Below are 144,179 nucleotides of genomic sequence, written 5' to 3'. Positions count from 1 at the left end.
CTATGCAGAGTATTTCATGTGAAATGCTGGGCTGGATGAAGCACATGCTGGAATCAAGATTGCCAGGAGAAATATCAATAACCTCAATTACATAGATGACACCAACCTAATGGCAGAAATTGAAGAAGAATTAAAGAGCCTCTTGATGAAAGTGAAAGAGGAGAGTGAAACAGTTGGCTTAAAACTCAACATTCAAAAAACAAAGATCATGGCATCTGGTCCCATCACTTCATGGCAATAGATGGGGAAGCAATGGAAACAGTGACAGATTTTCTCTTCTTGAGTTCCAAAATCACTGCAGATGGTGACTACAGCCATGAAATTAAAAGATGCTTGCTCCTTGGAAGAAAAACTATGATCAAATTAGACAGCATGTTAAAAAGCAGAGACATTACTTTGCCAACAAAGGTTCATCTAGTCAAAGCTATGGTTTTTCCAGTAGTCATGTATGGATGTGAGAGTTGGACCATAGAGAAAGCTGAGCATTGAAGAACTGATGCTTTTGAACTGTGGTGTTGGAGAAGACTTTTGAGAGTCCCTTGGACTGCAAGGAGATCCAACCAGTCCATTCTAAAGGAGATCAGTCCTGAATATTCATCAGAAGGACTGATGCTGAACCTGATGTGAAGAAGTGACTCTTTGGAGAAGACATTGATGCTGGGAAAGATTGAAGGCAGGAGGAGAAGGGGAGAACAGAGGCTGAAATGATTGGATGGCATCACCGACTCGATGGACATTAGTTTGAGCAAGCTCTGGGAGTTGGTGATTGACCACCTGGTGATAGATAAGCTTGGCACGCTGCAGTCTGTGAGGTTGCTAAGTTGGACATGACCGAGCGACTGAACCAATTACTGTTAAGGGCTTCGCTAGTGGCTCAGACAGTCAAGAATCTGTCTGCAATGCAGGAGACACAGATTACTAATAATATCATAGCTGTGATGTATATATTTTCCCCCTTTTGTTTCACAATGACTTTGGAAAGAAAACAGCTTGAGAATATTTTGGTTATAATAGCATAGTCCCCATATGTGGTTTTAAAAGCGGTATTTTTATTTTAAATTTTAGCACAAATTTTACAGTAAATGAAGACCATAAGAAGAATATTTTCTTACTTTTTAAAAGAAATATGTTTCACTTGGTAGTTTTATATAAAAGTATACTTCTCTAATATTCTTTTATATTTATTTTTTAATTTTTAATAATCTAAAACTGATGCTGGGAAAGATTGAATGCAGAAGGAGAAGGGACGACAGAGGATGAGACAGTTGGATGGCATCACGGACTCAGTGGACATGAGTTTGAGCAGGCTTTGGGAGTTGGTGATGGACAGGGAAGCCCTGGATGCTGCAGTCCATGGGGTCGCAGAGTTGAACACGACTGAGTGACTGAACTGAACTAACTGAAAACTGGTGTTTAAAAATGAAGATAAATTTTAAGTTAATACGAAATGAATATTTGGGTTTCCCAGATCACGCTAGCCATAAAGAGACCCATCTACCAATGCAGGCAACATAAGAAACATTGGGTTGATCCCTGGTTCGGAAAGATTCCCTAGAGGAGGGAATGGCAACCCATTTTTTACAGAAGAGAAAAGTTACCTCCTTTGTTATTTCTACAGTGCAATGCTACCACACTTTTGTGAATCAGAATCCGTGAGCTATATATCTTTATTTATCCTTCCTCCTTGTCTGTTAGTCCATAATGGTTTCAAAAGTAGAAAGAGCTGTAACTCCAAAGCCTGCAACTGAAACGTTGAGTACACTCTGTATCATAATATGACTAACAAGAAAAACAATAACAATATTAGGAAACATTTACCAATGTATACTAGGAATGCATCTAAGAATCAATATATCATCCCTCTAGATAATCATATAAGCTACTATTGCTATGCATTCCATTTAACACTGAAAATCTGAGAAAGGGAAAATAAAAGAGCAGTCAGCAAGATAAGTATCAGATTCAGGATTCAAACCAACGCAATTCACTTCCACACTTTAATCACTTGTTTGTCATCACAAAATAATTGTTTTGTTGCAGAAATTTTGTTCAAGAAAAAAAGAAAGAAAGAAAGAAGGGGAAAAGAGAGTGTGTATCTGGGTCCTGAATCTGGAATAGAAGGAGTTATGTTAAGGTCTCCACCCTCCTGTAATGCAAAGTATTGGAGTTTCAGCTTCAACATCAGTCCTTCCGATGAACACTCAGGACTGATCTCCTTTAGGATGGACTGGTTGGATCTCCTTGCAGTTCAAGGGACTCTCAAGAGTCTTTTCCAACACCACAGTTCAAAATCATCAATTCTTCGATGCTCAGCTTTCTTTGTAATCCAACTCTCACATCCATACACAACCACTGGAAAAACTATAGCCTTGACTAGACGGACATTTGTTGACAAAGTAATGTCTCTGCTTTTTAATATGCTGTCTAGGTCGGTCATAACTTTTCTTCCAAGGAGTAAGCGTCTTTTAATTTCATGGCTGCAATCACCATCTGCAGTGATTTTGGAGCCCAGAAAAATAATGTCAGCCACTGTTTCCACTGTTTCCTCATCTATCTGCCATAAAGTGATGAGACTGGATGCCATGATCTTAGTTTTCTGAATGTTGAGCCTCAAGCCAAGTTTTTCACTCTCCTCTTTCCCTCTCACCAGGAGGCTCTTTAGTTCTTCTTCACTTTTTGCCAGAAGGGTGATGTCATCTGCATAGCTGAGGTTATTGATATTTCTCCTGGCAATCTTGGTTCCAGCTTGTGCTTCCTCCAGCCCAGAGTTTCTCATGATGCACTCTGCATATAATTTAAATAAGCAGGGTGACAATATACAGCCTTGATGTAATGGACATGAGTTGGTTCAAAATTGAGAAAGGAGTATTCCAAGGCTATATATTGCCACCCTGCTTACTTTAACTTATATGCAGAGGATATTATGTTGGATGAATATGATGAACAGGCTGGATGAACACAAGCTGAAATCAAGTTTGTTTGAGAAATATGAGTAACCTCAGATATGCAGATGATATCACCTTTATGGCAGAAAGTGAAGAGGAACTAAGGAGTCTCTTGAAAAAAGTGAAAAAGGAGAGTGAAAAGGCTGACTTGGAAATCAGCATCCAAAAAACTAAGATCATGGCATCCAGTCCCATCACTTCATGGCAAATAGATGGGGAAATAATAGAAATGGTGGCAGATTTTCTTTTCTTGGGCTCCAAAATCACTGTAGATGGTGACTGCAGACATGAAATTTAAAAATGCTTGCTCAAAAGCTAGGACAAACCTAGACAGTGTGTTAAAAAGCAGAGACATTACTTTGCCAATAAAGGTCCATGTAGTCAAAGCTATGGTTTTTCCAGCAGTCATGTATGGATGTGAAAGTTGGACCACTAAGAAAGCTGAGCATCAAAGAGTTGATGCTTTTAAAATTGTGCTGTTGGAGAAAACTCTTGAGAGTCCTTTGGACTGCAAGGAGATCAAACCACTAAATCCTAAAGAAAACCAGTCCTAAATATTCATCAAAAGGATTGATGCTAAAGCTGAAACTCCAATACTTTGGCCACCTGATGCCAAAAGCAATTCATTGGAAAAGACCTTGATGTTGGGAAAGATTGAGAATAGGGGCTGAAGGGGAGGACAGAGGATGAGATGGTTGGATGCCTGGCATGGTTCAGTCCATGAGGTCTCAAATAGTCAGACATGACTGAGTGCCTGAACAACAACAAATATATAGCCTTGCTTCTTTCTCTGGCAGCTGCCTGAGTGCTATAGAGACCAGATAGAGACACATGTGAACAATGCAAATTATTTATGTGGCATGTTCGTGTTTAATGTGGAAGATCTTTACAATCTTTGGAAAACTATTTCTTCTTCACATGAACCATTAGGCATTTCTTCATTCTCCGTGAGCAACAAAGTAGATTCTGAACTGACACATTTTGTGTATGAAGCCCTATCACCTGAGTCTTTCCTGGAGGGTGAAGATCATCAATTAGTAAAGAAATCACATATTAAAAGGCCATAACTTGGAGTAAAAATGTCACAAATATCATAAAAGATACAAACCTAATAATATGAAGATGGAAAAAGAGAAAATGACCATTTAGAATGTAATATTCATTGTATAATTAATCAATTATACAGAAATATTGGCCTAGAAATATATCAGTTACTTGAGTTTGTAATACATGAAAAATGTATTCATCTAACGAATAGTTGATGGTTGAGTGACTGCAGAGGTAAGGTTATCTGAGATAGGTATCTTAGTAGATAGGTAACCCTTTCACATACCTGGCTTTTTATCTTTGGTTTTTTCGTATGTTTACTTAAATTTTAAAACTACTTGAATGTTTTGAACATGTTGAACTCCAGAAGCCTGAAGCTTCATTCCCATATCCTCTGGGAAAAACTTTATACAGTGAACAATATTCATACAGTTACAAATTTTCTTTTTCTATTTTATTTTTCTGGAATATACACTACACAATGTGAATTGATGGGGAAAGCTAGAATGTACATGATAAGAAGCTATCAAAATTTTGAATTTCCTCACTTATTCTTACCAACCTAAGATAATTTCATGACCCTGGTAGATTCATTGTAAGAACTAAAAGTAAATCCGCTTAACACTTGAACTGTATTGACTCCCACTTATCTTTTTGCACTATAGTGGTGCTTGGTGTCTACAGAGATTAATGCCAGTTCAAAATGATTTTAATTCCCAGGTGGTAGTGGTAGAGAATCTTCCTGGAAATGCATCAGATACAAGAGACCTGGGTTTGATCCCTGGGTTGGGAAAATCCCTTGGAGAAGGAAATATCAACCCACTCCAGTATTCTTGGCTGGAAAAATCCCATGGACAGAGGAGTCTGGCATGCTATAGTCCATGGGGTTGCAATGAGTTGGACACGACTGAGCACTTATCAGCAGAAGATATCTAAATAATCCATTCTGGATTATTTACACAATGGTAATTATATCCTGTGTAACTTACTCCAATAATGAAATATTTGGAATTGCAATTGGAACAAATTTTTGATTTGTGGGAAAAGATTGCTTCAACACAAAGTGACTAATTAGAGAGGGATGTCCTAAGAAATGCTCATAGGAAGAACATGGAACAGCAGGTCAGATTGCATCATATTTTCCAGTAAGAAGAAAAAAATGAGTATCACTTCATATAAAATTATTGTATGGACACAGAAATGATGTGTGTGTCCATGATCAAGTTTACGTTTATAATTCTGAAATGAGCATAATCGGATCATGGAGCCATTTCTTTGTAATAAACATTGGCAGATACTATTCTCCCATATATGAATTTCTGAGTGTCTAGTGAAGTGAAGTCGCTCAGTCATGTCTGACTCTGCGACCCCGTGGACTGTAGCATACCAGTCTGTCCACGGGATTTTCCAGGCAAGGGTACTGGAATGGGTTGCCATTTCTTTCTCCAGAGGATCTTCCTTACCCAGGTATCGAACCCGAGTCTCCCATATTGCAGTCAAACACTTTACCGTCTGAGCCAGCAGGAAAGCCTCTGAGTGTCTAAGTAGAAAGTAATTGTGGAAAAGCATTGTCTTTGTAAGTATGTAAAAATAGCTTGTGAATTCATTCTTATTTCTATTTTAGGATTCTCCAGAGAAATCGCATTTTGTTTTGTGAAGACTGGAATGGAAGCAAGACACAACTGACAAATGAATGGACAGGAAATAATAGTAATGGAAGTGATTTTTTCTATCTCCCACACAGGTAATATGGTACCATTATGACACCAAGACAGCGAACCCTCCCGCAGTTCGTAATAATTATTAATAAGATAACAGCTTTATATTAATAAAGGAAAGAAGATATAGTGTGTGTTCCAAACTCTCCATGAGTTTGAAGATCATCCCTAACACTACCTACATGATGAAATTTTATGTCTAGGAGTCCTAGAAAGTAGACAAGATCTAAAATGTAGTATTGTTGCAGGAAGGGGGACCCCTTCCAGGGCCCGAAACTGGGCTCTTGTCTAACACTCGGAAATGAGTTGTCCGAGGAGACACATGTTGACAAAGCAAGAGATTTTATTGGGAAAGGGCACCCGGGTGGAGAGCAGTAGGTAAGGGAACCCAGGAGAACTGCTCTGCCGTGTGGCTTGCAGTCTTGGGTTTTATGGTGATGGGATTCGTTTCCAGGTAGTCTTTGGCCAATCATTCTAATTCAGAGTCTTTCCTGGTGGCGCACGCATCACTCAGCCAAGATGGATGCTAGCAAGAGGGATTCTGGGAAGTGGACAGACACACGGTGTTTCCTTCTGACCTTTCCCAAACTCTTCTGGTTGGTGGTGGCTTATTAGTTCCATGTTCCTTATCAGGATTTCCTGTCATAAAACAACTCATGCAAATGGTTACTATGGTGCCTGGCCAGGGTGGGCGGTTTCAATCAGTGTGCTTCCCCTAACAGTATGATCACAATAAACTGTGGAAAATTCTGAAAGAGATGGGAATACCAGACCACCTGACCTGCCTCTTGAGAAACCTGTATGCAGGTCAGGAAGCAACAGTTAGAACTGGACATGGACCAACAGACTGGTTCCAAATAGGAAAAGGAGTATGTCAAGGCTGTATATTGTCACCCTACTTATTTAACATATATGCAGAGTACATCATGAGAAACGCTGGGCTGGAAGAAGCACAAGCTGGAATCAAGATTGCTGGGAGAAATATCAATAATGTCAGATATGCAGATGACACCACCCTTATGGCAGAAAGTGAAGAGGAACGGAAAAGCCACTTGATGAAAGTAAAAGAGGAGAGTGAAAAAGTTGGCTTAAAGCTTAGCATTCAGAAAACTAAGATCATGGCATCTGGTCCCATCACCTCACGGGAAATAGATGGGAAGACAGTGGAAACAGTATCAGACTTTATTTTTGGGGGCTCCAAAATCACTGTGGATGGTGACTGCAGCCATGAAATTCAAAGACGCTTACTCCTTGGAAGGAAAGTTATGACCAACCCGGATAGCATGTCAAAAAGTAGAGACATTACTTTGCCAACAAAGGTCTGTCTGGTCAAGGTTGTGGTTTTTCCAGTGGTCATGTATGGATGTGAGGGTTGGACTGTGAAGAAAGCTGAGCACTGAAAAATTGATGCTTTTGAACTGTGGTGTTGGAGAAGACTCTTGAGAGTCCTTTGGGCTGCAAGGAGATCCAACCAGTCCATCCTAAAGGAGATCACTTCTGGGTGTTCATTGGACGGACTGATGCTAAAGCTGAAACTCCAATACTTTGGCCACCTGATGCGAAGAGTTGACTCATTTGAAAAGACCCTGATGCTGGGAGGGATTGGGGGCAGGAGGATAAGGGGATGACAGAGGATGAGATGGCTGGATGGCATCACCGACTTGATGGGCATGAGTTTGAGTAAACTCTGGGAGTTGGTGATGGACAAGGAGGCCTGGCATGCTGCGATTCATGGGGTCGCAGAGTCAGACACGACTGAGCGACTGAACTGAACTGAATCAAGGCAAAAGGTCTAAGAAGTGAGTAAGATTCCCTCCATGGAAGTGTCATAATTTACCATCTGACAATTGCTTTAAGGGTGAAAGGTATACGCCTGCATCGTATGGTGTCATACTGACTGCTGACATCATATATGAGGGGATTACATCTGAGGATATAAAAAGATCATCTCTGGGAATAATTATGGAGGACTTGAGAGTGAAGCATTAAGATCTCCACATCTCTGGCTACATTTACATCCAGCATCTAGAACCATGGCAAAATTGGGATGAGACTCAGAATCAAAGAACTGTGGAGGGAACAAAACTGAGAAGCAAAAAGTCAGTAGATATTCAATGTGCATTGCAGAACTGCTGATTTTCTACTCCATAGGCAGCAGACTCTTCTAAGTCCCAACTGTATTGCTATTCAAAATACCACAGTTAATATTCCCATAAATTTAAGGAATATGATAGATCTGAATCTGAAGGTGAAATCATTATTTTTGGTAAAGTAGGTAGAACATTACAAAAACAAATATTTCCTTCACATAAAAGGGAAGCAAGTTCAAAAATAAAATCATGAAGCCATATGAATCACTTTTTATTCATAACATATAGAACTTGAATTTGTGTTCACACATATGTGCACATACACATGTATGAAAATACTTGTATCTATTATTATTTTCAAATAAGTCATGATACAGGAAAAAAAAAAAACTGAGCAGAATTTCCTAACATAGCCACATATAAATTATAAGTATTCATAGTTTTGCCCACGTGCCTACAGACACCTTATCTTTGACAAAGGAGGCAAGAATAACAACCTCTTTAACAAGTGGTGCTGGGAAAACTGGTCAACCACTTGTAAAAGAATGAAACTAGAACATTTTCTAACACCATACACAAAAATAAACTCAAAATGGATTAAAGATCTAAATGTAAGACCAGAAACTATAAAACTCCTAGAGGAGAACATAGGCAAAACACTCTCCGACATAAATCACAGCAGGATCCTCTATGACCCACCTCCCAGAATATTGAAAATAAAAGCAAAAATAAACAATTGGGACCTAATTAAACTTAAAAGCTTTTGCACAACAAAGGAAACTACAAGCAAGGTGAAAAGACAGCCTTCAGAATGGGAGAAAATAATAGCAAATGAAGCAACAGACAAAGGATTAATCTCAAAACTATACAAGCAACTCCTGCAGCTCAATTCCAGAAAAATAAATGACTCAGTCAAAAAATGGGCCAAAGACCTAAACAGACATTTCTCCAAAGAAGACATACAGATGCCTAACAAACACTTGAAAAGATGCTCAACATCACTCATTATCAGAGAAATGCAAATTAAAACCTCAATGAGGTACCATTACACGCCAGTCAGGATGGCTGCTATCCAAAAGCAATAAATGCTTGTATTATCTACAAGCAATAAATGCTGGAGAGGGTGTGGAGAAAAGGGAACACTGTTGGTGGGAATGCAAACTAGTACAGCCACTATGGAGAACAGTCTGGAGATTTCTTTAAAAACTGGAAATAGAACTGCCATATGACCCAGCAATCCCACTCCTGGGCATACACACTGAGGAAACCAGAACTGAAAGAGACACGTGTACAACAATGTTCATCGCAGCACTGTTTATAAAAATAAGATATTTTTAGAAATACTGTTTTAAACTGATTAGGAAAGGCAGAGGTCATCAAACTCCAGAAAAATGTTCTTCTTATTAAAACTTCAAGTGGAAAAATATAACATGTTACAAAGGTTTAGCTTTGCATACCTAAAATTATTATCAGAGTATGTATAGACAAAGCTTTGGTTTTTCCAGTAGTCATGTATAGATGGATGTGAGAATTGGACTATAAACAGAGCTGAGCACCAAAGAATTGTTTTTGAACTGTGCTGTTGGAGAAGACACTTGAGAGTCCCTTGGACAGCAAGGAGATCCAACCAATCCATCCTAAAGGAGATCAGTTCTGAATATTCATTGGAAGGACTGATGCTGAAGCTGAAACTCCAATACTCTGGCCATCTGATGCAAAGAACTAACTCATTTGAAAAGACCCTGACTCTAGGAAAGATTGAAGGCAAAAGCCAAAGAGGGAAGAAAGGATGAGGTATTTAGATAGCATCACTGACTCAGTGGACATGAATTTGAGCAAACTCTTGGAGACAGGGAAGGATAGGGAAGCCTGGCATGCTGCAGTCCATGGGGTCACAGAGTCAGACATGACTTACTAACTGAATAGCAAAGATTATTACACCAAAAGACATTATTTTATTGCTAGAATAAAGCATTTAACAGTATGGTAAGTTGTTGCTTTTATTACATGAATTTAGATTTTAAGACAAAAGGCATTAGTGCTTTCATTTTTTTTAATTTTATATCTAAAAGTATAATAATTATTTAAGTATTTCACATTTCACAAAATTAATTTTTTCTGCTAGATTTCTTTATAGTTAATGTCCCATCTAATGAAAAATGTATATTTATCTTGTACTTACTTGTGCGACTACTCCTGCTTTAAAAAAAAAAGACAAATGCCCAAAAGACTTACATTTGTCCTAAGATAGTTTTATATTTTTTCTAAAATAATTATATTTTTGATAGACTTATATTTGCTCTATGAAAGTAATTTGAGGTCTATCTTGTCTGAGTTATAAACATCAAAGTTCATAGTAAATTATTACTGACTTTGGTTAATATTGGAGAAGGGAATGGCAATCCACTCTCAGTATTCTTGCCTGGAGACCTCATGGACAGAGGGGCTTGGCAGGCCACAGTCCATGGGGTTGTAAAGGGTTAGACATGACTGAGAGACTAACACTTTGTTAATATATATTATATTGAATAATTTTTGACCTCATTAGCAAATTATTGGCTAGCATACTGAAGATAGTCTTTTTGGAAATGAAAGATGTTTTTCTTTTTAATGGAGAATTTGGTGGAATTTCCAAACAAAATCATTGTCAGAACTCCCTAAAATTGACCTTGTATGGTAAGAGAAGGAGGATTTAGATTTTTTTTTTTTAAGATATATCTTTTTATTAAAATTTAACATGTCTCTTCATGTTTACTGCAGATGTCAGGATGACACTAGTTAATAACAAGCTGAGTACTTGTGCCTGGTATAAGGATCACAGTGGAGTTTATGAGACCAGGGAAAGTGATGGGATTAAAGAAAAGGAAGAAATGTAAAATTGTTGCAGGAAGGGGGACCCCTTCCAGGGCCCGAAACTGGGCTCTTGTCTAACACTCGGAAATGAATTGTCTGAGGAGACACATGTTGACAAAGCAAGAGATTTTATTGGGAAAGGGCACCCGGGTGGAGAGCAGTAGGTAAGGGAACCCAGGAGAACTGCTCTGCCGTGTGGCTTGCAGTCTTGGGTTTTATGGTGATGGGATTCATTTCCGGGTGGTCTTTGGCCAATCATTCTAATTCAGAGTCTTTCCTGGTGGTGCACGCATCACTCAGCCAAGATGGATGCTAGCAAGAGGGATCCTGGGAAGCGGACAGGCACGCGGTGTTTCCTTCTGACCTTTCCCAAACTCTTCTGGTTGGTGGTGGCTTATTAGTTCCATGTTCCTTATCAGGATTTCCTGTCATAAAACAACTCATGCAAATGGTTACTATGGTGCCTGGCCAGGGTGGGCGGTTTCAATCAGTGTGCTTCCCCTAACAAAATCATTTCTGATTAGATGGAGTTTCTGATTAGCTGGAGAAATTATTCCCATGGCAAATAGTATTTCAGAGAAATGCATTTTCCTCCAAAGAATCTGCAGTGTGGCTCTAAGGAATTTGCTTATTTCTGAGTGTGTTTATTGTAAGCAAAATTAATGTAGAGCAGCTTTTTTTAATTAAGCTATTTTAAAGCAGTAGTTATTAAATTCCATTTACTTTTGCTTCATCATGGCATCAACCATGCTAACATAAGAGAATCAACTAGTTCTCAGAAAACATGTTTTGTAATACAAATTAAGTACTATCATTATTGTATCTAAATGAAAGGCAATCTTTAAATCAAAGACAAAAATTAATGTTTTGTATTACAAGAGGGACAGAATCTGATGTGTCATGAAAAGAAATTAATAGTGTAAAATATGCTTTATGGCATCTGGTGACTCAGATGGTAAAGTATCTGCCTGCAATGCAGGAGACCCAGGTTTGATCCCTGGGTAGAGATGATCCCCTTGAGTAGGGAATGGCAAGCCACTCCAGTAATCTTGCCTGAAGAATTCCATGAACTTGGCAGGCTACAGTCCATGGGGTCGCAAAAAGTTAGACACGACTGAGCCAATAAGCAAACCCAGAAACCCTAACAGTTTCCTGATCTTCTTGATTCGAAGGGAAGCTCTGACTAGAGTGCTCTGCACAACTCCTTGTGTAGTTCCTTTAAAGAATAAGAAATAATGATTACCTACTGGAACCAAAATCATGTTAGATATTTGGGAAATATGCAATATGATTAGTACTGAAAATAGAGTTAATCACTATGTTCCCAAAGCCTCAAATGGCCTCTCAAATCATTGAGCTGAAAACAATGAATAAATTAAAACAGCGTCTTTAATGATTACAACTTCCTTGCACTTGTTTATCCTCTCTTTGTAAATACATTATTTTAAATCTTAATTGTAAATCATGTGTTACATATTTGAGGTAAGCCTTTGATCTTTGACTTGATAAGTTAAGGAATGAATAAGAACCCAGGAGAGTAAGAAAAGGATCTATTCAAAGCAATGTTGTGAAGTGATTGGCCTCCAACTAATAATATTTAAAAAAAAAAATAAAATAAAAAATAAATAAAGAAAAAAAAAAAAAAAAAAAAAAAACAATGGTTGATGGACCCTATCAAGGTTTACCGCTCAATTGCTTAAAAAAAAAAAAAAAAAAAGACTACTCTCTTTCTGCTTTGCAGTTTTACCAAACTTCCAGCAACAAAACAGGCAACATTTAGTGACCAGAAATATAATAGTTGCCACACATGCTAACAGGAAGCCAATCACATCCAAACAATGGTACTGGTACCAGGTGAGGTCATGGACCGCTGGCCGAAGATGTTTGGCTCCTTTGTGATGCCTGATAAACTTAATCCACAAGATTACTCATTCCAAGGGCTTCATAGGCTGATCGTGGTGAATTCTTGATAACTTCATAGCATTTTCTTTATAGCTAAGGATTGAATATATAGTCATTTGAAAAATTTCTTAAGAACCCAATATATGTAAATAAATTATATATCTAGGTATATCTAAATGAATGTTTAGGTAGATGTTAGAAAACGCCGCGGGAAGAAAGAGCCACCTCTAAGGACCAGTGGTGAAGGCCTTTATTGGGCGGTCGCTCTCGGACAGAACTCCCGGGGAAGGGCGGGTGAGTGAGGAGACAAAGGGAGTCTGCGAGGAAGGAGAGGTGGGGAGAGGTTTTATATCAAGGCCAGGCGTCCAGGTCAGGTCCTTCTATATAAGGAAGAAAGCGCGGGCTACAGCGGCGGTGGGTGTCCAAGGGCTCTGTGTCCGTTCCTGGTAGTACCAGGCTGCAGGGGGGGGGTCGGTCCCCGGAAGTTTAGCCAGCCTCCGGAACCTGTCTGCGGCACTTTTTCAGGGCAGGACTCAACACACCCGACCTTTCAGTAGACATATCTAAAATTGTTATATATTATTAAAAGTGCATTACATAATTCTTAATCCATTATGCCATAAAAAATCATCAAGGATTGTGTTCTCAGGCATGTCTGACTCTTTGCAACCTCATGGACTGTAACCCACAAGATTCTTCTGTCCATGGAATTTTCCAAGCAAGAATACTGGAATGGGTTGCCATTTCCTTCTCCAGTGAATCTTCTGGACCCAGAATTCAAAGCCCTGCCTCCTGCATCTTCTGCATTGGCTGTCAGATTCTTTTACCACTGTGCCACTGAGAGGGTAACAGGCAGGAAGGCCAGGGGTCTCCAAACGGAGGAAAGAGGCTGCAAGTGCCAGACATTTTTATCTCTCTTAAGCGGCAGGAGGAAAAAACCAGCGATATTTTTTCTTCTCTATACAAATTTAAAAGGAGGTTTCTCTTAAAATGCTGTATTGCTGTGACACCTGCTTTCACCTGAAGCGAACTACTCTCAAACCTTGAGTTAACCAATACATTTCTTTTTCTTATGGAAATGTTGTCTTAAGCTATGTTAATGTACCCCAGACTCTATCTTCAAGTTGGTTCCACCAAATGGCCCAACCTACTTACTCAGGTATTGTTCCCCTAATCTATGTAAATGAAACTATTGGTTGGTATTCTGCCCTTCTACAAGATACAAGTCAATCGTTTTATGGCCCCAGGGATGAATTATCTGGTGTCATTCTAAATTTTGTGACATTCCTTTCTTTTCATTAACAGACTGTGAGTGACTATATAACATACAGCTAAAGACTAGGAGGGGGATACTCTTCTGCCCCCTTCTGATGCCTATGTCAGAAGCTTTCTCTATCTCCTTTATACTTTAATAAAACTTTAACATACAAAAGTTCTGAGCGATCCAGCCTCATCTCTGGCCCCGGATTGAATTCATCTCCTCCGGAGGCCAACAATCCCGGCGTCTTGTCGTTCAGCAGGAACCTTTCACCACCTGGAAAGCCCAGAATGCAGAATGCATTTGAGAGTTTCTTTCCTCATGAGGTATTTTAGATGTGGTGGTCTATCAACTAGAATTTGTTGGATGTTTCATAGTCTTAGTAATGATTGGAAGTAAGGGAGAAAATAATAATTTTTAAACAGAAATAGTATTTTGACAGTTCAGAAATAGGAATGTAGAATATATAGTTTGAAAATACAGAACTTTGATCTTGTTTGCTGATGGTGGTATTAGGAGCATGATAGTAGCAGGAAGCCACATCAAGTGCAGGTCTATGAGAAAGAAATCTTTCCCCCTGCCACTCGATCCTTCTCTAGGTTTGGTCTGGAGTGTTAGTGTTAAGAAGATGTAAGTCTTTAACAGTATCAGGAAATGGTTTCAGTCTGTGATCTTCATGGTCCTGAATGCCAGATATTTAAAAATGCCTTATGGACAAAAAGGAGGGCCTGAGTGAGGTAGATGCTGGAATCTTGGCTTCAAGCAACCAAGGGCTACAAGTGCAATGATGGGATGGAACGATGGTGAGAACACTAATCAGTTTACCTTTTGTTGAGAAACAGAAGACCAGAAGTTTGGGCTTAGGCTTTTTAATGGCTGACTTAGATGAACTATTTCCTTGGATCTGTGAAGGAGATTAAGAAGGGAGGCTATTCTCCCACATTGAAGTGCAGTCATTATTGATGGAGAATACAGAACATTAAAGTATAAAAAATAGTGGAACAGCATATACAAAGTTCTGAGAATGAGACTTTTGAACCAAAAGAAAAATTATACTGAGTCCTGTTGCCCTTTGAACTGTGGTGTTGAAGAATATTCTTGAGAGTCCCTTGAACTGCAAGGAGATCAAACCAGTCCATCCTAAAGGAAATCAGTCCTGAACATTCATTGGAAGGAGTGATGCTGAAGTTGAAACTCTAATACTTTGGCGAAGTATCTAATACCTGATGCGAAGAACGGACTCACTGGAAAAGGCCCTACTGCTGGGAAAGATTGAAGGCGGGAGGAGAAGGGGATGACAGAGGACGAGACAGTTGGATGGCATCACTGACTCAATGGACATGAGTTTGAGTAAGCTCCAGAAGTTGGCAATGGACAGATAGGCCTGTTGGGCTGCAGTCCATGGCATCGCAAAGAGTCAGACACTACTGAGTGAACTGAACTCATCTGAACTGAAGGGATTCCAGTTATTTATCTGTAGTGTATATACACGAACTCAAAAACAGCACACAAATGTGGTTGATTGTGAAAATGTTCAAATTTTACTAAATTCTCTCATCATGTTCCTTTCTGTTAGAGCCTCAGACCTCATGATGAGTTTTCAGCCTCTTTATGCATTACTTTGCACATTCACATTGGCTCTATATGTATATAACATGTAAACTTAGTGTCTTTTGAGTGTTTATGCTCAGTCGTGATTGACTCTTTGAAACCCCTTGGACTGTAGCCTGCCAGGTTGCTCTATCCATGGAATTTTTCTAGGCAAGAATACTGGAGCTAGTTGTTATTTCCTACTCCAGGGGATCTTCCTGGTCCAGGGATCAAACCCACAGTTCTTGAATCTCCTCCGTTGGCAGACAAAGTCTTTACCCCTAGCGCCACCTAGTGTCTTCTTTCTATACTTCAGTTCAGTTCAGTTTAGTCGCTCAGGGCGTCCTACTTTTTGCGACCGAATGAATCTCAGGACACCAGGCCTCCCTGTTCATAACCAACTCCCGGAACTTACTCAAACTCATGTCCATCAAGTCGGTGATGCCATCCAGCCATCTCATCTTCTGTCGTCCCCTTCTCCTCCTGCCACCAATCCCTCCCAGCATCAGGGTCTTTTCAAATGAGTCAGCTCTTCGCATGAGGTGGCCAAAGTATTGCAGTTTCAGCTTCAGCATCAGTCCTTCCAATGAACCCCCAGGAGTGATCTCCTTTAGGATGGACTGGTTGCATCTCCTTGCAGTCTAATGGACTCTCAAGAGTCTTCTCCAACACCATAGTTCAAAAACATCAATTTTTCCGTGCTCAGCTTTCTTCACAGTCCAACTCTCACATCCATACATGACCACTGGAAAAACTATAGCCTTGACTAGAAGGACCTTTGTTGGCAAAGTAATGTCTCTGCTTTTTAATATAATAACCCAGGTCGGTAGGTACCCAATATGCTACTGGAAATCAGTAGAGAAATAACTCCAGAAAGAATGAAGGAATGGAGCCAAAGCAAAAATAATACCCAGTTGTGGATGTGACTGGTGATAGAAGCAAGTTCCGATGCTCTAAAAGAGCAATGTTGCATAGGAACCTGGAATGTTAGGTCCATGAATCAAGGCAAATTGAAAGTGGTCAAACAGGAGATGGCAAGAATGAATGTCGACATTCTAGGAATCAGCAAACTAAAATGGACTGGAATGGGTGAATTTAACTCAGATGACCATTATATCTACTACTGTGGGCAAGAATCCCTTAGACGAAATGAAGTAGCCATCATGGTCAACAAAAGAGTCTGAAATGCAGTACTCAGATGCAGTCTCAAGAACGACAGAATGATCTCTGTTCGTTTCCAAGGCAAACCATTCAATATCACGGTAATCCAAGCCTATGACCCAACCAGTAACGCAGAAGAAGCTGAAGTTGAACAGTTCTATGAAGACCTACAAGACCTTTTAGAACTAACACCCCGAAAAAGATGTCCTTTTCATTATAGGGGACTGGAATGCAAAAGTAGGAAGTCAAGAAACACCTGGAGTAACAGGCAAATTTGGCCTCGGAGTACAGAATGAAGCAGGACAAAGGCTATTAGAGTTTTGCCAAGAGAACACACTGGTCATAGCAAACACCCTCTTGCAACAACACAAGAGAAGACTCTACACATGGACATCACCAGATAGGCAACACCGAAATCAGATTGATTATAAACTTAGGGATATTATTGAAAATCTTTTTTTAATCTGTCAAAATTAATTATATGGATACTTCAAACAATTAAATGCTATAAAAATGCTTGCAATATTAAAGACTCTTTACAGCCATCATAGACTTAATCACTTTTTTTTTCCGAGTGTAAAAACTTGTGTATTATTTGACTGCAGAGATGTGATACTGCTTTCATAGATATCCAGGGCTCTAGTATTCTTTGGTGAGCAGAGATGGGGAAGTAAAATTCAGTTGGAAATACTTGAAAGCTCTTACTCTTTCTGGACATCCTTAAAGTTAATACAAAAAATAGATCCTTGGTGTCACATTGTTGGTAAATATTAAACACATAAATATAATCAAGCACACATTATATATACATGTATGTGTGTTACTGGGTCAATAATATGGCAATAAAAGAACTCTAAATATGCTCTATTTAATAAGTAAATAAGTCTCATGCTACCCCAACGTTTGATTTCTAGGATTTTAGATTTGAATATATACATGACATAGGTCTTTTATCAAAAGATATGGAATAACATAACAAAGGCTCAGAATATTTAAATGATTACTTTCTGAGCAGAAACAATGGCTTAGAGCTCTGTAGAATGGATATTCAATACTATTAACTTGCCAAAATATTATGTACCCATATAAAAGGATAAAATTAAAGTTCTTATTAAATGATTTAAAAGTTTCCAAATATTCTCAAAATCTTAACTGAGTATTTCATATACTTTCTGAAAGTGAAAGTGTTAGCCGGTCAGTCATGTCCGACTCTTTGCAACCCCATGGACTGTAAGCCCACCAGGCTCCTCTGTCTATGGAATTCTCCAGGCAAGAATACTGAAGTGGGTAACCGTTCCCTTCTCCAGAGAATCTTCCAGGCCCAGGGATCAAACCTGGGTCTCCTGATTGCAAGCAGTTCCTTCACTATCCAAATCACCTATACTTCCTGGCCTTACCTTAAACTCGGGTCTCATCCTATAATCCTTTAAGTATGCTCAATCATCCTATTCTACCTATATCAATGAGACTCTAGACAGGGGTTTGATCTGTGTCTTCCTTTCTTCTGACTGCATTTCCAACCATTTACTTTTCTCTGCTCTTAAAAAAAAAAATCCTTTCTTTATGTGTTTATTCTGTACTGTAAACTACTGTTCTAATGCCAACAGTCAGGGTTTCAAGAAAAACCTCAGTTCACAGAAGCCTTAAGTATCTGGCTTATAGTTTTTTCCATGCCAAGTTCTGTTTTTCACTCTGAGTGATGTAATACTTACAATAAGCAGCCAATGCAAAGTCATGATTCTTATTCCTTGACATTCCTGATTTAAAAATATACTGCTTATGGGAAAGGCGAATCTATGGAGGGAGTTAAAAAATGGTGATTTCCAGAGATTAAGGGGTAGGGCATGATGAAGTAGTGGAGCGCAGGGAGTTTTTAGGACAGTGGAGATTCTGTATGAGAGTGTAAGGGTAGACGCACGTCATGATGCATTTATTAAGGTATAGACTGTAGAACACAAAGAGTAAGCTTTATTGTCTGCAGTGGACATTTGTTCATATTCTAACTAACATGGATGTTAGTTCATAACATGTAACAAATGTGCCACACACAGGAGTGTGGGACACTGATGGTGGGGAAGCTGTGTATGGGACAGAGCAAAAGATAGTGGGAACTTCCTGTGTTTGTGATCAATTTTGCAGTCACTATGTCTCTAAAAATAGTCTATTAATTTAAAAAACAAACAAACAAACAAAAATACTGCCTAAACCTGCCCCGAGATTAAAGTGTGAAAGTGAAAGGGTTAGTCACTCAGTCGTGTCCAACTCTTTGTGATCCCATGAACTGTAGTACGCCAGCCTCGTCTGTGGAATTCTTCAGGCAAGAATGCTAGAGTGGTAGCCATTCCCTTCTTCAGGGGATCTTCCAGATCCAGGGAACAAACTTAGGTCTCCATTGCAGGCAGATCCCTTACCATCTGAGTGACCAGGGAAAGCCACCCTGAAATTAAAGCAGTGTATTTAATGGCTACTTGCTAAGCACTGCTTGTACCTCATTCAGCATACACATATATGAACCAATCATTTTCCCTCAAAACTGTTCTCCTTTTTTTCTTCACCATGGTAAATGACACTATTCTCTACTAAATTGTCCATACAAAAATAAATAAACAAATAAATAAATGTAAAGAAATGGCATGTATAAAGAAACAGAAAGGTAACAATTAATTCTGAAACTCTCTCCCTTAATCTCCACCTTCAGTTTATCAGAAAATCCCATTGACTTTCTTTGCAAATATCTCCTAAATTGCTTGATTTATACTCAAAATTGCTATCATAGTTTGGATCGCTATAAAGTCTTGAAGGAATTATTGCACATCTATCTCAGCTTAAAAAAGAGACATTACTTTGCCAACAAAGATCCATATAGCCAAAGCTTTGGTTTTGCCAGTAGTCATCTATGGACGTGAGAGTTGGGCCATAAAGAAAACTGAGCGCCAAAGAATTGATGCTTTTGAACTGTGGTGTTGGAGAAGACTCTTGAGGGTCCCTTGGATTGCAAAAGATCCAACCAGTCCATCCTAAAAGAAATCAGTCCTAAATATTCATTGGAAAGACTGATGCTGAACCTGAAACTACAATATTTTGGCCACCTGATGTGAAGAACTGACTCATTGGAAAAGACACTGATGCTGGGAAAGATTGAAGGCAGGAGGAGAAGGAGACGACAGAGGATGAAATGGTTGGATGGCATCACCAACTCTATGGACATGACGTTGAGTAAACTCTGGGAGTTGATGATGGACAGGGAAGCCTGGCAAGCTGCAGTCCATGGGATCGCAGAGTCAGACACTACTGAGTGAACTCAACTGAATTGAATCTCAGTTCATCTCCCTGATTTATTCCCTGAATAAATTCATCTCCCTTAATCTCAGCTCATCTTGCTCCATTCTGAATAATTCAGCAGGCCATATTTATGCAAGGGTAAGTTGTATCATGCTGTTGCTTAAAAATTATACATTGATCCTTCACTGAGCTTAGATTTTAAGTAAAGAATACTTAGTATTGCTCATTTGATTTTTTAATAACCTATCCTCTAATCACCTCTCCAGGCTAATTTCTCTCTGTCCAAACCCAACAAGTCATCATTACTGAATTTCTACCAGGATTTTGAGTGAATCATTCCATCTCTATTTTCTCCTTTCTATAATTATTATACTATCACTATTATGTCCATTTTTAGACTAAGGTATGCAAAATAACTTTCAACTTCAAAATCTCGGTAGCCTAAAACAACACGTTGCTTCTTTCTCGTGTCATATGTCCATCTATTTAGCTGTGCCTGTTGCTATATTCTTTAATCAGGACTCAGGTTGACAGAGTAGCCACTCTGGAACACACCCCTTTGACATCATAGAGGAAAAGAGAACTCTGGGGTAAGTGCTCCTGACAATTGAGTGCTGGACCTGGAAGTGATTCATGCAACTTCAGTTCACTGGCATTGCCCGGAGAGTATTGGACAATTCCACTAAACTCAGAGGCTAGGACCATTATTGTTGTCAAATATCTGGTATATTTGATAAACATCACTAAGGATTACCATGATAACATGGCAAGTAGTTAATGGTAACATAATATTAATAGTCTAAGGTGGATAATTCCCATTAATTCTTGTGTCTAGTTTTTCAGTTTGAGAGTCAAACACTAAAAATGATAGACTTGAAATCATTCCAGGAGGTAAATACTCAAGAGAAGTATAAAGGGGCACATTTAATTTACCTTAGGCAGGAATTTGCAGGCTTGCAATGCAGTCCTCTGACAAATTCAACATTAGGTAAATAAGGGTATGGAAATTCACAACCCCAGTAAGTTCAAATCAACCACATTTCAGCTTTTCCCATAATCTTACATAATGTGGTAGGTTTTCTTGGACGAAATGAAAGAGAGGGAAAACAATCTCATGTTAAGTGGGGCATGCTTTGCCAAAGAATTTTCTAGGAAAAATATTTAAAGAGCCAATATTAGTTCTGTGCAACCCATGAGAAATCAATAAGCCTTCCCCCCTCAAGAGTACACAATACTGAGATTATGATAACTAAACATGGACTTAGGTGTGGAATAAAGCCAAAAGCCTGTTTCTTTCTCTCTGCCAACAGAATGTTTCTGTTTGAGCCAAGCCTAGCCCAGCTGCATGCTCAGAATGGGTGTGTGCTCCTAGCAATGAACGAAAACTCAGCCAGAGGTCCTCAACCTACTATGGTAATCGCCTCCTTTTCTGTAATTCCAATTTACCTCATCCTCATTGCTTCAAAAGTGGCTGATATCTTTTAAAAACAGCATTTGTAATTTATCCATCTTTTCTTCTGCTGTTTGGTACTGTTCTTCCATAACTAAATACATCCTATCAGGAATGAAAACCCTTTAATAAAAATATGAAAGTAATGACCTTCTTTTCTATACATACTTATAGCTCCTGTCTCACAAGACTTTGTTCTTTTTGGTGAAGATAGAATACTGCATAATAATTTGATGGTGTAATATTTGCCATTTTGACATATTTGGCTGATAAACAGTACCAAAGGGCGACCTTTGAACTGAAGTGGAGACCAAGTGAACATGAAAAATAAGGACTCAAATTAGTGACTCTGCATTAAGTTATCTTCCTTAGTTTGGAAACAGAGCTTCATTTCTGAATTATATTTAATTACTGTGGCATAAGAACCTTACCCAGAGTTTGAAGGAAAAAAAAAAGAACCTTACCCAGAGTTTGGTGTCCTTTTGAAACATGTGCTTCATACCACTGATAGGAGGAACCCATATCTATCAGTTTTCTCACCACATGGCTTTTTGAATATTGTCTTAATGTTCTAAATGTGATGAAGTTTTGATCAGAAAATATAAGGGTTTTTGATCTGACCAGGGCAATCTTTTTATGTAAAAGATCACAAACAAATCTCATTAATTTAGGGGCTGATTCTGTTAATGACAAAGGTATTAAAAATCCAGTTTCAGGTCCAAGACAGACCCAATACTGGAATCTTACTGGTGTTAACCAGGGGTCAATCTTATTCACTTTGTGTGATGTTTCTCTCCCATGCTTTATTTTAATGACAGTTTTACTGAGATGTATTTTATATGCCACACAATTCTTCTTTTTAAATAAACAATTGAGTAGTTTTGAGTACATTTATAACATTATGAAAACATCACCACTGGCTCAGTGATAAACAAATCTGGCTGCCAATGCAAGAGACTCAAGAGATACGGGTTCCACCCCTGGGTCAGGAAGATCCCCTGGAGTAGGAAGTGGCAACCTTCTCCAGTATTTTTGACTGGAAAATTCCACAGACACAGGAGCCTGGCGGGCTACAGTCCATGGGGTCATAAAGAGTGGGATATGACTGAGGACACATGTGCATGCATGTACACCACTATTAAATTCAAAAGCAAATTTATTACAAAAGAAATCGCGTATCTATTGGCCACCATTCCCCATTTCTCCCTGACAACCAGTAACCTATTTTTTTCTCTACTTGCCTGTTCCGAAATAATCTTATTTCCCTTAATATAAATGAATTCATACATTATTATGTCTCTTTCATTGCCTTCTTTCACTTAGCATAATGTTTTTCAAGGTTCACCTGCATGGTAATATGTATCAGTACTTCATTACTTTTTGTTGCTGAAAGATTTTTGTTGAGATATACTTCATTTTGTTTATTCATTCATTGGTTGGTGAACTTTTGGGCTGTTTTCATGTTTGTCTACTAAGAATAATGCTGATATGAGCATTCATGTATATGTTTTCTGTATACATATGTCATCATTTTTCTTGATTTTAAACTTAGGAGTAGAATTGCAGGGTCATATGATTGTTTCACTAACCTTCTAACATATTATCAAATGACATCTTTTTCCTGTTAATTCTCCACTCCTGATTTAGTAATCTAGAGTGGTAAAGAACCCGCCTGCCAATACAGGTTAGATGTTTAGAGATGCAGGTTCAATCCCTGGGTCAGGAAGATCCCCTGGAGGAAAGCACTAGAAACCCATTCCTGTATTCTTGCCTGGTGAATGCCATGGACAGAGCAGCCTGCCAGGCTGCATTCCTTACGGTCCCACAGAGTCAGACACGACTGAACCAACTTAGCATGCACACACACACACACACACACACACGCATGTGCTTAATGCATCTTATTGAAATGAAACTGATATTGTAGGAGAAATAAAAAAGCTGTCTATCTGAATAAGAAGATTGTGAGACAATATCTCAATAAGCATTTCCAAATTTCCAAAAGCAATGCTACATTTGATATAATGATGGGGCATTCGCTGAATACTGAATGATTAAAGAATTATTTACATCCTTTAAGACAAGTTAGGAAAGTATGCCTATGCTTTGTTTTGTTATTTATTATTGATTTATTGTGGACTTTTGTGTTCTGATACTGTGAAGTTAAAAACTTGAGCTATACATTTCTGTCTGGTAAAAAATCATCCATTAAATTATGATTCTGTTACCCTTTTAGACATTGACCATTTTTGTGTCTAACCTAGCAGTTCTTTTTCTCCCAAAATGTTTATAAATATTTCCTCAATATATGTTTTGAAACAGATACCACCTTATTCATTTCCTTGTCAATTATTAGAACATATCTATGACATGATTCAGTTTATAATTGTATAACTTATGTTATCCTTTTAAAATCTGAAAAATATACTTGACATATACTTTATAATGAAAATCCTCAATGGATTCTGAATAGCAATCTATATGTAATAACATTTTAAAATTTATGAGTCAACGAAATGTTTTTCTTCTATTTACCAAGCCTCTATTATTCTTTCTCAGATTATCGATATATTCCCCAAAAGAATGTTAGTGTGCAAAGAGTTAGGAATAAATCAGAGACATAGTTATATCCTGTCACTATACCTTACTATAAAAGAGTTTTCAAAACTGAATACAAAGTTGCTGGAACCAGAAGTAAACAAATAGCTTCAGTCTAGCTGTAGACCCATCACTGCTTGATCCGTTACTCAGAAAATGTCACCAGAAGATTTTCAGTTTTCTTTTCTCACTTTTGCCTTTTGCAGCTTGGACTCTCACTTTGCAACAGTTTTGTTCACACTCTTTAGGGTCGATTCTAGAGCTATAAGCACCTGTTTCTGTCACAGAGTGCCCAGAAAAAGCCTCCATGCAACATGTCGACCTTAATTAGGTCATATACCTTTTTTGAATCTGTGGCATATTTCTGTATAGCATACCTCAGTAGAAATGCTCATATTGTTTGTGAGTTGTAGAAGAAAAATTTCTCAAAGATATCTTGAAAAAAAGGAAGTGGCTACAAACAACAAGAGATCACAAGTATAAAGAAAACTGTTACTTAGGAATAAGCTTAATTTTTAGTAATGATAGGGTTTTAGAGATATTGATACTTATGTTAAAAAATAGCAACAAAAAAACACTTTAAAATTCATGTGTCTACAAGCAATAAATGCTGGAGAGGGTGTGGAGAAAAAGGAACCCTCTTACACTGTTGGTGGGAATGCAAACTAGTACAGCCGCTATGGAGAACAATGTGGAGATTTCTTAAAAAACTGGAAATAGAACTGACATATGAATCAGCAATCCCACTTCTGGGCATACACACTGAGGAAACCAGATCTGAAAGAGACACGTGCACCCCAATGTTCATCGCAGCACTGTTTATAATAGCCAGGATATGGAAGCAACCTAGATGCCCATCGGCAGACGAATGGATAAGAAAGCTGTGGTACATATACCCCATGGAATATTACTCAGCCGTTAAAAAGAATTCATTTGAATCAGTTCTAATGAGATGGATGAAACTGGAGCCCATTATTCAGAATGAAGTAAGCCAGAAAGATAAAGACCAATACAGTATACTAACGCATATATATGGAATTTAGAAAGATGGTAATGATAACCCTATATGCAAAACAGAAAAAGAGACACAGATGTACAGAACAGACTTTTGGACTCTGTGGGAGAAGATGAGGGCAGGTTGTTTCAAGAGAACAGCATTGAAACATGTATATTATCTAGGGTGAAACAGATCACCAACCCAGGCTGGATGCATGAGACAAGTGCTCGGGCCTGGTGCACTGGGAAGACCCAGAGGGATCGGGTGGAGAGGGAGGTGGGAGGGAGGATCAGGATGGGGAATACATGTAAATCCATGGCTGATTCATGTCAATGTATGACAAAACCCACTACAATATTGTAAAGTAATTAGCCTCCAACTAATAAAAATAAATGGAAAAATAAAATAAAATTCATGTGGAACTGCAAGACTCTAAATAGTCAAAGCAATCATGACAAAGAAGAACAAAGCTGGAAGCATCACAGTTTCTGATTCTAAGCAATGCTTTAGAGCTGTACCAATCAAAATGATATGATACTGGCATAAAATCAGACCCACTGATCAATGGAACAGACTCAAGAGCCCATAAATAAGCCCATGCACATATGGCCAGCTAGCATTTCGCAAAGCAGACAAAAATATTCAGAGAAGGAAGACAGTCTTAAATAATTCTTGCTGAAAAAACTGGATATTTACATGCAAGAGAATGAAACTAGACCCCAATTTTACTTAACTATAAAAATTAACTTGCAATGGATTAAGAAGAATGTAAATGGAAGCCCTGAAACCATAAATTCTTAGGAGGAAATATAGGGAAAACCTTCCGACATGGATCTTGGCAATGATTTTTTAAATATGACAACAAAATCATAAGTGATAAAATTTAAAATAAAAAAGTACAGATTAATTCACATTATAAAGCTTTTGAACAGCAAAAGAAATGATTAACAAGATGAAAAAGCAACCTATGAAATGAGAGAAAATATGTGCAAGCCATTTATCTCATTTGTTGCTACTATATGAAATGTCTAAGGAAGACAAAGAACTCAACAACAGAAAAACCAAATAATTCAATTTAAAAATGAACAAAGGACCTGAATAGACATTTTTCCAAAGAGGACACTCAAATAGTCAACAAGTACATAAAAAAGTTCTCAACATCACTAATTACCAGAGAAATGTAACTCAAAACCACAATGAGATATCACCTTTCCCCTATTAGGATAGCTATCATTGAAAAGAAAACAGATAACAAATACTGGTGGGGATATGGAGAAAAGAGAACCCTTGTGCTCTGTTATTGAGAATGTAAATTGGTAAAGCTACAGTGGAAAACAGTATGGTTATTCCTCAAAAACTTCAAAATAAAACTACTACAGCACTCCCATGTCAGTTAGATCATTATTGACAATATCCATAATATGGAAACTATCTTTTTCAGTGAGTGAGTGGACAAAGAAAATATGGTTACATCAAAAATAAAAAATATTATTAAGTCATGAGAAAAAGGAACGATCTGCCACTTGCTTAAACAAGAATGGAACTTGAGGGAAATATGGTAAGTGAAGTAACTCAGAGAAAAGCAAATACTGTTTGATATTATTTAAATATGAGACCTAAAAAGAAAGCGAAACAAAAAAGAAAAATGAAGTCACAGAGAACAGACTGGTGGTTGCCATATCCTAGGGATAAAGGATAGACACAAAAGGTAGGTGAAGGTGGACAAACGATACAAACTTCCAGTTTTCAAATAAGCAAGTCCTGGGGATCTAATGTACAGCTTGGTGACTATAGTTAATAACTGTGGTTGTTTTTAGTCACTTCAGTTCAATTCAGTTAAGTAGCTCAGTCGTGTCTGACTATTTGTGACCCCATGAACCGCAGCACGCCAGGCCTCCCTGTCCATCACCAACTCCCAGAGTTTACTCAACCCATGGCCATTATGTTGGTGATGCCATCCAACCATCTCATCTTCTGTCGTCCCCTTCTCCTCCTGCCCTCAATCCCTCCCAGCATCAGGGTCATTTCAAATGAGCCAGTTCTTCAGATCAGGTGGTCAAAGTATTGGAGTTTCAGCTTCAACATCAGTCCTTCCAATGAACACCCAGGACTTTAGGATGGACTGGTTGAATCTCCTTGCAGTCCAAGGGACTCTCAAGAGTCTTCTCCAACACCACAGTTCGAAAGCATCAATTCTTCAGCACTCAGCTTTCTTCACAGTCCAACTCTCACATCCATACATGACCACTGGAAAAACCATAGCCTTGACTAGGCGGAGCTTTGTTGGCAAAGTAATGTCTCTGCTTTTTAATATGCTGTCTAGGTTGGTCATAACTTTCCTCCCAAGGAGGAAGTGTCTTTTAATTTCATGGCTGCAATCACTATCTGCAGTGATTTTGGAGCCCCAAAAAATAAAGTCTGCCACTCTTTCTACTATTTCTCCATTTATTTGCCATGAAGTGATGGGACCGGATGCCATGATCTTAGTTTTCTGAATGTTGAGCTTTTAGTCACTAAGTACTGTCTGACTCATTTGTACCCCTGGATGGTAGCCTGTTATTCTCCTCCCTCCATGGGATTTTTTAGGCAAGAATACTGAAATGGGTTGCCATTTCCTTTTCCAGGGGATCTTCCTGACCCAGGGATCAAACGTCCTGGCAGGTAGATTCTTTACTACTGAGCCAACAGGGAAGTCCATCGTTGTTAACACTGTATTGTATATTTGAAATGTGCTAAGAGAATAAGTCTAAAGCTCTCACCTCAAAGGAGAAGAGAATTTTAACTATGTGTGGTGATGAATGTTAACTAAAGTTACTGTAGTGATCGTTTCACAATATGTACAAATATAAAATCATTATGTTGTATACTTGTGATGAAACAATATGGTTTTTTTTTTTAGTGAGTTTTGCTTTTTTTCCTCATTTATTTTTATTAGTTGGAGGCTAATACTAATGCATATATATGGAATTTAGAAAGATGGTAATGATAACCCTATATGCAAGACAGAAAAAGAGACACAGATGTATAAAATAATATGGTTTTAAAGCAGGACAAGAAAAATTTAACCTAAAAAGTTCTCTGCCATTTGAACCAACACCCTGCTTCCCTTTACTATACATTTTACATCTTCATTGTACATTATCAAGATTTGCTTAGAAGATACAGGAATATCTACTCACAATAAAACAAAAACAAACAAAAATTACGATTTCCTCCTGGCAATAGCAAAGTAACTCCTTAGGAGATAGCATTCCTTCCTTAATCTCTCAAAGGGTCACAGTGACCCACCACTTGCTATATTGGCCTCTATAAACTGTCAGTATATTACTCTGATCTAAACCCCTTTGTTTCAAAAACATATAACCGTTCTTTGACTTCTAATGGGTGAAATATTCTCCAGAGCTTTCTGAAAGACTCTCTCCTGGGTCATAATCCTCACATTGGCTCAAATAAAATTTTCCACTTGTTTCTTAGGCTAACTATTGGCTAATTTCTTCATCTGCACCTGAAACTAATACAATTTAATATGCTAAATATATTTAAAAAATCTAAATAATGCAAGTAGGGTACTGCCTCCTCTAAGATAATTAGTATATTGTGCAAAAGCATCCTTAGCGCAATTAAATAAATTTTAAAAATGCTGCTTTTAAAAAATCAATTATGAAAAATGAAAAACAAAGGGGCACACAGACTTACTGAAATAGAGAAAATCTTTTTGTTGGCTTATAATGCAGTTATAACTACTAGTTGACTTATAATGTAGTTATGAACAGAATAATAACAACAGGATGACAATGAGATAAGTTTAAACATCTAGAAACATGGTCCTTTAGAGAAAAATCTTCCATGTTTCTCTTCTGGGAGACAAGAGTAGAGAAAGTAAGATTTATATATTTCTTTTCCAGTTTCATGCTCACCACATTCCAAGCCCAGGAATCAGTCAACCAAGTGTTGATAGGATACAAATACAAAACTTGAAAAGAGAAGATTAATCAGGAATAAAACAGAGTATATAAAAAAAGAGAGGTAAAAAAGAGAGAAATAGTCAGGGTTATGGAACTTAAACTGTCAGATTTGAGTTTTCCAGATACTTTGAAAAAATTAGTAACATCAAATAGGATATATGGAGAAATAAAGAGAATATTTCTTCTGTGATACATATTTTCAATACACAATGATATAAAACAAAATAAAAAAACCAAAAGCTTAAAAAAAGGAAAAATTAAAGAAAAAATTATTATTTTCATTCAAAACAGTTAAGCAACAGAATCTTGTATCTCACTTAAAACTTTTCAAAGGTTTCATACAGTCAGATAGATACTCACATTATACATATGAAGTAAGAATCATTATTGCATGTAAATTTCTCTTACCTAAAAACTTGCTGTAATACTCATCCCATTCTGGAAATGAATAATGTGCAGATATCACATCACCCATGGTATACAATAACCAGTTCTCCAGCCTCTGTATAAAAGTCATACTGTCTATCAGTCTTGATGTGACACCAGGAATATATAAAGAAAGCATAAGAATCCCAGAACACAATCTCTCAATGACTTTTTCATAGGAAAACTGCAAAGAATATATAAATGGAATATTGATGAGTTCAGCCACTAATTCTCTGCAAAGGCGTAAAGGGTCAGCAATACAGATGTCAAACTTAGCTGTCTGTAACCTGCTGAGTTACTCCTTCTTTGTGACAGCACTTATCACATACTCTTTTGGCTGTTGCTAAAAATATTAGATCATTTTTATCAGTTTTACTTGCCTGTCACATCATGAAAACTTTGGCAGTTCAAAAGAAAGTGTGTAGAAATCAGCACTTAATTATTCCATGAAATTTTCTTTACTTGTTGGAAGTTGAAGAATCTCCACATTAAAGGGAGTCTTGGATGATCAAGCAAAGAACTCGTTGAAGGTACCAAGATATTCATACCCATGAAAGTAGACTTCATCCAAAATAACTTTAAAATTAATCCAGTGACTAAAATCCATGGGTCATACAAGTACCTTCTCAGTAGTCCTTCCTTTCAGGGTCAAAGAACCATAAATGTAGCATGAAAAGGACACAGAAGCCTTTCACAGTTTTCATGACATTAACTGCGCTCAAACTAAATGTGGGTTTAAACCAATTGCATGAAACTCACAATCCAAATGTCTCTATGAGCTTCACAGTCAGTTTATAGAAGGTTGGACTAAACTTTGAGTTGTGTATTTTGCATTAAAGATTAAAAGGAAATGCAATTGCTTTGGTGGAAACAAAAATATCAATAAAGTCAATAAAATGAGTTACAAAGAAACCCCTCAGAATGAGAGCTTCCAAACTTATTTTAGCTGATATCAAAAACAGCATGTGAAATTAAACATAAATTCATAACAATTTCTAAATAATGTCAAGAAAATCCATCATCATCTCATGTGTATACAATGAAGACTAGAATTTTTTGGAAATAAATAAATAAATGGCAAGTAGATGGGGAAATAATGGAAACAGGAAGAGACTTTATTTGGGGGGGCTCCAAAATCACTGAAGATGGTGACTGCTGCCATGAAATTAAAAGACACTTGCTCCTTGGAAGAAAATCTATGACCAACCTAGACAGCATATTAAAAAGTAGAGACATTACTTTGCCAACAAAGGTCTGTCTAATCAAAGCTATGGTTTTTCCAGTAGTCATGTATGGATGTGAGAGTTGAACTATAAAGAAGGCTGAGTGTCTAATAATTGATGCCTTTGAACTGTGGTGCTGGAGAAGAGCTCTTAAGAGTCCCTTGGACTGAAAGGAGATCCAACTAGTCCATCCTAAAGGAAATCAGTCCTGAATGTTCATTGGAAGGACTGATGCTGAAGCTGAAACTCCAATACTTTGGCTCCCTGATGCAAAGAACTGACTCATTTGAAAAGACCCTGATGCTGGGAAAGACTGAAGACGAGGGGAGAAGGGGATAGCAAAGGATGAGATGATTGGATGGCATCACCGACTCATTAGACATGAGTTTGAGCAAGCTCCGGGAATTGGTGATGGACAGGGAAGCCTGGTGTGCTGCAGTCCATGGGGTCACTAAAAGATGGACACAACTGAGCAACTAAAGTGAACGGAACTGAGATTTTTTTTTTTTTTTTGATATTTTGGATTTTTTTCTCTGATTTTATTTGAATGTTTGTTTGAACAGGATAGTTAGTCTCTGTGGTATTTTTCTTATTGATAAATCTGCTAAATATTCAGATAAGAATGAGGCCATCACTTACTGCCAGATGGAGTAACTACGCATACTTTGAGATGTTAAGACAGAGAGATTTAGAGCCAAATGTTTTGATGCTAAATTCAGTACTCTCCCTGCTAAATCACATCTATCTTTAAGAGAAACAGAGAAATATATCCTTTCACTATTAGTGCAGATAAGAGTTCAAGCTCTGGTTCTCATCAGATTAATGTTATATTGAGAAGAGATACTTTATTAATAGAGTGAAGTAAGGAAGTCATGAAGAACATAAGTTGATAATATTATCCTTCTATCCAGCAAGTCTAATTGTATTATCTTTGCCTTCTTGTTCTAAAATAATTTTTATAATGCAAAATTCCATTTTTTTTTTTTTTGCTTAAATTTTTGCAACTTGAATTCACTACACACTGTAGAAATGAATCCAATGATATTTAGGGACATTGGCTTAAAAAGTTTATTTTCCTCAAGCAATTAAACAATAGGAATATATAAAGATAACATTGTCATAAGAATAATTGTTTCTTAACAAAAATATAATTGCGTAATTATCCAATTGTTTACTATTTCTACACATTCTACTCCAAAATTATAAATCAATCTATTTACATTTGTAGATGTCACCATTACAGTCATTTATATATCTAATCTGGAATTACTACAGAACCCTTATGGTCTCACTGCTTCAAATTCTGCACACGTGCAACTCACATTCCATAGAGAAATTTCACTGCAGTTTAAGTTGTGTCTGACTCTCTGGGACCACATGGACTGTAGCCCACAAGATTCCTCTATCCATGGGATTATTCCAACAACAATACTAGAATCTCCTGCTTAGCAGGCAAATTCTTTACCACTGAGTCACCTGGGAAGCTATAGAAACTTCACTGATCTTTTTGTTTTTTTTAATTCTCTTTCACAAATTATCTTACTTGAGTCAAATGTTTTAATAACTATGTCTTGTATAGATATTAAAATCTATACTCTCTGAAATGACCTAAAAGATGCTGACTTGACTTCTAATCTTATGTTGTTCCACATTCCTTCCCCATTGATATCTGCTTTCTTTGAGGTTTTCATGGTAAGAATTTCTTCTCTGGAATGACATTAGCCAGACTGCAGAATAGGAGATCTCTACTGTCATCCCCACAGAACAATGATTTTGGTAGTTACCTCAGGATGAGCATAACTTTCTGGGAATCTGAAAGCCCAATGAAGAAGTTTCGGCCCACCATGGGAGCAAATAATCCCAAGAATGTATGTGTTGAAAAGGGTAAGAGGAACAGTTTTGCTTTTAGTGTCACTTCTTCCCCAATTATCATTGTTCAGTGCCACAAAAGACCTATGTAAAATATAATTTCTCCCACAGGAGAAAGTGAAATTGTGTGAGTCAGTGCATGATGTCCCAGCAATAGGAATGTCTTTTTTTTTTTTTTTTTTTAACCTTGCCAAGATTACTGAGTGATCTGCAAAGCTAAGGGGTTACAAGAGGCTGGGATCATTGCTGGGTCTTAGAACTCCTCAAAGCAATGCCGCTAACCATTTTGTGGTTCTTCCTACTAAACAATTTGCAGACTCCATCAGGTGGACTTCCCACCATCTCCTTGGACACCTCATCTGCAGACCAGTTTGAGTGGCTACAGGCTTCCCCAGTGCTTCATCTGTCTCACCCACTCCACTCTGCTCCTCCTCCCTGACCCACAGAACCATCTCCTCTGTGCACTGCCATGGACAGCAAAAGTTAGCAAATGCAGAAATCTGACCCATATCTGTGGTATTGGGAGAATACTCACAACCTTGAACATTTCAGGACTCTATACTTGAGAAGACAAATGGGAAACTCTCAACATGGGGCTGGTATTGTGGGATCAAAAGGAGCTACATAACCTAAATAAATCCCCCACAAGAGGAAGAAATCAATGTGGAAGAGACATTGGGAGATCGTCTGTGGGGTCACAAAGAGTTGGACATGACTAAGCAACTAACACTACACTGCTACTTCTATTTAATGCAGTTAATATAAAATTTTCAAGGCATCTTCACAAAAATAGGAAAAACACTCCTAATATTTGTATGGAGCCACAAAACACCCTGAATCACCAAAATAATCTCCAAAAGAAAGACAAAGCTGAAGATATTACACTTCCTGATTTCAAGTTATGTTACTAAGAAATAGCAGTCATGAACTGAAATGAAGCTGGCATAAAATATGGGCAAAGACCACTGAAACAGAGTTGAGAGTTAAAAAAAAAACTGTAAGAGAAATATGGGCAACTAATATTCAACATGAGGTCCAATAACAATAGGTGGAAAATGGATAATCCTTTTCAAAATACAATGTAGGAAAACCAGATTACCATGTCCAGAAGAATGAAACTGGACCTCTATCAAATGCCACTCACAAACTTAGCATGAAATGGATAAAGAATTAGACATAAAAACAAAAACCTAAAACATTCCTGGAAGAACAAATAAGGAACATGTTCCTTGACATTGGTCTTGGCAATAGTTTTTTGGATTGACCCCAAAAGCACAGCAATAAGAACAAAAGTAAACAAGTGGGACCACAACAAAATAATAAGTTCTGCACAGCAAAAAAGAAGAAAGAAAGAAAAGGCAACTGGCAGATGATATTAGCAAGCCACATATTTGATAAGGCATTAATATCCCCAAAATAAAAAGAACTCATATGTCAAACTCAATCTCTCAATTTACTCTGTTGTACAACAGAAATGATGGCTCAGTGGTAAAGAACCCGCTTGCCAAGCAGGAGACAAAATTTCAGTTCACGGGTTGGGATAATCCCAGGGAGAAGGACATGGCAACCCACTCCAGTATTCTTGCTTGGAGAATTCCAAGGACAGAGGAGCCTGGCAAGCTACAGTTCATTGGGTCGCAAAGAGTCAGACATGACTGAGCAACTAAACAACAACAACAGCAGAAATTAACACAACGTTGTAAATCAACTATACTCCAATAAAATTTAACTTTAAAAAACTCATACAATTAATAGTAAAATAATCTGATTTAAAACTGATCAGACACGTTGAATAATTTTTCCAAAGAAAACATATATATGCACAACAAAAAAATTGAAATGTATTTCTAACCCTCACAGAAATGCAAATCATAGCCAGTTTGATATATCAGCTAATGCTGTTAGAACCAGTTCAGTTCAACCACTCAGTCGTGTCCAACTCTTTGTGACCCCATGGAATGAAGGATGACAGGCTTCCCTGTCCATCACCAACTCCCAGAGCTTACTCCAATTCATGTCCAGAGAGTCAGTGATGCCATCCAACCATCTCATCCTCTGTCATCCCCTTCTCCTCCCACCTTCAATCTTGCCCAGCATCAGGGTCTCTTCAAATGAGTCAACTCTTCACATCACAAAGCATTGTAGTTTCAGCTTTAGCATCAGTCCTTCAAATTAATGTACAAGACTGATTTCCTTCAGGATGGACTGGTTGGATCTCCTTGCAGTCCAAGGGACTCTCATAGGTCTTCTCCAACACCACAGTTCAAAAGCATCAATTCTTCAGCACTCAGCCTTCTTTATAGTCCAATTCTCACATCCATACATGACTACTGGAAAAACCATAGCTTTGACTAGATGGATCTTTGTTGGTAAAGTAATGTCTCTGCTTTTTAATATGCTGTCTATGTTGGTCATAATTCTTCTTCCAGGGAGCAAGTGTCCTTTAATTTCATGGCTGCAATCACCATCTTCAGTGGTTTTGGACTCCAAAAAAATAAAATCTGTCACTGTTTCCATTGTTTCCCCATCTATTTGCCATGAAGTGATGGGATCAGATGCCATGATCTTAGTTTTCTGAATGTTGAGTTTTAAAAGTATGAAAAGGGTGAAAGATAGGTACTTGTATTACATCATGTCATGTGGTTTGCTGATATTATATACAAGGGAATTGCATCTAAGGGTATAAAAAGGACATCTCTGAGGGAAATAAATGCCAGGAACTGAAAATGTGATTTTAGGATATCAGTCTACTTAATCAAGTTTAGAGCCAGAATCTAGAACATTAGTAGAAATGGAGTGGAATTCAGAAGCAAAGAACCTAGGGAGGAAACAAAATTGAGAAACAAAAGGTTGGTGCAATCCAGTGTGAATTGCAGAACTGATGTTTCTCTGCTCCATAGACTGCATATTATTCTAAGCCCCAACTGTACTGCTTTTTAAAACACTACAGTTGATATCCTCATAAATTTATGGATAATGTTAGATCTGAGATTACAAGTGAATCATTATTTTTGGTAAAATATGTTGATTATAGCTGAAACAAATGCCTCCCTCACCATAAAAGACAGCCACATTTAGAAATCAAAGCATAGAATTTCATGGATCATTTTTTATTTATTACACATAGAACTTGACATTGTGTTCATATATATATATGCACATATGTACAAAATATTTGTGTATACCTGTGATAGTTTAAAATTATCATTTTAAATTAAGTCTTGATATGGAAGAAATTTGAGCAGGATTTCCTAACATAGTGATGCATGAAATGCAACTAGTTTAAATATAAAGTATTTTAAAACATGTTATACTAACTGACTAGGAAAACCAGAGGTCATCAAAATGCAAGGGAAGAAAATGCCTATTAAAACTAAACTGGGAAAATAAAGCATGTTACAAAGGTTTAGCCTCTGTATATCTAAAATTATTAGCAAATTGTTTCTTTAATGCAATGGTGTATAGATTATTTAAGTAGGTAAATATTAGTGCTTAAGAGAACTTCGTTTCTATAAAATAGAATAGATTCACTTATTTATCAGAGTAGTTCTTTTGTATAAACAGAAAATTCAAAAACAAGGTATCTAAATCTTGAATCACTTAAGCTCCTTTATGTTAACATAATTTTATATTATGCAAGAGACTTTGATTTTGGCATAAAATGGTGAAAGAGTCAATTATGGTTTTTAAAGAATATTATAGAAAAGGACATTATCTTACTGTCAGAAAAAATGCTTTAGCACTATGATAAATTACTGCTTTGATTATATGAATTAGGCCTTAAAACAAGCAGCATTGGTGTTCATGTTTTTTAAACTCTATATCTTAAAGCATAATAATTATTTCAAACTCATAAAATTAAGAAAAAATAATTTTCTGATATTTTTATAGTTAATTCCCCATTGAGGAATAACTTTATGTTTACTTGTTCTTATTTGTGCCACTATTCCTGTAATAAAACTGAAAAATGCCCAAATCATTCATATTTGTCCTACTTCCCTGGTGGTTCAGACAGTAAGGAGTCTGCCTGCAATGCATGAGACCTGGGTTTGATTCCTATGTTGGGAAGATCCCCTGGAGGAGGAAATGGCAATCCACCCCAGTATTCTTGCCTGGAAAATCCCATGAACGTAGGAGCCTGGCAGGCTACAGTCCACAGGGTCCAAAGTGTCAGACACAACTTTCTTTAAGATAATTCTATATTTGTTCTAATATATTTTTATGTTCTTAGACTAATCTGATAAACTAATATTTACTCTGAGATTGTAATTTGAGGTCTATTTTGCCTGGGATATAAATATCAAAGTCTATGGTAAATCATTACTAAATCTGGTTGATATCAGTTCAGTTTTGTTAGTCGTGTCAGACTCTTTGCAACCTCATGGACTGCAGCACACCAGGCCTCCCTGTCCATCACCAGCTCCTGGAGTTTACTCAAACTCATGTCCATTGAGTCAGTGATGCCATCCAACCATGTATTATGTTAAATAACTTTTTGGAGATAGACTTTTAGAAAAGAATGTTACGGACATCTTTTTTAAAGGGGAGAATTGGGTAGAATTCAAAATCATTGTCAAGACCCCCCAAAACTGATTCTGTATAATTAGAGAAGAAAGAAAGGGAATGTTCTTTCTTTTTTTTTTTTTTAAGAGATACCTCTTTTTATTAAAATTCAAGCTGTGTTTTCAAGCTTATTGCAGATTTCCAGCAGATGCTAGTTAGTAAGAAGCCTAAATACTTGTGCCTGTAATAGTGATCAAAGGACTATTTATGTGAAGACCAGGGGAAGTGATGGAAGTGAAGGAAGAAATGAGAAAATCCACTGAGTTTCTCTTTAGATGGAGAAATCATTCCCCATAGCAAATAGCATTTCTGAGAAATGCATTTTCCCCAATGAATCTGCGGTGTAGCTCTAAGAAGTTTGCTTCTTCTCTCCAAATGTATATGTTCTAAGTAAAATTAATATAGGGATTTTTTAAAATTAAGTTAGTTTAGGACTTGCCTGTTGGTCCAGTAGTTAAGAATCCACTTGCCACTGAAGGAGACATGAGTTCAATCCCTGGTCCAGGAAGATCTCACCTGCCACAGGGCAACTAAGCCTGTTCAATAAGACTACTGAACTCCCTCCCACTCTAGAGCTCCCAAGCTACAACTACTGACACTCACATACCCTAGAGCCTGTGCTCTGCCATATAAGAAACCACCTCAATGAAAAGCCCATGGACTGCAACTAGAGTAGTCCGTGCACCTAGAGAAGGCCCATGTGCAGCCATGAAGACATAACACAGTGAAAGATAAATAAATAAATGAATTAAAATAAATGTTTAAAAAATTGTTACTTTGAAAGGATGGGTATTAAATTCCGGTCATTTACTTTTGCTCCATCATACCAACAACCATGCTAATCACTGGCTGTCTGAAGCTATGAAGTGTTACAATACAAATTAAGTACTATTATTATGATCCAATGAGTACTATCATTACTAATGTCCAAACGAAGGGCAATCTTCAGATCAAAGACAAAGCAAAGGTTTGTGTTCCAAGAGGGACAACATCTAATGTATGATATGAAAGAAAATTGAAGGTGCAAAATGTACTTTACAGATGAGTAGAAACCCTGTGAGTCTCCTGATCATCTTGACTGGAAAGGAAGCTTTGACTAGAGTGTGCAGTACATTACTCCTTGTCTAGTTCCTTTAGAATATGTGCAATAATTAGTACATACGGAACCCAAAATCATGTCATATATTAAGGAAATAGTCAATATTGTTAGTACTGAAAATAGAATTACTCGTTATGTTCTTAAGGCCTCAAACAGCATCTCAACTGATTGAACTGAAAGCAATGAATGAAGTAAACCACTGCATCGTTAATGGTAGCAACTTTTACGTGTTTATTTGTTTATCCTCTCTTTTTAAAGAAAAGAGTCTTTTAAACCATAATTATAAACCATGCGGCATATTTTTGGAGTGAGAGTTTGACTTGATAAGCTGAGGAATGGACGAGAACTCAAGAGAGTAGAAATCTGTTCAAATCAGTGGCTGGGATAATTCAGATGGATTGCATCAAGGTTTCTAGTCGAACTGTTAAACAAAAAACAAAAATTACTCTCTCTTTTTCTTCTTTGAAATTTTACCAAACTTCCCACAACAAAACAGGCAACATTTAGTGACCAGGAATAGAATAGTTGCCACACAGGCTAACAGGAAGCCAATCACATCCAAAGAGTGGTGCTGGTACCAGGTGAGGTCATGGAAGGCTGGGCGAAGGTGCTTGGCTCCTTTATGGCGCATGACAAACTCAACCCAGAACACTGCTCGGTCCAGGGGTTTCACAGGCTGATCATGGTGAATTCTTGATAACTTCATAGCATTTTCTTTATAGCTAAGGATTGAATATATAAATAGCCACTTTAAAATTTTGTTAAGGACATGATATACCTAAAATTGCTATATACTATTAAAAGAATATTACATAATTATGAATATATTATGTCATAAATGATATCACCAAGAGTGCAGAATATACATGAAAGTTTTTTCCTCTTGAGATACTTCTAGATATGGTAGTTTATTAACTGAAACTTGTTGGATATTTCATAGTCTCTATAATAATTGGAGGTAGGAGAGAATTTCTAACTGGAAGTAGCATTTTAAAGATTCAGAAAGAGGAATGTAGAATATGTAATTTGAGAATACAGAATTTTAATCTTTTTTGCTGAATGTGGTGCTGGGAACATAATAGTGACAGAAGCAGCATTTGAGGGGCAGAGCTATGAGAAAATATCTCTTCCTGTACTCCTCTTCCCTCTCCCCGATTCGGTTTGGATTATTAGTGCTAAAAGAAACTAGTTTTCAACAGCAGCAGGAAAGTTTTCAGTCTGAGATTTTCATGGCCCTGACATTCTGGATGAAAACAAGAAGCTAGATGTGATCCTCTGAGCAAGAAGTAGGGGCTGAGAGTGAGTCGATGGTATATCAGTGCTAGTCTCAATTTGCCCCACCCGCATCTTCCCCTGCTGTGTCCACCACACCATCCTTTCTTACATCTGTGTCTCTATTTCTCCACTGTAAACAGGTTCATCAGTACCACTTTTCTAGATTCTGTATATATGAGTTGATACATTTGTTTTTCTCTTTCTGAGTTCCTTCTCTCTGTAAAATAGGCTCTAGGTTTAGGGTTTTTAATGGCTCACTTAGAGGAAGTAATCCTTTGGGTTTGTGAAGGAGATGGAGGAGAAAGGTTATTCTCCCACACTGAAGTGCAGTTATCATTGATAGAGAGTACAGAACATTAAATTGTAGAAAAATAATGAAATACATGTAATAAGTTCTGAGAAACAGAATTGTGAGCCAAGAGAAAAAAGTATGCAAAACCCTGTCACCATTTGGTTAAAAAAAAAAAAAGACAGCTCTTTCTTAATATACAAGAATTTAATGAATAAGTACCTCTAGATATAGTCAGGAAAACAAGGAAAAAACAATAGCTCTGAGACATAGAAAAAAATTTTTGTCAGGTTAAAAATTTAATAAAAACAAATCATTCAGGAATATATATACCAAGCATGTTATGCAAAGTTGCTTCAGCTGTGTCTAACTCTTGTGACCCCATGGACTGTAGGTCTTCAGGCTCCTCTGTCCGTGGAATTCTTTAGGTAAGAATACTGGAGTAGGTGGCCATTTCTTTCTTCAGGAGATCCTCCTGACCTAGGGATCGAACCTCTCCTGCATTGCAGGCAGATTCTTTAACATCTGAGCCACCAGGGAAGTCCCAAAATGTAGCCTGGTCCCATTTTTATACATTTTTTTCTTTTCTATTTATAAATTAGCACAAAGAAATATCTCAAGTAATATTTCTATACTGGTAATAGGTTATAGATACCTGAAGAGAGCTAACTGATTTTTTTCAACTTTATTTCTCTATATTTTTGCCACATTGCCTAAAATCTTTATAGTAGTAATATCTGTAATTTTAAAGGCATAATAAATGGCTTCCTAGGTAGCTCAGTGGTAAAGAATCTGCCTGCCAATGCAGGAGATGTGGGTTGCATCCCTGGGTCAGGAAGATCCCCTGGATTATATAGGTTTTTATATATAAAAATCTCCATTTCCCCTGGAGAAGGAAATGGCAGCTCACTCCAGTATTCTTGCCTGTAGAATCCCACAGACAGAGGAGACTGGTAGACGAAAGTCAATGAGGTTGCAAAAGAGTTGACACAACTTAGCACTGAGCATGCACATGAACAAAAAATAATATTAGCAAAAGTATGTGTGGCTCTTTAAAAATAGTTTAGCTGATTTAAATAAATTTAGCATTTCTTTGAGGATGAAATCTATTCTCCAGTAACAACAATAGGTAAATATTTTCATAGAATTTGAGAAGTATATGACAATAATTTATTTGATGTTAGATACGTCCTGGTATTTATTTATTTATTTATTTATTATTTATCATTTAATATTGTATTAAAGTATTGAATTAAACTGAATGAAACAATTACTCCTTTTAAAATGCCAGTGTTTCTCAGAAAACTGGGTACTTTATACTCACGTAGGGTTGTTAATAACTTCCTTCAAAGCGTTAAGCAGATCTGAACTCGTCATTCTCTGCAAGTCTAATTCAACAGCTGCTCCTCTGGCTTTAACACGAGCAACATTACCATACTGATCACCAAACAGGGGGATTCCCACCATAGGGACCCCATGGTAGATAGCTTCATAGATCCCATTTGTTCCACAGTGAGTGATAAAAGCTCTGGTTTGGGGATGACCTAAAAAGAAAAGAAAAAAAAGAAATCAGTATTCTAAGTTGAAATAGAAATAGAAAGCCATAACATCTCTATAAATAATTAAGTCAGTTAGGTAGCATCTTCTATATGATTGTGTGCAGTGAAGCCACATATAGATTCCTATAAGTGCTAAAGAAAGTAGCAATTGATTATTCCAGGCTAAGCAGCAATTAGTGATTCCAGCAAGTGAGTCATTCCATAAACCTTTGAAAAATTTGTGCAGAATTAAACGATGGAGAGTACCTGCCATTGGACAAGTAATTGGGATGAGGATGCTCTAATAAACAGGATCGAGGGATTTAAGAAAAAATGCTTCTGTGAATGGGACATGGGAGGTGAGATATGCAGGGTTTCAATGTGAGAATGTTGGCAGCACAGAATAGAAAGATAGACCAAGGCAAGTTCATTAAGTATCTGTCTAAGAAAACAGAATTGTGTGTGTAATTTTATAGTAAAATACACACACATTACAAATGTGAGCCATTTGTAATACACTAGATGGTGAAATGGTTTACCAGATTATTTTTTTTTTCCCCAAATAGTCAAGGCAGGGAAATTTGCAGAGAAGTGGATGCATGCAGAGGAGAAAATGGATACAGAGAGTCAGGAAGGTGTTGTCATATTCTATGCCATATAAGTAATGACAGCCTGATCTAAAGGTACTTTCCTTTACCCTGATTCTGAAGAGGCAGAGATTATATCATAAGTGGAAGAATTATAAACTCCATATTTATGTTAGAGCTTGAAAAAGATTCTACCCTTGACCAAAGTCTAGTCAGGCTCCTCTGAACTCTTCTCAACTAGGTCCTGGTTTGGGGGGTTCTTTTTTCTCTCTGTGTTACCTCATTTTAGCAAGCATCCTATCAAGTCAGTTTCCCTAGACTCTTGAAACCTTGATGTTTGATCACCTCTCTGATTGTTGATTCACCCCTCACCATCCCCCTATTTGATACCTGATCACTCTGGTCTGCCTTCAGAAAGAATCTGATTTGGTTGTTTTTGCCAGAATCCCTCCCCCCTTGTCTGTGATGCTTACTCATTAATTTTTCATCTAATGACCATCCACTCTGTACTTTGCCTATAAATTTTCCTCTTTTCCTTTTTGACTCAGAGTTGAGTACAATCTCTGATTTTCTGTGAAAGTCTATTGCAGTAGTATTCATCCTGATGGTCTTGGATAAAGTGTTCTTTACAGTCTTTGGGGGCTTTTTTGGGGGGCGGGGGTTGATAGTTCGAGATTCTTGGTAAAGAATCTACCTGCAATGCAGGACACCCTAGTTCAATCCCTGGGTTGGGAAGATCCCCTGGAGAAGGTAAAGGCTACCCACTCCAGTATTCTGGCCTGGAGAATTCCGAGGACTGTATAGTCCATGAGGTAGCAAAGAGTCAGACACAACTGAGCAACTTTCACTGCACTTTACTTCATTTACAGTCTTTAACAAGTGTCATGGATAATTTTTTCTTTAACAAACTCCAGAAGAAATGTGAAGAAGCCATTAAGGTTTTTGTTTCTTATTTTGAATACAATTTTTTTGGATTTATTTGTTATTGAGTAATCATTCAGATTATTCCTTATTTATTTCTGTTTGATTTTCTTCTCTTTGGTCTTACCCAGAAGATCATTCTGTGGAATCCATTCATATATCCGGGTATTGGCTCCTAAATTTTCTGGTTTCTTTCCTCCATATTTCCACAGAACCTGTTAAGGCAAGTGTCTTTACTTCATTTGAAGATTTCTAGAACCATATCCTGTCAGAGGAGGCAGTTAACTTAGAATTGATCAGGTTTGATGCCTCTAGGTATTATACAAGCGATGAGGCCCTAGTGATTAAGTAATGAATGCTTTTAAACCATTGACACTTAACAATCATATTTTCAAATGCTTACAATAATCCTCATCTATATACTAACAGGTTAATTCTCACTTAGAAGATGAAGAAAAAAAGGACAATCTTTACCTGAAACAATTATGTATTGGCGTTACTAGGTTATTCTGGTAAAGGGCATTTAACAACAAAATTTTCAGACGTAAAGAGGACAGATGTTATTTACCTAAGAGCTTGTTAGCACTCTGACTTTTGATATACAGTTGGTAGTGATATAGAATCGAGTATTGGTTTCAATATCCGGTTAGGGAATTGACATCCTGCTTCAAGCCACCACCTGCTAAATTTCCCTGAGATCAGACTGACTACTATGAGCCACTGGCTCCTCTGAAAGTAATACCTACTGGCCTTCAAAGTCAGTGCTCTGAGAGATTGACTTCTGAGCACAGAATACCTGGGCTAAGGAGTCCAGGATTGGGTTCAAACCTTTCAGTCTTTGGGAACAACCTCTGCTAATTAGCCTACTTGGGGATATGAGTCTTGACTGTATTACTTCTCTATCCTTCCTATCTATCTAATTGTGTTCCTTCTTTATACCTTTAGGTGTAGAAGATCTTTACAGCCCGTCTTCTGTTTGTTCTCATCAATAACTGGTCTGTAATTAGGATCTATTTTAGTGTGCCTAAGGAAAAAGCTGAGCTAGGGGGTCTTTCTACTCTTCCATCTGAACCACACTGCCATTATATTCTCTTATAATCTTTTATCTCTATAAATCCATTAGTAATCTCCCTAGGATCATTTCTAATTTTAATTTTTGGCATTAACTCTCTTTTTTCTTTTTTCCAGTTTAGCTAAATGTTTGATCATTTTGCTGACTTTTTTAAAGTACTGGTTTTTTTATTTTATTGATTTATCCTGTTTTACTTTTAACCTATTTTTGTTTGTTTATCTCTGATCTAATAATCATTACTTCTTTGCTTTGGCTACGTGTTGGTTCAGTTAGCCTTCTTTCTACAGTTCTTTAAAGTATAATCTTAGGTTGCTTGTTTTAGATCTTTCCTCTCTTTCAATGTAGTCACATAAAGCTATAAGGGCTTCCCTAACAGCTCACTGGTAAAGAATCTGCCTGTCAATGCAGTAGACATGGGTTCAAACCTTGGGTTGGGAAGATCCCCTGGAGTAGGAAACAGCAACCCACTCCAATATTCTTGCCTGAAAAATACGATTAACAGAAGAGCTTAGTGGGCTTTAGTCCATGGGGTTGCAAAAGAATCAGACACTACTTAACTACTAAACAAATTCAAATTCAATAATTAAATTTCTTTCTATGGCCCTGCTTGCTTACCATATATTTTCTTGTCTCTTGTGTTTTCATTCATTTAAAAAGATATTTTCTAAGTACTCTCATGCCTTATTGCCTGACCTATTGATCCAATAGCAGAAAATAACTCAGCTTCTTTATAGAAAGAGGAAGAGATTCATCCTCTTTCATTTACTGTTGTCATAATTTATATATTTATGCATTGTGTTCCTAATTACATAATTGCTTTTAAGAATTTATATATTAAATTTTTGAGATTTTTAAAAGTTAGATATGCCAGCCAAAACTACAAAAATACTAACTTTTATAATTGAAGACTGCAATTTCACATCACTGCATATCTTTATTTCTTCATATAGTTTTGTGTTACTGTTTAGCAGACTTTTATTACAATCAGAAAGCTTTCCTTTTGCATTTTTTAAAATCTAGTGTTAATGATGTTCCTCAGATTTTGCTTTTCTAGGAATGTCTTAATTTGTACTTCAATGTTGAGGACATTTTCCTCATATATAATTCTGTTAAAAATTTTGTCTTTCAACACTTTTGAATTTATCAACTAACTGTCTTTTCAAGGTTTCTGATGAGCAATTGGCTGATCACTGTATTAAAGATACCATATATGCAATGAATTCTTTCTTCCTAGCAATTTTCAATATTTACTCATTATCTTTGGCTTTCAAGAAGTTGATTATAATATGTCTTAATGTAAGTTGCTTTGAGTTTATCCTATTGGAAATTCATTAAGCTTCTTGGAGGTATGGATTCATTCATGCTAAGCTGTTGCAGTAATGTCAAAATCTTTACAACCCGATAGACTATAGCCTGCCAAGCTCTTCTGTCCATGGGATTCTCCAGGCAAGAATACTGGAGTGGGTTTTGTGCCCTCCTCCAGGGGATCTTCCTGATCCAGGGATCGAGCTCACAACTCTTAAGTCTCCTGCATTGGCAGGCAGGTTCTTTACCACTAGCGCAATCTGGGAAGCTTGTGCAGATTCATACGTTTAATAAATTGGGACTATTTTAAGCCATTATTTACTTTAATATGCTATCTGCCAATTTCTCTCTTTCTGGGACTCCCACAGTATATATGCTAATTCACAGGATGGATCCCCACAACTTTTAGACTTTGTTCATTTTTCTTCTCTTTTTTCTTTTTCTGTTCCTCAAACTTGATAATTTCAATTATCCTTTATTAACATTTGCCACCTCTTCTTAATATCTTCTACTTCTGTTAGGTCCATACTATTTCTGCCCTTTATTGAGGCCATCTTTGCATGAAATGTTCACTTGGTATCTCTAATTTTCTTGACTAGATCTCTAGTCTTTCCCATTCTATTGTTTTCCTCTATTTCTTTGCATTGATCACTGAGGAAGACTTTCTTATCTCTCTTTGCTATTCTTTGGAACTCTGAATTCAAATGGGTATATCTCTTCTTTTCTCCTTTACTTTTGGCTTGTCTTCTTTTCACAGCTATTTCTAATGCCTCCTTAGACAGCCATTTTGCTTTTCTGCATTTTTTCTTGGGGATGGCCTTGCTCCCTGTCTCCTGTACAATGTCATCAATCTCCGTCCATTTTTCATCAGGCAGTCTGTCTATCAGACCTAGTCCCTTAAATCTATTTCTCACTTTCACTGAATAATCGTTAGGGATTTGATTTAGGTCATACCTGAATGGTCTAGTGGTTTTCCCTGCTTTCTTTAATTTCAGTCTGAATTTGGCAATAAGGAGTTCATGATCTGAGCCACAGTCAGCTCCTGGTGTTGTTTTTGCTGACTGTATAGAGCTTCTCCATCTTTAGCTGCAAAGAATATACTCAATCTGATTTCGGTCTTGACCATCTGGTGATGTCCATGTGTAGAGTCTTCTCTTGTGTTGATAGAAGAGGGTGTTTGCTATGACCAGTGCGTTCTCTTGGCAAAACTCTATTAGCATTTATCCTGCTTTGCCTGCTTCATTCTGTATTCCAAGGCCAAATTTTCCTGTCCATGCGGTCCATGAGGTCTCATAGAGTCAGGTACAACTGAGCAACTGAACTGAACTGAGCTGAACATTTGCTGATGTTTTGCCTCATGTCTGAGTTAGAACCCCTGCAGTGAATTTTTCACTTTAGTTATTGTAATTGTTAACTCTACAACTTCTTTTTGATTCTTTTGAAAAATAATTTATTTCTCATTGCCAGTACTTCCTTTTGTCCCTGTATCATTTTCTTCTCTTTATCATTGTCTTCCTTTGTTTCTTTGTCCATCTTTAGGACAGAGTTTTTAAAGGATTTGTTTCTAGTAATTCCAAAATCTAGGATCTCTCAGAAATTGTTTTTCTCAATTTATTTTATTCCTTTTTTTTCCCCTTCATTCCTTTGATTGGGCTATATTTTCATCTAACTCTCTATGTCCTCTGATATTGGTTGAGATGTGTGCACTGGATTTTTTTTTTTTTTTTTTCTTTAAGATCTCAAATCTATTATTTCAGCTTTAATTTTTTTGTGAGTGCACTGGATTTTTAAACAAGATTCTAACTCTGGAAATCTGATTTGCCCCTTTGACAGGGTTTGCTTTGTATATTTCTTTGTTTGACTCTTGAAGCATTTTTATTTGCCGGGAAACAGGCTGAGGTTAAAGCTTTAGGCCTTCTAGATATTTTATGAACCATTGTCTTTTCATGGACCTGCACATAGCTTTCTAAATTCCACCGGGTGAGGTTGTTTTTCGATGGCCTAATTCAGTGACTTGCTCCCAAGTGGACAAAAACAGGAAATAAAAAAAAAAAAAAAAAAATAGGCTTATCCTTTAAAGTTCCTGGAAATTGCATCTTCTAGTGAAGGTTGAAATGACTGTGGCCAACTTTTGTGCCTCACCTCAATCATCCCAGGCAGTAGTCCGCAATTAGACTTCAGACACACAGTATTTGGAGGTTAAAGTCTCTATTGCCTCTTATGCCACCACAAATCACACCAGGAATACAGGCATGCAGGCTACTGTGAGGCTGGGTGATGGAGACTTTCAAGTTGCTGCTATTCTAAAGGCCTTAAATTGACTGAAATTAACCACAATTTCCACCTAGCCTTTCCACTGTGAGTTGCAAGTACTCAAGAGTCCAGAGTTTAAATATCATTACTTCAGATAGCTTTTGCTGGAAGAATTTTGTTTATGCAGCGAGGTTTCGGTGCTTCAAATTCTGTCCTGGTTTAACCCCTAAGCATTGTACATTTTAATACAATTCAATATTCTTATGAAGATGCTTTTTTACATTAAATATTGAAAAGGCACTGCTTCCACAAAACAATTTGTGAAAGTAATTTGGCTATGAATACAATAATTATTGTGAGCATTTATAACAACATTACAGGTAATTCTCTGTTTTAACTAAAGCTAGGGGAAAAAATGTCTTTGGGAGTTTATGAAGAACATTATTCAGTTATAACCTAGAATAGTATCAATAAAAATTTTAATTTAGGGTAACATCATAGAGGGAACTACATAAATCTTTATTGTATTAATATTATTAAAGTTTTTAATTATTTAAATAGAAGAATCATTGTTTAGGAGTATCCCAAGAATCTAGGCTGTTACTTCAAGGCTCAACCAGGTCCTGATTGATCCAAATTCATTAACTATAAGGAAATATAGTCCCAAGGCCTCCTGTGAATCAAAACTATAATTTAAAATATTATAGTCTTTAAAATATTTAAAATAAATATTCTTTTATTTTCAATCATGGCAGTTGCAACTCATTAAATTAAAGTTGTACCTTATATTAAAACAAAATAATACAAACAACAAAATAATGTTAGATTACATGGAAGGTTTAAAATCTAGGCACAAGTCTTACTGATTAACAGTAGTGAATGATTCAGTATTAGCTCATTGTTTAAAGAAAATTCTGCAGTATGTTTTCCTGTTAGCAATGCCAGGATATCAATTACATGTGTTGTTTTCACAGTTAATATTTTTTTATATCTCAGTTAAATTGACAATAACAATACCAATAACTTCTACATTTTGAAGCATACTTTTTAATTAAAGAATTTTTCCTAGATTCTAAAATAGCTGCCCCTCTCTTAAAAAATATAAATATTTGACCTTTTGTGGAATCTGGGCAAGAGCTGATGCAATCATTTTAGACTTTTCTTCTGTGAGGTTTTTGACCATTGATCCCAGAGTAAACACCACGACTCCATCTTTTCCAGAACTTTGAACAAACTCTTCAAACTCCTGTGAAGAAAACAGTCTTTGTTATGTGAGAGTTTAGAGTTATGAGTCACACCCTTTTCTCAATGTGCCTGAACTAAGAATGATTCTATTTTTTCATGTTAACCATTTCAGAGTACAGAATATGACCTGAAATCACTGGTTAATAGGCAAATTAAAAATTATTTAAATTGGAGGTTCCCTTCTAGCACATTAGAGGTGTATGTGTGTATGTCTTTACAAATTATTGACTACATATATCTTTTGCCATTGCTGAGCTCTTTACTTGTATCATTTGACTCTGATCCATGGTAACTAAAGTAATATATATAGATTTGCAGATGAGAAAGCTATCTCAGAAATGTTAAGTAATTTGTCCAAGGCTACAGAGCTTCCCTGGTAGCTCAGCTGGGAAAGGATCCACCTCCATTGCAGGAGACCCCCCCTTCCACTCCTGGGTGGGAAGATCTGCTGGAGAAGGGATAGGCTACCCACTCCTGTATTCTTGGGCTTCCCTGGTAGCTCAGACTGTAAAGAATCCGCCTGCAATGTGGGAGGGCTGGGTTTGGTCCCTGGGTTGGTAAGATCCCCTAGAGAAGTTAACAGTTACTCACTCCAGTATTCTGGCCTGGAGAATTCCATGGACAGAGGAGCCTGGCAGCCTACAGTCCGTGGGGTCCGAAAGAGCTGGACTCACTGAGTGACTTTCATTTTCACACAGCTATGGTTGTTACAGCCAAATTTCTAAGTTACTTAAGCATGATTAAATATGCCATTTTACTTTGAATGTGATGCTATATGTGTCTATTATATGACTGCCATTCTCAGAGTATGCATTATAAGAACTTCTGCATTACTTGTCCAGTCAGGAAGTTATATAGCTACCTCATTTCTAAATGTGCTGTGGAACCTTCTACCAAGAGAAAATCCTCCACTCCAGGTGGATTCTATCCGAAGACTACTTAGTATTGCTCATTTGCTTTTTTCATAACTTACCCTATGATCATTTTTCCAGACTAATTTCTTTCCTCTATTTAAACCAAACAAGTCATTACTGCAAGTTCTACCAGGATTTTGGGTGAGCCATCACACCTCTATTTAATCTTTTCTTACAGTGTCGTAATTTCTCTACCATGTCCATTTCTTAGACTAGGTTATGCTGAATAACTTGCAACAAAAATCTCAGTGTCTTGGGGTTTCCCTGCTGTTTCAGTGATGAAGACTCTGCTTTCCAAGGCAGGGGACGACTGTGCAATCTTGGTCAGGGAACTAAGATCCCACATGCTGCAGCAGCACAGCCAAAAATAAACAAGTAAATAAAAGGCTCCAGAATCTTGGTGTCTTAAAGCAACAGCTTCTTTTACCATATATTCATCTACTATTGCATGTATTTTTAATCAAGATTCAGATTGACACATGCCGTTCACGTCACAAAGGGAAAGAGAACTCTAGATGGAATAAGTGCATCTGACAATTAAGAGTTGGATATGGAAGTTATACATGCCTCTTCAGCTCATACTCATTGCCCTGAGAATATTGGACAATTTCACTAAACTCAGGGGCTGGGAATTTTATTTTAGCTAAACATCTGGCATATTTGGTTAGCATCAGTAATCATTACCACAATGGTGTAGAAAATTTGGTAGCATAAAAGTCTAATGTGGATAAGTCCCATTAATTCTTGGGTCTAGGTTTTCAGTTTGAATATCAAATACTAGAAAAAATAAACTACAAATCATTCCAGGAGGTAAATACTGAGAGAGGCAAAAAGACACATTTAATTACCTTAGGCAAGGGTTTTGCAGGCTTGCAGTGCAGTCCTCCAACAAATTCAAAGTTAGGTAAGTAAGGGTGAGGAAATTCAAAATCCCAGTTAGTTCTCATCAACCACATTTCAGCTTTTCCCATAGTCTCACATAATTTGGCAGGTTTTCCTGAATAAAAATGAAAGATGATAGAGGGAAAATCATCTGACATGCTAGGTGGGACATATTTTATCTTCGAATTTCCCATGAAAAATCTTTAAAGAACCAATATTAGTTCTATGCAACCCAAGAGAAATCAAAAATCTTTTTCCCCTCCAAGAGTACAAAATACTGAGACTATGAAGAACCAAACACAGAATTAAGTATGGAATAACCAAAGACCTTCTGCCTTATCTCTACCAACAGAATCTTTCAGCTTGAGCTACACCTGAGCCCTACTCCATGCTCAGAATCAGCAGGTGCTCTTAAGCAATGAACAAGAAACTCAGCCAATGAATCTCAGCCTACTGTCATACAGTCTCCTCCTCTTCTGGAATTCCAATTTATCTCATCCTCATCGCTCCAAAAGTCTCTGATAGCTTTAAAAATAAGCAACTTTTTAAATTGAACCATTGTTTTCTTTTCTGGTATTGGAAATGTTCTGTTACTACTAAGCACATCCTATCCAGAATGGAAATCTTATATAATAAAAATCTTAAAGTGATTATCTTCTTTGCCATACAAAATTAGTTTCATGAAACTCTGTCCTCTTTCGTGAAGATAGAGCACTGCATCATAATCTGGTGGCAAAATATTTTCTATTTTGACCGACTTGCTGACAAAAGTGTCCCCTTTCAAAAGAAGTGGAAAGCATGTGAATATTAACATAATAGCAGCTCAAATTAGTGACTCTGATTAAATCACTTTCCTTAGTTTGGAGCAAGAGTTTCATTTCTGAATTTATATAATTACTGCGGTATAAGGAACCTTATTCAGAATGTCAGTGTTCTTTTGAAAATGTACTCCATATCACCAATAAAAAGAAACTATAGCTATTTGGATTCTCACCACATGATTTTTTAAAAAATGTTTTCCTTGATATTCTAAGAGTGCTGAAGTTTTGATTAGAAAATATGAGGGAGTTTTGAATTGTCAGGGAAACCTATCTGGTTAAGAGATCACAAGCAAATCTCAATAATTTAGGGGTCTGATTCTGGTAATGTCTAAGATATTCAAATTCCAGTTTCAGACCTAGTATAGACCTCATATTAGAGCCTTAAGTGTCAGCTATGGGTATAATCTTATTTTCTTTCTGAAATGCTTTACTCCTCGGCTCTTTTAATGACAATTTTATTGACATACAATTTACACCATACAATTCTTCCTTTTAAATACACTAAGTGGTCTTTTATGCTGCCTTCTTTTATTTAGCAAGTTTTCAAGATTGATTCCTAAGGTCATATGTATCAGTACTTCAAGATTTTTTGTTCTGAATAATACTTTTGTACAGATATACTTCATTTTTTTATCCATTCAGTAATTGTCAAATATTTGTGTTGTTTTCATATTTGGCTCTATGAATAATGTGGTTATGAGCATTAAGGTATATGGTTTGTGTGGATAAATGCATTCACTTTTCTTTGTTAGAAGCCTATGACTAGAATTATGGGGTCATATCATTGATTTGCCTTCTTTTGTTACCCAAATGATATCTTTTTTAGTTAAAATCTGAACTCTTGTTATTAATCTAATGTGCTTCAAGCATCTTATTGAAAGGAAGGCAATATTGTACAAAAACTATAATTAATCTGAATAAAGATTGTGAGCCAATATCTCAAATTTGGAAAACCATTTCCCAAAGTTCCAAAGCAATACCACTTTTTGTATTATGATGCTGCATTTGTTGGATACAGGACAATTCAAAGATTATTTATATCTTTAGAAAAATGTATCTATGTTCTATATTGTTATTTGTTAGTGATTTACTACATATTTTTGTTTTTAGATACTATGAAGTTAAATGTTAACTTGCATATTTCTATTTAGTAGAAAAAGTCATCTCTTAAATTAAGATTTTATTGCCTTATTAGACACTGATTATTTTTGTGTCTAACCTAATAATATTATCCTAACATTCTTTTTCCTCCAAAGCTGTTTATAAATAGTTCCTCAAAATATTTTGAAGCAGATGCAATCTTACCTGTTTCATCATCAATTATTAGAACATATTCATACATAATAAAGTTAATAATTACATAAATTATAAGTCATATTTTTAATTTGAAAAAATATACTTGGAATTCATTTTTTTTTTTTTTTGGAATTCATTTTATAATGGAGATTATAAATTGATTCTGAATGATAGTCTATATCTAATAGTATTTTTAAATTTATAAGTAAAAGAAATATTTTCCTTCTATTTTATGCCTTTATTCTTTTTTTTTTTTTAGATTATTGATATATTCCCCAAAGAATATTTCAGGTGCCAAGAGCTAGGAAAGAATCAGAGACAAGAGTTATGTCCTATCACTAACTTCACACTAAATTATGTTCCTAAGCTGAGTATCAAACTGCTGGAACTAGGAGTAAACAAAACTCTTAGATCCAGCTGTAGATCAGTCACTTCTTGATCCACAGTTGAGAAAATGTTATCAGGATGAGATATCAATGACCTTTTCTCAGTTTTGCATTTTGTACCTTGTACTTTAGACATAGGTGAGTGATGGGTGCAACAGTTTCTGCCTATTTTTAGGGTCAGTTCAGTTCAGCCACTCAGTCATGTCCGACTCTTTGCACGCCAGGCCTCCTTGTCCATCACCAACTCCCGGAGTTTACTCAAATTCATGCCCATTGAGTCGGTGATGCCATCCAGCCATCTCACCCTATGTCGCCCCCTTCTCCTCCTGCCCCCAATCCCTCCCAGCATCAGGGTCTTTTCCAATGAGTCAACTCTTCGCATGGGGTGGCCAAAGATTTTTAGGGTCAAGTCTAGAGAAATAAACACATGTTTCTGTCACAAAATGCCTAGAAACTATCTCAACGTTACATGTCCACTTGGGTTAGGTCTTATGCCTTGTTGAACACACAGCATATTCCTGGGCAACATACTTCATTAGAAACATTCATATTGTTTCTGAATTGTTGAAGAAGTGATTTCTCATAAGAAATTTAGAATGTGCTGAAAATAAGGAAAATGAAAAGATCTATATAAAACAAAAGATTACAACTACAAGGGAAATTTTTTAAATTTAATAATAAACTAATCTTTTAGTAATGGCACATTATTAGAGATATTTCGGTCCAAAATAGTAAAAAAAAAAAAAAAAAAAAAAGAAAAGAAAAGAAAAAAAGTAACTTTAAAATGTATGTAAAACTAAAACTGACTCCTAAAAGCCAAAGCAACCTGCAGGCATAACATTTCTGATTTCAGGCAATATTGTAAGCTATAGTGATCACAGCCATAAGGTATAGGCCTAAAAACAGGTACATGAACAAGTGGAACAGAATCAAAAGCCACAAAATAAACCCATACATACATGATCAACTAATATTTCAAAAGGGAGCCAAAAATATTCAATGAGAAAAGATCATCTTTTAAATAATCCTTACTTGAATAAAAAAGAAAAAGGATATTCAAATGGAAAGAATGAAACTAGACTCCAATCTTACTGCACTACAAAATTAACTGGAAATGGATTAAAGATTTCAGTGTAAGATCTGAAACCATAGAGTTCCTAGAAGAAAACATGGCAGAAACTTTTCTTGAAATGAGTCTTCAGTGATTTTTTAAGCATGATACCAAAAGCATAAGCAACAACAAAATTAAAAATAAGCAAATGAGACTACTTCAAACTAGAAAGACTATGAACAGCAAAATAAAGTATCAACAAAATGGAAAGGCAACCTATAAAATTAGGGACAATATTTTCAAATCATATATATGATACAGGATTGCCATTCAAAATGTCTAAAGAACTCACACAACTCAGTACAAAAATAAAAAACAAATAATTTAATGTAAAAATGATCATGTGTGCATACATGCTAAGTCACTTCAGTCATGTGATCCCATGAACTGCAGCCTGCCTCTGTCCATGGAATTCTCCAGGCAAGAATACTGGAGTGAGTTGCCATGCCCTTCTCCAGTAAAAATGAGCAAAGGACTTGAATAGACAATTTTCCAAAGAAGATATTCAAATGGCTAACAAGTACATAAATGGGTGCTCCCCATTGCTAATGAGGAAAATGAAAATTAAAGCCACAATGAGATATCACCTCATGCCTGTTAATATGATTACCATGAAGACAGGATATAACAAACGCTGGTGGGGATATGGAGAGAAGGGAGCCCTGGTGCACTGCTAGTAGGAATGTAAACTGGTGCAAAACTCTGGAAAACAGTACGCAGGTCCATCAAAAAATAAAATGATAAAACTACTACCACCTCCCATGTTCACTATAAACAGTGCTATAGCATTGTTTACAGTAGCCAAAATATGGAAAAATTCTAAATATTTTTCAACAAGTAAATGGATAAAGAAAATATGATTACATATACCATGAAATAGTATTAAGTCATGAGAAAAAAAAAGACAACCTGACATTTGCCTCAATATGGATGGAACTTGAGGAAATCATGGTAAGAGAAGCCAGAGAGGTAAAGACAAAAACTATGTGAAATCACTTAAATGTGGAATATTAAAAAAACACAAAACAAAAAAGAAAATGAACTCATAGAAGCTGAGAACAGATTGTTGGTTGCCAAATGCCAGGATTGGAAAGTGGGTACAATAGGTAGGTGAAGGTGGTGAAAGAGTATAAACTTTCACTTATAAAATAAGTAAGCCCAGGGGATATGAACTACAGTATGTTGACTATATTTAGCAATACTGTATTGTATATATGAAATGAGTTAAGGGAGTAGATCTTAAAAGTTCTCATCTCAAAATTAAAAAGTTGTAACTACATGAGATGGTGACCATTAATTAGAGATCTTGTGGTGATCACTTCACAATATGTATAAACAAAATTATTACATTGTATGCCTGTGATAAAAGAAAATGAATTTAAAGCAGGGCAAAAAAAAAGTAACATAAATTTTTCTTTGCCATTTGGGCCACTCACCACCCTCCTCTTTAGCGTACATTGCTTATCTATATTCCACATTAACTACGTCTCCTTAGAAGACACAGAAATACCAACTCATCAAACAAACAAATGAACAAAACAATTTCCTTTTAGTGCTAGCAAGGTAACTCTTTAGGAGAAAGCATTCCTTCCTTAATCCTATAAGGTGTCACAATGACCCACCACTCGCTTTGGCCTGTGTAAGCTGCCAGCATTACTCTGATACATAAACTTTTGATGTATAACCCTCTATCTCAAAAACTCATATAACTGTGCTTTGACTTCTAATGGGGGGACTTTTTTCAGAACTTTCTAAAAAACTGTCTCCCAAGTTATAATCTTAAGGTTGGCTCAATTAAAATTTTCAATTTTTTCTACAGATTAACAATATTCTGTTGAAACCTAAAATTTGTACAAAGTAACATGTCAATTATATCTTTAAAAAACTAACTGAATGATGCAAGCAGAACATGGCTGATAGGACCCACATGGGGTCTCATCGATAAGATGGCTCATTATTCATGGTGTAGCTATTAAACCATCAACCCCCATAACAGAGAACTGAGAGACTTTGGTTTTTCTGGAGTAGGAAGGCATAGCAGAGTAAATGACCCCTGTGTCAATGAGAAAGGAGATCGGCTTACCTGCCACTCTAAGAGTTACCCTGGGCTCCATAAAGGTGATGAGAGTTGGGGCCTGGGGCCCTGGGCACCTTCAGACTTCAGAGGCAAGTCTGAGGAGGCTGTGCAGAGCTGGGTCAGAGGATACCTGCTCAGGACCAAGAGGGGAATGTCTGGATCCCTGGAGGGGGATTTGGGCAGTCGACCTTCCAGTGTCCCTTTATGCCACAGCTGGGGCATGGACCTGGAGGGGCCGTGGCTTTAGTCATGAGCGGGCCCAGTGGCCTTCTTTGCCACGTTTGAAGCAGGGACCCGTTGGCTTCCTTTCTTTGTTGGTTGATGGAGGCTTGGAGGATGTAGGGCAGTGGCCAAAAGGTGGTATTTGGCCTGATCTGGTTGGGCCTTCTCTAGCTTTGCCTGTTCTCGATTATTGGAAATCTCAAAGGCTCAAATTAAAAGGTCTTGTTGAGGGGTTTGAGGGCCTTCTGTCTTTTTTAGTTTCTTTCAGATATCTGGGGATGACTGGGAGATAAAATGGGTGTTAAGGACAACGGTGTCCTCTGCTGAGGTGGGGTCTAATTTTGTATATTTTTGTAGTGCTTCCGTTAACCTGGATAGAAATTGGGCCAGGTTTTCATCTAGTCTTTGAGTTATTGCCGGGAGCCAACACACGAGACCCTACCCCTAAAAAGGCCATAGGGGAGAAAACCTGACGGGCAAGGCGAATCAGGTTTTCAGGGGTTTTGGAAAGCTGCCCCCGGCTCTCACCTTAAAGATGATATCTGTCTTTCTGATGCCTGCCTCAATGGACTACTCCCTAATTTCTCTGACACAGGCAGGAAGGCCTTCCCCGATCTCTTCCCAAATAAGAATCAATTTAGAATTTTAATCAATAAGTTTCCCAGGTGGTGGTATTTTATGAAATTATTTAGGGTGAAAGGAGTGTTTTAATTCAAACTCCTTTGCTGGTAGTTTTGTTAGCCAAATGCATTTATGCGCTTGGTACTAATATGCATGATTGCTTATAATATCCTAATCATAAAACAGCATAAAGAACCTGATCACCTAAAGTCTTTAGTAGGCACAGAGCCCTTCGGGGGTGAGGAAGCCCTATGAGAGAACATAAAAATATTATTCTAAAAGTGGTTATAGTTAAAGATTTAGAAAAATAAGAGTTTAAATTTGTTAATTTTAACCAGGAATGCTAAACAGGGGCTGCCTCACTGGAGCTGCAGAGTCTTTGTGTGGTAAACCTTTTAGATAAATTTAACTGATAACTTCTCCAAAAGGACTGACCTTTGTGTTCATTAAAGAATAGATTACGGAAAACAGCTTTGCATTCACCTAGGTCATAAAATGTCAATAGGCCCCAAGGCCAGAAGATAATGTACGAGACCCTCATAAACAAAGAAGTATGCAGAAAACACCCTGGTTTCCTGAAGGACAAGCTGACGTAATGTTAAACTATCTTCCCCTTAGAAATGTACTAACTTAGGGTATAAAAGCTATGGTAAAAAATAAAGCATTGCCAGACTCTTCCAGACCCTCTGCACCCCCGTCTGGTCATTCTCTCTCTCTCTGTCTCTCTTTCTCTCTCTCCCTCGCAGACTTGGCCCTAGCAAGGCTAGTCTCACGTCTCTCTCTCTCGCCGACGCCGTTCATCCTGAGGGTACCCCCTGGATCCTGCCGAGGCTGGACCCCGGCAAGTTATTTCCCTGCAGCTTATCGAAGTCCATGGCTTTACGCCCTGCCTTTTGAATGTCCACAATGAGGCAAGCAGTCATATGATTATGGGCTGCTCACCCAGGTCTCCCTGCCTGATAATCCCAGTTGGGATCATCTCAGGGGACAACCATTGAGCCTACAGGCTTAATGTCCTGTGTATCTCACCAGCATGCGCCTGAGAAGCTTTCCATACTCCATACTCGTTCCTTCTCTTCTGGAAGAAGAGTAGAGGAAAGTATAATGTATATATCATGCTAGGTTAAGTCATAAGACTGGGTAAGATCCTTAAATTCTTTTAGTAATTATCCGGGTCTGAGGAGGAGGAGCCAAGACACTTTTCAATCTGAGATAGAAGGTGAGGGAGAATGGGACATAAACCTGGACAGTGCCTTCTGCTCCAGCTGCTTCAGGTAAAGGCAGGCGTGGAGCAGGGCAAGGAGTGGGGTCCTGGGGTGAAGTTTCCTGCTTTAAAGTTGTTGGAGAGGGGATCTAGGGAGGTCAGGGTAAAGCCTTGGAACCCTCAGGGCAGAGGCTGGGGCTGAGGTCTCAGAGCTTGTCTGAGGCTCGGGCAGGGAAGGATGTTGGGAGCGGCCTGCCCCTGAGAAGGAGGGAGGGAGGAGGGGACGTTAGGTGGAGGTTGTGGAACTGGATCTGGAGCGGCTACGAGGGGATTGGGAGCGGTAGGGGGTGGGCTGTGGTCGGAAAAGTGGAAGGAAGAAGAAAAATCTGAACAAGGGTCAGGAGACATTGCATTAGGAGGATGTGGCCCAGAGTGGGCTAAGAGTATTTGAGAAGTAGGAGGGGATTCCCAGAGAGCGAAGAGCAAAGAAAGCCTGAACGTAAGGGACTTCTAGCCACTCGCCGTTGCGGCAGCAGAAGTTATCGCGCTCCGGTAGAGTACTGTCATCGAGACTTCCGTTTTCTGGCCGCTGGGACCTGTTATCAAGTCGGCTTTGCGGCCAGTGTTAGAATAGTGAGTAAGTCTTTTTGGTCTTATCTCCCCTTGGAAGCCCAAAGCTTTTAGATTTCGGAGAAGGCATCCCAGAGGAGTAGATTTTGAGGGCTGGGATTGAGAATTTCCCATTGCGGCCGAATAGGGAAGTTAAACAAGGGCGAGAGAAAGCGAGGCGAAAGGTCCGATGGTCTCCGTTCTCTCGGACCTGCGCGCCTTCCGGTTCTCGGGACTTTGGCGGAGAGTAACAATAGTCTGCTTCCAATGGGCGTCCGCTGTTTCAAAGTCGGGCGGGACACGAGGCCGAGGGGTGAGGGCGTGGGGATCCTCCCGCCGATCGCTAGGACTCCAGGTCCCAGGGAGGGGGCCGCCCAGCTGCGGTGGATCTTCCCTCCCGGTTTCCGCACCAAAATGTAAGGGAGGTGCAGAGAAAAAGCGAGCGAGCCGGGGCAGGCAGACAAGAAAAGGAAATTCATTAGAGGGAAAAGAGAGGGTGACTGGCTCTTAAGGAGAACCAGCGTTCTCCCTTTCTGATGGAATCCTTCTTATACACCAACGAAAAATTCCCCGACGGCATGGTCGCATAGCTGGAGGTCTGGAATCTGGTGGTCTCACAGCTTTGAAAAGATAGGCGCCAGTTGAGATAACAGGCTGTCATTTGGGCAATTTGGTCAGTCTCACTCACTGTGCTTTATTCTTTGTTTGTGAGGTCCACATAACCAGCCATCTTATCAGTGAGACCCCCATGTGGGCCCTTTCAACGGCTTTCTCAAAATATCTCCTGCAAAATTCTCCTTAACGCAAGTATATAAACTTTTTTTTTAAAATAAGCATATACGTTATGCAAAAGGAAAAATGAAAGCATAAAAGGACTTGCTGAAACGGATAAAATCTTTAAGCTCAGGATCAAAGCTCAATAGTTCATTTCTAATCCAATTATGAATAGAACAGCAACAATAAGGCAACAATAAAATACGTTTAAAAGTCTGGTTAGAGAAAAACATTTCTTGTTTCTTTCTTTTTTGGAAGGCAAGAAGCAGGTGAAACCTATGTATTTTATTTATTTTCCAGTTTCTTACTCATCATGTTACAAGCCTGGGAATCAGCAAACCAAGCCTTCAGAGGATGCAAACAGAAGGCCTGAGAAACAGCAGGTTAATCGGAAAGAAAACGGAAGGTGTAATGCCCTATTCTAGGGGATCTTCCTGACCCAAGAATCATCAAACCCCTGTCTCTAATGTTTCCTGCATTGGCAGACAGGTTCTTTACTGCTAGCACCACCTGGGAACCCTGCATATAAAAGGAGAAGTAAACAAGAGAGCGTAGCCCAAGGTTATGGAACTTAAACACTGTCAGATTTGGGTTTTTGTAGATATCCTGGGCGGGGCGGGGGGCGGGGGGGAATAGCAGCATTGAATAGGATTTATGGATAAACATAGAGAATATTTGTTCTCTGATAAATTTTTAGTACTCAGTAATCTAAAACAAAACAAAAAAGGAAAAGCTTAAGAATAAAGAATGATAAAGAATTGTGATTATTGTTGTTATTCAAAACAGTTAAGAAACATGAGCTTGGGTATCACTCGAAGAAAAACTTTTTTAAGTTTCCATACAGTCAGATAAACATTTACATCTTCCATATGAAGTAAGAATCATTATTACATGCAAATATCACTTACCTAAAACCTTGCTGTAATATTCATCCCATTCTGGAAATACAAAATATGAATACATCAGGTCACCTATTGTATACGATAACCAGTTCTCCAGCCTCTGTATGAAAGTCATGTTGTCTGTCAGTCCTGATATGATGCCAGGAACATATGAAGAAGGCATCGGAAGCCCAGCACAGTTTCTCTCAATGACATTCCCATAGGAAAACCGAAAGGAGTATATAAATGGAATATTGAGAAGCTCAGCCACTAATTCCCCACAGAAGCTTAAAGGGTCAGCAATACAGATATCAAACTTAGCTGCCTGAAGCCTGCTGAGCAACTCCTTGTTTGTGACAACACTGTCACAAAGTCTTCTGGCTGTTTCTAAAAATAATTTCAGCAGTTTTGTCAGTTGTACTTGCTTCTCCCACCATGAAACTTTTGGCAGTTCAAAAGAAAGTGTGTAGAGACCAGCATGGAATTCTTCCATGAAACTTTCTTTACTTATTGGAATTTGAAGGATCTCCACGTTAAAGGGAATCTGGGTAAGATCAAACAGAGAACTTGTTGAAGGTACGAGGACAGTTATCTCATGCCCACCAAGGTGAAGTTCATCCAGAATAACCTTTAAATTAATCCAGTGACTAAAATCCATGGGCCATACAAGTATCTTTCCGGTCCTTCCAGAGTCAAAGAACCATACATGCAGCATGAAAAGGACATAGAAGCCTTTCGCAGTCTTCATAATCAACTCTTGCTGAAACTAAATCTGGACTTGGACCAAGTGCATGAAACTCAAAATCCAAACATCTCTCCTTGACTGTCCCAATCAATTTATACTAGGTCGGGCTGAACTTTGGTTTATGTACTTTGTATTAAAGATTAAAGCATAATGAAACTGCCTTGATGGGAAAAAAACAAAAACAAAAAACAGTCGATAATGTCAATAAAATAATTAAGGGAAAAAGAGAAACACCTCAGAATGAGTTTCCAAACTTCTTTTATGAGCTTCTCTGGTGGCTCATATGGTGGAGAGTCTGCATTCAATGTAGGAGACCTGGATTCAATCCCAGGGTCAGGAAGAAATAGCTACAGAAAAAACAAAACAAATAAAAAATTTCAGAATGAGATTTTCAAAACTTCTTTTCATGAATATCAAAAACAGTGGACTTGAAGTTAGACATCAATTCAATGTAATTTCTAAATGATGTTAAGAAAGTTGATCATCATCTGATGAATATTCAATTAAGACTAGATTTTTTGGATATTTTCCTCTGATTTGATTTGAACATTCATTGAACAGAATGGCCTGTCTAATATTTCTTTTACTGATGGCAGATTCTTTATCCACTGAGCCACTAATATTTGTCTAAAAATTTGTACTCATATTTTCTTTTGTCTGGAAACTAACAATCTCTTCTTATTTAAGAAGGATATCATTCTCAAGTAAAATATTTTAGGTCACATATTTTGTCTTTCAGAACTTTGAATATCCCAAACAACTCTGTCCTGGCCTGCCGAGTCGCTACTGTTGGACGCTCAGTTGTGTCCAACACTTTGCAACCCCATGGACTACATCATACCAGCCTTCACCATCCTTCACCATCTCCCAGAGCTTGCTCAAACTCACGTCCATAGAGTCGGTAATCCCATCCAACCATCTCATCCTCTGTCATCCCCTTCTCCTCCTGCCCTCAATCCTTCCCAGCATCAGGGTCTTTTCAAATGAGTCATCAGGTGGCCAAAGTATTGGAGTTTCAACTTCACCATCAGTCCTTCCAATGAACATATAGAATTGATTTCCCTTAGGATGAACTGGCTGGATCTCCTTGCAGTCCAAGGGACTGCAAGGAGTCTTCTATGACACCACAGTTCAAAAATATCAGTTCCAGGGCTCAGTTTTCTTTATAGTCCAACTCTCACATCCACACATGCCTACTGGAAAAACCATAGCCTTGACTAGATGGACCTTTGCTAGCAAGGTAGCATCTCTGCTTTTTAATATTCTGTCTAGGTTGGTCATAACTTTCCTTCTAAGGAGTAAACGTCTTTTAATTTCATGGCGGCAATCACCATCTGCAGTGACCTTGGAGCCCAAAAAAATAAAGTCTGCCACTGTTTCCACTATTTCCCCATCTATTTGCCATGAAGTGATGGGACCGGATGCCATGATCTTAGTTTTCTGAATGTTGAGCTTTAAGCCAACATTCTCACTCTCCTCTTTCACTTTCATCAAGACACTCTTTAGTTCTTCTTTACTTTCTGCCATAAGGGTGGTGTCATCTGCATATATGAGGTTATTGGTATTTCTCCCAGCAATCTTGATTCCAGCTTGTGCTTCTTCCAGCCCAGCATGTCTCATGATGTACTCTGCATAGAAGTTAAATAAGCAGAGTGACAATATACAGCCTTGATGTTTTCCTTTTCTATTTGGAACCAGTCTGTTGTTCCATGTCCAGTTCTAACTGCTGCTTCCTGACCTGCATATAGGTTTCTCAAGAGGCAGGTCAGGTGGTCTGATATCCCCATCTCTTTCAGAATTTTCCACAGTTTATTGTGATTCACACAGTCAAAGGCTTTGGCATAGTCAATAAAGCAGAAATAGATGTTTTTCTGGAAATCTCTTGCTTTTTCGATGATTCATCGGATGTTGGCAATTTAATCTCTGGTTCCTCTGCCTTGTCTAAAACCAGATTGAACATCTGGAAGCTCATGGTTCACATATTATTGAAGCCTGGCTTGAAGAATTTTGAGCATTACTTTACTAGCATGTGAGATGAGTATAATTGTGCGGTAGTTTGTGCATTCTTTGACATTGCCTTTCTTTGGGATTGGAATGAAAACTGACCTTTTTCAGTCCTGTGGCCACTGCTAAGTTTTCCAAATTTGCTGACATATTGAGTGTAGCACTTTCACAGCACCATCTTTCAGGATTTAGATAGCTCAACTGGAATTCCATCACCTCCACTAGCTTTGTTCATAATGTTGCTTCCTAAGGTCCACTTGACTTCACATTCCAGGATATCTGGCTCTAGGTGAGGGATCACACCATCATGATTATCTGGGTCATGAAGATCTTTTTTGTACAGTTCTTCTGTGTATTCTTGCCACCTCTTATTAATATCTTCTGCTTCTGTTAGGTCCATACCATTTCTGTCCTTTATTGAGGCCATCTTTGCATGAAATGTCCCCTTGGTATCTCTCATTTTCTTAAAGAGATCTCTTTCCTATTCTATTGCTTTTCTTTATGTCTTTGCATTGGTTGCTGAGGAAGGCTTTCTTATCTCTCCTTGCTATTCTTTGGAACTCTGCATTCAAATGGGTATATCTTTCCTTTTCTCCTTTGCTTCTCGCTTCTCTTCTTTTCATAGTTATTTCTAAGGCCTCCTCAGACAGCCATTTTGCTTTTTTGCATTTCTTTTTCTTGGAGATGGTCTTTATTCCTGTCTCCTGTACAATGCCATGAACCTCCATCTGTAGCTTGTCAGGCCCTCTGTCTATCAGATTTAATCCCTTGAATTTATTTTTCACTTCCACTGTATAGTCATAAGGGATTTGAATTAGGTCATACCTGCATGGTCTAGTGGTTTTCTCCACTTTCTACAATTTAAGTCTGAATTTGGCAATAAGGAGTTCATAATCTGAGCCACAGTCAGCTCCTGGTCTTGTTTTTGCTGACTATATAGAGTTCCTCCCTCTCTGGCTGCAAAGAATATAATCAATCTGATTTTGTTGTTGACCTTCTGGTGATGTCCATGTGTAGAGTCTTCTCTTGTGTTGTTGGAAGATGATGTTTGCTATGACCAGTGTGTTCTCTTGGCAAAACTCTATTAGCCTTTGCCCTGCTTCATTCTGTGCTCCAAGGCCAAATTTGCTTATTACTCCAGGTGTTTCTTGACTTCCTACTTTTTCATTCTAGTTCCCTATCATGAAAAGGACATCTTTTTTGGGTGTTAGTTCTGAAAGATCTTGTAGGTCTTCATAGAAACATTCAACCTCAGCTTCTTCAACAATACTTGTTGAGGGATAGACTTGGATTACCGTGATATTGAGTGGTTTGCCTTGGAAACGAACAGAGATCATTCTGTCCTTTTTGAGATTGCATCCAAGTACTGCATTTTGGACTCTTTTGTTGACTATCATGGCTACTCCATTTCTTCTAAGGGATTCCTGCCCACAGTAGTAGATATAATGGTCATCTGAGATAAATTCTCCCATTCCTGTCCATCTTAGTTCACTGAGTCCTCATGTTGAAGTCAATTTTCACCTGCAGTCTTACAAATCTTGGTTTTTAAACACTTTTACATCTTTCAGTGCTTTGAACAGTTTAAATTGCTAAAATTTCATGTCACTTGAATGTGAACTTTTTGTAGAGAACATCCAAGTGATAGATAAACTCATTCCCAATGATATGTGGCTCTTGTTGTCAGGGTAAATAGCCAGTGTGAAAGAGATCCAAGGTAGGAAATCAACCACGAATTTCCAGTTGGTCATCACAAACAGTGGTGCCATATCAGGAACTCAGTATTTAATTAGACTCCTAGCAGGCGTGATTCTCTTTACAGTCAGTTAGGAAGTAGTTACGTGAGCCCATGTATTGGTAAACAGGAGCTCATATATGGGGGCCCAGGCACAGCTTCACTTGCTGTCACCCAAACCACTTTATAAGTTTGTTCTAGGGACTGGCGCCGGAGTGGGTGATGACAAAGACTGTCTTCTAAGTTACCTGGCTGCATAGTTTTCTCTCCTTAATTGCCTAATGCCTATTCTTTGATGAATGATCTCTGGTGGGAAACAGCATTATGTCCCATCGTTGAGTATTGCTTTTCTAACAGAGTCCCATAGCATGCCAGGAGTTGTTTTTCCAAATACCTATAATTCTCCAGTCCAGGTGACTTCATATTGCTGTGTTGTGATTATGTCTTTAAGGTTGGCAGAGATCCCACGTAGTATTTTCTCTCATTATGGATGTATTTAATACTACGCATGCGTGCATGCTAAGTCACTTCAATCGTGTCTGACCCCTGGCAGTCTTGTGGACTGTAGCCCACCAGGCTTCTCTGTCCATGGGATTCTCCAGACAAGGTCTACCTAATACTACAGTCCGTCACAAGTTAGACCTACTGCAGAATTCCATCCTGTTCTGGGCCCACTTACAACGGGTATTTTTTGTGTGTTACTTGGCATATGAGTCACAGGATGGAATACATATACTTCTAATTCCTAAAAATGCCTTCAAATAACTATTTTTTTTCCCTCTGTAGAAAGGCAAAATGCAAAAATCTGTTCTCCTTTTGAAATGATGGCCTTAAATACCCCCGATCACGGGATTTCAGTTAATTTCATTGAGGTGGCAGATCACATATTTATAGGGTTTATCTTCTATTCTCTGACACTGATGTATCTTACACAGGTGTCCAATGTCCTACCCATTTCTTGCTCATCCTGCCTGACTAGCACAATGTTATCAACACAGTCAGTTGACACAGTTTTTTGAAGTATATCGAAATAATTCATATCTCATTGGTCTGTATTAGGAGGGAAGAGAAGAAAGTTTATCTTATAAAATTCTCAGTTAAAATTGTAAATGTCTGCTGTTTCTGTTTCAAGTGAATGAGAACTCTACCTTGTCTTTTCAAGTATAGATGGCAGAGACCAAAGCAATGACCTCCTACCATGTACCTGAAGATGTGTTATTATGCTCTAGCAGAGATATCACATCTGAAACAGAGATTAAGAGTAGAGTGAATTCTTGGATGAGTTTGCAGGAGTCCACTACCAGATATGAGGGGCTCAGATATGATGGAGCTAATCATCCTGCCTTTTTTAAACTCTTTAAGACTTTTAATTTGCACCATCCACAGAAATGTGATCTTATTTTCTGTTTGTATTTGGTTTGGATAAGGGTGGTGATAAGGGGGACTCTTTCAAAGATACAGTAGATTGAAGAGTGGGCATCCCAAAGTATACCCATGGTGTAACTCCCAGAAACTATGAAATTGATTTTCTATGGAGAAAGGATCCTTGAAATGCAAAGGCTTTCCTCGTTTTGTTGTGTTTTGCTTTATTGTACAGCACAGATATTGGCTTCTTACAAAGTGAATATTTGTGACAACCCTGAGTGAATTAAGTCAGTCCATGCCATTTACCAATAGCCTTTGCTTATATGCTTGTGTTACATTTGAGTAATTCCTGCAATATTTGAAACTTTCATTATTATTATATTTGGTATGGTGATCTATGGTCAGTGATCTTTGATGTTACTGTTTACTTTGGGGGAAGGTGCACTAGAAAACCTTACCCATATCAGATAATGAAATTAATCAATAAATGTATGTGTTCTAATTGGTCCATCAACTGGCTGTTCCTCTATGTTCCTCTCATCAGATTTCCCTCTTCTCTGAGACACAACAATATCTATTTTATTTTATTTTAAAATTTCTTGAATAACTGCTTCTTTTCTGTTAATTTTATTGGAGCACAGTTGCTTTACGGTGATGCATTAGTTTCTACTGTACAGCAAAGTAAATCAGCTATACATATACATATAATCCCTTTTATTTTGGATTTCCTTCCTATTTAGGTTACCACTGTGCATTGAGTAGAATTTCCTATACTATATAATAGGCTCTCATTAATTATCTACTTCATACATAGCATCAACAATGTATATATCTCAATGCCAATCGTCCAATTCATCCCACCTTCCCTTCTCCGTTGGTGTCTATACATTTGTTCTCTATATCTGTGTTTCTATTTCTGTTTTGCAAATAAAATCATCTATACCATTTTTCTAGATTCCGCATATATGCATTAACATACAAAATTATGTTTCTACTTCTATCTTACTTCACTCTGCTTTACAGCCTCTAGGTCAACCACATCTCTTCAAATGACCCAATTGTGTTCCTCTTTATGGCTGAGTAATAGTTCATTGTTTTTATATACCACATCTTTCTTCATTCTTCTGTTGATGGGAGTTAGGTTGCTTTCTTGTCCTGGCTATTGTAAACAATGCTGCAATGAACACTGAGATACAAAAATATTGAAATTAAGCTATTAATAGCCCTGCAATGTCTTATAAGTGTCAAGTGAAAGGAAGAGTTAAATGTGTCTCATTTTAAATCAAAAGATAGAAATAATAAAGCTTAATGATGAAGGCATATTGAAAGCTAAGGAGGCCAAAAGCTAGGTCTCTTGCACAAAATGAATGAATATTTTCACAAAGGAAAATTCTAGGAGGATGCAAAAAGTACTACTCCAGTGAGCACACAAATGATAAGACAGTGAAATAGCTTTATTGTTGATATGAAGAAAGTTTCTGTGGTATGGATAGGATAGCAAATCAGCTACAACATTCTCTTAAGCAAAGGCCTAATCCAAAGTAAGGTCCTAACTGTCTTCAATTCTAAGAATGAGAGTCATTAGGATCCTGCAGAAGAAAAGTTGTAACTAGCAGAATTTGGTTCATTTGGATGAAGCAAAGAAGCAACCTTTATAACAGAAAAGTGCAAGGTGAAGCATCAAGTACTGATGTAGAAGCTGCAGCGAGTTATCCAGAAGATCTAGCTAGTATAATTTATGAAACTGGCTACACTAAACAACAGACTTTCAATGTACACAAAAGATCCTTATGTTGGAAGACGAAGCCATTTAGGACTTTCACTTCTAGAGAGGAGAAGTTAATGACTGATTTTTATAGTTTCAGAGGATACACCAACTCCCTGGTTAGGGACCAAAGTAGCTGATTACTTGAACCCTGAAGCCAATGTTCTTTTTATTTTTATTTCTTTTTCATTTATTTTTATTAGTTGGAGGCTAATTATTTAACAGTATTGTAGTGGTTTTTGCCATACATTGACATGAATCAGCCATGGATTTACATGTGTTCCCCATCCTGATCCCCCCTCCCGCCTCCCTCCCCATCTCATCCCTCTGGGTCTTCCCAGTGCACCAGCCCTGAGCACTTGTCTCATGCATCCAACCTGGGCTGGTGATCTGTTTCACCCTTGACAGTATACTTGTTTCAATGCTATTCTCTCAGAACATCCCACCCTCACCTTCTCCCACAGAGTTCAAAAGTCTGTTCTGTACATCTGTGTCTCTTTTTCTGTTTTGCATATAGGGTTATCATTGCCATCTTTCTAAATTCCATATATATGCGTTAGTATACTGTATTGGTCTTTATCTTTCTGACTTACTTCACTCCGTATAATAGGCTCCAGTTTCATCCATCTCATTAGAACTGATTCAAATGAATTCTTTTTAATGGCTGAGTAGTATTCCATTGTGTATATATACCATACATTCCTTATCCATTCATCTGCTGATGGGCATCTAGGTTGCTTCCATGTCCTGGCTAGTATAAACAGTGCTGCCATGAACATTGGGGTGCACGTGTCTCTTTCAGATCTGGTTTCCTCGGTGTGTATGCCCAGGAGTGGGATTGCTGGGACATATAGCAGTTCTACTTCTAGTTTTTTTTTTTTTTAATTCACCATTACAAAAACCCTAGGTCCCTTAAGAATTACACAAAATCTACTTTTCCTGTGTTTTATAACAAAATCAAGATGACAGTGCATCTCTTTACAAGGTGGTTTACTAAATATTTTCATCCCAGTGCTGAGAACTTCTGCTCGGAAAAAAAAAGGTTCCTTAAAAATATATTGTTCATTGACAATACAGCTGGTCGTCCAAGAGCTCTAATGGAGATAATGAGACTAATGTCATTTTATGCCTGCTAATACAGCAATCATTTGCATCACATGAGTCAAAAAATAACAACATTCAAGTCATTATTTAAGGAATACATTTTGTAAGGCTATCACTGCCTCAGATAGTGATCCCTCTGATGGAGTTGGGTAAAGTCTACTGAAAAGTTATGGGAAAAGGTTGACCTTTACAGATGCCATTGAGAACATTTGTGATTCATGAGAAAAAGTCAAAATATAACATTAACTGGGATTTGGAAGAAGTTGATCCAGTTCTCAGGGATGATTTTGAGGGGTTCAAGATTTCAGTAGAGAAAGAAACTGTAGATGCCATGGAAGCAGCTAGAGAACTTGAATTAGATGTGGGCCTGAACATGTGAATTCACTGTAGCAATTTCCTGATAGAACTAGCAGGTAAGGAGTTGCTTCTTAGGGATGAGTAAGGGAAGTGATTTCTTCAGATGGAAAGTAATTTTAGTGCAGATACTGTGAAAACTGCATTGAAATGAAATGAATTGAAATGAAAATAATGCCTATGATTAAGTTAAGGAAATCAAGGTAGGTTATTTCTGAAATTAGGATAGGCTCTAAATTCAGTAAAAAGTTCTGACTCAGGCAGTAAAGAATCTGCCTGCAATGCAGGAGATTCAGGTTTGATCCCTGGGTTAGGAAGATCCTCTGGAGAAGGAAATGGCAACTCACTCCAGCATTCAGTTGTTTCAGGATGCAGTTCTCCTCTTGGGAAAGAATTGAGGTTATTATTAGCATTTGCATTTACTGTGATGTTACAGCATTCTTCTAAAGGACCCAATCTCTTCATTATCAATTAATCAGGTTTGAAAAATCTCAGGTCAAAAAATGTGGCAAGTGAGTACAATTTGAGAGGAGCAATGGTCCTCATCTTTCCGATACCTATCCATTGACTGTTCTGGAAGTATAGACAGGAAAATGTCTTTTTGTTTTATCTGTAGCACCATGCTAACATGTTAAGTTGCCACAGTCGTGTCCAGCTTTTTGTGATGTCATGGACTGTTGCCTGCCAGGCTCCTTTGTCAATGGGATTTTTCAGGCAAGAGTATTGAAGTGGGTTGCCATTTCCTTTTTCAGGGAATCTTCCCAACCTAGGGATCCAACACTTATCTCTTATGTCTCCTTCATTGGCAAGTGGGTTCTTTACCACTGGAGCCTCCTGGGGAACCCTGTGTCACCATATTGATACCTTTTAATAGGGTAAGCCTCCCTGGCTGCCACTCTAACCTTATTGTTCACTCTCATCATTGTGACAGCCTGACTATTGATGATTGAGTGCCATCACCTGTTCTCTATTATTTTTTTATTTGATTATAACTAGCTTCATGGAACTCAGTTCTATAACTACCAACAAAACGCCCCCTCAAAGGACAGCTACACTAGACATCGTATAACTTCAATAAACAATCACGTGGTAGATTTTCCATATGTAAACAGCATTTCTATCTTACTATATCCATAATTCTAAGCCTTTGGATTTCTTCTTTCATTGTTTCCCATGGCACTGACTTCCAGTCAATTTTATTTCCTAAGGGCTATCACTTTTTTCAAGTTTCTGCAGACATCCTAGTAGTCTGTTATCAATATCTCCTGGAGTCTGAACCCAGTTATTAAACCCTATGTCCAAAGAGCGTGCTCCAAAAAAGCATGCTTCTTTGTACAACTTTATGTTCTACTCTACTTAATTCTGTTCCCCAGTATATAATTCTATACATAATTTCTCAGTTCCTGTTGGTAAATATTGGATATAATCTTCAATTTTCTGAGTTATACTATCATTTATTCCCTAGTAGGTCCAGCATATGCCTGCTTATATACAATTGGGCTTAATCCTAGTTATTGGCCTATGAACAAGAGGGAAGATATGAGCAGACCTAAGAGGGATACATAGTATTCTGTGGGGTAGAGGACACTATATCCTCCTCAAACAATGGAGAAGTGTTACCCCTTAACAGAGAAAAGTGGGCCAATACCGAGGACTCACAGGGTTCAGGGGAATCTAGGAATTAAAGATTTTCACAAACATTATTTCCCTGATGACTTGTCATTATGCTCTTTTTCAACTACTGTCCTGATCTTGGAAAAAATTCATACTAGTTTGGGAATTTAAGTAGAACTGGAAATGTCTTATTTTAACATCATACAAATTTTGTTTTGTTTTTCTTTTCCCCTTCTGGAAGAGATAATATTTTTTTTTTATATGATGCCAAGGGGACTCCTCTAGCTTTCTCATTTAGCCTTAATAAATGGTTTGAAGTTCTCATCCTGTCATGATATTTTCTAAAGAATTAATGCTATAGAAACAAGCATGAACCTTCATTTTCTTAATAATATCTACTTTTCCACTGTTATCAACTACCTGATATATCACAAACACTAGTAACTTTTTTTCCAACATCATATGGTCCCAACTCACCTTAACTGAAAATAGTAAATATTTCACAGTTACCACAGCCCAGAGATATCTGTGTGTCATCTTAATACAGTGGAATATTAGGTAGGTCAATTTTTTATTTAATGTATTTTCCTGTAGTATTTGAAAACCAATATTACTTTGTTTGTGTTTGTTAGAATATATTTATAGCTAGGTATCAACATATGCATAATATATGAATTTAAAATTTAAAAAGATTTTGTTAAGAATAGAGAGAAATAGAAATGTAATAGGCTCTCAGTGAACATCTATCAACCATTATAGAGAGTTTGTACAGCATAGAGGTCTTTGACACTTTGGACCTTGCTCCAAAGTGGTGTGACATTAATCCACTATATTAATATTCTTTGGGCTTTTTTAATTTAATGAGCTACATATGCACTGTGTTTTTCATAAATCATAATGGCTCTGTTATTTATTGCTATGTAATCAACCATTATTAAACTTAGGGTTAAAACAGCACCATATCATTTGCTCATGATCCTCTGGACCAGCAATTTAAGATGGATTCAGGGAAATATATCCTCTTTGCAGATTTCCTGAGCTTACTCTTTAGGCTCCAGTTAGTTTTCAGCTTGGCTGGGACAGAATGATTCAGGACAGCATCAGTCACATGGCTGCAGTTTGGCAAATTAACAGGAAGCTTTTATTCCTGTCTTCCAACCAACAAACTTGGATTTTTCAAATGATAGCATAATCCTAGACCTGCTCGTTTGGAAGTTCTAAAACTAGGTTTTGAAGTCATACAGTGTTAACTTCTGCCAGCTTCTATTGTGAGTAAAGGCAAGTCATGAAGGAAATCCAAATTTAAGGGGGGAAAATTAGCCTTCACCATTTGGTGAGAGGAATTACAAAACAAATATAGTCATTTTTAATTTACTAGAGTAAGAAACTTCATTAAATATAAAATCAAATGAAGGGCAGCCATGAAGTAGTACATCTTTCAAACAAGGTACTAGTGAAAAATCTATGTATAAGAAAGTATGACTAATTTTTGTAAAGTTTATTTTTGTTTGCCTTAAAAATTAAACATTTCTATGTATTCACACCCAAGGATCCTTTCAGATTCAAAGTCTTTATATCTCTTAACTAAATTCAAATTTTCTTTGATCTAACTATCTAATACCTCCATTAGAAAAGAAAACCCCTTAGTTGTGGATGAGCAGTCTCTAGGAATTATCTGACATGACTTCCTCCTTCTCAATGGATTAAATTTTATTGGCTAAAGAAAACTAAAACTTTGTGGCTTATCATTATAATTATTATTATCAATTTTCTGTTTTCCGAGTCTACAATTATTGCAGAGACTTTTGCAAACAAGACAGTTTTCTAGCCTTACTTCCAGATGCTTTATGTTACTCCTTGAACAGGTAGGCACCCATCATATATTTCCTGACTTGTTAAGAACAGAAACTGATAAAGGAGTTCTCTTGACTGAATTACAATACATCAAAGGGATAATTTTTAGCTTTGTGCTGACACATGTCCCCTTTTATGAATAAACTCAGAAAATTCAGGAATAAGGTATCTAAACCTTGAGTTTAATTGAACTCCTTTATGCTAACATCATTTTACATTATGAAAAAGTACAGGGAGATCTTGAATTTGGCATAAAATAGCCAAAGATTAAATTATGATTTTTAAAGACTATTATAGAAAAGATTATTTTACCATGAAAATAACTGATTTAACACTATGGTAAGTTATTGCTTTGATTACATGAATAAGATCTTAAAACAAGGAGCATTCGCAGTTCAGTTCAGTTCAGTCGCTCAGTCGTGTCCAACTCCTTGCAACCCTATGAACCGCAGCATGCCAGGCCTCCCTGTCCATCACCAACCCCGGGAGTTTATCCAAACCCATGTCCATTGATTCAGTGATGCCATCCAACCATCTCATCCTCTGTCGTCCCCTTCTCCTCCTGCCCTCAATCTTTCCCAGCATCAGGGTCTTTTCCAATGAATCAGCTCTTCATATCAGGTGGCCAAAGTATTGGAGTTTCAACTTCACCATCAGTCCTTCCAATGAACACCCAGGACTGATCTCCTTCAGGATGAACTGGTTGGATCTCCTTGCAGTCCAAGGGACTCTCAAGAGTCTTCTCCAACACTACACTTCAAAAGCATCAGTTCTTCAGCACTGTTTTCTTCATAGTCCAACTCTCACATTCATACATGACCACTGGAAAAACTGTAGTCTTGACTAGATAGACCTTTGTTGGCAAAGTAATGTCTCTGATTTTTAATACGCTGTCTAAGTTGGTCATAACTTTCCTTCCAAGGAGTAAGTGTCTTTGAATTTCATGGCTGCAGTCACCATCCGCAGTGATTTTGGAGACCCCAAAAATAAAGTCTGCCACTGTTTCCACTGTTCCCCCATCTATTTGCCATGAAGTGATGAGACTGGGTGCCATGATCTTAGTTTTCTGAATGTTGAGCTTTAAGCCAACTTTTTCACTCTCCTCTTTCACTTTCATCAATAGCCTCTTTAGTTCTTCTTCACTTTCTGCCATAAGGGTGGTGTCATCTGCATATCTGAGGTTATTGATATTTCTCCCAGCAATCTTGATTCCAGCTTGTGCTTCTTCCAGCCCAGCATGTCTCATGATGTACTCTGCATAGAAGTTAAATAAGCAGGGTGACAGTATACAGCCTTGACGTACTCCTTTTCCTATTTGGAACCAGTCTGTTGTTCCACGTCCAGTTCTAACTGTTGCTTCCTGACCTGCATATAGGTTTTCAAGAGGCAGGTCAGGTGGTCTGGTATTGCCATCTCTTTCAGAATTTTCCACAGTTTATTGTGATCCACACAATCAAAGGCTTTGGCATATCATTAAAGCAGAAATAGATGTTTTTCTGGAATTATCTTGCTTTTTTGATGATCCAACGGATGTTGGCAATTTAATCTCTGGTTCCTCTGCCTTTTCTAAATCCAGCTTGAACTCCTGTAAATTCACAGTTCACATAGTGTTGAAGACTGGCTTGGAGAATTTTGAGCATTACTTTGCTAGTGTGTGAGATGAGTGCAATTATGCAGTAGTTGTAATATTCTTTGGTGTTGCTTTTCTTTGGGATTGGAATGAAAACTGACCTTTTCCAGTCCTGTGGACACTGCTGAGTTTTCCAAATTTGCTGGCATATTGAGTGCAGCACTTTCACAGCATCATCTTTTAGGATTTGAAAAGCTCAACTGAAATTCAATCACCTCCACTAATTTGTTCATAGTAATGTTTCTTAAGACCCATTTGGCCTCTCTTTCCAGAATATCTGTCTCTAGGTGAGTGATCACACCATTGTGTTACCTGGGTCACAAAGATCTTTCTTGTGTTGTTTCTGTGTATTTTTGCCACCTCTTCTTAATATCTTCTGCTTCTGTTAGGTCCATACCATTTCTGTCCTTTACTATGTCCATCTTTCCATGAAATGTTCCCTTGGTGATGTAATATAGGGGTCCAAATTTCATTTTCTTCCATATGATTATCCAGTTTCCTCAGTACTATTCATAGAAGAGGTGACCATTTTCCTATTGAGTGTTTTTGTGTTTTTTGTCAAATATTATTCAATTTTATAGTTGAGGGCTTATAATCCTATTCATTCATCTGTGTGTTTTTTATGATACTATCATATTTTTAAAATTTCCATAGTTTTGTAATAGAGCTTAAAATAAGAGGTGGGATGCCTCCAGCTTCATTCTTATTTCTCAGGACTTCTGTGGTTATTTCACTTCTTTGTGACTTCATAAATATGTAGGATTTTTTTTTTCCATTTCTGTACCCCAAGAGGGCTTTAAAAGCTTGTCATTTAACTCACTCTTCCCAGCTACGTTCCCAGAGGAACTCTTTCTAGCTGTGAAGTTCTCTCTTGGAGCTAAGCAATGCTGGCTTGAGAATGTGATGTTGCATCCATGAGCACGCTGTCTTCTTCATTCTGAACTGTGTGACTATTCTCAGGGTTTTTTTTGTTGTTGTTGTTCCACAGTGTTGCTGAAATATCATAAGTGGACTTTAGATCTCTCAAAGATGTTGTTGTTCATGGATAGTGACTAATTGTTGACCTTAGGGAGTAGTGAGGCTGGGTTATTCTATGTCTCCATTTGTATCTCTCCATTTTACTTCGTGAACTTTCTCTTCCTTTGATTTAAATATGTCAATATAGAATATTTTAAATAATTATTAAGAAGCATAATCTCATTTTTATCATTATTTCCTTTTTCTTTTCTATTTATAAATTAGCACAAAAATTAATATTTCTATACTGGTAATTGGTTATCACTAAATGAGGTGAGTTAAGTGACTTTTTTTCATCTTTATTTTTCTATATTTTTGTTGTATTTCCTAAATTCTTTACAGTGGTAATATCTTTTAAAAAATAAATATTAACAATGAAAAAATATTTCTCTTTAAAAATAGCTTAGTTTTTTTAAATAAATTTCTTTGAGGTTGGAATCTAATATCCAGTAACAGTAGTGAATCTAAATGCTTTCATAGAAGTTGAGACATACAATTCCCTTTGATTTTAGCTATGTCCTCGATATTATGTAAAAGTACATTTAATCGAATAAAATGAATTACTCCTTTTAAAATACTGATGCTTCTCAGAAAAGCATACATCCTATACTCACATAAGGTTGCTAATAACTACATTCAAAACATTAAACAGATCAGGACTCATCATTCTATGCAAGTCTAATTCAACACCTGCGCCTTTGGCTTTTACTCAAGCAACTTTATCAAGCTGGTCATCCAACAAGGGAATTCCCACCATAGGGACCCATGATAAACAGCTTCATAGATCCCATTGGTTCCACAGGGAGTGATAAAAGCTCTGGTTTGGGGATGGCCTAAAAAGAAAAACAAATTTTATATATATATACATACACACACACACACACACACATATATATACAAGCGTTTAAATGGTAATAGTTCCACAAACAGAAAATCATGGCACCTGTATAAATCATTAATTCAATTAGGTAACATCTTCTATGTAACTCTGTGCCATGAGGCCATATATAAATTCCTATAAACTCCAAAGAAGGCAGTAATTGATTGGCTAAGCATCAATTAGTAATTCCAGCAGTTAAGTAATTCCACAAACCTCTGAAAGTTTTGTGTAGAGTTAAATGTGGAGAGTACCTGCTGCTGGACAGGTTGTTGGGGTGAGGATTCTTTAATAAACAGGAATGGAGGAATTTAAGTAAACAAATGCTTGTGTGGGTGGGAAATGGAAGGTGAGATATGCAGGGTTTCAATGAGAGAATGGTGGCATCACAGGCTAGAAAGATCAACCAGTGCAAATTCATGAAATATATGTTTAAGAAAACAGGATTTTGTATTTGAATTTATAGCAATCTGGTCACTTGGTCATGTCTGACTCTGTGACACCATGGACTATACAATCCATGAAATTCTCCAGGCCAGAATACTGGAGTGGGTAGTCATGTCCTCCTTCAGGGAATCTTTCCCACCCAGGGATTGAACTGTAAGTGGATCCTTTACCAACTGAACCATCAGGGAAGCCCATAGGAATCTGGAAGCATTTATAATATGATAGATGATAAAATGGTGTGTCAGATTTTTTTTCCAGATATTTACTGTGGGAAGAGTGCAGAGAGGTGGGAGAGAATGGATACAGAGAGTCAGAAGAGTGCTGCAGTATTCTGTACAAAAGTTAATAAGAACCTGATTTAAACATATTTTCATTTACCCTGATGCTGAAGTGGGAGAGTTTGCATTATAAATGGGAAAATTATAAATTTCATATTTTTGTTAAAGCTTGATAAAGATTCTGTCCTTGACTAAATTCTAGTCAGGCTCTTCAGAACTCTCTTCTCAACCAGGTCCTGATTTGGAAGATTGATTGTTAATCCCTGCATTACTCTAATTTAGCAAACATCCTACTGGAGTCAGTTTAGCTAGACTCCTCCAACCTTGATATGCGATCATCTTTTTTGCTATTGATTCATCCTTCACTATCCTCCATGTGATGCCTGATCACCCTGGCCTGCATTAAGCATGCATCTGATTAGGCTGGTTTTTGCCAGAGTCCCCTTCTCTGTGTCAATCATTCAGTCAATCAGTACAACTGTTTGCAACCCTTTGGACTGTAGCCCCATCAGGCTCTTCTGTCCATAAAATTCTTCAGGCAAGAATACTGGAGTGGGTTGCCATTCCCTTCTCCAGGGGGTCTTTTCAATCCAAGGGTTGAACCCAGGTCTCCTACATTACAGGTAGATTCTTTACCATATGAGCCACCAGGGAAGGGAGTAAACTTTGAGCAAACTCCAAGAGATGGTGAAAGACATCATGGTCAAGGAAGTCTGGCATGCTGCAACCCATGTGGTCACAGAGTCAGACATGGCTGAGCAACTGAATAGCCCATGTCTCTGATGTATCCTCTTAGTAATTTTCTACCTGGTGGCTCCCCACTCTGCACGTTGGCCACTTTTCCTCATTGTACTCAGTTGAATCCAATCTCTCTGACTTTATGATGATGGTCTTGAATAAAGTGAGCCTTACAATCTTTAGCAAGTGTTGTGAATATTTTTTTTTTCTCTAGAAGAAATGTGAAGAAGACAAAAAAAAATGTTTTTGCTTATTTTGAATACAAATTTGTTGAATTTATTTGTTATCGAGTAAGTGAGAGTTGGACTGTGAAGAAAGCTGAGTGCCAAAAAATTGATGCTTTTGAACTGTGGTGTTGGAGAAGACTCTTGAGAGTCCCTTGGACTGCAAGGAGATCCAACTAGTCCATCCTAAAGGAGATCAGTCCTGGGTGTTCATTGGAAGGACTGATGCTGAAGCTGAAACTCCAATACTTTGGCCACCTGATGTGAAGAGCTGATTCATTGGAAAATACCCTGATGCTGGGAAAGATTGGGGGCAGGAGGAGAAGGGGACGACAGAGGATGAGATGGTTGGATGGCATCACCGACTCGATGGGCATGAATTTGAGCAATCTCCAGGAGTTTATGATGGATAGGGAGGCCTGGCATGCTGCGATTCATGAGGTCGCAAAGAATTGGACAAAACTGAGCGACTGAACTGAACTGAATGCAGCAGTAATTGGCAGAGGCAAATTTCTAAGTTAAGCTTGTATTTTGTAGAGGCAATGAGTATATTCAGTACACATTATTCCATTTCAACACTCTCTCCACAATGCTCTGAATGAATAGTTCTGGTGCTGCATTTTGTGTTTAGCCTTTGGATGCTAATAAGATTATCTTTCATTTTTCAGTTTAATAACTTTCAGTATAATGGCATACTTTTGAGGTATTTACACTTTTTCTGTTGTCTAAGTTTCAGTTGAGTCTACATTGCTTATACTTTTCTCTTTGCCTGAACTACCACAAACACAGAAACAAAGTAGCCATATAACTACTACAGAGCTTACAATTATATTCACTCATGCTAGCAAGGTTATGCTCAAAGTCCTTCAAGCTAGGCTTCAGCAGTAAGTGAACTGAGAACCTCCAGATGTACCAGTTGGCTTTTGAAGAGGCAGAAGAAACAGAGATCAAATTGTCAACATTCCTTGGATCCTAGAGACAGCCAGGGAGTTCCAGAAAAACTTCTACTCCTGCTTCACTGACTATGCTAAAGCCTTTAACTGTGTGGATGACAACAAAATGTGGAAAACTCTTAAAGAAATGGGAATAACAAACCACCTTATCCGTCTCCTGAGAAATCTGTATGAGGGTCAAGAAGCAACAGCTAGAAGCAGTTATGGAATAACTGGCTGGTTCCAAATTGGGAAAGGAGCATGACAAGACTGCTTATTTTCACCTTTCTATTTAATTTCTATACAGAGTACATTATGTGAAATGCCAGCCTGAATGAATCACAAACTGGAATCAAGATTGCTGGGAGAATTATCAACAATCTCAGATACAAAGATGAAGCTCCAATAATTTAGCACCTAATGGGAAGAGTCAACTCACTGGAAAAGACTCTGATGCTGGGAAAGATTGAAAGCTAAAGGAGAAAGGGAAGCAAAGAATGAGTTGGTTAGATAGCATCACTGACTCAATGGACATGAATCTGAGGAAACTCTGGGCGATAGTGGAAGACAGAAGAACCTGGCATGCTGCAGTCTATGGGGTTGCAAAGAGTCAGACACGACTTAGTGACTGAACAACAATAACAGCCACTCTAATGGAAGAAAGTGAAGATGAACTAAAAAGCCTCTTGATGAGGGTGACCAAGTAGAGTGAAAAAGGTAGCTTGAAACTCAACATTCAAACAACTAAGATCATGGCATTCAGTCCCAACACTTCATGGCAAATAAAAGGGGTAGGGGGAAATAGAAGCAGTGACAGACTTTATTTTCTTGGGCTCCAAAAATCACTGAGGATGGTGACTGCAACCAAGAAATTAAAAGATGTGTGCTCACTGGAAGGAAAACTATGATAAAACTAAACAGTGTATTAAAAACCAAAGACATCACTTTGCTGACAGAGGTCCTTATACTCAAAGCTATGGTTTTTCCATTAGATACATATGGATAAAAGAGTTGGACCATAAAGAAGGATAGTTTAGTCGTTAAGTCGTGTCTGATTCTTGCGACACCATGGACTGTAGCCTGCCTGGCTGCTCTGTCCATGGGATTCTCCAGGCAAGATTACTGGAGTGGGTTGCCATTTCCTTCTCCATGGGACTTCCTGACCTAGGAATCAAACCCGGGTCTCCTGTATTGCAGGCAGATTCTTTACCAACTGAGCTATAAGGTAATCTCAAATACGAATGAGCACTGAAGCATTGATGCTTTTGGACTGTCATGTTGGAGAACACTTGAGAGTCTCTTGAACTGCAAGGACATCAAACCAGTCAATCCTAGAGGAAATCAATCCTGAAAGTTCATTGGAAGGAGTGATGCTGAAGCTGAAGCTCCAGTACGTTGGACACCTGATGGAAAGAGCTGACTCATTGGAAAAGAGCCCAATCCTTGGAAAGATTGAAGAAGCAGGGGCTGGAAGAGGATGAGTTGGTAAATAGCATCATCAACTCAATGGCCAGCAATGCAAGCAAACCCTGGGAAACAGTTTGAGGAGCTTGGCATGGTGAATTCCATGGGGTTGCAAAGAGATTGACAGGATTTAGCAACTGAACAACAACAGGTCAACAGAGTAGCAGTGTTGGGACACATCGGTTGACATCACAAAGGAAAAGAGAACTCTGCAGTATCTGGCGAGCTAAGTCACTTCAGCCATGTCTGACTTTTTGTGACCCTACGGACTGTAGCCTGCCATGGGATTCTCCAGGCAAGAATACTGGAGTGGGTTGCCATGCCCTCCTCCAGGAGATCTATCTGACCCAGGGATCGAACCTAAGTTTCCTGTAACTCCTGCATTGTTGGTAAATTCTTTACCACTGAGCCACCGGGGAAGCCCCTGGAGTATCTGGACCTAACAATTATGTGTTGGACTTGGAAATGATACATGCCACTTCAGCTCGTTTTCATTGGTCAGAGAGTTTTGGACAATTGTACTAAACTCAAGGACTAGGGGCATTATTGTTGTCAAATATCTGGCATATTTGTTGAGCATCACTATATGCATATTTGTTGAGCACCACAATAATGTACTAAATACTTCTGTTAGCATAACAATCTAAGGTGGATAATTCCCATTAATTCCTGTGTCCACGTTTTCAGTTTGAGTGTCAAATACTATAATAATGAACTGGAAATCATTCCAGGAGGTAAACACTCAGAGAAGTAAAAAGAAGCATGTTTAATTACCTTAGGCAAGGGCTTTGCAGGCTTGTTTTACAGTCCTACAACAAATTCAATGTTAGGTAAGGGTATGGAAATTCAAAATTCTGTTCAAATCAACCACATTTCAGCTTTTCTCATAATCTCACATAATGTGGTAGGTTTTCCTGAACAAAAATAAGAGATGATAGAGGAAAAACAGTCTGATGTGTTAAGTGGTACATGTATTGCCATCAAATTTTCTGAGTAAAGTCTTTAAAGAACCAATATCAGTTTTATGAAACCCATGAAAACTCAATAGTTCTTTTCCCACCAAGAGTACACAACACTGAGATTATGAAGAAACAAACGCTGAATTAAGCATGGAACAAACCAAAAGTCTGCTGCTTTCTCTCTGTTTGAGCTAAACTCGAGCCCCGCTCCATGCTCAGAATCAGCACGTGCTTCTAGCAGTGAACAAGAAACTCAGCCAGTGATCCTCAGCCTACTGTGGTTGAGTCTCCTTCTCTTCTGGAGTTCCAATTTATCTCATCCTCATCACTCCAAAAGCTGCTGATAGCTTTAATAATGACTTCTGTAATTGACTCTTTTTTTTTTTTTTCTTTTCTTTCCTGGTGTTTGTGAGTGTGCTGCCACAGCTAATTACATCCTATCCAGAAAGGAAATCTTACAATAAGAATTTTAAAGTGATTCATTTTATACAAAATGAAAGTTTCTGCTTCCTAAGGCTTTGTTCCCTTTTGTGAAAATAGAGCACTGCATCATAATCTGGTGGCTAAATATTTACTCTTTCGACATATTTGCTGACAAACAGTACAAAAGAGTTCCCTTCTGAACAAAGTGGAAAGCAAGTGAATATTAACAGAATAAGAATTCAGGTAAGTGACTCTGAATTAAATCACTTTCCTTAGTTTGGAGCCTGAGCTTCATTTCTGAGCTCTGTATAACTACTGTGGTGTAAGGAACCTTACTCAGAGTTGGTGTCCTTTTGAAATATGCATTCTGTGTCATTGAGAGGAGGAAACTGTAGCTCTCTGGTTTCTCACCATAAGGTTTTTTGAATATTTTCCTTGGTGTTCTAAGTGTGTTAAAGTTTTAATTAGAAAATGTGAGGATTTTTATCTGTCGAGAAAATCTATGTACATAAGAGATCACAAGCAAAGCTCTGTAGTTTAGTGTTTTGATTCTGGTAATGTCAAAATTGAAAATCCAGTTTCAGATTCAGTACATATTGCATTTTAGAGTCTTACTGGTGTCAGCCAAGGGGTTAATTTATTCTCTTTGTGAAATGTTTTCCTCCCATGCCCTTTTTATGAGGGTGTTATTAGGATATAATTCAAATATCATGCAATTATTCCTTTTATCTAAATGGCTGTATAGTTTTTTGTATATTTATAACACTGTGAAACCATCACCAGTATTACATTTTAGAAAATTGCATTACTCCCCAAAGAAATCCTGTATCCATTGATGGCCATTCCCCAGTTCTTCCTCCTCCCAGCCCCTGACAACCACTATTCTACATTCTTTCTCTCTTTTCCTATTTCAGAAAAACCTTGCTTCACTTAACATAAATGAAAACATACACGATGTGATCTTTTGTGGCACTTTCACTTAGCATAACATTTTCAAGGTTCATAGGGTGGGCAGATGTATCAATATTTCATTACTTTTGTTCCTGAATACTATTTTTGCAAGGATATTATGCATTTTTTTTTCATTCCCTCATCAGTTGATAAAGATTTGGGTTGTTTTCTTATTTGGCTACTAAGAATAAGGCAGCTATGAGCATTCATGTATGTGTTTTGTGTGGGAAATGGGTTCATTTTTCTTGGTAATAGACCTGGGAGTAGAATTGTGGGATCATGTCATTGGTTTGCTTTACTTCATATCAAGATACTTTTTTTTGTTGTTGTTAAATCTCTACTCCTTAGTAATCTACTGTGCTTCAAGCATCTTATTGAAATGAAGACAATATAGCAGGAAAACTAAAAACTATTGATATAATTGATCTGGATAAAGAAATTGTGAGAGAATATTTCAAATTTGGAAATGCATTTCCCCCATTTCCACTTGTACTTTTCCATCAAGATTACATACCACTTTTGATACTATGCTGAGGCATTTGTTGAAGAATGAATGATTGAAAGATATTTTACTTCTATAGGAAAGTGCACCTATGTTTTATTTTGTATTTGTTATTGATTTCATGCAGATTTTTGTGTTTAGACACTGTGAAGTTAAATGTTAACTTGCATATTTCTGTCTGGTAGAAAAAAATTATCCCTTAAATTATGATTTATTGCTCTAATAGACATTGACTATTTTTGTGTATACCCTAATAATATTATCTTTGCACTCTTTTTTCTCCAAGATGTTTATAGTTCCTCAAAATATTTTTTGAACCAGATGTCATCTTACTTGTTTCTTCCTCAATTATTAGAACATATTGGTACATATCTTAATAATTATATAAATTATAATTTATATCCTTAAATTTGAAAGATATGCTTGGAATGCATTATATAATGAAGATTCTAAACTGATCCTGAATGACACTCTATATCTAAAAGCATTTTTTAACTTATGAGAATAAAATGAATGTTTTTCTTATATTTTGCAAGACTTTATTCTTCTTTCTCACATTACCAATATATTCCTCAAAGAATTTAGGGGAGAATAGAGAGAAAGAGCTAGGAGAGAATCAGAATCTTATCTCATCATTAATGCTTCACTATAAAAGAGGTTCCAAAACTGAGTACCAATCTGCTGGAACCAGGAGTAAACAACTTAGATCCAGCTATAGATCAGTCACTGGTTGGTCCATGACTCAGAAAATGTCACCAGGATGAGATTTTAAGTTATTTGTTTTCAGTTTTGCCACTTGTTTCTTGGACTCTAAACATGAGTGAGGAATGTATGCAGCAGTACCCCCCCCCCCATTTTTTAGGGTAAAGACTAGAGAAACAGCACCTGTTTCTGTCACAAAATATCAGGAAAATGTCTCAATGCAAAAAGTCAACCTTGATTAGATCATGTGCCTTTTGAACTTATTTCATATTTCTTGGCAGCATACTTCATTAAAAGCTTTAAGTTGTTTGTGAGTCATTGAAGAAATAATTCCTTTCAGGAAACTTAGAACATATACTCAAAAATTGGAAAAGGGAAATGGCTATAAGACAAGACGTTGCAACTCTCAAGGAAAATTTTGATTTTTGAGAAATGAGATTTTTTTTTTAGTAATGATATGTTATTAAAGATACTTTTGTCAAAAGTAGAAATAAATAAAACAATGTTGAAATTCATATGAAATTGAAAAAGACCCCAATAGACAAAGCAATCCTGAGAAAAAAGAATAACCCACAGGCATCACACTTTCTGATTTCAAGTAATAGTATAAAACTATACTAATCACGGTCATATGGTACAGGTATAAAAACAGACACATGAACCAACAGAACACAATCAGAATCCCAGAAATAAACTCATGTATATATAGTCAACTAATATTTCACAATGGAGCCAAAAATACTCAATGGAAAAAGATAGTCTTTTAAATAATTCTTCCTGAAGAAATGAATATTCTCATGCAAAAGAATAAAAATAGACCCCAATCTTATTCCACTACAAAAATTAACTGGGAATGGATCAAAGACTTTGATAGATGACCTGAAACCACAAATTTCCTAGAAGAAAACATGGTAGAAATTTTCTTAATATGGATCCTGGGAATGATTTTTTTTTAATTAACACCATAAGCACAAGCAATAAAATTAAAAATAAACAAGTGGGACTAATTCAAACAAAAAAGACTGTGCATAGAAAAATAAATGATCAGGAAAATGAGAAGGCAGCTCATAGATGAGAGATAGTACTTGTAAACCATATATCTGATTCAGGGTTATGATCCAAAATATCTAAGGAACTCAAATATGATTCAGAACAAAAAATCAATTTTATAAAATTAGCAAAGGATCTGAATATAGGATTTCTTTCCAAAGAAGATATTCAAATGGCTAACAAGTACATAAAAAGATGCTCACCATTGTTAATCAGGGAAATGCAAATTAAAACCACAGGCTACAGTCCAAGGGGTCGCAAAAGAGTTGGACACATCTTAGTGGCTAAACAACAATCCTCACTTCCATATTCTTGCCTGGAGAACCTCATGAACAGAGGAGCCTGGCAGGCTACAGTCCATGGGTCATACAGAGTTGGATGTGACTGAAATGGCTTAGGATACGAACAACGACGTTGTGAAATGAACACCACAGGAACTCTAGTTAACACTCATCATTACACAAAGTTACAATCAACACATTTTTGCCAATGAAAAGTAAGTTTACTCCTGTAGCATAAAAATCTCGGCAAACATTTTCTGCATCCTGCTGGTTGTGAAAGCATTTTCCCTGCAAAAAGTTGTGGAGATGCCTGAAGAAGTGGTAGTCGGTTGGCAAGAGATCAGATGAATATGGCAAATGAGGCAAAACCTTGTAGCCCAATTCGTTCAACTTTTAAAGCTTTGGTTGTGCAACATGTGGTTAGGCATTGTTGTGAAGAAAAATTGGGCTCTTTCTGTTGACGAATGCTGGCTGCAAGTGTTGCAGTTTTCAGTGCATCTCATTGATTTTCTGAGCATACTTCTCAGATGTAATGGTTTCACCAGGATTCAGAAAGCTGTAGTGGATCAGATGGCTAGCAGACCACCAAGCAGTGACCAGGACTTGTTTTTGATGCAAGTTTAACTTCATGGCAAATAGATGGGGAAACAGTGGAAACAGTGGCTGAGTTTACTTTTCTGGGCTCCAAAATCACTGTAGATGGTGATTGCAGCCATGAAATTAAAAGACGTTACTCCTTGGAAGGAAAGTTATGACCAACCTAGACAGCATATTACAAAGCAAGAATACTGGAGTGGGTTGTCATTTCCTTCTCCAGGAGACTTTCCCAACCCAGGGACTGAACACATGTCTTTTGCATTGCAAGCTAATTCTTTATCACTGAGCCACCTGGGAAGCCTTCATTTCACAATAGCATACATTTAAAATCATTATGTCATATATCTGTGATAAAGGAAAATGATTTTAAGGCAGGACAAGAAATATTTAATACAAAATTTCCTCTGTCATTTGTGATAATACTCCATCCCCTCCTTCAGTTTAACTCCATTATACATTAACTATACCCTTAGAAGATACAGAAATGCTTACTCATCAAAAAAAAAAAGTTCCTCCTGCTGCTAGAAAGGTAATGCCTCGGGAGCTAATACTCCTTCCTTAATCCTGCAAAGGGTCACAATGATGCCCCATTGCCTTGTTGGCCTATGTAAACTGTCAATATTTCTCTGATGTATAACCCTATGATATATAACCCTTTATATCAAAAACCTATACAACTGTGTTTTTTACTTCTAATGGGCAGAAATTTCCTCAGTGCTTTCTGAAAGACTATCTTCTGGGTTAAAATCCTAAATTTGACTTGGTTAAGATTTTCAATCTATTTTGTATACTGACTATTGATTAATTTTTCACTGACACCTGAAACTAATGCAGTTTTATGTTAAATATATATTTAAAACATCAAACTGAATATAAGCAGGGAACCACTTCCTTAAAGATATTTTAGATATTTAATCATCCCTAACACGGAAATGGTAACCTACTCCAGTGTTCTTGCCTGGAGAATCCCAGGGATGGGGGAGCCCGGTGGGATGCCCTCTATGGGGTCACACAGAGTTGGACATGACTGAAGCGACTTAGCAGTAGCAGTAGCATCAGCACAATTATATATAAAAGATCAACTATGCAAAATGAAAAAAAAAAAAGGGTAAACAGATGTGCTAAAATAGAGAAAAAAATTGTGCTCATGGTCACAGCTCACTAGAGATCTCTAATGCAATTATGAATAGAACACCACCATCAAGAGAAAGGAGATTCCCTGGGGGCTCAGATGGTAAAGAATCTGCCTACAATGTGGGAGACCTGGATGCAATCTCTGGGTTGGTAAGATCCCCTGGAGGAGGGCATGACAACCCACTTCAATATTCTTGCCTGGAGAATCCCATGGGCAGAGGAGCCTGGTGAGCTTCAGTCCATGGAATCGCAGAGTCAGACACGACTGAGCAACTAAGCAGGAGCAGGAGGAATAAGGAAAAAATGCAATTAGATTAAAAGTTTATAAACATAGTCCTTTACAGAAAAATCAGAATTTTCTTTTTCCTTTTCTAAGACAAGAACAGATGAAAACAAGATATATTTATTTTTAGTTTCATGCTTACCATACATCAAGCCCTACAACCAGCCAACCAAGTCTAGATAAGATGCAAAAAAAAAAAAAAGCCTGAGAAATAGATTAATCAGAAAGAAAGCAGGCTGTAACAAAGGAGACATAAATAAGAAAGAAGTAAACTAAGGTTATAGAAAATAAGCACACTGTAAGGTTTGGGTTTGTCCAGATTTTTTTTTTTTAATTTAGCAGCATCAAGCAGGTTTTACTCATAAATAGAGAGAATATTCCTTCTCTGATATGTGTTCAGTACTCAATCATAAAACAAACACAAAAAGAAAATGGAGAACATTGTATTTTCTTCACTCAAAACAACTTAGCAACAGGACCATGTGAGATTTCACTTTAAAAACTTTTCTAAATTTTCATACAATCAGATAAATATTTACACTATACATATGGAATAAGAATCATTCTTACATGTAAATTTCTCTTGCCTAAAACCTTGCTGTAATACTCATCCCATTGTGGAAATACATAATATAAATAAGTCATCTCACTCATTGTATACAATAACCAATTCACCAGTCTCTGGATGAAAGTTATGCTATCTTTCAGTCTTGATGCACTGACAGGAACATAAGAAAACAGCATGGGAAGTCCAGCACACAATTGCTCAATGACATTCCCAAAGGAAACCCAAAAAGATTTATATAAAGGGAGTGTTGAGGAGCTCAGCCACCAACTCCCCACAAAAATTTAAAGGGTCAGCAATACAGACATCAAACTTAGCTACCTGTAGCCTGCTAGGTAACTCCTTGTTTGTTATAGCACTGTCACAAACTCTTTTGGCTTTTGCTAAAAAACTATTCATCAGTTTTTTCAGGTTTGCTTGCATTTTTTTCAAGTCCCACAATGAGAGTTTGGGCAGTTCAAAAGAAACTGTATAGAGATCAGTATTGAGCTCTTCCATGAGAGCTTGTTTAGTTACTGGCTGTTGGATAATCTCTACATTAAAAGGAATCTTGGTATAATCCATCAGAAGGCTTGGTGAAGGTATAAGAAAGGTTATCTCATGTCCACAAAGGTGGAGTTCTTCCAGAATAACTTTTAAATTAATCCAATCAACTAAACTCCTCAGGCCTTCCAGAACTTTCCCCATCCTTCCAGGGTCAAAGTGAAAAGTGAAAGTCACTCAGTCATGTCTGACTCTTTGTGACCCCATGGAATATACAGTCCATGGAATTTTCAGGCCAGAATACTAGAGTGTGTAGCCTTTCCCTTCTCCAGGGGATCTTCCCAACCCAGGGGTCAAACCCAGGCCTCCCGTATTGCAGGCAGATTCTTTGTGAGCTGAGCCACAAGGGAAGCCCAAGAATACTGGAGTGCATAGCCTTTCCCTGTTCCAGCAGATCTTTCTAACCCAGCAACTGAACTGGGGTCTCCTGCATTGCAGGCAGATTCTTTACCAACTGAGCTAGGAGGGAAGCCTTCCAGGGTCAAAGAGACATAGAATCAGCATGAAAAGGACACAGAAGTCTTTCACAGTCTTCATGAATAACTCTTGCTCAAACTAAGTTTGGGCTTAAGCCAAATGTGTGAAACTCACAATTCAAAGATCTCTTCCTTAACCCTCCCAATGTTTATAGTAGGTTGGGCTGAACTTTGAATTATGTACTTTGCAATAAAGACTAAAATGAAATGCAGCTGCTATTGATTGGAAAAATGTTGATTAAAGTCAGTAAAAAATAAATAAGAGAAAAAACTCAGAAGAAGAGTTTATGTTTCTTTCAGAGAATATCCAAAGAAAGGACTTAAAGTTAAACATAAACCCATAGTAATTTTTAAATAATGTTAAGAAAATTCATCATCAAGTATGTATATTTAATTAAGACTGGGTGTTTGGAGGGGGTTGGGGTGGGCAAGAATAACAGAGTGGGTTACCATTCCCTTCTCCAGGGGATCTTACTGAGTCAGGGATCAAACCCAGATCTCCCGCACCATAGGTGGAGAGCTTTACCACCTGAGCTACCAGGGAAGTCTCAAGACTGGATGTTTGGGATCTTTTTCTCTGGCTTTATTTAAATGTTCATTTGATCAGAATTGCATAAATCTCTCTAGTATTTATCTTAGTGATAATTATGCTAAATATTCCACATAGAAAAGAGAACATCACTTACTGCCATAAGGAAAGAATATGCCCACTTTAAGAAGTGTTAAGGCAGAGACACTTTCAAATAAATATTTTGATGTTAAATAAAGTGCTCTTTTCACTAAATCACATCTATCTTTATGAAAAAGAGATAAATATATCTTTTTACTATAGCTGTAGACATGAATTAAAGTTTAGATTCTGGGTCTGATTCACATTATGTTGTGAAGAGATATCTCACAGTGGAAAAGGTATGTCATAAAGATATCTTGACAATTTTATCCTTCATACCAGGGTATCTGCTTCTATTTCCTTTACTTTCTGCTTGAAGATATTTCTTATAATGTAGAATTCCTTTTTTTTTTTTAACTTGGATCTTTACACGTGGGAGCCATGATCTGATGTAGAAATGGATTCAGTGATATTTAGGGCAAAAACTTCATCTATAACTTTTTTGCTTAAAAAGTTAACTTTCTTCAAGGTGAGTGAATAATCAATAAGAGTATGTGATGATAATAGTATCATCTTAAGAATACTTGGCTAATAATGAAAATATAATTCAGTAATTATCCAAAGATAAAATTATGGAAGAAATAAAAACACCTCATTTCATACAAAGGAAACCCTATAGGGATATTCAGGCTTCCCAGGTGGCGCTAATGGCAAAGAACCCTCCTGTCAGTGTAGGAGACTTAAGATATGGTTTGATCCCTAGGTCAGAAAGATCCCCTGAGGGAAGGCATGACAACCCATTCCAGTATACTTTCCTGGAGAATCACACGGACAGAGGAGTCTAGAGGGCTATGGTCCACAGGGTATACAGATTTGGACATGACCGAAGTTATATAGCATGCATACACAGGGATATTACTGACTGAAAAAGTCAGTAATGATAGAAACTAATGAAGAAACTAAAGAAGAAAACTAATGAAGAAACTCCAGACCAAGACAAAGTTGGCTTCTATTCAAAGTTCTGAAAGAAGAAACATTATAACCCCAATAATTTTATGTGAAAATGATGCCCTTCAGAAATAAAAGAGAGATCAAGATTTTATCAGACAAACAAAATTTGAGTACAAAATTACAAACCAGGATCTTTGATGAATGTAGATGTAAAATTAGCCAATCAAATTCAACAGCACAAAAATTGAATCATGTTCCGTGATCAAACAATTTATCTATGGGTTTCAAGGATGGGTCAACATACATAAATCAATAATGTGGTACTCGTCATTGAGAGAATGAAAAGCAAAATTAATATGCTCATCTTAATATATGTGAACAAATTTGGAAAACATAACAACTCTACATGACAAAAATGCTTAACAAACTGGATATAAAAATATGATCAACATAATAAAGTCCATCTATGACCAGCTGGGGCTTCCCTTACAGCTCAGTGGTAAAGACTCCATCTGCAATGCAGGAAGCACAGGAGATGCAGTTTAGATCCCTGGGTTTTGGGGACGATCCCCTGGAGGAGGGCATAGCAACCCACTCCAATATCCTTCCTGAAAAACCCCATGGAGAGTGGTACCTGGGGAGCTATAGTCCATGGGATTGCAAAGAGTCATACACAACTGAAGTGACTTAGCATGACAAGCCTACAGCTAGCATCATACAAAATGATGAAAGGCTGGAAGTTTTTCCTCTGAAATTCCATCAGGAATAATGCACATGCCCTACTCAATAGAATAATAGATGCCCTAGCCAGAACAATCAGGCAAGAGAAAGAAATAAAATATATCCAAATTGGAAAGGAAGAAGTAAAATTTTCTTCCCTTATGGATGATACGATCTTACATATAAGAAACTCAAAGACTCCACCAAAAAACTGTTAGAAACAATTAATGTATTCAGAGTACTGTTGGGATAAAAATCACTATACAAAAATAAGTTGTATTTTTATACACCAGCAACAAAACATTTTTAAAATGATGAAAGGAAACAACCTTATTCAAAATAAAAGCAATAAAGTACTTAGAAATAAATTTACCAAGGTAGTGAAAGTTCTGAACATTATAGACTTTTTGAAATAAATAGAAGAAAACATAAAAAGTTACAATGATATATATATATGTATATATATATATATATATACATGGATGAGTAGAATTAATATTGTCAAAATGTCCATGCTAAGCAAAGGTGATTTTTTCAATGCAATTAATATACTAATTACAAAGCATGTTTAAACAAATAGGAAAAAATATAAATATTTGTATAGGCCACAGAACACCCTGAACTGTTGAAACAATTCTGAGAAAGAACAAAGTTGGAGGCATTATAAGGTAAATAAGGTAAAGTCGCTCAGTCATGTCTGACTCTGCGATCCCAAGGACTGTAGCCTACCAGGCCCCTCTGTCCATGGGATGTTCCAGGCAACAGTACTGGAGTGAGTTGCCATTTCCTTCTCCAGGGGATCTTCCCAACCCAGGGATCGAACCCAGGTCTTCAGCATTGCAGACAGACACTTCACTGTCTGAGTCACCAGGAAGCCCATTATACTTCTTGTTCAAATTATGTCACAATGCAATAATAATCAGAACAGTATGACACTGGCAATAAATATGCACATAGGTCAGTGGAACAGAATTGAGAGTTTAAAAAAGTGTCAAATATAACATCAGCTAATATTTAATGTGGGATCCAATAACACTAAAAGGGAAATGGATAATATACTCAATTAATGGGATTAGAAAACTAGTGTGGCTCATGCCACTTTTATATATATATCCCAGTCTTATGAATTGCTAAAATTGCTAAAATGTCAAGTTAATGATATGTAACCATTTTGCTGAGTTCATGCAGATAATAAAATCATTCCCAGTATATGTGACTATTCCTGCCAGGGTAAATAGCCACTGTGAAAGAGATCCAAGTTAGAAAGTAGGGGCCAAGTATCCAGTTGGTCTACTCAAACTCTGGTGCCATATCAGGAATTCGGTGTTTAATTAGATCTCTAGCAGATGTGATCCTCCTGACACTCAGTTAGGGCATAGTTATGTGAGTTTGGTAAATAGGAGTCCATATATTGGGGCTCATGTATAGCTTCACTTGCCATCATGACAGTCATTTTGTTAATTTGTTCTAGGGGCTGGCCCTGGGGTAGATCATGATAGAGGCTGTCTGATGTGACCTGGCTGGGTAATTTGGCCTACGTTTGTGCTTAATGCCTATTCTATGATGAATGGTCTATGGTGGAAAATAACATAGTGTCTCAGAGCCAAGGAACAGCATGCACTCTCAGTAGTCAACAGACAGGAATGAATGGATTCTTTCAAAAAATCAAAAAATAATGAACCAGGGCAACGCTTTGATTTGAGATTTCTGTCTTCCAAAACTGTGAGGGAGAAATTTCTGTTAAAGTATACTTTACCTCTGAGCCATGGCTTCCCTGGTGCCTCAGATGGTAAAGAATCTGCCTGCAATGCAGGAGATGCAGGTTCCATCCCTGGATCTGAAAGATTCCCTGGAGAAGGGAATGGCAACCCACTCCAGTACTTTTACCAGGAGAATTCCATGGACAGAGGAGCCTGGTGGGCTACAGCCCATGGGGTCGCAAAGAGTCAGACACGAAAGAACAACAAACACTGAAGTAAGCTACCAAGTTTGTGGCGATTGGTTATAGCAGCCCTAGAAACCCAATACAGAGTACTTCTACTTGTTTCCTACTCTTTTTCCACAGGCCAGGAATACAATTTGGGTTTGTGCCAACAACAAAGGGTATTTATTCAATTACCCATTTGGTAATTGAGAAGATCCTTGGTTGTAACTGTGACACTACTGTCCTCATGAGAAATAATTGAGGGGATCGTTAGGGATCATTAGCACGTACACCTACTAGGATTTACCATCTGAGCCAGAGGGGAAGCCGTTGGTGACTCAGATGGTGATGTCATAGTGTACATGCTGAAGAACCTGTCTAGTAAATAGGAGATCCAGGGTTTGGATCCCAGTGGTGCCTGACAGTTGGCTACAGTACATTATTGTGAATTCCTTGGTGGTTTAGAGGGCAAAAAATCTGTCAGCAATGCAGGAGACTCAGGTTTGATCTCTCTGTTAGGAAGATCCCCTGGAGAAGGGAATGGCTACCCACTCCAGTATTCTTGCCTGGAGGATCCCATGGACAGGGGAGCTTGGTGGGGTAGAGTCCATGAGGTCACAAAGTGTTGATATGACTGAGCAATTAACACTTTCACTTCACTTTCACAGGATGTTACGCCATTCTTCCTCCAAAGGACCCAGTCTCTTCATTAGTCATTGGATCAGATCTGAAAATTCTCAGGCCTAAAAATGTGTCAAATGATTATGATTTTAGGGTAGCAATGATCCTCATCATTCTATTTATCTTTGAACTCTTCAGTAGTATATGTATAATATATGAATTATAAATTAAACATATTTTATATTTTGTGAGGAGTGGTGAGGAAATAGAAATATAAGAGTTTCTTAACGGATGTTTTTCAACCATTATTGAGAGTTTGTACAAGCAACCTAGAAGTCTTTGAGATTTTGGACCTTGCTCTAATTTGACATTCGTCAACTATGTTAATATTTCTTAGACTTGTTTATTTAAAGTGTTACATATGCATCAGTTTTCTTAAATTATAATATCTCTGTTATATATTGCTGTATAATCAACCAATCCTAAACTTACAGTTAAAATAACACCATAGTATTTGTTCATGGCCTCTGTATCAGCAGTTAGGGCTGGGTTCATGGAAATGCCATTTTTATTAATTTCCTGAGCTTATTCTTTACTATAAAGTTAGCCATCAGCTTAGCTGGGGGAGAATGATCCAAGAAGACATCATTCTCTTGGCTGTGGTTTGGCAGGTTAGCAATAATCCTTGATTCTCACCTTCCTGTGGCCTCTATGCAGACAGCCTTGGACTTTTCCCATGATAACAGAATCCTAGACCAGCTTGCATAAAAGTTCTAGGACTGGGTTTGGAAGTCATGCAAGGTCACTTCTGCTTCTGCTGTTGAGTTTTAGAACAAGTCATTCCAGTTCAGTTCAGCTCAGTTCAGTCATTAGTCAATGCCAAATTCCAAAGGTGGAGAAGCACCCTCCACCTCTTAATGGGAGGAGATACAAAGCAAATATAGCCATTTATCATGTACTATGGTCAGAAGCTCATAAAATAGAAAAATCAACAAAGCAAAGCTAATTTGATTCTTAACAGGAAGGGTGTGAAGTATTTCGACAGGGCTTTACTACTGCATCAGAACAGGGAAATCAGGGGCAGATAATTAGGATGTTGAGGCCTGGAAAGTGATATCGAGGGGAACTTTGTAATGTAAGGAAGAGGTTGAGAGTGAACAAGCTTTCTGACATAAATTTATTAGTTTATTTTTTTATGACATAACTTTAGATTGCTGCACACAGTGAAGTGAGGCCTTGAGTCTTGTCTTACCGAGCAAGCTAAGGGTTTTTAATAAGTATACTACTTTAGTTGGTCACATCTTATCACCCTGGGACAAATTAATAAGCTATTTTTTCTGGTTCTCACTATTATCTAACAGAGGACTTGGGGAAAAACTTGGTTCTGATATTTTTTGACATGTCTGATAGAATATAGATATTTTTATTACTCATTTAAAAAAAAAAAAAAACCTGCTTTGCAGCAATGTGGCAGATTCTTCAGAAAGCTTTTCTCTTTACTGCCATCTATTGTTGAGAATTGATAAGTAAATCACACTATTTGCTAATTGAATGGCATCACCAACTCCATGGACATGAGTTTTGGTAAGCTCAGGGAGTTGGTGATGGACAGGGAAGCCTGGCATGCTGCAGTCCATGGGGTCGCAGAGTCGAACACGAGTGAATGACTGAACTGAACTGAATTCACTGACTATGCCTCATCCAGAAATTTTAATAGTTTTTGATTAGTCTTCTTTACCCCATACTGTTTTATATCAGACTGTCATTAACACGTCTGTCTTGGTACTTTACCTCTAAGATGATATAGGAAAATAGTACTACTTTTCTCTGGCACAAATCTATTTCATTGAATTGAGACACTTTTTTGGATAACTATTTTTTATTTAAAATATACAGGAATAAATGTGATGTTTATTAAAAATTTCATAGTTGCAAAAATCTAAACTCTCATAATTCTCAAAAACTTTGCTTTTTTTTAAAAGGTTTTTGTGTTTTTAATATCAGCACTTAATGACTCAATTACAATACTCAGACTGCTGCATTGTTAAGGTGGTGGTTAAAGTCTAAAGACATACAAACCAACTCAAAGTACCAGGATATTTGCCAGTAGAATCCAGGAAAAGCAAGCTCTTTCAACAGGAAAGGATTAAGTCAGTTGTTATATTTTTATTGTCAAAAGTCAAGAGAAATATTTGATACTGCTTATTGTCTCTCTAATATTAAATAAGTTACATGACAAAACTTGCCTTTATAACTTTATTGATTTAACTACATATTTGCAACTTTTACAGTAGCCCAGCCCTTTTGTAACTTTCTCTCCTGTGCTCTTTAAACCAGCCTTGCAAAATGGCCCAGGCGTTTCTTGTGTAACACCATTCTTCCACATTCCTTAAGATTAAGAATATCTGCATTACTTGCTGGATTCTTGATCTAAGTTTTTCTCCACTGCTAGGGAAGAAACTACTTGCACACCACAGTGTATGGCGTGGCCTAAAAATAACTGCAAGGAACCTATCTCTGTAGCTGTGTTTCAAATACGCATATTTTACTTAGGGCAGGCACATTGAGCATCATGCTACGATAATGAAATTTTCTTAATTTTTTGAAACTAATTGTCACTTATAATTTATGCAGTAAATTCTAAAAATTAAAAACACATTCTAACCTGATTTCTAGTTAATTCCAAAATTGTTTTTCTTAATTCTAAAAATTAAAAAGACAGTATCTTAAAATGAAGTTAGTTAACATATTAATATTTTTAATATTTGCAACATTTATACTGGTTTATTTGAATTTAGGAACTTCTCTGTTATTAAGAACTATCTTGTAAAGAAACAGTGAAGGAGAAAATTAACCCTAAAAAGTTCAAAATATTTCCACTAAATACTAAAAAATAGAGTCTATTTTTTAACTAAATAGACTAACTAAATAACTAAATAACTAGTTAACTAAATAACTCTAACTAAAAAATAGAGTCACAACCTAAAAGTAGAGAGTTATTTTATTTGGTGGACATGTTTAGGACACCAAGCCCAGGAGACAGCATCTAAAGAGCTCTGAGAAAACTGTTCCAAGGAAGCAGGAGAGGAAGGCAGTCTGTGTAAAGTTTGAAATAAAGGAATCAGGCAGTCTGAACATCAAAGATCAGGTACCAAGCTAAGGAATTTAGCATTCTATGTACAGGAAGATGCAAGCCTCTGGGCTCCCTGAATTCATTCTTTTCACATGCACCTCAGCTATCTGGGGCAATTCTGTTTCTTGGCTCACCTTGCTTCTTGCATTCTATCAGTTCCTCACTGTGGGGGGTGGCAGCATCCATGTGATCACAATTTTGGGAGTCCTCATTCTCATTTGGAGGCCAGAAATTGCTGATGACTGTGACATTCTTATTTATTAATATGGAAGTTAGATATTTTCATTTCACAATACTAATATAAATGTGTAATGAAGATTATAAAAAAAATTATTCATTTAAATGTATACAAACTATTTTAAACTCAAATACTATTTTAAAACTCAAGTACATATATAAGGTGAAGAAAGTAGACTGAAAGAGAATATATTGCAACAGCCTAGACCATACTGTTAATTCTACTCTGCTGCCTGAAATAACAGGCAATCTGGGCTTGGATTACAATATGAAGCAGGGCAAAGGCTAACAGAATCTTGTCAAGAGAACATACTGGTCATAGCAAAGACCCATTATCAACAACCCAAGAAATGACTCTACACATGGACATTCCCAGATGGTCAATACCAAAATTGGACTGATTATATTCTTTAAAGTCAAACGGAAAAAGCTCTATACAGTCAGCAAAACAAACAAACAAACATGTAGTTGACTGTGTCTCAGATCTTGAATTCCTTATTGCAAAATTCAGGCTTAAATTGAAGACAGTAGGGAAGCCACTATGCCATTCAGGTATGACTTAAGTCAAATCCCTTATGATTATTCAGTGGAGATGATGAATAGATTCAAGGGATTAGATCAGGTGACAGAGTGCTTGAAGAACTATGGATGAGAATACATAACATTGTACAGGAGATAGTGACCAAGAAAAAGAAATGCATGAAGGAAAATTGTCTGAGGAGGCTTTGCAATAGCTGAGGAAACAAGAGAAGCAAAAGGCAAGGGAGAAAGGAAAAGGTATATACAACTGAATGCAGAGTTCCAGAGAATAGCAAAGAGAGATAAGAAGGCCTCCTTAAATGAAAAATGCAAAGAAATACAAGAAAACAATACAAAGGGAAAGATTAGAGATTTCTTCAAAAACATTGGATATATTGAGGGAATATTTCATTCAAGGATGGGTATGACAAGGGTGAGAAATTATGGGGGCCTAAAGGAAGCAGAAAAGATTAAGAAGAGTTGCCAAGAATAAACAGAGCTATTAAAAAAGGTCTTAATGACCTGGATAATCACAATGGTGCGGTCACTAACTTAGAGCTAGACATACTGGAGTATGATGTAGTCCATCAAGTGGGCCTTAAGAAGCATTACTATGAATGAAACTACTGGAGGTTATGGAATTACAGCTGAGATAATTAAAATCCTAAGAGATGATAACATTAAGTACTGCACTCAATATGTCAGGAAATTTGGAAAACTGAACAGTGGCCACAGGATTGGAAAAGGTCAGTTTTCATTTTAATTCCAAAGAAGAGCAATGCCAAAGAATGTTCAAACTACCAAACGAGTCTGCTCATTTCACGTGCCAGCAAGTTTATGCTCAAAATCCTTCAAGCTAGGCTTTAGCAGTATGTGAACTGAGAACTTCCAAATGTACAAGCTGGATCTGGAAAAGGCATAGGAATCAGAATTCAAATTGCCAACATCCATTGTATCATAGGAAAAGCAAGAGAATTCCAGAAAAACTTCTGCTTCATTAACTGTGCTAAAGTCATGCATTGTGTGGATCACAACAAACTGTGCAAAACTCTTAGAGATGGGAATACAGACCATCTTCCCTGCCTCCTGAGAAATCTGTATGCAGGTCAAGAAGTAGCAGTTAGAACCAGACATGGAAAAATGGACAGGTTCCAAATTGGGAATGGAATAGGTCAAGGATGTATACTGTCACCCTGTTTACTCAACTTCTATGCAGAGCACATCATGCAAAATGCCGGGCTGGATGAAGCACAAGCTGGAATCAAGATTGCCAGGAGAAAAATCAATAACCTCAGATATGCAGATGACACCACCCTTATGGCAGAAAATGAAGAGGAACTAAAGAGCCTCTTGATGAAAGTGAAAGAGGAGAGTGAAAAAGTTGGCTTGAAGCTCAACATTCAGAAAACTAAGATCATGGCATCCAGTCCCATCAAGAAGACATATCAAAAGTGAAAGTTGCCCAGTTGTGTTTGACTCTTTGTGACACATGGAATTCTCCAGGCCACAATACTGGAGTACGTAGCCTTTCCCTTCTCTAGGGGATCTTCCTAACCCAGGGAATGAACCCAGGTCTCCTGCATTGCAGGCGGATTCTTTACCAGCTGAGCCACAGGGGAAGCCCAAGGGAAGATCCCGTCCCATCACTTCATGGCAAATAGACGGGAAACAATGGAAACAGTGAGAAGCTTTATTTTCTTGGGCTTCAGAATCACTGCAGATGGTGAGTACAGTCATGAAATTAAAAGACAATTGCTCCTTGGAAGAAAAGCTATGACAAACCTAGATATATTAAAAAGCAGAGACATTACTTTGCTGACAAAGATCCATTTAGCCAAACTATGATTCTTCCAGAGTCATGTATAGATGTGAGAATTGGACCATAAATAAAGCTGAGTACCAAAGAATTGATGCTTTTGAACTGTGGTGGTGAAGACTCTTGAGAGTCCTTTTTACAGCAAGGAGATTAAACAAGTCAGTCCTGAAGGAAATCAATTCTGAATAGTCATTGGAAGAATTGATACTGAAGCTGAAGCTCCAATACTTTGGCTACCTGATGCAAAGAGCTGACTCAATGGAAAAGACCCTGATGCTGGGAATGATTGAAGGCAGGAGGAGAAGGGAGCTACAGAAGATGAAATGATTAGATAGCATCACCTACTCAATGGACATGAATCTGAGCAAACTCCAGGAGATAGGGAAGGAGAGAGAAGCCCCATGCTGTAGCCCATGAGGTCAAGAGTGGGACATGCCTTAGCGACTGAAGAATACAGCAGTACCCTACTTCTTCATGATTGTTATGTTAGAATATTATGAGTACTCGAAGTTGCTATGTGTATGTATTTAAGCATAGTCCTTGTATTCCTTAATTCTTTTAAGTAAAAAGAAATGGAATATAAATACATTATATGTATACACTGTACATGAAACACTTTTATACTCAGATAATTTCAGACTTAGAATTAAGTTTAGGATTCATGTTAAGGCATTGGAAAATAATTTCAAGTATTTTCTTGGAATATTCTAAGTGTATTTATAATTTTTACAGCAGTGCTTTCAAATCAACAAGAAAATTATAAGCCTTTAATAAAGAGAAGTAGAACTTTTTAAAATTATAGAATTTAGCAATCTGATATTTAGTAAAATGAACTAAATTATCAGCAATTAACAACTTGGTAATAGCAAAACAATTAGACATCAGGATCATCATTTCTGAAAAACAAAATATCATAATAAGGCCTGCTGAAGCTCCTTAAATCCCTTTCCTGCTCTTGATGAAATTTACAATGTTAAGAAATTATGGGGGGAGGAGCCAAGATGGCAGAGGAGTAGGACGGAGAGACCACTTTCTCTCCTAGAAATTCATCAAAAGAATAACTGAACGCAGAGCAAACTTCACAAAACAACTTCTGATCGCTAGCTGAGGTCATCAGGCGCCCAGAAAAGCAGCCCGTTGTCTTCGAAAGGAGGTAGGACAAAATATAAAAGATACAAAGCGAGACAAAAGAGCTAAGGACGGAGATCCGTCCCGGGAAGGGACTTAATAGAGGACGTTCCCAGACACCGGGAAACCCTCGCACTGGCGGGCCTGGGGGAAGTGTTGGAATCTCAGAGTTTGAATCTGACTGGGAGGGATACAATAAATAAAACCCACAGATTACGAGCCTAAAAGCAACTCCCAGCAGAAAAGTACCCCAGACGCCGGCATCCACCACCAGCAAGTGGGGGCGGAACGGAGAGGAGCGGGCGGCATTACTTGGGGCAGGGTCCGGGCCTGAGCGCCCTGAGGACAATCGGAGGGAGCTTTTGTGAGCTCCCAGCTTGAACTGTGGGAGAGCAAGAGAGAGAAAATTAACCGGCCCGAACACAGTGCCGGCCGTTCGCAGAACAAAGGGACCGAGATTCTGGGCGGCCGAAGTCCGCCGGGAGGGTCGTGGCGAGACGGAGGGCGCCGGCGCCGGCGCCGGCGGGAACTGGGGCTGGAGACGCGGAGGGCAGAGGGCGCGCGCGCCCGACTGGCGCCGGCGGGGACTGAGACTGGGACCGCGCAGGGGCAGAAGACGCGCCGCACCCGGGGAGAGAGCGCCCGTCAGGCGCCTGGCTGCCTGGGCCGCTCGGGCGGCGTGGGGACGGAGCACGGACCCGGCTTTGTGTGCCGCGGTTTTGTGAATCGCCCGAGGGCTGGAGCCGCGCGCACCGTGGCGCGCTCCATACAGAGCAGCCCGGAGCCTGAGCAGCGCAGACCGAGAAAAGAGCGCAAGCCTCTCCCTGGAGCACAGGTCCCTCCCCGCACAGCCCCTCCCCGCACAGCCCCTCCCCGCAGCGCGACGGAACTAGCTACCTGAATAAGAATCCACCTCCGCCCCCTGGGTCAGGGCGGAAATTAGGCGCGGAAGAGACCGGCAACAGAACCCAAATAAACAAAGGGAACCGCTTCAGAAGGGACCGGTGCAACAGATTAAAATCCCTGAAGAAACCACCGACTGACTACACCGGAAGGCCTGTAGATATCCAGAAGTGTAAGCTGGAACGAGGAACTATCTGAAGCTGAGCTGAACCCACACTGACCGCAACAGCTCCAGAGAAATTCCTAGATATATTTTTTCTTTTTCTTTTCTTTTCTTTTTTTTTTTTAAGTAAGGAAAAAAAAATTTTTTTTTTCTTTTTTCTTGGTTCTCTTTTATTTTCCTTTAAAAATTCCCTATTACTCCCCCATTACTCCTAGCTTTCATTTTCATGGATTTTTATGATTTTTTTAATTAGGCAAAACAATTTTTTTTCTCTTTCTTTTATTTTTCTTCTTCTTTTTTTTTTCTTTTCTTTTTTCTTCTTCTCTTCTATTTTCTCTTTTTCTTTTTCTCTTATTTCTTTTAAAGCCCTCTAGCACTCCTTTTACTACGCCTTAATTTTCATTTTCAATACACTATAACCTTACAGAAGAAAGAGAAAAAAAAAGAAGAAGAGAAGCCCTAGTTTTAAACCAAACTTCATATATATTTCTAAAATTTCTTTTGAGTGTTTTGGTTTTTGTTTTTAATATAGTATTTTTAAGAATCTAACCTCTACTCTAGATTTTTAATTTTTGTTTTTCAGTATATGATATAAATTGTGAACATTTAAGAATCCAATATTCAGCTCCCATTTTTATGCAGGAGTGTGTTGATTATTCTCTCCCAATCTTGACTCTGTTTTCTACCTCAGAACACCTCTATTTCCTCCTTTCCCCTTCTCTTCCCAATCCAATTCTGTGAATCTTTGTGGGTGTCTGGGCTACGGAGAACACTCTGGGATCAGACAACTTCGTAGATCTGTCTCTCTCCTCTTGAGTCCCCCTCTTTCTCCTCCTGCCCATCTCTATCTCCCTCCTCCCTCTCCTCTTCTCCATGTAACTCGGTGAACCTCTCTGGGTATCCCTAACGGGGGAGAAACTTTCCACCATTAACCTAGAAGTTTTATTATCAGTGCTGTATGGTTGGAGAAGTCCTGAGACTACAGGAAGAATAAAACTGAACTCCAGAAGCAGGAGACTTAAGCCCAAAACCTGAGAACACCAGAAAACTCCTGACTACATGGATCTTTAAGTAATAAGTGACCGTACAAAAGACTCCATACCTGCACCGAAACCAACCACCAACCAAGAGCTAATAAGGTTTAGAGCACGACATACCACGCAAATTCTCCAGCAACGCAGGAACATTGCCCTGAACGTCAACATACAGACTGCCCAAGGTCACACCTAACACATAGACCCATCTCAAAACTCATTACTGGGCACTCCATTGCTCTCCAAAGAGAAGAAATCCAGATCCACGCACCAGAACACTGACACAAGCTTCGCTAACCAGGAAACCTTGACAAGCCAATCGTCCAACCCCACCCACTGGGTAAAACCTCCACAATAAAAAGGAAACACAGACCTCCAGAATACAGAAAGCCCACTCCAGGCACAGCAATCTAAACAAGAGGAAAAGGCAGAGAAATACCCAACAGGTAAAGGAACATGAAAAAAGTCCACCAAGTCAAACAAAAGAGGAGGAGATAGGGAATCTACCTGAAAAAGAATTTAGAATAATGATAATAAAAATGATCCAAAATCTTGAAAGCAAAATGGAGGTACAGATAAATAGCCTGGAGACAAAGATTGAAAAGATGCAAGAAATGTTTAATAAAGATCTAGAAGAAATAAAAAAGAGTCAATTAAAAATGAATAATGCAATGAATGAGATCAAAAACACTCTGGAGGGAACAAAGAGTAGAATAACGGAGACAGAAGATAGGATAAGTGAGGTACAAGATAAAATGGTGGAAATAAATGAAGCAGAGAGGAAAAAAGAAAAGAGAATCAAAAGAAATGAGGACAACCTCAGGGACCTCTGGGACAATGTGAAACGCCCCAACATTCGAATCATAGGAGTCCCAGAAGAAGAAGACAAAAAGAAAGGCCATGAGAAAATACTCAAGGAGATAATAGCTGAAAACTTCCCTAAAATGGGGAAGGAAATAGCCACCCAAGTCCAAGAAACCCAGAGAGTCCCAAACAGGATAAACCCAAGACGAAACACCCCAAGACACATATTAATCAAATTAACAAAGATCAAACACAAAGAACAAATACTAAAAGCAGCAAGGGAGAAACAACAAATAACACACAAAGGGATTCCTATAAGGATAACAGCTGATCTATCAATAGAAACCCTCCAGGCCAGAAGGGAATGGCAGGACATACTGAAAGTAATGAAAGAGAATAACCTACAACCTAGACTACTGTACCCAGCAAGGATCTCATTCAGATATGAAGGAGAATTCAAAAGCTTTACAGACAAGCAAAAGCTGAGAGAATTCAGCACCACCAAACCACCTCTTCAACAAATGCTAAAGGATCTTCTCTAGACAGGAAATGCAGAAAGGTTGTATAAACGTGAACCCAAAACAACAAAGTAAATGACAACGGGACCACACCTATCAATAATTACCTTAAATGTAAATGGGTTGAATGCCCCAACCAAAAGACAAAGATTGGCTGAATGGATACAAAAACAAGACCCCTATATATGCTGTCTACAAGAGACCCACCTCAAAACAAGGGACACATACAGACTGAAAGTGAAGGGCTGGAAAAAATATTTCACACAAACGGAGACGAAAAGAAAGCAGGAGTCGCAATACTCATATCAGATAAAATAGACTTTCAAATAAAGTCTGTGAAAAGAGACAAAGAAGGACACTACATAATGATCAAAGGATCAATCCAAGAAGAAGATATAACAATTATAAATATATATGCACCCAACATAGGAGCACCGCAATATGTACGGCAAACACTAACGAGTATGAAAGAGGAAATTAATAGTAACACAATAATAGTGGAAGACTTTAATACCCCACTCACAACTATGGATAGATCAACTAAACAGAAAATCAACAAAGAAACACAAACCTTAAATGATACAATGGACCAGCTAGACCTAATTGATATCTATAGGACATTTCACCCCAAAACAATCAACTTCACCTTCTTCTCAAGTGCACACAGAACCTTCTCCAGAATAGATCACATCCTGGGCCATAAATCTGGTCTTGGAGAATTCAAAAAAATTGAAATCATTCCAGTCATCTTTTCTGACCACAGTGCAGTAAGATTAGGTCTCAATTACAGGAAAAAAAATTGTTAAAAATTCCAACATATGGAGGCTAAATAACACGCTTCTGAATAACCAACAAATCATAGAAGAAATCAAAAAAGAAATCAGAGTATGTATAGAAATGAATGAAAATGAAAACACAACAACCCAAAACCTATGGGACACTGTAAAAGCAGTGCTAAGGGGAAGGTTCATAGCATTACAGGCGCACATCAAGAAACAAGAAAAAAGCCAAATAAATAACCTAACTCTACACCTAAAGCAATTAGAGAAGGAAGAAATGAAGAACCCCAGGGTTAGCAGAAGGAAAGAAATCTTAAAAATTAGGGCAGAAATAAATGCAAAAGAAACTAAAGAGACCATAGCAAAAATCAACAAAGCTAAAAGCTGGTTTTTTGAAAAAATAAACAAAATTGACAAACCATTAGAAAGACTCATTAAGAAACAAAGAGAGAAGAACTAAATTAACAAAATAAGAAATGAAAAGGGTGAGATCACAACAGACAACACTGAAATCCAAAGGATCATAAGAGACTACTACCAGCAGCTCTATGCCAATAAAATGGACAACTTGGATGAAATGGACAAATTCTTAGAAAAGTATAACTTTCCAAAACTGAACCAGGAGGAAATAGAAGATCTTAACAGAGACATCACAAGCAAGGAAATCGAAACTGTAATCAGAAATCTTCCAGTAAACAAAAGCCCAGGACCAGATGGCTTCACAGCTGAATTCTACCAAAAATTTAGAGAAGAGCTAACACCCATCTTACTCAAACTCTTCCAGAAAATTGCAGAAGAAGGTAAACTTCCAAACTCATTCTATGAGGCCACCATCACCCTAATTCCAAAACCAGACAAAGATGCCACAAAAAAAGAAAACTACAGGCCAATATCACTGATGAACATAGATGCAAAAATCCTTAACAAAATTCTAGCAAACAGAATCCAACAACATATTAAAAAAATCATACACCATGACCAAGTGGGCTTTATCCCAGGAATGCAAGGATTCTTTAACATCTGCAAATCAATCAACGTAATACACCACATTAACAAATTGAAAAATAAAAACCATATGATTATCTCAATAGATGCAGAGAAAGCCTTTGACAAAACTCAACACTCATTTATGATTAAAACTCTCCAGAAAGCAGGAATAGAAGGAACATACCTCAACATAATAAAAGCTATATATGACAAACCCACAGCAAGCATCACCCTCAATGGTGAAAAATTGAAAGCATTTCCTCTGAAATCAGGAACAAGACAAGGATGCCCACTCTCACCACTACTATTCAACATAGTGTTGGAAGTTTTGGCCACAGCAATCAGAGCAGAAAAAGAAGTAAAAGGAATCCAGATAGGAAAAGAAGAAGTGAAACTCTCGCTGTTTGCAGATGACATGATCCTCTACATAGAAATCCCTAAAGACTCTTCCAGAAAATTACTAGAGCTAATTAATGAATATAGTAAAGTTGCAGGATATAAAATTAATACACAGAAATCCCTTGCATTCCTATATACTAACAATGAAAAAACAGAAAGAGAAATTAAGGAAACAATACCATTCACCATTGCAACAAAAAGAATAAAATACTTAGGAGTATATCTACCTAAAGAAACAAAAGACCTATACATAGAAAACTATAAAACACTGATGAAAGAAATCAAAGAGGACACAAACAGTTGAAGAAACATACCGTGTTCATGGATTGGAAGAATCAATATTGTCAAAATGGCTATTCTACCCAAAGCAATCTATAGATTCAATGCAATCCCTATCAAGCTACCAACGGTATTTTTCACAGAACTAGAACAAATAATTTCACAATTTGTATGGAAATACAAAAAACCTCGAATAGCTAAAGTAATCTTGAGAAAGAAGAATGGAACTGGAGGAATCAACCTGCCTGACTTCAGACTCTACTACAAAGCCACAATCATCAAGACAGTATGGTACTGGCACAAAGACAGAAATATAGATCAATGGAACAGAATAGAAAGCCCCGAGATAAATCCACGAACCTATGGACACCTTATCTTTGACAAAGGAGGCAAGGATATACAATGGAAAAAAGACAATCTCTTTAACAAGTGGTGCTGGGAAAACTGGTCAACCACTTATAAAAGAATGAAACTAGAACACTTCCTAACACCATACACAAAAATAAACTCAAAATGGATTAAAGATCTAAATGTAAGACCAGAAACTATAAAACTCCTAGAGGAGAACATAGGCAAAACACTCTCCGACATAAATCACAGCAAGATCTTCTATGACCCACCTCCCAGAATATTGAAAATAAAAGCAAAAATAAACAAATGGGACCTAATGAAACTTAAAAGCTTTTGCACAACAAAGGAAACTATAAGCAAGGTGAAAAGACAGCCCTCAGATTGGGAGAAAATAATAACAAATGAGGAAACAGACAAAGGATTAATCTCAAAAATATACAAGCAACTCCTGAAGCTCAATTCCAGAAAAATAAACGACCCAATCAAAAAATGGGCCAAAGAACTAAACACACATTTCTCCAAAGAAGACATACAGATGGCTAACAAACACATGAAAAGATGCTCAACATCACTCATTATCAGAGAAATGCAAATCAAAACCACAATGAGGTACCATTACACGCCAGTCAGGATGGCTGCTATCCAAAAGTCTACAAGCAATAAATGCTGGAGAGGGTGTGGAGAAAAGGGAACCCTCTTACACTGTTGGTGGGAATGCAAACTAGTACAGCCACTATGGAAAACAGTGTGGAGATTTCTTAAAAAACTGGAAATAGAACTGCCATATGACCCAGCAATACCACTTCTGGGCATACACACTGAGGAATCCAGATCTGAAAGAGACACGTGCACCCCAATGTTCATCGCAGCACTGTTTATAATAGCCAGGACATGGAAGCAACCTAGATGCCCATCAGCAGATGAATGGATAAGGAAGCTGTGGTACATATACACCATGGAATATTACTCAGCCATTAAAAAGAATTCATTTGAATCAGTTCTAATGAGAAGGATGAAACTGGAGCCCAGTATACAGAGTGAAGTAAGCCAGAAAGATAAAGAACATTACAGTATACTAACACATATATATGGAATTTAGATAGATGGTAGCGATAACCCTATATGCAAAACAGAAAAAGAGACAGAGATGTACAGAACAGACTTTTGAACTCTGGGGGAGAACGTGAGGGTGGGATGTTTTGAAAGAACAGCATGTATATTATCTATGGTGAAACAGATCCCCAGCCCAGGTGGGATGCATGAGACAAGTGCTCAGGCCTGGTGCACTGGGAGGACCCTGAGGAGTCGGGTGGAGAGGGAGGTGGGAGGGGGGATCGGGATGAGGAATACGTGTAACTCTATGGCTGATTCATGTCAATGTATGACAAAACCCACTGAAATGTTGTGAAGTGATTGGCCTCCAACTAATAAAATAATATTAAAAAAAAAAAGAAAGAAAATTATGACTTGAATATGTATCTAAACAAAAATCTTTGGACTGGAATATGGGTGGGAGTGGAAAATGGACCACAAGGGTGACTTTTCAGAATGCATGCATGGCAAATATTGAATGTCTTTCCTTTGGAAACGAATACATTGGTTTCTTTGTCTAGGAAAGGTTGTCTCTAGGCTTTTAGCAGGTGGTTTTCACAGGCTAGCTCTTCTAGAGAAGCAGCACAATATTCCATCTGAGTGTACCTTCTCTCCTACCTCCTGACTTTCATGTTTCAGTAATGTGCGTGGAATGTTATAACTATGCTCCGAGTTTTGTGTCTGAATAAAAACAATTGAGTCTGGGATAACCTGGAAATACATTTTAAAATATGGTATCTATTCACATTTGGAGCAAACACTGAAAGCAAGATGAAAAATGTGACTTAACAACAACTTGCACAACATTAGGGGAAAATACATTAAAATGACGGACTTACAATGTAATTAGGCATTACACACAATCCAAAAGAAGAGAGTTTAAGTAAAGTGAGAACTTGAGCATTGAATAACACCTCAAAGATCAGATTATGAAACAGCAGGAGGTAATAAAAGATATTTTCAGATATTTTATAACTGGTATGAATGCCAATTACTCTCGTGCATAAAAATGCAATTGAGTAGAGAGGGTCATGAGCATAAATTTCTTCCTTATTCCTTTATATTTTGAGAGGAATTGCTAAATGAGAGAAAAGCACAGTTTGGTTCCTTCCCTGATAAGCTCCAAGACATGTTGGTTGTATTCCACAGCTTCAGATAGCCCCTGCTTTCTTGGAGTCAATTCTGTACTTCAACTCCCAAATGGGACAATACGAAATATTTTTCACTTTCATCTTATTCTTTAGTTTAATTTGCGATTGTGATCAAGATAGCATAATACTTTATCAACTAGGATTTTATTCTAAGCAGAGCTGCAGTTCTCTGTACCTAACAGGATGAAGATCCAGTGGAGGAAAATCTGATGAGACAGGATAAAGGTGATTTTTTTTTTTTTTTTCACTATAGTTGCCTAAAATGCTGACTCTTTTGTTCCACACGTATTGGCTCCAAGGAGTGAGGCACGTCCCAGACAGGAAAGCAGGCATGGCCGGAGCAGAGCATCACTAGTGCCATCAGAAATTATCTGGGGGCGTTAACAGACAGAGGGACTTAACATCTCAGCCATGCAAGTCCTCTAAATTCTGTTCAGATCATCCTGCTCTGCCCCGCATGACCGACAGGTGGCGCACAAACTCTCCTTTCTTCTGTGTGGGTAACCCCGCTCACATGTACTTGTAGCCGGTCCTACTTCCTGAGCTGGTTGAGAAAGTGAAAGTGACAGTGAAGTGGCTCAGTTGTGTCTGACTCTTTGCGACCCCATGGACAGTAGCCTACCAGGCTTCTCCATCTATGGGATTTTCCAGGCAAGAGTGCTGGAGTGGACTGCTATTTCCTTCTCCAGGGGATCTTCCCAACCCAGGGATAGAACCCGGGTCTCCTGCGTTGCAGACAGACGCTTTACTGTATGTATGAGCCGTTTAGTTTCAGAGAACTAAAAGTTGAAGAGGAACATATCAATACAAGAGAGGTAGTTTGCAAATATTGAGATTAAGTAAAACTGTTTACTTTTTTTGGAAGGTCTTCGAAAGTGCCACTGTAAGTGAAAAATAGAAAAAAACACAGGACGAGTTTAGACAGAATGTGAGCGTTAAAAGGCATTAAAACAAACATGATTACTATGTAAATTTACTTGTCATGAGGGCATCTGAACTCTTAAGTTTCAAATGTAATATTTTCCAAAAATATAATTAGCTTTAAATTTTTATTATCTGCTTTTTGACTGATTTGCTGTGTTTTTCCCTTCCCTCACTTCCTTCTGTCCTTTCTTTTCCTCTCATTTTCTTTCTTTCTGTCTCTCTCTCTCTTTTTTTAGGTTGTTTGAATCATTTATTGAATCTGTGCTTCTTAAATCACTAGTTCAGTTCAGTTCAGTCGCTCAGTCATGTCCAACTCTTTGCAACCCCATGAACCGCAGTACTCCAGGCCTCCCTGTCCATCACCAACTCCCAGAGTTTAGTCAAACTCATGTCCATCAAGTCAATGATGCCATCCAACCATCTCATCTTCTGTTGTCCATTTCTCCTCCTGCCCTCAATCTTTCCCAGCATCAGGGTCTTTTCCAATGAGTCAGTTCTTCGCATGAGGTGGCCAAAGTATTGGAGTTTCAGCTTCAGCATCAGTCCTTCCAATGAACACCCAGGACTGATCTCCTTTAGGATGGACTGGTTGGATCTCCTTGCAGTCCAAGGGACTCTCAAGAGTCTTCTCCAACACCACAGTTCAAAAGCCTCAGTTCTTCTGCGCTCAGCTTTCTTTATAGTCCAACTCTCACATCCATACATGACCACTGAAAACACCCTCGCCTTGACTAGATGGACCTTTGGGGAAACAGTGGAAACAGTGACTGACTTTATTTTTCTGGGCTCCGAAGTCACTGCAGATGGTGATTGCAGCAATGAAATTAAAAGATGCTTACTCCTTGGAAGTGTTAGGTAGTTAGAATAGGGAAAAGGAGTCCAGAATGGCAGTGGCTAAAAGACCTGGAAGGAAAAGCCCACGAAAATAGAACAAAGGAAGGTTCTTGGAAGGAAGGTCCGAGGACCGGGGTGAGAACCTCAGGTAAAACAGACTACACTCCTGGCTGGCCCAATTTACATAAGACAGGCCCAGGGACAGAGAAACTTATAAAAAGAGGAGCCAAAGCCCTCTTCGCTCTCTTTCTCCTACACAATGGGGTGCTCGTCTCTTTGCGTCTTTGGATCGACGTGCCCTCACGCCTCGAAGATGGATTTTCCTGCTGTTATCTAAATAAAATAGAGCTATAACACTGAGATGTAACTCTGATTTATTTAAGAGCTATAACATGGTCCATTCGAGACCTGAGCGCTATAACACGGTCTGTCCAAGACCCGAGAGCTGTGACCCGCCGAGGAGGCTTTAATGTCCGTCACTCCAAATTTTTATTGTGACGAGACAAAGAACCGAGAAGCATACACTCGCCTGACAGAAGGAAAGTTATGACCAACCTAGACAGCATATTAAAAAGTCACTAGAGGTAAAACTTACTTTAATAAGTGTGTTTATGGGGACTAAAGAAAAGCTGTTAAAACATTTCTTTTGTTAGTTTTCTTAAATCATGCTATTCTAGCCCATTTCAATGTTATATAGATACTGTCAGTTTGGTATTTAAGGGGGGATGAGATAGAGGATTTGCTTATACTCTATTATTTAATGAAGTATCTTGTTAGTGAGAGGGTAACAGGCAGGAAGGCCAGGAGTCTCTAAACACGGGAAATAGGCTGCAAGTGTCAGACGTATTTTATCTCTCTCTTAAGTAGCAGGACTGACTTCCCTGGTGACTCAGATAGTAAAAGCATCTGCCTAAAAGAGGGAGACCCAGGTTCAACCTCCGGGTTGGGAAGATCCCCTGGAGAAGGAAATGGCAACTCACTCCAGTATTCTTGCCTGGAAATTCCCATGGACAGTAGAGCCTGGGGCTACAGTCCTTGGGGTCCCAAAGAGTCGGACACAACTGAGTGACTTCACTTTCACTTTAAGTGGCAGGAGGAAACATACAAGTGTTAGATTTTTCCCCCTTCTCCATACAAATTTAACAAGAGATTTCTCTTAAAATTCTGTGTTGCCATGATGACACCTGGCTTCACCTGAACTTAACGTCTCTCAAACCTAGAGCTAACCAATGCGTTTTTCTTAAGCATTGTTTGGAAATGTTTGTCTTAAGCTATGTTAACGAACTAAGTATTTACCCTAGACTTGTCTTGTCTTGAAGACAAGACTATTCTTGTCTTCAAGTCGGTTTGCCTAAGACTCAGAACAAACTTGACAAACCAGTATGTTCTACTCATACATTGCGCTCCTAATCTATGTTAATGGAACTCTATATTTACTTGGAAACCTGCCTTTCTTCAAGATTCATGTCAATCGTTTTATGACGTTTATGGGTCACCTGGTGCCCATCACAAAATGCATGTTGTGAGTGAGGGGACTGGTGCCAGTCTCTGAATTTTGAGGCATTGCCTTTCTCTAATTAGCAGTCTGCTGGTAGCTATATAGCATCCGACTAAAGAATAGCAGGGGGGCACTCTTTCTGCCCCCTTCTGATGTCTATGTCAGAAGTTTTCTCTATCTCTTTTATACTTTAATAAAACTTTATTACACAAAAGCTCTGAGCTATGAAGCCTCGTCCCTGGCCCCGGATTGAATTCTTCTCCAGAGGCCAAGAATCCCTGTGTCTTTTGTGGTTCAAGCAACAACTGTTCATTAGGATGCTAATTTTTTGTTACATAATGTTTTCTTTTTGAAACTCTGCATGAAGAATTTCAGATTAAATACTAACAGGTAGCAAACTTTTTTAATAGAACAGCTAAAATTAACAGGCCTAATTAGTACAATTATAAAATTTTATGTACTTTAGTATAAAAATGTAAAGACAGGGTATTTCATGAATGGGAATATATGAAGAGTAGAAATCTAGAATAAACAAATTTAATCGAATGCAATAGAGAAGAAAATAAACACTGACAATAGTATTAGGATTTTTTATTATTTTAACTATATAAAGTTCAATTTAGAAAGATTAGGCTTCTATTTCTAAACCAACTACACTTCGAAGTCTAAATAAAGCCTAGAGAAATAAAGAATATTCTTGAGTGTGATTCCTCTCTATGTGTTACCTATCTTTCCCTGCACCTTGGAGCTGACACATGAGGACTTTTGGAACGAATCAGTACAAGTCATAAGATTTCAAACAATAAAAAGTTACTAGAATCTTAACATTTTCATCTCTCTTTTGTTGAAAATAAGTGATTTCCTAAAGAGATGTATTTTCATAATAATGTGAAGACTCAGGAGGCAAATGGTAAAATGTGCCACATATACATTTGAATGTTTTGAGATATTTTTACTTAAAGGTGGTACTAGTTCTGCTCAGCAAAGGATGAGTTACAACTTTCATCTGAAAAGAGTACTATTAGCTACACATTCTCTCCAGTTTGCAAAGTGGCTTCTCACCAGGATTGGACTTTGAACTAACCTTCTCTAGAATCTGGGTGAGGACTGAGGCAATGCGATTGACCTTTTCTTCTGTGAAGTTTGTGACCACTGACCCCAGAGAAAACACCACAATACTATATTTGCCTGAACTTTGAACAAATTCTTCCATTTCCTGCAGAGATAAATGTCTCTCTGTTACACAAGTGCAGGATCCTAGTGGGAAGAGGCTCTCTTACACCTCCAGACAGGCAGACTTGAGAGGTTTGTGAGAGACACTTAGACTGATTCTGCCTCTTGCCACATAGAACCATCTAGTCTGCTTAAGAGGAAATGTGTTTCTGAAAATGGTGGCTTAAATATATAATGAGTGTTTACACCTAAAGACATGGAACCAAACCATTATCCAAAGTGAATAAGTGACAAAAGCCAGATGTTCTTATGGTGTGTGTATTAGTCATGCAGTTGTGTCTAATTCTTGCAAGTTCATGGACTATGGCCTGTCAAACTCCTCTGTCCATGGAATTCTCCAGGCAAGAATACTGGAGTGGGTTGCCACTCCCTTCTGCAACGGATCTTCCCGACCCAGGGATCAAACCCAGGTCTTCTGCATTGCAGGCAGATTCTTTACTGTTGGAGCCACTCACCTCTCAAAATTAATTTTATGAACCACAGACCTGTTCACAAATTTGTAAAGATATTCCTTGTAAGGAAGCCCAAGAAGGGTTTCAAACTAGACTTTTAAAATTTGTAGCATACCAGTTTATAGCCAATATATTTTAAATAACTCGATCTAAATTCCTGTTATTAGTTCAGGATATTTTACTCACCTTTATTGCTTCACTTATTAATAGGGCTAAAAAGGATCTTTTAAGAAATGGAATATATGTGAATGTCATGCTCTAGAGATCTGTTATCTCTTTGTAACTATTTGTAGTCACCCTACAATTAATGTTTCTCAATTTAAAGCTAGTAAAATTACCAGGAAAAGGACAGTGCCATAAACAAATATAGACTGTTATTTTTAGCTTAGCTAATGTTAAGAGAATATCTGATATCCTAGAAATTGGTGTTTTACCATTTTGATTCATCTCCCTAAACAGTGATTGAAAAAAAGAAATTATACACACACACAGATGTATTAAGACTTACACACTTATACCATGTTTCATTAGGAGTCTTGATTTAACTTGCAGTGCTTTTCTATTCTGTGTTTAGTGACTGGCATAATTTTTTCATCGGAGATATAAGCCATGATTGGTATTCATATTACCCAAGTATCTATATTAATAATTGGGTTTGGAATAGAATCATTTCCCCCTCTTATAAAACGTGTCTGTTATTTTTCTGAAATTGCATGTGAAAAGTTGGGGGTGGGAGGATAAACATAATAGCATGGCATGGTATTATCTGGTGAGCCATGGAATGTATCACGCCTCTTTCTGTTCTTTTAACTATTTTAGATAATGTATTATTATCGCCAGTAATAACATTCAACAGAGCTTGTCTTCAGCTATAACTTGATTGGCATGAAAACTTATTCAGAATCCTGAAGTGAAATTTGTCTACTGAAAAAAGATGTACAACTTAAGAGTTATGAGTTAAGTTTTATTTGGGGCAAAATGAGGACTGCAGCCCAGGAGGCAGCATCTCAGATAGCTCTGTGAGACTGCTCCAAAGCAGCAGTGGGGGAAAGTCAATATATAAGGTTTTGGTGAAGGCGGGGTGGGGGGGGGTGGGGTTCAATATCATGAAGCTCTCAATTTACAAAAGATTTTTTGTTAGTCATGAGGGTCTGATGTCACCATGAAGGGATTTAGTGCTTCTCTAGATATGAGGAGATGTAAGGATTGAAATCATAAAATCTGTCCCTAAAAACATCCAACTATCTAAAGACCTGTCCCACCAGATTCCCTGGAGCACCGAGTGCCTCACTCCACCCTGAACTCCCTCGGGGGTTGTTGAAGGTCAACAGCTATAGCAGCATGGGGTTCAATCTCAATGGAGGCAGACGGCAAATGCCTTGTTATTCAGTCATTGGCAATGCTCTTGGTAAGTGCCAATTTGTAATTAACAAATTTAATTTAAAACAATTTTTAATGTCTTATTTTATATTGCAGTATCGCAGACCAACAATATTTTTATATTTTCAGGTGGGCAAAAAGGGACTCAGCCACACACATATATGCATCTGTTCTCCTCCAAATGAAGTGAAAATTTAAACTTCAGTATCAATGTTAGCCTTAACAGAAATCAGGAACTCTGCTGGGAATACCTCATAACCTGCTATCTCCTACGGAGATTATGCTCATTGACTTGTGCTGTGCTGCGCTTAGCTATTCACTCGTGGGAGCGACTTTGTGACCCCATGGACTGGAGCCCACCAGTCTCCTCTGTCCATGAGGATTCTCCATGCAATAATACTGGAATGGGTTGCCATGTCCTCCTCCAGGGGATTTTCCCAACTCATGGTTTGAACCCACATCTCCCACATTGCAGGCAAATTCTTCAGCATCTGAGCCACCAGGGAAACTCAAGAATACTGGAGCCTATCTCTGCTCCAGGGGATATTCCAGACCCAGGAATTGAACTGGGGTTTCCCATATCATGGGCAAATTCTTTATCAGATCATTTACCTACACCCAGGTTAATGAATATCTGTCTCCTCACTTCCTATTAATATAGTACAATATTCTTTCTAAGTTTACATCTTATTTCATTTTACTTCTAAATATTGTTTCCTTCCAATATTTCTGGCAGCTCATATTTATTCTTTAGTAACACTGAAACATGGATACATTATTTTCTTTTTCATCCCAAAATACCCAGATATTATGGTCATAAAGAACCAATTCAACGTTTAGTTTTCTCAGTTTTATGGTTTCTAATTTATGTTGATGACTCCCAATTTATTTCTTATGCTCTCTGATGAGACTGAAACTTTGTATTAACCAGACAGTTTCTAGAAATCTTCACCAGAAAATTCTTTTCACATCTTAAGGTGCATTTGAAATTGAAATCATTGTCATATCAGAAAACTTTTTTCAACTCTTTCCTGGTTGAGTAAAGTCGATTGCTCTCCAAGAAGCCCTGTCTGATTTCATGTCTTCAGCAACACTTAACTTCTTCTTCTTGACCAAAGTCTGTAGCAAGAGTCTGCTCAAGACTCATTAAAGCAACTTATCACTCAGCTGATCATAATAAATACCCCTATTCATAAGTCCATCATGCTTCTTAGGAAGACTACAGTGGGCTCCTTAGTGATTTCCAAGGTTCTCTCAATCTAATATCTGTAAATATATGAACACACTTATATTTTTTAACATGTCACTTGGAAGGCTTCATTCTTCTGCTTAAATATCACTGTAAAGGGGGGAAAAAGGCAACCTCATTCATACGAGACCCCATTAGTTTTGAAAATATATTTGGAGTAGTAAACTGAAGACATTCCACAGCATATCTCTTATTGATACATAAGCTTTAAAGGACAATAAAGATTTTATCATACAAGACACAAAAATAATCCCTTTACTGTAATAGATTTACCTTAGGTAATGGTTTGGCAGATTTACAATGCAAACCTCCTACAAACTCAAATTTCAGTAAGTATGGGCGAGGAAATTAAAAATCCCAATAGGTCCTGATGAGCCAAATTTCTGCTTTTCCCATGGTCTCACATAGCAAAGTGGGTCTTCCTGGAGAAAATAAAGTTTGCTCCAAGTCATTAGCATACATACTTGCTGGGGGAAAATTGCAACATTGATTTTCTGATGTTCTACAGGGGAAAACAATAAATGTGGTTTCTCTAGATTTCTTATCACATCTAAATGTTAAAAGGAGAGGAAATGTAAAGGAATAAGGAAGAAGGGAATCAGGGAGGGAAGGAACAAAGGAAAAAAGATAGAAGATGAAGGGTGGGAGGTGGGAAGGAGGCAGAAAGAATGTTTGGGTAGTGAAAGAACAGTAATGTGCAAAATAAAAATAAATTCAACAAAATCAAATAAAAATGCAATTCTTTGACAAAAATAAGTTCTTTCAGGAGATAAATTCAATCAGAAATTTTAACCACAACTCCAAGTACTTGTGGATTTAATACCCATTGTTTCTCCCCAGTTGAATACAGATGACAGAGTTCAGTTCAGTTCAGTTGCTCAGTCGTGTCCGACTCTTTGCGACCCCTTGAATCGCAGAATGCCAGGCCTCCCTGTCCAACACCAACTCCCGGAGTTTACTCAAACTCATACCCATCGAGCCGGTGATGCCATCCAGCCTTCTCATCCTCTGTCGTCCCCTTCTCCTCCTGCCCCCAACCCCTCCCAGCATCAGAGTCTTTTCCAGTGAGTCAACTCTTCACATCAGGTGGCCAAAGTACTGGAGTTTCAGCTTCAGCATCAGTCCTTCCAATGAACACCCAGGATTGATCTCCTTTAGGATGGACTGGTTGGATCTCCTTGCAGTCCAAGGGACTCAAGAGTGTTCTCCAACACCACAGTTCAAAAGCATCAATACTTCAGTGCTCAGCTTTCTTCACAGTCCAACTCTCACATCCATACATGACCACTGGAAAAACCATAGCCTTGACCAGATGGACCTTTGTTGATAAAGTAATGTCTCTGCTTTTTAATATGCTATCTAGGATGGTCATAACTTTCCTTCCAAGGAGTAAGCGTCTTTGAATTTCATGGCTGCAGTCACCATCTGCAGTGATTTTGGAGCCCCCAAAAATAAAGTCTGACACTGTTTCCACTGTCTCCCCATCTATTTCCCGTGAAGTGATGGGACCAGATGCCATGATCTTAGTTTTCTGAATGTTAAGCTTTAAGCCAAATTTTTCCCTCTCCTCTTTTCATTTTAATCAAGAGGCTTTTTAGTTCCTCTTCACTCTCTGCCATAAGGGTGGTGTCATCTGCGTATCTGAGGTTATTGATATTTCTCCCAGTGATCTTGATTCCAGCTTGTGCTTCCTCCAGCCCAGCGTTTCTCATGATGTACTCTGCATATAAGTTAAATAAGCAGGGTGGCAATATACAGCCTTGATGTACTCCTTTTCCTATTTGGAACCAGTCTGTTGTTCCATGTCCAGTTCTAACTGTTGCTTCCTGATCTGCATATAGGTTTCTCAAGAGGCAGGTCAGGTGGTCTGGTACTCCCATCTCTTTCAAAATTTTCCACAGTTTATTGTGATTCACACAGTCGAAGGCTTTCGCATAGACAGAGTAGTTCTAGCTTATTAACACCAAGTCAGCGCTCAGTGGTTTTTTTTAATTTTCATTCAATCTCTCTTTCTACTTTTCCTCTTGTTTCAGCTTTCACTGCTTCTTGTTCACTTTCACTGTTGAAGAATCTCACAAATATCAGCTTGCCTTATCTTGCTGAATCAAATATCACTTCATTGATTTGCCATCGTTTTCTCAGTAGGAAATCACTGAGTAACTTATACCTAATACACTTATACACTTAACACTTATTTGAGTGTTATCTCTCAATGATGTTTTTTGAAAGAGACAAATTCCAAGTATTCATTTTAGAGACTTATGGAGGAAAAAAATGTATGTGCAAGTATCCAGTCAATCACTTATATACACAGAAAACTTGTTTTACATCTAAGTAAAGAAAATTGAATGCTCCTTTCTTAAGGGTTCTCTTCAAAACTGGTGATCAAACTTTCCCTAGGGTGGATAGCCTGTTTTTAGAATGTTACTACTTTGTAGTGTTTGGATATATGTCTGAAGTAACATAGGCAATGGTTTAATTTGATAGTAAAGAGGCAATTTCCAAGGATATTGAGCTTGAAAATGTCAGAGATTGGGTGAGAGCACTGACTCAGTTTTCTTACCAATATGTTTATGTTCTTTTCATGGCTTATTCCATGTGTGTGACATCATGCCTTGATTACTAAGTCCTTAGGTAAAGTTATTGATTGAAACTGTAGACCACATTTTAAGAAAGACCAAGCTTAAAGTGTTCACTAGAATTCTCTATTTGAAACAGTTATGCACAGTGTGAAATGCAAAGTCAATCAAATGTGAAAAGAACAAAATTGTGCAAAAGTGTGCAAAATTTGTTATATAATTTCTAAGAAATTCTAAATGTCATACTGAGGACTGGTAAAGCAAAAATATGGAATTAAAATTTACTGCCAATCTTTTTCCTAGAATTATATCACACAAAACGAGTTATGAACACAGTGGAGAATTATATAAATAATTGATTAATGGGCACTAAGGCCTTCCAGGTGGTGCTAGTGGTAAAGAACCCACCTACTAATGCAAGAGATGTAAGAGACATGGGTTCAGTCCCTAGGTCAGGAAGATTTTCCTGGAGGAGGACATGGCTACCCACTCCAGTATCCTTGCCTGGAAAATCACATGAACAGAGGAGACTGGGAAGCTACAGTCCATGGAGTTACAAAAGAAACGGACAGCTTTTAGCAACTAAACAAAAACAACAATTCTCATAAAATGTGTTAGAAAGTATTCCCTCCACTTCTATCCTTTAAAAATGACTATATAGAATTAGTATAATTTCATTCTTGAATTTATTTTTGTTACAATGTATTTATCTCTTTTTTGGTTTTTCTCAGGATTTGCATGTCTCTGCTTATACAGGTCATCTATTCTTACATACTACCTACTTTATCCATTAGAGCTCTTAGCATATTACTCAGAGTTGTTTCAAATCCTTGCTTTGATAATTACAACATCCTTGGCATCTCTGGTTCTGATGATTGCTCTGTCTACTCAAAATGTGTTTTTGCCTTTTGATGTGCCCTGTAACTTTTTCTTGATACCCAGACATGATGTACTGGGTAGAATTGTAAATGGATTTTTTAAAATGTGGTGGTTAATTGGGGAGAGAAGCATTCTAGAGTCCTAAGATTGGTATCAGTATTTTACTGAGTCTAAGCCTCTGGACTCTTCACAACTATTTCTCATTTTTTTTTTCCCCCACTTTATATGGAGCAGGATGGTCTGGAGTTAAGATATCCTTTTTCCATGAAGTAGTCTAGAGGGGTCTGGAGTAGGGTGTTTCTCTTGCCCCAGGTCAGTTAGGCTCTGATAATACCCCCAGCACATTGTGCACCCATTAACTAGTTTACCCTGAGGACAGACCTTGTTGCTAAGAACAGTGTTGGTAAGAACAGCTATTCTGAAAGAACATCTTCTTTCAGAATACTTCCTTTCTGCCTCCCTTCACTGAAAGCAAGAGATTTTTTCCTGATATTTAATATGGAAAATTGATTGAGTTCCTGGAAGTAAAACTTACTATATTTTGGGGACCCCCATATGACTGGATCCCATTGGATTTTTCTCTCAGAATTATCCACAGTGAATCTCCAGCAATTCATCAATTACATTTCAGGTGTTCCTACCCAGGCACTGGTTCCTGTGGTGATTTCCCATCCTGAGTTTTTGCTCTTGAGTGTCTATTTAGATAATCTGAAATTCTCTGTTTATTCCAAAAGAATATACAGATTTGTTATTAGAATAAATGTGAGAGTCTGTCATTTCAATGAATACAAAAAAGATGAAATGACAACTGCAATTTTTGTGTATAAATAAAAGAAAATATAACTAAAATGTATACTTTGAGTTATAATCCTGAATAGTTATAAAAAAGATATACAAACTTTATATAATTAGAATTATAATGTCTTACTGAAATTCATTATAGTAAAATAAAGAGCTATCACATTCATTGATAGGAAATCAAAAATCATAAAGATGGCCATTCTCTTCAAATCAGTATACAGATTCCTTGTAATTCTTACTAAAAATTCAAAACCCCAAGCTTCATGAAATTTGATGATTTTTGTAGAATTTTGCTTTTAATTTTTAAAATCCATAATAAAAGGGCAAAAAACTAAGAATAATCAAGGTACTCCAGAAGAAATACAAGGGGAGGGAGTATTACCCTTCCAAATATTTTGAGCAGGATGACCAAATAAGATGTGTCTTAGGTACTCTCCCCAGCAATGATTCGGTGTTTATCCACAGATGCATGTATCTTTGTAGGAGCTCTGGGATCCAGATAGGAGATTGTGAAATTTGAGTGCACTCCAAAACAGAAAATGACATTTGAGAAGGGAAGTTTGCAATAAGGTTACAGACCCAAAGAGTGTGTTCCTGACTGCAGACATGGCAAAAATCTCTGTATCTCTGAGAACTCAGGTACAGGCTGTTTCTTTTTGATTGTATCACCAACACCACGTGCCAAGGCACACAAGGAGAGTCATTCCCACCTCCATGTTGAGTAATAAACGTCCAGACCTCAATACCAGCTCTGGACCTTGAAGTGGCCCATGAACTGGCTAAAGCCTTGTATAAAAATTTACTCAATCTCCGGAATAACCAAGGGAATCTAAATAAAACCTAAGATGCCATTTCAGACCCATCTCACTAACAAAACTTAAAAAAAATCATTTCTTGGGGGGATTACGGAATTAGAACATGGAGACAATGGTTGAACTTTGTAAACATAGTAAATATCATGGTGCATGGGGGAATTTTATGGTATGTCAATTATTCCTCAAGATGACTGTTACTAAAACTCATTCAATAATATGCTAAAAGTAATGATTTGGCACAATGAGGACCAAAATGCTGTGTTGGCTAAGGCAAAAATCTGTATAGACTTGGTGGAAGTACAATTTCTTTGGAGAAAACTCGAAAATTACCTAGTGGGGGAAATATAGATATAGATATACAGTTTATATCCTATTAGTACTATTTCTCTTCTACAACAGAGTACATGTACAGGAATATTTATAATAGTCATGTTATATAAAATATTATAAATAGTTGTCCATCCACAGAATGTCATGGTATAATCACACAACAGAACACTATCCGTAGAGCTTAAAAAAATAAGAAAACACATGATTGCATCTTTAAGAGTATTCAGCATAACTAGCACATCTATGATTCTATTTGTATAGTATTTTAGAAAATCTAAACAGTAGAGTGTTGAGGAAGTCACATATAATGATAGATATAAAATTTCTAAGAAAATGTTCATGAAATTCAGATTTGTAGTTTCTTTTGGAAGAAAGGTGTTCTTAAGAAACTGGCAACAATTTATTTCTTAACTTGTTTATAGGACATACAGAAGTTTATTTCATCGTTTATTTTAACTATATACTTGTATTTATTCACTTTGTATTGGTTTGATATTTCTAAAATCTGAAACACATATATAAAACTTTAAAATTTTATAAAATATTTTATGTTGGTATAAATTAATTACAATTTCAAAGTCAATTAATGAGTTAAAAAGATGTTTGTAATACATATCATTAAAAAAAGGCTTTAAAATCCCTAAATGCCAGACCAGACCAGTTAGAGATCAAAAAGATAAATAGCCCATAAGAAAATGAAATAATCAGGCTTCCCTGGTGGCTCAAATGGTAAAGAGTCTGCGTGCAATGCAAGAGATGGGAGTTCAATCCCTGGGTTGGGAAGATCCCCTGAGAAGGGAATGGCAACCCATTCCAGTGTTCTTTTCTGGAGAATTGCGTGAACATAGGTGCCTGGTGGGCCACAGTTCATGTTGTCGCATAGAGTTGAACACAACTAAGTGACTAACACACATATGTAAAGTTCTGAGGATAAGAGCTAAATGGTTCAAAAATTTTAGAGGGCATTGTGGCTGAGATAGAAGTACAATGAGTTTAGGGTAACAGTTTTTTTTGTAACACCAGAGCTAGAAAATTTTAACTATGGCTTTCACATTGGACCAGTTCAATGATCTGTTATATCCATTCATATGAATATTACTGCATCAATTTAAAGAATAATGTAGATTTTAATATGTTGTGAGTAAATTTGTCAAATCCATATTAAGTGAAAAGATAAAGATGATTAGTCATTATCCTTATTGGTAAAAAAAAAAAAAAGAATATATATACATGTTTAATAATATTTAGACAATATCTTGATGAAAAGACAAGAAAAGTTAAAACTTCTTGTATAAGAAAAACATGAAGCCAATTATCATTCATTATATATGCTTTTGTTCTATTCAATTTTTTTAGCAATTTCTATTAGCTATGTTTACCAATGAAATGATACTCATAGTGCATTCAGAAATGCTTAATAAAGAACATGATAGAGTATAGCAATGAAAATCAATGACAGTGTGAAAGTGTTAGTTGCTCAGTCATGTCTGCCTCTTTGTGACCCCATGGACTGTGACCCTCCAGACTCCTCTGTCTATGAAATTCTCCAAGAAAGATTACTGGGGTGGATTGCCATTCCCTTCTTCAGGGGATCTTCCCAACCCAGGAATCGAGCCTGGGTTTCCAGCATTGTAGGTGGATTCTTTACTGCTGTGCTATCAGGGAAGCACAGTGCTTACAGTAAAAGAAAGATCTGTTAAAGATAATAGAGTTGAAATTTTCCAATTGTTGCTAAGAACTATATTTGTTTCATAATATGTATCCATACGGAATCATATACCTTCCCTATATTAATGAGTAATACAACAAATATCCCACAAAATTATTGATTGGAACTAGGACAGCATCTCTAATTATCAGACTATATTCCTAATTCTATGTTTTACATGTATTTCTGAAAGAAGAATTGAGGTCAAGGCCCTGGTCTTATTTACGTTGAATTCATAGAGCTTAACTCACTGTCTATACCAGGAAGTGTTTATTGGTTGTTAAATTATTTATTGTGAAATAAATGCAGTGCAAATTCAAAATCATGTGTAAGGCTAATGATTTTTAAGTGCTTTTTATTTTTTAAATCTTAGCTCTATTAAACAATATATCTATTAAAAATCAAAATTATGGACTGAATTATGTTCCTCTAATATTCATGTACTGAAGTCTGAGAGTATTTGAAGGTAGGTCCTTTAAGGAGGTGTGTGTGTTAGTCACTCAGTCGTGTCTGACTCTATGTGACCCCGTGGACTGTAGCCCACTAGGTTCCTCTGTCCATGGAATTCTCCAGGCAAGAATACTGGAATGAGTTGCCCATTCCCTTCTCCAGGGGATCTTCCCTACCCAAGGATCAAACCCAGGACTCTTGCATTGCAGGCCGACTCTTTACCATCTGAGCCACCAGGGAAGACCAGCACTTATTTTTAAAGAGAGAATTAAAGTTAAATAAGTCCATAAGAATGACTCCTAATCCAATATGACAGGTCACCTTATAAGACATAGAGACTCAAAGGGTGTGCACATTTAAAGGAAAGGCTACGCGAGAACACAGCACGGTGCACACCTACAAGGCAGACAGGCAGGCTCCAGGGAAAGCAGCTCTGACAGCACTTTGTTCTTTAACTTCTAGCTTCTGGGTCTGCGAGACACTGAATTTCTTCCTATACCACCCAGTCTTTTAGATTTAGTTAGAGCAGCCCTAAGGGCTTCCCTGGTGGCTCAGAGGTTAAAGCATCTGCCCGCAATGCGGGAGACCCGGGTTCAGTCCCTGGGGTGGGAAGATCCCCTGGAGAAGGAAATGGCAACCCACTCCAGTATCCTTGCTGGAGAATCCCATGGACAGAGGAGCCTGGTGGGCTACAGTCCACGGGGTCACAAAGAGTCGAACAGGACTGAGCGACTTTACTCACTATAGCAGCCTTAAAAAACTACTACATTAAGGAAGTTAAATTAGTTATTATTTCTAATATCCAATAGGATCTTTTGTTAGTTCACGTTTCTTCATGACCCTCAAAAATATTTGGAGTGATAAAAAGTGCTGAATAGGGTGTGGGGGAAAAGGAAACTTCCTACACTCTTGGTAGGAATGTAAGTTGGTGCAGCTGTGGAAAACAGTATAGAAGTTCCTCAAAAACCTAAAAATAGAATTATCATATGATTCATCAATCCTATTCCTGGGGATAAATGGGAGAAAATTATAATTCAAAAACATACATGCACCCCTATATCCATAGAGCACTATTCACAATAGCCAGTTCATGGAAAAACCTAAATGTCCATCAACAGATGAATGGATGAAAAAGATGTGGTACCTATATACAATGGAATACTACTCAGTCATAATAAAAAAGAATAAAATAATGCCATTTGCAGCAATATGAATATGACTACAGATTATCATACTAAGTGAAGTGAGTCAGAAAGAAAAACACGAACACCATATGATACCACTTATATGCAGAATCTAAAGTATGATGCAAATGAACCTATCTATGAAACAGAAACATTCACAGAGAGAGCAGACTTGTGGTTCAATGGCGGGATAGGTGTGGGAGGGATAGACTGGGAGTTCTGGGTTAGCAGAGGTACACTATTTTATATAGAATGGATAAACAGCAAAGTAAGTAAGTGTTAGCTAGCTCAATCATGCCCAACTCTTCGCGATCCCATAGACTGCAGCCCACCAGGTTCCTCTGTCCATGAGATTTTCCAGGCAAGGATACTGGAGTGGGTTGCCATTTCCTTCTACAGGGGATCTTACCAACCCAGGGATCGAACCCAAGTCTCCTGCACTACAAGCAGATTCTTTACCGACTGAGCTACAAGGGAAGCCCTGTAAAGCACAGGGAAATATATTCAATATTGTAAGATAAATTATAATGAAAAAGAAGACAAATAATGTATACTATGCAAAACTGAATCATTTGGCTATACAGCAGAAATTAACACAACCTTGTAAATGAACTATACTTTAGTAAAAAAAAAAAAAAATTGGAATGAAACCCAGCCTCAGTTGATGGAATCAGATATGAGCTAGATATGTGAAAATTGCAAAAGAAAATGATTCTTTATCAGGAAAGGCAAACAATTGCAAATAGAATATATGTAACTAGTGTAGTGAAAAATGTGCTCTTTTTAACATTTAGAGCTATAAACTCTTTTAAGTTTATACTTAATTTTTTAGGTTTCTGTATCATACTCTCCTAAGAAGTATAACAGGCTTCCCAGGTGGTTCAGTGGGTAAATAAAGAATCCACTTACAAAGCAGGAGGTGCAGGAGACATGGGTTTTATTCCTGGGTTGGGAATATCCCCTGGAGGAGGGCATGAAAACCCACTCCAGTACTCTTGCCAGGAGAATCCCATGGACAGAGAAGCCTGTGGGCTACAGTCCATAGGGTTGCAAAGAGTCAGACACGACTAAAATGACTGAGCATGCACACAAGAAGTATAACATACTGGAAACTTTTCAATATGACCAGCGATGATGAAGCAGTTCACATAGGACTTACTAAATTTTCATCCCAAATTTAAGAGAGACATAGAAATACAGGGTACTCTGGTCCAACAGAATGGTGGTATAAATTTTAATTCTAATAATGTGTGATCTTCAAAAATTGTAGAGAAAAATTCAAATAACAAATTTAATCCTGTTGCTAAAATAGCTCAGGTTTCAGTTTATTACTGGAGTCAGGTAAGGAGATTATCTTCCTCATTTAACAAACATTACACTCCCTTTACTGAGCAGTCCCTAGGACTGCAAGGAGATCCCACTAGCCCATCCTACAGGAAATCAGTCTTGAATGTTCATTGAAAAGACTGAAGTTGAAGCTGAAACTCCAACACTTTGGCCACCTGAAGTGAAGAATTGACCCATTGGAAAAGACCCTGATGCTGGGAAAGCTTGAAGGTGGGAGGAGAAGGGGACAACAGAGGATGAGATGGTTGAATGGCATCCCCAACTCAATGGACATGAGTTTGAGTTAACTCTGGGAGTTGGTGATGGACAGGGAGGCCTGGTGTGCTGCAGTCCATGGGGTCACAAAGAGTTGGACACGACTGAGCGACTGAACTGAACTGAGCAGAAGTCCAATGTCCTCCCATATGAAAACTCGCTGTGTGTTTGCACTCAATTGCTTGGCTGTATCTGAACCTTTGCAACCCTATGGACTATAGCCCAACAGGTTTTTCTGTGCATGGAATTTTTCTAGTAAGAATCCTGATGTGGGTTGCCACTTCTTCCTCCAGGGTATTTTCCTGACCCAGGGATTGAACCTGCATCTCCTGCATCTTCTGCATTGCAGGGAGATCCTTTACCACTGAAAGCTCAGTGTATTAGACTTACCTGTGATATTCTGCATGTGACAAAAAATACATCTTTCATTGGATTGATACTTATTAGCAAGTTTTATATTTCATTTTGTTTTGGTAACAATATTTTAGGTATTGAAGTATTCTACAAGATAGATGACTGTAAAGAAAGCGGAACCACAGCAAGACATTTCTTGCCTCCCTTTCCCAATTAGTTACTGAACCACAGTTCATTGATATTAATTGTGAAGATTTTGGGGAAGAGACAGTTTGAAAAAAATATTCCTTTCATCTTCCTAGACTTTTTTTAAACCTCCTTAGCTTTTCCTGATAACTACTTTAGAATGAAAAGCAGAGTCCCTTACCTAAGACTTCACTTTAAAACTAGTCCCAAAGCTGAGTGTCATGTTGTTGGAGCCAGAAGTCAAAGAAAATGGAAAGCATTAAATTTTGTACCCTTTGCAGAAAGGTCATTTTGTATATTAGTCCTGCCATGTCAACAGGCGCATAAGAAGGTGAGGATGGAATTTGCCCACAGTATTTCTCCATTGTGCCACCCATGGAATGCCTTAGTGTGTATACAGAAGGGTTTCCTAGACTCTCAGCAATCAGCTCTCCACAGGGCATCATAGGGTCTATAATCATAACATTGTAGTTGGTGTCCTGGAGTTTCTTCAAGATTGTCCAGTTGACAGCACTCTCACAGACAAGTTTTAAATATCCACTCATTTGAAGAAAAAAATTCTTGCAGATTTTGCTGACTGCCAAGGTGACAATGAAGGCATGACGTTAACTGATAGATCTAAAAAGTCATTTAGTCTGTTTTCATTAGCCTTTCTGTCCTGTGGCATGGGGAGAATCTTTAAGTTCATGGTGGAAGGCTTGCTGTAGTCAATGATAAAATTTTGTGGAGACACCAGCATAGTCACTTTGTGGCCTCTTTCCATGAGTTTCTCCAGAATAACCTTTAGATTGAGCCAGTGGCTCATGTCACGGGTCAACACCAAAACTTTCTCACAGAATCCACAGCCAGTATAGCAGAGCTACAGCAATAGAATTGCTGAAACCCACTTCTCAGATGCCATAACAGCAGCTCCCTCACACACTGCTCTGCAAAGGATGAATGTTTGCTGGGCCCAGAAGTGAACTGGCAATTTAGACATAGATCATGTTAAAAATTAATTTCTGGAGTTCGGAAATGGCACTTACATGCAGAGAACTTTGCCAGTTGTTAATTGGCACAGTATTGTATAGTATTTATTCAGGAATAGATATGTAATATGTATATATTTTGGAGGACATAATTTTGACATTCTAGGAGCTCACTTTAAGTGGGTTAAAATAGAAAAATGATATTTTTAATTGACAATTTTAAAGTATAAAAATTCATTTTAGTAAGTCTACTAAATAACATGTTTTATCTTATGGAACATAATTAATAAATGGGGAAACATATGTTTCTCATAAGGTTGCTCATATGCTAACATGCAAATAAAGCACACACATCACATAATATAAGAGAAATATACTAAATACTTTACAAAGGTACAGCATTTCAGAGCCTCAGAAGATGTTGTCACTGCAATATGAAGAAAATCAGTCAAAACTTCAAAACGGAGGGGACATTTCAGCTGAGTCCAGAAGCAAAGATTACAGAAAAAGAGTTCTGAAAGTGAATAGAAGAAAAGGAGAAAAAGATGAATGATATGTAAGTCATGGTCATTTAAATATACAGATATCAGTTCCATATATATGGAGCAGAGGCTAACACAGAACTGTGCAGAAAAGGGAAATATTAGTTAAAATAGGACACTTTGGAGAGCCTTGGATGCTATGTTCTGGGTCATGTTTTATTGCCATAAAAAGATGTCCTCTCAAATTTTCAAATGAGGTACAGAAAATGATCATATATATCCTTTAATAAAACTATTCTGGCAACAAACAGGGTTTGAGTTGTAGAGAAAAATGAATATGTAATTGATTAAAATTAGGTGGCTCGGACAATAAAGAATCTGCTTGCAATCCAAGAGACTTGGTTTCTACCCCTGGGTCAAGAAGATCCCCTGGAGAAAGGAATAGCTACCCACTCCAGTATTCTGGCCTAGAGAATTCCATGGATGGAGGACCCTGGTGGGCTAGAGTCCATGGGATTGCAAAGTATTGGAAATGACTATTCGACTAACACACTTTTCTTTCCTTTTTAAAAAATATATACGAGGAAAGCAAGATTTGATGAGATTATCAGTAAGAATGTGCTCTGCTTAGTGGCTTAGTCGTAACTAAGTTAAGAATATAATATTGAAATATTGATTTGTGAATGGAGAGCAGAGAATGATTCTTATGACTGATGGGAAGTGAGGTGTGGCCAGGAATTAACACGGAAGTGCTTGGTTTTTATTTTAAGCAACCAGAGTGTAATAATGACTCTAACAAATTCATGAAACACTAAAGGAGTAGCTAAAGGGAGAATTTTTGACCTGCAGTGTGTAAGTTAAAGACAGGACATGTCTGTGGATCTCAAAGGAAAGATGAATTTAGAAGTACTCATTTTATATTCAGTCACTCACGTGAATTTCAATTTAATTCCACTTCCTCTCCAAATTCTTTATATTCATACCTTTGACAAGCAATTTTTAGTACTTACTGTATACTAGATACTGTATTATGCACAGGGCATAAAGAAACAAGTAAAATATAGTTCTAATTCAAAATGATCTTACATACTATTGCACAAAATAAGTTAGCCAGTTAACCAGTACTTATTACTTATTCTACAAGCTTAAGGGAGAAGGATCAGAGAAGGTAGAGATGAACTGAGGAATTGCAAAGTCTATGAAGGGGATTCTTTGGTGGAGGAAGGGAATGATGGAGTTAGCTGTCTTAAGTCTATTTACCACAAAGAAGTAAAAGGGAATATCAATGTATCTGTGTTCTAAGAAGTGTGGCATAGTTATATGAAGGGTTATATTCAGTTAAAAAAATATATTCATTTTAATAATTTGGAAGAGACATACTGAAATTTCAAATCCCTTGAGAATTTTTTTTCCTGTTTTGTTTGCTAAAATGAAAACACTGGGTCGGTTTGCTTAGAAGATGCCAAGACAAAACCTTGACCAAGGATTGTGTCCTTGACTAAGAGTTGTGTCCTGTTGCATAATTAGGGTTTACTTAAGTTCTAAATTAATTGGTAAAAAAAAAAAAAAAAAAAAAAACAGAATAAAAAAATCACAAAACAAGAAGATGGGACAGAATCATGAATCCACTAAAAGAAAATTTAGATAACAATATAATCTTAGAAGAGGAAAGTATTTTTATATACAGTAAATAACCTAGAAGTGATTTGGAAAAAAAGATTGATAAATTTATCTAATCACTATGAAAAAGTTCACATGTTTTAAAGAGTTTTATGGAGAGATATAATACAGCTTAGAAATTGACCTCAACATACTTGTGTAAACTGAGAGAGAAATATTTCTAAGTTATTTTATTATATGAGAACACTAAAGCAGAGCTCAGATTTTGAATAAGGATTTATTCACATAAATTTAAAAGTATAGGAGGCATATGTTCACTTATATCCAACTGAAACATTAAAAATCTGGATAAAATATAAAATTGCCTCATAAAAATTCATTTTTGATTTGGCAAGAAAATAAAAAATCAGAAGAATCCCTAATCAAAGTCAAAGCAAGAATTCTGATGTCCACCCTTGCCATTTCTTTGTAGAACAAACAATATATGGCAAGAGTGGAGAGATCAAAAGCCTGAAGATTTGCCCAAGATCCCAGACCCTGCATATGTTCATGTAACACTAGATTCTCAAGATAAGATCTCACTTTTACAAGTGAATTCCCCTATACAGAAGTTTAGAGCAAGGAAAATTGCTAGTGTTGACTTAGTGCTCTCTGGATGAAAGAACTCTTCCCTTAGAATTCTTAACACTATAAGCCTTGGTATGGGTTTACAGTTCAAACTAGGAAAACCTCTTTGAAGAAACTTTGCCCCAAGCTTCAAAGTTTCCTATAGATAAAATTTCAAGGTAAACAAGCACCTCCCTGTTACAAGAAAAGAAAGCTTCAAGACTGAGAACCAGCAGAAGTAATAGAAGTATTAACTCAACAATGTAAAGTAGTTTTACAGTTTGAAATGGAAAATAAATTAGATTTTACAATATGTTTAAGGATAAGAAAGTGAAATCTGGAAATATTGGCAAAGAACAAGAAATTAAAAAGAATAATTGTGGAAATTTGCTAAAGAAATGAAGTGAATTTCTTCAAATTAAGAATTCAACAAATCAGATTTAAGTGAATGGATAGACTGAAGAGTAGACTCTGGTGGCTGAGATGGTAAAGAATCTGCCTGCAATGCCAAGAGACATGGATTTGATCCCTGGATCCGGAAGATCCCCTGGAGAATGGAATGCAACCCACTCCAATATTCTTGCCTGAAGAATTCCATGGACAGTGGAACCTGGCGGGCTACAGTCCATGGGGTCGCAAAGAGTTGGACACGACTGAAAACACTTTCATACAAATGAACGTTGAGTCAAAAGAGAGATCAAAAGATATTATGTGGAATGAAGTTCTGAATAAAAAAAATTGCAATAGGAAATATGAAAGAATGGTGAAGATGCATGGAGAATAGCCTGAGACCTCTGAATCTAGTTGTTGGTAGTCTTCTTGGCTCCTCTTCTTGCAAGTCTTTTTTCACTCTTTAAAACTAGTGGGGTTTTTTTGCAACCAAGCTGTACAACTCAGCCCTACGTTTATGTTCTTTTATTCAAATCTACTTACATCAAATTTTTCAATTGTTGTTGTCCTTCCATGGCTCAGATGTGTCCGACTCTTCGAGACCCCACAGACTGCAGCAGGTCAAGCTTTCCTGGACTTGGTGCTCGATCGGAGGCAGAGTGCTGCTGAGGTGATTGTCAAGCTGCATATGAGGGTTGGTCCCGTGGGTCTGGAGGAGGTCGACACCACTTGCACAGACACGGGCTGTGTGGTCCAGCTCCCAAGTGGTCAGCAGTGGGCTGCTGTTTTTTATGCCAAGATAGTTTTTGCACCAAAGTGCAGGCTTGCAAAGGTGACCTCCTGCAGCTGTCACTGCACAAGAAGGTGCCTCTGTTTGTATGGTCCTCTCTGCTGAAGAAACTTCTAGGGGTCCAGGAGCCAGGTCTGAGGTCCCAGGAGAAAGGGCAGGAGCTGTCTCCCATTGTCTTGGAGCCAGGCCCTGAGCCCCCGAGCTAAACAGGAGGCCCGTGACCAGAAGCGGGCCCAGGACCGTGATGAGGTAGGCACTGGACTGGTCATGGAGCCCAAGCAGGGCCCAGTGCCAAGAGGGCTGTGTATCTCTGGGGAGGGAGGAGGTGGAAGGGGCCAGAGATGGCCCTGGACCTGGGGTTGATGCCCTCCCCGCCATTCCTGGCTGAGCTGGCCACCCAGGCTGAGGCTGAAAACAGTTCTGTATTCCACCACTGAATCACCAGATCGGCCTTCTGAGCTCAGAGGAGAATCTAGCACTTTTGACAGGATAAAAGGTAGCAGAAGCCGAGGAGTGACCCAGTATCTCCAGCCATCGCCCGGAGCAGAGACCCTAAGAAGGATGATAGTTCCAAGGAGGAGATGACAGTGGCCACAGACACTACAGCCTTGGTGGATGAGCCCGAGTCCATGGTGAACCCGGGATTTATCCAGAATAACTCCTATAAGAAGGGGCCGGACTCCCTGGTGGTGCTCGTGAACCTGAAGGAAATCTGCAGAGACATCTCTGCAGTACTGTTCTGCAAGCAGAACTTGAGGCTTATTAGTCCATACACTAATTTGTAAAAAAACAGATTTGCAAACCAGAATATATATTCGCATTATAAATTTGCCCCTTACTAGAATCAAGATGGCCACTGAATACTTTTGCACAAAGAAAATACTAAACCTACATGATTTTACTAATAAACTTTAGCAGAAAATTCCAAGAATAAATCCTTAGATTTTAAGATGGGAAAAAAAGAAATATTTCATTAATCCCAAAGGCAATACAAACTCACCTAAAAAAGGGCTGAAGGACATTCTAGGTCCATAATCACTTATGAATGCAAATACGTCTTTATCAAAATATGAGAAAAATGGATTCAATGATGAACAAGAATACTTAAAATATAGTCAAGAAGTGAGTTCAAGGTAGAAAGAAAGCTTAATAAAAAAAATTTCAATATTGTATCAGTTCAGTTCAATTCAGTCACACAGTTCTGTCTGACTCTTAGTGACTCTGTGGACTGCAGCTCATCAGGCTTCCCTGTCCATCACCAACTCCCGGAGTTTACTGAAACTCATGTCCATTGAGTTGGTCAGGCCCTCCAACCATCTCATCTTCTGTCGTCGCCTTTTCCTCCTGCCTTCAATCTTTCCCAGCATCAAGGTCTTTTAAAATGAGTCAGTTCTTCACATCAGGTGGCCAAAGTATTGGAGTTTCAGCTTCAGTATCAGTCCTTCCAATGAATATTCAGGAATGATTTCTTTTAGGATTGACTGGTTTGATCTCCTTGGGGTCCAAGGGACTCTCAAGAGTCTTCAACACCACAGTTCCAAAGCATCAATTTTTCAGTGCTCAGTTTTCTTTATAGTCCAACTCTCACATCCATACATGACTACTGTAAAAACCATAGCCTTGACTAGATGGACCTTTGTTGGCAAAATAATGTCTCTGCTTTTTAATATGTTGTCTAGGTTGGTCATAGTTTTTTTTCTGAAGAGCAAGCATCTTTTAATTTCATGGCTGCAGTCACCGTCTGCAGTGATTTTGGAGCCCAAGAATATAAAGTCTGTCACTGTTTCCATTGTTTCCCCATATACTTGCCATGAAGTGATAGGACTAGATGCCATGATCTTAGTTTTCTAAATGTTGAGTTTTAAGCCAGTTTTTTCACTCTCCTTTCTCCCTTTCATCAAGAGGCTCTTCAGTTCCTCTTCACTTTCTGCCATAAGGGTGGTGCCATCTGCATATCTGAGGTTATTGATATTTCTCCCGGCAATCTTGGTTCCAGCTTGTGCTTCATCCAGCCCAGCATTTTGCATGACATACTCTGCATATAAGTTAAATAAACAGGGTGGCAATAAACATCTTTGACGTATTCCTTTCCCTATATGGAACCAGTCTGTCTTTCCATGTCCAGTTCTAACTGTTGCTTCTTGATCTGTATACAGATTTCTCAGGAGGCAGGGAAGGCAGTCTGGTATTCCCCTTTCTTGAAGAATTTTCCACATTTTGTTGTGATCCACATAGTCAAAGGCTGTGGCATAGTCAATAAAGCAGAAGTAGATGTTTTTCTGGAACTCTCTTGCTTTTTTGATGATCTATCTGATGTAGGCAATTTGATCTCTGGTGCCTTTGCCTTTTCTAAAACCAGCTTGAACATCTGGAAGTTCACGGTTCACATATTGCTGAAGCCTGGCATGGAGAATTTTGAGCATTACTTTACTAGCGTGTGAAATGAGTGCAACTCTGTGATAGTTTGAGCATTCTTTGGCATTCATTTGACAAACCTAGACAGCATATTAAAAAACAGAGATATCACTTTGCCAACAAAGGTCCATATAGTCAAAGCTAGCCATATACAGATGTGAGAGTTCAACCATAAAGAAAACTGAGCACTGAAGAATTGATGCTTGTGAACTGTGGTGCTGGAGAGGGCTCTTGAGAGTCCCTTGGACTGCAAGGAGATCAAACCAGTCCATCCTAAAGGTAATCAACCCTGAACGTTCATCGGAAGGACTGATCCTGAAGCTGAAGCTCCAATACTTTGGCAATGTGATGTAAGAAGCTGACTCTTTGGAAAAGACTCTAATCCTGGGAAAGATTGAGGGCAGGAGGAGAAGGGGACAATAGATGATAAGATGGCTGGATGGCATCATCAATTCAATGGACATGAGTTTGAACAAATTCTGGGAGATAGTGAAGGACAGGGAAGCCTGGCATGCTGCAGTTCATGGGGTCCCTAAGAATCAGACACACCTGAGGGATTGAAGAACAACCACAGTACACTATTAGCAGGTTAAAAGAAAGGAAGGTAAAATTTATTATTATTATTATTATTAACAAATTTTAAAAAGTGTTTGTCTAAGCCTTCAGTTTTCAACAAAATAATTTTCTTCAGAATTAGAGAAAGCAACTGCTTTGAATTAATATAAATGGTTATAAATTTAACCTCGTTTCAAGTGAAAAAGTTAAAATTATTCCCTTTAAAATCAAACATGAGAATATCCTAGAATTCACACTTCTAGTTAATGCATTTGTGTGTGCATGCCAAATCACTTCAGTATTGTCCGACTCTTTGTGACCCTATGGACCATGGTCTTAGCTATGTGTCTCTGTCTCTGGGATTCTCCAGGGAAAAATACTGGTTCAATTCAGTTAAGTTCAGTTGCTCAGTCATGTGCGGCTCTTTACGACCCCATACTGCAGTAGGCCAGGCTTCACTGTCCATCACCAACTCCCAGAGTTTGTTCAAACTCATGTCCATTGAATCAATGATGCCCTCCAACCACCTCATCTGCTGTCACCCCCTTCTCCTACTTTCAATATTTCTCAACATTAGGGTCTTTTCCAATGAGTCAGTTTTTCCCATCAAGTAGCCAAAGTATTGGAGTTTCAGCTTCAATATCAGTCCTTCCTATGAGTATTCAGGACTGATTTTCTTTAGGATGGACAAGTTGGATCTCCTTGCAGTCCAAGGGATTCTCAAGAGTCTTCTCCATCACTACAGTTCAAAAGCATCAATTCTTCAGCACACAGCTTTCTTTAGAGTCCAACTCTCACATCCAAACATCACTACTGGAAAAGCCATAGCTTTGTCTATATGGACCTTTGTTGGCAAAGGAAACTTTGCTTTTTAATATGCTATCTAGTTTGGTCATAGCTTTTCTTCCAAAGGGCAAGCATCTTTTAATTTCATGGCTGCAGACACCAGCTGCAGTGATTTTGGAGCCCAAGAAAATCTTCACCAGGCCAAGTCTGTCACTGTTTCCATTGTTTCCTATCTATTTGCCATGAAGTGATGGGATCAGATGCCAAGATCTTCATTTTTTGAATGTTGAGATTTAAGCCAGGTTTCTCATTCTCCTCTTTCACCTTCATCAAGAGACTCTGGTTCCTTTTTGCTTTCTGCCTTAAGGGTGGTGTCATCCACATATCTGAGGTTATTGATATTTCTCCCAGCAATCTTGATTCCAGCTTGTTTTCACTAGCCAGTTATTTCACATGATGTACTCAGCATATAAGTTAAATAAGCAAGGTGACAATATACAGCCTTGATGTACTGCTTTCCAAATTTGGAACCAGTCCGCTGTTCTGTCTGGTTCTAACTATTGCTTCTTGACCTGCATACAAATTTCTCAGGATGCTGTAAGGCAGTCTGATATTTCCATCTCTTGAAGAATTTTTCACAGTTTTTTGTGATCCACATAGTCAAAGGCTTTAGTGTAGTAAATAAAGCAGAAGTAGGTGTTTTTCTGGAACTCTCTTGGTATTTCTATGATCCAATGTTCATAAAAAAATACTGGAATAGGTAGCCATTGCCTTCTCAAGTGGATCTTCGCAACCTGGGGTTGAACCCAGATCTCTTGCATTACAGGTGGGTTTTTTGCTATCTGAGCTACCAGAGAAGCCTGAGCTCTACTTCTGGACATGTAGTGTAGTCACTTTCTTATGAAAAAATAACAAGGAACACATTATGCATTCCTTGTTACCCTGTCACAACAAAAGTTTGTCTAGTCAAAGCTATGATTTTTCCAGTAGTCCTGTATGAATGTGATAGTTGAACTATAAAGAAAGCTGAGGGCCAAAGAAATGACATTTTTGAACAGTGGTATTGAAGAAGACTCTTGAGAATTACTTGAATTGCAAGGAAATCAAACCAGTCCACCCTAAAGGAAATCAGTCCTGAATATTCTTTGGAAGGACTGATGCTGAAACTGAAGCTCCAATACTTTGGCCACCTGATGCGAAGAACCAACTTATTGGAAAAGACCCTGATGCTGGGAAAGATTAAAGGTGGGAAGAGAAGGGGACAACAGAGGATGAGATAGTTGGATGGCACCACCAATTCTATGGACATGAGTTTGAGTAAGCTCTGGGAGTTAGTGATGGACAGGGAAGCCTGGCGTGCTGCAGTCCATGGGATCACAAAGAACCGGACATAACTGAGCGACTGAACTGAAATGAATTCTCAACATACGTGTGGGTTTATTTCTGGCCTGTCATTTCTGTCCCACTGATTTATGTGTCTGTTTTTCAGTCAATTCCATGCTGTCTTGATTACCATACCTTTGTAGTACAGTTTGAAATCAGGGAGCATGGTACCTACAGTGTATTGTGTTCTTCATCTACAGATTTTCTGTTTGATTTTTTTTTTTAGGATTTAAATCTTCCTGGTAAAATATTCTTTCTGTTAATTAATTCATTACTTTTATCCCTAAGCTCACTGAATTGCCTTTCTGAGTTTTCCTGTAGCTTGAATTTCTTCATGATCACTATTTTGAATTCTCTATCAGATCATGATATTCCCTGCTTAATGATTGGTTTCTGGAGAACTGCCATTTTTTTTTTTTTCATACTGTGTTACTGTGGATCTTCATGGTGCTTGAAAAGTCATTCCTTTGCTGGCCCTACAGAAGTAGTGAATGTCTTTTTTCTTTAGGTAAATTTTTTTTTAACTTGATTGTAATGATTTGAGTTGGAAATAAGTTGTTCTATTGTTTTCCAGTAGGTGGCATGATAGCACAAAAATTTTGCTTTTTCTTGCATGTGTTCCCTTTAGTTATATTTGACAGTAGGGACTTTTCACCCTCCACTAACTCTGTCAGAGAAGAAAATCTATGACCAACTAGACAGCATATTAAAAAGCAGAGACATTACTTTGTCAACAAAGGTCCGTCTAGTCAAGGCTATGGTTTTTCCAGTAGTCATGTATGGATGTGAGAGCTGGACTCTAAAGAAAGCTGAGTGCCAAAGAATTGATGCTTTTGAACTATGATGCTGGAGAAGACTCTTGAGAGTCCCTTGGGGTACAAGCAGATCAAACCAGTCAATCCTAGAGGAAATCAGTCCTGGAAGTCATTGGAAAGCCTGATGCTGAAGTTCCAACACTCTGGCCACCTGATGCAAAGAACTAACTCATTAGAAATGACCCTGCTGCTGAGAAAGATTGAAGGCAAGAGGAGAAGGGTACAGCAGGGCAGAGGATGAGATGGTTGGATGGCATCATCGACTCAATGGACATGAGTTTGAGCAAGCTCTAAGTGTTGGTGATGGACAGGGAAGCCTGGCGTGCTGTAATCCATGGGGTTGCAAAGCGTCGGACACGATTGAGCAACTGAACTGAAGTGAACTGTCAGAAGTGTTGCCTGGTGCTGGCCCTGTCACCACTTTGGAGTCCTTGGTGCCCTGCTCTTGTTTCTGTCACTGACTTTGCCGCCTGTGGCTCCAGGAGAGTGGGTGCTTCTGCCTCTTCTGCCTCTTCTGACTCACACACAGGCTTGGTCTCCACAGGGGGTGGGGGAAGATGGGGCAAAGTGGGGATCACAGGTGCCTCTGCTGTAAGTGTTTGGTCTTTATCATCAGAGCTGGACATCAAGCATAATTCTGTTTCATAGAACACCTAGTCCTTCACTGTCATGGTGACAACTGACACGAGTCTCTCCTATCACTACGGATTGCTGACTATGGAGAAAGAAGGGCCACAGATGGAAACAAGGGCCTGTGAAGTGGTTCACAAAACCTGGACATCCTCCCAATAACACAGGAGTGCAAGTCACGGCCTAGAGTCAGCAAAGGACACAGAGTTCTTCAGAAAGGCAAAGGTTAGTTTATGTAAATATTTTTAGGGTTTAGTCTAGGATTCAAAGTTCAGCTCACCTACTTCTCAGATACTGTATAGCCAGTGTATGGCATTGTGCTTGTTTTGTTTTTTTTTTCTTTTCATGTTCAAGTTCACATCAGTGAAGTCAAAAAAGCTATAAATTTGATGAGTGGTGGGTTATATATCTAAGTGTGCTATCCATTGAGTATGTGCATAATCATTGTAATATCTTGACTTAAAGAAATGGATAGGTAATTTCCTTCTCATCTTTCCAATATTGAGACTTCCTATACTTCACCCTTTTATTTGTGATAACTGAATTCTGAGAGACTCAAAGTCCAAGCGTTAATTATAGGCTGGTGGTCAGGCAGGGGGCAAGTCCACACAGCTTAACAGAGCTTACATGACTTGCATGATTTTGTCCTACTAGTGTTTAGTCATCCCAGCTTATCTCAAAGATTGCACAAATAATTTGTTGTTCAAACACTCAGTTGTGTCCAACTCTTTGTGACTCCACAGACTGCAGCATGCTAGGCTTCCCTGTCCTTCACTATCTCCCAGAGTTTTCTCAAATTCGCATCCATTGAGTCAGTGATGCCAACCAACCATCTCATCTTCTGTCATTCCCTTCTCTTCCAGCCCTCAGTCTTTCCCAGCATCAGGGTCTTTTTCAATGAGTCGATTTTTCACATCAAACGGCCAAAGTATTGGAAGTTCAGTGTCAGTCCTTCCAATGAATATTCAGGGTTCATTTTCTTAGGATTGACTGGTTTGATCTCCTTGCTGTCCAAGGGACTCTCAAGAAGCTTCTCTAATACCACAGTTTGAAAGCATCAATTCTTTGGCACTCAGCTTTCTTTAATGTCTAACTCTCATATCTTTTTGGCTGCACTGTGAGGCATGGGGGATCTTAGTTCCCTGACTAGGTATTGAACCCAGACCCTCAGCAGTAGAAGCAGAGTGTTCTAACCACTGGACCACCAGGGAATTCATATCTTTACATGACTACTGGAAAGACCATAGATTTGACTATCTATACAGACCTTTGTCAGCAAAGTGATGTCTCTGCTTTTTTAATATGCTCTCTAGGTTGGTCAAAGCTTTTCTTCCAAGGAGCAAGTATCTTTTAATTTCATGGTTGCAGTTAACTTCAGCAGTGATTTTGGAACCCCCTAAAAATAAAGCCATTTGCCATGAAGTGATGGAACAGGGTACCATGATCTTCATTTTTTGAATGTTAAGTTTTAAGCCATCTTTTTCACTCACCTCTTTCACAAACATAAAGAGACTCCTTAGTTCCTCTTCATTCTCTGCCATAAGGGTGATGTCATCTGCATATCTGAGCTTAGTGATATTTCTCCCAGCAATCTTGATTCCAGCTTGTGCTTCATCCATTCCAGCATTTCACATGTGGTACTCTGCATATAAGTTAAATAAGCAGGTTGACAATATACAGCCTTGGTGTACTCTTTTCCCAAATTTGAACTTGTCCATTGTTCCATATCTGGTTCTGACTGTTGCTTCTTGACCGGCATTCAGGTTTCTCAGGAGGCAGATCAGGTGGTCTGGTATTCCCATCTCTTTAAGAATTTTTCACATGTTGTTGTGAACCACTCAGTCAGAAGTTTTAACATGGTCGATGAAGCAAAAGTAGATGCTTTCATGGAACTCTCATGCTGTCTCCAAGATCCAAGAAGTGTTGGCAATTTCATTTCTGGTCCCTCTGCCTTTTCTAAAGCCAGCGTGAACATTGGAATTTCTCAGTTCATGTACTGTTGAAGCCTAACTTAAAGCATTTGGAGCATTATCTTGCTAGCATATGAAATGAGTGCATTTGTGAGGGCAGTTTGAACATTCTTTGACATTGCCTTTCTCTGGGCTTGGGATGGAAACTGAAAGGATTTTTATCCTTCTAGTGTCCTGTGGCCACTGCTGAGTTTTCCATATTACCTGGCATATTGAGTACAGCATTTTCACAGCATCATCTTTTAGGATTTGATATAGATCAGCTGGAATCTACCATCTCCACTAGAATTGTTCTTAGTAATGCTTCCAAAGGCCCTCTTGACTTCACACTTCAAGATGTCTGGCTCTAGGTGAGTGACTACACCATCGTGCTTATCCAGGTCATTAAGATCATTCTTGTACAGTTTTTCCTCTGTTTTCTTGCCACACGTTCTTAACATCTTCTGCCTCTGTTAGGTCCATACTTTTTCTATCCTTTATTGTACCCACTGTTGCAAGAAATGTTCCCTTGGTAACTCTAATTTTCTTGAAGTGATGTCTAGTCTTTCCCATTCTATTGTTTTCCTGTATTTCTTTGGATTGTTTACTTAAATTGATTTCCTTATCTCTCCTTGCTATTCTTTGGAACACTGCATTCAGTTCAGTTGAGTTCAGTTCAGTCGCTAGTCATGTCCAACTCGTTGCAACCCCATAAGCCACAGCACACTAGGTCTCCCTGTCCAACACCAACTCTCAGAGTCTACCCAAACCTACGTCCATTGAGTCGGTGATGCCATCTAACCATCTCATCCTCTGTCACCCCCTTCTCCTCCCACCCTCAATCTTTCCCAGCATCAGGGGCTTTTACAATGAGTCAGCTCTTTGCATCAGGTGGCCAAAGTATTGGAGTTTCAGCGTCAGCAACAGTCCTTCCAATGAACACCCAGGACATCCTTTAGGATGGACTTGTTGGATCTCCTTGAAGTCCAAGGGACTCCCAACACCACAATTCAAAAGCATCAATTCTTCGGTGCTCAGCTTTCTTTAGAGTTCAACACTTACATTCATACATGACCACTGGAAAAACCATAACCTTGACTAGACTGACCTTTGTTGACAAAGCAATGTCTCTGCTTTTAAATATGCTGTCTAGGTTGGTCATAACTTTCCTTCCAAGGAGTAAGCATCTTTTAATTTCATGGCTGCAATCACCATCTGCAGTGATTTGGGAGCCCAGAAAAATAAAGTCAGCCACTGTTCCCACTGTTTCCCCATCTATTTGTGATGAAGTGACAGGACCAGAGACCATGATCTTAGTTTTCTGAATGTTGAGCTTTAAGCCAACTTTCTCACTCTCCTTTTTCACTTTTATCAAGAGACTCTTTAGTTCTTCTTTGCTTTCTGCCATAAGGGTGGTGTCATCTGCATATCTGAAGTTATTGGTATTTCTCCCAGTGATCTTGATTCCAGCTTGTGCTTCTTCCAGCCCAGCATTTCTCATGATGTACTCTGCATGTAAGTTAAATAAGCAGAGTGACAATATACAGCCTTGATGTGCTCCTTTTCCTGTTTGGAACCAGTCTGTTGTTCCATGTCCAGTTCTAACTGTTGCTTCCTGACCTGCATATAGGTTTCTCAAGAGGCAGGTCAGTTGGTCTGGTATTCTCATCTCTTTCAGAATTTTTCAGAGTTTTTTGTGATCCACACAGTCAAAGACTTTGGCATCGTCAATAAAGCAGAAATAGATGTTTTTCTGGAACTCTTTTGCTTTTTTTATGATCCAGTAGATGTAGGCAAATTGATCTCTGGTTCCTCTGCCTTTTCTAAAACTAGCTTGAACATCTGGAATTTCATAGTTCACGTATTGCTGAAGCCTGGTTTTGAGAATTTTGAGCATTACTTTACTAGCATGTGAGATGAGTCCAATTGTGTGATAGTTTGAGCATTCTTTGGCATTGCCTTTCTTTGGGATTGGAATGAAAGCTGACATTTTCCAGTCCTGTGGCCACTGCTGAGTTTTCCAAATTTGCTGGCATATTGAGTGCATCACTTTCACAGCATCATCTTTCACGATTTGAAATAGCTCAACTGAAATCCCATCACCTCCACTAGCTTTGTTCGTAGTGATGCTTCCTAAGGCCCATTTGACTTCACATTCCAGGATGTCTGGCTCTAGGTGAGTGTGAGTGATCACACCATTGTGATTATCTGGGTTGTGAAGATCTTTTTTTGTACAGTTCTTCTGTGTATTCTTGCCACCTCTTCTTAATATCTTCTGCTTCTTTAGATCCATACCATTTCTTTTCTTTATTGACCCTATATTTGCATGAAATGTTCCCTTGGTCTCTCTAACTTTCTTGAAAAAATCTCTAGTCTTTCCCATTCTATTTTTTCCTCTATTTCTTTGCATTATTTTCTGAGGAAGGCTTTTTTATCTCTCCTTGCTTTTCTTTGGAACTCTGCATTCAAATGGGTATATCTCTCCTTTTCTACTTTGCTTATCACTTCTCTTCTTTTCACAGCTATTTGTAAGGCCTCCTCAGACAGCCATTTTGCTTCTTTGCATTTTTTTTCCCTTGGGGATTGCCTTGATTCCTGTCTCCTGTACAATGTTACAAACCTCTGTCCATAGTTCTTCAGGTACTCTGTCAATGAGATCTAGTCCCTTAAATCTATTTCTCACTTCCACTGAAAATCATTAGGAATTTGATTTAGGTCATACCTGAATGGTCTAGTGGTTTTCCCCACTTTCTTCAACTTAAGTCTGAATTTGGCAATAAGGAGTTCATGATCTGAGCCACAGTCAGCTCCTGGTCTTGTTTTTGCTGACTGTATAGAGCTTCTTCACCTTTGGCTGCAAAGAATATAATCAATCTGAATTTGTTACTGACCATCTAGTGATGTTCATGTTTAGAATTGTCTCTTGTGTTGTTGTAAGAGGATGTTAGCTATGACCAATGTGTTCTCTTGGCAAAAGTCTGTTATCATTTTCCTTGCTTCATTTTGTACTCCAAGGGCAAACTTGTCTCATTACAGGTATCTCTTGGCTTCCTACTTTTGAATTTCATTCTCCTGTAATGAAAAGGACATCTATTTATGGTGTTAGTTCCAGAAGCTCTTGTCGGCCTTCATAGAACCGTTCAACTTCAGCTTCTTCAGCATTTGTCGTTGTGGCATAGACTTGGTTTACTGTGATGTTGAATGGTTTGCCTTGGAAATGAACTGAGATCATTCTGTTATTTTTGTGATTGTGATCGAGTACTGAATTTTGGACTCGCTCATGT

At 37.9% G+C, this 144,179-nt stretch overlaps 1 protein-coding gene and 3 pseudogenes across 1 annotated transcript; all 4 read right to left on the bottom strand.

Moving 5' to 3' along the window:
* Positions 1-13,934: 13,934 nt before the first annotated feature.
* Positions 13,935-29,986, bottom strand: LOC136152741 (UDP-glucuronosyltransferase 2C1-like; annotated as a pseudogene).
* An 8,276-nt stretch (positions 29,987-38,262) lies between these two features.
* Positions 38,263-61,067, bottom strand: LOC136152656 (UDP-glucuronosyltransferase 2C1-like). Its single transcript, XM_065913972.1, has 6 exons — positions 60,347-61,067; positions 50,284-50,432; positions 48,391-48,522; positions 42,774-42,861; positions 40,925-41,144; positions 38,263-38,758 (listed from the first exon to the last, which is right to left on the bottom strand). The coding sequence occupies exons 1-6, from the start codon at positions 61,065-61,067 to the stop codon at positions 38,479-38,481; spliced, it is 1,590 nt and encodes a 529-aa protein (XP_065770044.1). The 3' UTR covers positions 38,263-38,478.
* A 14,296-nt stretch (positions 61,068-75,363) lies between these two features.
* Positions 75,364-88,990, bottom strand: LOC136152740 (UDP-glucuronosyltransferase 2C1-like; annotated as a pseudogene).
* A 4,816-nt stretch (positions 88,991-93,806) lies between these two features.
* LOC136152739 (UDP-glucuronosyltransferase 2A3-like) lies at positions 93,807-128,407 on the bottom strand (annotated as a pseudogene).
* Positions 128,408-144,179: the final 15,772 nt, after the last annotated feature.

Source organism: Muntiacus reevesi, chromosome 22, assembly GCF_963930625.1.
Source record: "Muntiacus reevesi chromosome 22, mMunRee1.1, whole genome shotgun sequence".
Taxonomy (NCBI): Eukaryota; Metazoa; Chordata; class Mammalia; order Artiodactyla; family Cervidae; genus Muntiacus; species Muntiacus reevesi.
The sequence above is the reverse complement of the archived record's forward strand: the minus strand, read 5'-3'. Positions and strand labels throughout refer to the sequence as shown.

Excerpts from the sequence above, each read along its gene's own strand:
- LOC136152656 (XM_065913972.1), bottom strand. The coding sequence starts at position 61,067 with ATGAAGACTGCGAAAGGCTTCTATGTCCTTTTCATGCTGCATGTATGG. Across the intron at positions 48,523-50,283 it reads CTGCAAAACCCTTGCCTAAG|GAGTTTGAAGAGTTTGTTCA; the intron begins GTAATTAAATGT and ends TTTTCTTCACAG. Across the intron at positions 41,145-42,773 it reads TCCACAGAATGATCTTCTGG|GTCATCCCCAAACCAGAGCT; the intron begins GTAAGACCAAAG and ends TTTTCTTTTTAG.